Here is a 126,963-nt window from a genome sequence, read left to right as displayed (position 1 = left end):
AAATCCTGTCCCTTGCCTCTGTGTCCACCCAGACTCAGTGTCCCAATCTTGCCTGCCATTTTAGGGAATAGCTCCACCAGCCTCTCACTGCCCCAGCGGGAGTCCCGGCAACCTCCTGGATCCTTCACCCAATCCCACCCTCCGTCTTACCCGGGTCAGGGGGCTGTGAGCTCCTGCTTGTTCCTGGGGCCTGCCTTCAGGCCACTCCTCTCTATTGGTGCTTCTCAGCCAGGGCAGGATAGCCCCCTACAGAGGAATATTTGTGGGGATGTTTTTGGTTGTCTCCCTGATGTGGGCGCAGAGAGCTACAAGCATTTGCAGGGCAGCAGCCAGATCCTCTAGGCAGTCCCCCTCCCCCCCAAGAATTGCATGTCTCTCATGGGATTTTTGAGGGCCCCGTGAGACACCCATGTGGGTGAAAAACCCTTTCATAATGATCTGAAGCCAGAACCTAAGGCCATTTTGTACTTGTACTCTTTCACTGAATTTTCAGGAATGCAACTATGTTTAAAGAGAGGGAACAATAAACTTAGTTTTCTTGAAGAGCGTTATCAAGAGTTTACCAATTGGAATCAGGGGGACCCCGATGACACAGCACCCTTGAGTTTGCAGCAGCACTCCTGATGGATATACAGCCTATACTTAGCACTTCTTTTTTTTGCATGGGCAGGCACTGGGAATAGCACTTACTTTTGAATGACACATAGAAGATCAGATTGTGGACAAATTCGGTTAAATAATGAATATCTTACTTCTCAAATCCAAAAATATTCATCATAAGCACGCACCAGCTTCTAAGATTTTCCTCTCTCTTCAGAGGAGTTCTGTCCAAATAGAAATACACTTGCTCCATTCTCATTTATTCTTCTTTTATATCCCCCTTATGTTACAGTTAGGGCATTATAAGTTTGGATGTTTTGTGGTTGTTTGTTTTGTTGTTTAGATTCTGTGTGTAGGTGGGCTTTGCTATCAGTGAATTTTGTTTCCAGTTAGTAAAGAAGCATTGCAAACTATTTACTGTAAGAAGAGGGTGTGGTTTTTAAGGGTCAAAACACACTGGTGATACTTAAATTTGAGTGTTTGAGAATCCGGTGGGGGTAATACAGACTACTGGGCTCGACCGCCAGTTTCTGATTCAGCAGGTCTGCAGTAGGGCTCAGAAATTTGCATTTCTAAAAAGTTCCATCCTTGATGCTGAGAGCCCAAACACTCAGCGTAAAAGAGCCAGGAATGGTCCCTTGGAAAAGCCTCAGGCACGGGGCTGAGCTTGGGGTGAGGCTGGAAAATTGAAGGGGGTGCCAAAGAAATACTGCCTAATCAAGAGAAATATCTTAATAAAATATTTTAGAAAATCTAAATTAATGCAAAAAATCTATGGTGAATAAAATCTCAACATTTCAGTACAGAAATACTGACTTTATTTCCTTTTGCCTCAGGCTCCAGTATGGCTGTAAGTGGCACTGTGACTAAACCTGTCTTTATTTACAATTTTGACCTTTTGAAACCCTTCGGTGCCTGCGGGCTTGACTCTGGTGACCAGTATAAAGGGGATGGCGCAGAGAAGGCAGAAGTGAAAGGCCCCTGGCCTGTTTGTGCAGGTCCCCAGCGTTCCCAGGAGAGGAGGAGGGGAACCTACTGGAAGAGGCAGCACTGACGATTTCTCTCACATCCAGTGGAGCCCTTCCACTGGGGTTCACCCTCATTTATTTAATCAGCTTTGAGCTCATCCTTGCAGTCTCAGCAATTTTGCAACTTTGAAAAAAGCAGCGAGTTATCTGCTGCCTGCCTGAGAAGCCATAAATTCCTAGATAACACCTGCAGAACTGGAGGAAAAGCAATATGTGTGGTTTTAATAAGTTTGGGGTAACCTGTTACAGCAGCAATAGGAAATGAGTACAGAAACCAACCTACATGTCATCCTCTAAAAAGAAAATAAGCAAATAAATAAATACGATTGCCTAACTGGATTATGTGACAAGCGCTTTCTGGGTATTGTATCATTTTCTCATTTGCTCAACTCATTCAGCAAATATTTACGGAGTGCCTACGCTGTGCTGGCCCCTGGTCTAGGAATTTGGGGTGTATCAGTGAATAAAACAGAGCATCCTATCAAGTGAGAGATACAGTCAAAAATCAAACATACAAGAAGATTTAATATGATACACGCTAAATGGGCTCTGCCTAAATGAATTAATATTGGTAACTTTCTTAGAACGTGCCAGAACAGATAAGTGCTGAATAAATGAAATATAATGTCAAGTATTGTTACCGGATAAAGACCGTGGATTCCTTTGCCCAACGTACTCAATAACTAATTCCTGAGACATTGGGGTTTCAAAGAGAGAGTTTATTACTTGGTGCCTAGTAGGAGAGCAGATGGCCTGGCAGCCCAAAATCTGTCTCCCCGAACTGCAGTAATTCTGATACTTTTGCTAGAGAAAAGATGGGCAGGGTTTAGGATAATGAGCACCGTGGCCCCAGATAATGTAATTAAAGGGGATCTAATTATTGAGGATGTGCAGACTGATCACAGGCTTAGTCACAGAAAGTATGTAAGAAAATACATGCTGCGGAATGAGGTACAGGTGACTTACAGGTTAGAGTCAAAGCTACTGCATGTGTCAGGCAGGCCCACTTTGGTTAGATCCAGTCTCGGTTATCAAAATAACTTTGGACTTGCGGTGGGTTAGTTCTGGGCTGACCCAGGACCCTTCATTAATAAACATCAGGGGCTGTCTTTAGTGGTCACAAGACTCTAAAGTTGAAAAACTGAATAACTGGGTTAAATGAAGGTTAGTCACAAGGTTTTTACAGTCACAGGGTCAGACGATAAGGGCTCTACAATCATTATCAGAGATCAAGGCAGCTGGATTACAATTTGGAGATTTCAGGCATTTCCCTCTGTCTACTCCAATATACCAGAAAGCAAAAAGGGAATATCTATATCATGACCCACAGGGCAAGGAACTGAAGTCTCCTGCCAATGGCCAACATTAAGTTACAATCCTCCAGTCCCGGTCAAGCCTTCAGATGACGGCAGCTCTGGCTGAGATATATATATATATTTTTTTTTAATACATTTTTTTTTTGTTAGAGAAGTTGTAGGCTTACAGAAAAAGCATGCAGAAAATACAGAGTTTCCATATACCCCTCTCGCACACAGTTTTCCCCACTATTAGCACTTTATATTAGTGTGATAACTATTACAATGGATGAAAGAATGTGATTACAATTGTCCTGTTAATTGTAGTCCATAATTTACATTAGGGGTCACTGTTTGTGTTGCACAATCCTATATTTTTGGGGGGTGAGGGGGTGCTTAGTGCATGGGCTGGGAATCAAACCCGGGTCTCCCGTATGGCAGGCAAGAATTCTGCCACTGACCTACCCTAATCCTATGTTTTCTTAATTTTTATTTTTATTCGCATACCATTTATACAACCTAAACTTTCCCCACCTAACCCATGTTCAAAGATAAAGCTCAATAATGTTAATTTCATTCACAATATCATGCCACCATTGCCATCCTCCATTACCCAAACTTTCTCCTCACCCCAGACTCTGGACCAATCAAGGATCGACTCCCTATTCCTTACTCCACCCTAGCCCTTGGTAACCTATATTTTAGTTTTGACTCTATGAACTTGCTTATTCTAAGTATTTCATGTCAGTGAGATCGTATGATATTTGCCCTTTGTGTCGATTCTTTCATGCAATATGCTGTCTTCAGGGTTCATCCAAGTTATCACATGAATCAGAACTTCATTCCTGGTATTTTAGTTTGCTAGCTGCCAGAATGCAATATACCAGAAACAGAATGGCTTTTAAAAGGGGGAATTTAATAAGTTGTTAGTTTACAGTTCTAAGACCAAGAAAATGTTCATAGACGTCTATAGAAATGTTCAATCAAAGGCATCCAGGGAAAGATACCTTGGTTCAAGAAGGCCAATGAAGTTCAGGGTTTCTCTCTCAAGTGGAAGGGCACGTGGCAAACACAGAGTTTCTCTGTCATCTGGAAAGGCACAGGGTGAACACAGTCAGGGTTTCTCTCTCAGCTGAAAGGGCACATGGCGAACACGGCATCATCTGCTAGCTTTCTCTCCTGGCTTCCTGTTTCATGAAGCTCCCTGGGAGGCGTTTTCCTTCTTCATCTCCAAAGGTCGCTGGCTGGTGGACTCTCTGCTTCATGGTGCTGCGGCATTCCCTGTTGCTGGCTTTCTCATGGCTCTGTCGTTCTTCTCTGCTCTCTCTGAATCTCGTGCCGTTCTCTCCTGTTGTTCTCTTTTATAGGATTCCAGTAAACGAATCACGACGCACCTGGCGTGGGTGGAGACGCATCTCACCTAATCCAGTTGAAGAACCACTCTTGATGGAGTCACATCTCCATGGAGATGATCTCATTAAAGTTTCAAACATACAAAACCGAATAGAGATTAGAAGAAACGGCTGCCTTTACAAAATGGGATTAGGCTTAAAACATGGCTTTTCTAGGGCACATACATCCTTTCAAACCAGCACAGAGACATCGATATCTCTCCATTATCCAGTCTTCCCATCCAAACACGAAGGCTTGCCATCTCTCCATTTATGTTATTTTTTTGCGCCCTGTAGAGTTTTATAACTCTCCATATTTTTCTTGCAAATTGGATCCTTTTAGAGCATACTGTTTGGTGATCTGTTTCCCTCCATCCACTCGCCCATTTAATATTGTATGAAAATCTTTCTGCAGTAGTGCCTTGTTTTTTTTGTTTGTTTGTTTTTTACATTTTTATACAGCAACGGCATAACATAGTATTTAGAAATTTAGCAGCTTAAGACAATAAACATTTATTGTCTCATATATTATCTGTGGTTCTGGAATCTGGGAGTGGCTGAGCTGGGTGGTTCTGGCTGAGAGTCTCTTAAGAGGTTGCAGTCAAGATCTGGGCCAAACAGGTCATCAAAAAGTTAAGTATACAACTACCATGTGACCCAGCAATCTCACTGCTAAGTATATACCTCAAAAGTTGAAAGCAGGGACAAAAGATATTTGTGTGTTGATGTTCAAAGCAGCCTCTTTCACAAGTGTCAAAAGAGGGAGGCAACCTAAGTGTTCCTCACAATGAGTGAATGAGCAGGATGTGGCGTAGGCACACCATGGAATGTTATTCAGTAGTAACCAGGTGTGCTGGTGTGAAAGGATGTATGTCCCCTAGAAAAGCATTGTTTTAATCAAAATCCCATTTTGTAAAGGCAGAATCATCCCTATACAATACTATATGTTTGAATTTGTAATTAATCATCTCCCTGGAGATGTGACCCAATCAAGAGTGGTTGTTAAGATGGATTAGATGACGACATGTCTCCACCCATTTGGGTGGGTTTTGATTAGTTTCTGGAGTCCTATAAAAGAGGAAACATTTTGGAGAATGGGAGATTCAGAGAGAGTAGAGAATGCTGCAGCACCACAAAGGAGAGAGTCCACCAACCAGCGACCTTTGGAGATGAAGAAGGAAAACGCCTCCCAGGGAGCTTCATGAAACAGGAAGCCAGGAGAGAAAGCTAGCAGATGACGCCGTGTTCACTATGTGTCCTTCCAGCTGAGAGGGAAACCTTGACTGTGTTCACATGTTCTCTCTCACTTGAGAGAGAAACCCTGAACTTCATCAGCCTTGTTGAACCAAGCTATCTTTCCCTGGATGCCTGAGGTTGGACATTTCTATAGACTTGTTTTAATTGGGATATATTCTTGGCCTTAGAACTGTAAACTAGCAACTTACTAAATTCCCCTTTTTAAAAGCCATTCCATTCCTGGTATTGCATTCCAGCAGCTAGCAAACTAAAACAGTCTCTAAATTAAGCGCAATCCCAATTAAAATCCCAACCTCCCAGTTAAGATCCCAAACTGATTTTGGGGGGAAGTAGGCAATCTTGACAGGAGATAACTGAATGAGCTAATACTGTGTATGGCATCCTTTGGGGATCACCATTTCATCATAACTTAACAACTGGAGAAAGCCCCTAGCTCATTTAATTTTCCTAATAGAAAGTTACTGTTATTAACTGCATCCCACCCCACCCCCCATTTTACAAATGAGGCTCCAAGAGGGGATTTGTCTGAGATCCAGTAGGGGTCCAGCTAGAGGTACTATAGGGTGTATTAAAGCTTTAAGGGTGTATACTCTTTTTTTGTGTGTGCATGCTATATGGCGGGGGTCACATTTCATTCTCTTTCCATGTGACTGTCCTGTTAATGCAGCACCGTTTGTCAATTTCTTTTTTTCCAATGAGGGAGTGCATAGGTAGGGAATGGAAGCCTGGTCTCCTGCATGGCAGGCAAGAATTCCACCACTGAAGTACCCTTGCACCCCCTAAAGGCAAGAGAATACACTATTGACCTCCTTATGGCCTCCCACTGTGCTTGGGTTTCCCTTAAGTACCAGCCCAAGGCTGCAAAGGTAAGGAGTACTGAGTTAGGGTGTAACCCGGGATCTGCCTGATTCCAGAGTCCATGGCCTTAATCATTAAACTATCCCAGCAAGATAACTGTGGGAGAAGAACCAGGCAAATTCTGGAAAAGAAGAGTACAGAGAAGGCATCCGTTTTCCCAGCTATTAAACATGTGACTATGGGGACCCAGGACCTGGAATTCCCCTCCATGCTGAGAGCTGGTCATTGCACGTAGCTGCCTACATGACCAGAACAGAGATTAAATGTCATCAGACCCCTTTGGGGGCTGGGGGAGAGGGACAATGTATCAATGGCATTGAGACTCACCTCCCTTGATCACTGTTGATAACAAAACCTCCAAACCCCTGTGTCACCAGACCCTGCTGAAACTTTTGTTCTCATACCCTTGTCCTAAATCCTTCCAAACCCGTGCATTCTCCCACCTCCTTTACAGAGCGCTGACCAACCAGCCACCATGGGGGAGAATCCTCTCCTGTTCATGAGTCCTAATTAAAATTCATGTCTAACTCCGTGCCTGACATGTCCTTTGGTCTTTGGGATGCCAAGCCCTCCAGGAGTTGAGTTGGCACAATGACTGCGTGGCAGAAATTAGAACAGAATGGGTACTGGTTTAGGAAGCTATAAACAGATCAATGGAGCATGAGAGAAAGTCCAAGGATAGACCCAAAGGGAAGTTCAACGAATGACAAAGTAGTTAGGTATCAGTGGAGAAAATGTGAGTTACACTATCTGTTTAGGTACCACTGGCTAGCAAGTAAAGTTGGATATTGTATTAGCCAGAGTTCCCTAGGGAAACAGAACCAGCAGGAGATATCTGTAAATATGAGATTGTATAAAGGGGACTCACCCAACTGTGGGATGCATGAGTCTAAATTCTGTAGGGCAGGCTGCAAGCTGGGAACTTCGAAGAAGGTTTTTGATGAATTCCCCAGGAGAGGCTGACTGAATGAAGATGAAAATCCTCTCTTCTGACTGCTGTTGTCACCACTTCTCCTTTTAAAGCCTTCAATGGATTGGACGAAATGTCTCTCATCGCTGAAGGCAATCTTCTCAGTTGATTGTAGATGCAATCAACCGTAGATGCAACCATCTCACTGATGATTTAAGTCCATGAAATGTCCTTACAGTAATGGTTAGGCCAGTGCTTGCTTGACCAGACTAACTGGGAACCATTACCTGGTCAAGTTGACACATAAATCTAACCATCACAGATATCTACCCCCTTCTAGTCTCCAGTGATTAATTTCAAATAAATCAAATATTTAAACATAAAAATAAAACCTCAAAGGTTCTACAAAGTCTGTGTAAGTTATCACATTGGAGGTGATTGAGATTTTGAAACCATAAAGAAAAAAAACAAAAGATGGATAAATTTGACTACAATGGTTTTTTTTAAGCTAATACCAATCAAAAGCAGTGATTGGCATTAATCCTTGAGACCCTGGAGTTTCAAAGAGAGAAAGAGTTTATTTCTAAGCATGAAGCAAGAGATGAGACAGTCTATACCAGCTAAAAAAATCTCTCTGAACTGCAGTAACTCTGATTGTTTTCTAGCATTAAAAGAAGGACACAATGGTTTTAGGATAACGAGCACAACGGCCCCAGAAGATGTAATTAGAGGTTATCTAATCATTGAACACATACAAATTGATTACATGCTTAGTTCCAGAACATATGTAATCACAGCCTTAATATGATGATGGGTGTTATTTTTAGTATTATAACGAGGTATATGGCACGTATAGGTTAAAGTCTAAACTACTGTATATATCACGAGGGCCCATTTTGGTTAGTTCTAGCTCCATCTAGCAAGATAGTTTTGGAATTCAAGTAGGCTAGTTCTGGGCTGACAAGTCCCTTCATTAGTAAATATTAGGGGATGTCTTTAGTGACCATAAGACCCTAGAGTTGAAAAACAACTTAAGGGGGTACAAATGGGAGTTAGTCACAGGCTGTTGCTTTTTTCGTGTTTGCAATTCCGTCTTTTAGTTCTCTTAAATTTATTTTTCATGCATGTCTTTATTTTATTACTCATCCATACAAGTTTTTACAATCACAGTCGAATGACAAAAGGTATAGAGTTATACAACTATTGTCAAGGATCAAGGCTACTGGATTACAGTTCAACAATTTCAGGTATTTCCTTCTGGCTATTTTAGTACACCAGAAACTAAAAAGAAATGTTTATATGAGTTGGTAGTCAAAATCGTTTGCTAAATCCTAGTTTCTCAATTACACCTCCTCCCTCTCATTTGATCATTCTCTCAATCTTCAGGGATATCTGAGCAATGACCATTTTAACTTCTTCATGCTGGAAAGAGGTGTCGACTTTATGGGGTAGAGGAATGAAAGTGGTTGAAGACACAGGTTTTTACAATCACAAGATCAAGGCAGCTGGATTTCAGTTCAGAAATTTCAGGTATTTCCCTCCGGCTATTCTAATATACTAAAAAGTAAGAAGAAGTATCTATATAATGATACAGTAATCACAATCATTTGTTAAATCCTAACTTGGTTACAGCATGTTCTAGTTTGCTTAGCTGGAATGTGATATACCATAACTGGGACGGTTTTTAAAAAGGGGAATTTATTAAGTTGCAAGCCTACATACAGCTCTGAGGATGTGAGAATGTCCCAATTAAAGCGAGTCTATATGAATGTCCAAATTAAGGCGCCAACAAGAGATCACCTTCACTCAAGAAAGGCTGATGATGTTCAGGGTTTCTCTCTCAACTGGAAAGGCACATGGTGAACATGGCAACATCTGCTAGCTTTCTCTCCAGGCTTCTTGTTTCATGAAGCTCCCCCTGGGGTGTTTTCCTTCTTCACCTCCAAAGGTGTCTGGCTGCACGGGCTCCATCTCTCTGCATTCAGGTCTTTTCCAAAATGCTCCCTCTTTTAAAGGATTCCAGCAAAGCAATCAAGACCCACCTGGCATGGGTGGAGTCACCTCTCCCTCCAGTGAAAGGCCAACAAAGGGTGAGTCACATCTCTGTGGGGACAACCCAATCAAATTTCCAACCTACATTATTTAATAGGGATTAAAGGAAGTGGTTGCTCGCACAAGATGGTTTAGGATTCAAGCATGGCTTTTCTAGGGTACATAAATCCTTTCAAACCAGCACATACCTCAAAGGTTCTAGAAAGTCTGTATGATTGATTTATAATCCTGCAGGTGATCAAGACTCTGAAACATGACAGGCATGGAGACCAGAACACGAAAGGCTGGAACCATAAAGAAAAAATTAAAGATGAATACATTCGGCTACAAAATGTTTTTTAACTTTCATGTGATCAAGGTGGGTAGAAAGAGATTAAAAGACAGACAATACGTGCAACGACGAGTGAATAGCCACAAATATAGTGCTCTTACAAATTACTAAGAAAAATAACCAACGCATCTCAATGGAAAAATGGGGAAAAAAAAAAAAAAAGTAGACTAGGCATTTTGCAATGGTTCACAATCCATTAGCAAACCTGAGACTAGGGTGAGGCAAGTGAGGCCACTGCAAATTTTAAGGAGTGGCTCACTCTCAGGGGGCTTCCAGGGCAGGGCTGGCACCTGAGGGTGAGTGCCACCTTAAATTTCTGCCCTAGGCACCTGGCTTGCCTCGTCTTAGTCCTAGGGTTAGAAAAATGCACGGTTAAATAACTCAGTTAGTATTTTTTTTTTGCTTACTAGATTAGTAAAGTGGTTAAGTAAGATATGGAAATAAAAGAGTAGCACCAGGGGCTGTTATTGGAATGTGTAAATTTAAAATGTGCAAACTCTTTGGCCCAGTGGTTCCATTTTTAGGATTCAGCCCTGAGGAAATGATTGGACAAGCGCGCGAAGAAACACCTGCAAAGAAATGCAGGGTATTTCTTTGTAATATCAAAAAACTGGAAACCATGGGAAAGCTCACCCACAGAGATCGACTTAAAAAAAATGGTCATATCCACATACATGCACCTTGTGTGTAAAGACGCCATTGCCCTATATAGTCATCATTGTGGGGAGGTGGTCACAATGTATGGTATCGATAGTGAAAAGAATGAGGGGTGGGGACGGGGGGCGCTGAGCAGCACCTGTAACAGGATCCTTTTTTTTTTTTTTTTTAAACATGGGCAGGCACCGGGAATCGAACCCGGGTCCTCGGGCTTGGCAGAGGATCCCATTTTTGCAGCCCAGGTGTGTGGATGGTAAACTTCCAAAAAGTTAATATGCTATCTCCTGGTGGTGGAGTTGATTGCACATGGTTCTCCCTTTCTTCTTTATACCTGCTGCACTGTATACATTTATCATATGATTGTCTTTATAATTTAAAAAGTTCTAATGAAGGTGATTTCATTTGAAGGAGTGTCTGGCAGTGGTTAACTTATTACCTTGAATTCTTCCTTGCCCCCCAAGTTTGGGCTTCTGCAGAGAAATCTGAATAAATGATCCCTTTGCCCCATCCTGAGTGTATTTCAGAGCTACTAGGAGGCTACATTATTTATCAACAGGTCAGCGCATTGCCAGGGTTTTTGGACTCCTACAACTGTAGCCAGAGCAACAGAAATGGATTCAAACGTCTGGGGGGCAGACTTCGCTTGGTGTGGTTGGTGAGTTTGGGACTTCAAAATAGTGGAACGGGCCTGGCCATCACCGGCTCTCCGAGTGAGCCCTGCAATCCTGTGGAGCTTGGGGCACATCTGTTCCCCTCGTGAGGCCTCAATTTGCCCAACTTGGAAATGGGCGGATTCAACCAAATTAGCAATTCTCAACTTTTTCTTTCCCTTTTTTTTTTTTTTAAGTCAACATTCTCCACCCCACCCCCCAGCTTCTGTTAAAGATAAAAATCTCGGGAGTGTGAGGGTAGTTCAGTGGTAGAATTCTCTCCTGCCATGTGGGAGACCCAGGTTCAATCACCAGCCCATGCACTTCCCAAAAAACCCAACAAAAACGAACAAACAAAAATTCAACAAATGGTGCTGCAAAAATGGGATACTCACATGGAAAAAGAATGAAATGTGACCCCACTACCAGCATACAAAAAAATCTCATATCGCTTCTCTTCCGGGGGGATATCATCTACCTATCCCCATAGCCAAGGAAATTCTGTGAACCATTACTTTCTGTAGTTTATATCGTGAAGACAATGGGTGACCCCACCACTCCATTTTCCAAAATTAAATAATAATGCTAAATATGCTTTTTTGCATATAGCACAGGACTCACTGATAATCGGCCACTTTCAACACTGCTGCTGGGGACTTGCTGATGCCTGAGGTCCCTCTCCAGCTTTCATTTAAGCCCTGAGTATGGTTTTGAGGGTTGAGGACTGGACACAAACCAACTGGAAAGAGGGTTGCCAGATAAAACAGAGGATGTCAGTATTTTTATTTACTAAATCTAGCAAGCCCTAGCCTGGGTTCGAATTCAGACCTACATCAAAGGCAAGTTTTCTTTCATCTCCCTCTTCCTTTTCCTTGTTCCCTCTCTATCTCTCCCTCCCTCCTTCTTTCCTCTTTTCCTTCCCTCTTTCTCTCTCCCTTCCTCTCTCTCTTTCTTCCTTTTGATTGTATCAAGTATAGTAATATATTTTTTTAATTGACAAAACGTAACAACATACAAACACAAACGTAATTAACATACGAACATTCCATTCTTGGTATATAATCAGTGACTCACAATATCATCACACAGTTGTATATTCATCACCGTGATCATTTCTTAGAACATTTGCATCACTCCAGAAAAAGAAATACAAAGAAAAAAGAAAAAAACTCATACATACCATACCCCTTACCCCTCCCTCTCATTGACCGCTAGTATTTCCATATACCCAATATATTTTAATTTTTATTCTCCCTTTTTTTCCATGCCCCTTACCACTCCCTTTCGTTGAAGTATATTAATATAAACCTTAGTGTATGCTTGATGACTTTTTACACTTTCATACACTTGTGTAACCAACACCCAGATGAAAGAACACATTTCCAGAGCCCCAGAAAATTTCTTTGTGCCCCTCCCCAATCAGTACCTCCCCCAGACGTAATCACCCTTCTGACTTCTATCTCCATTGATTAGTTTTATTTGTTCCTGAATTTCATATAACTGGAATCAAATAGTATGTTTGCTTCACACACATCCTTCCCTCTCCATATGTTCTCTTTTGGTCTGGCTTCTTTCACTCAACATGGCAACTGTGACATTCATCTGTGTTGGATATAGCAGTATTTTTCTTTTTCATTGCTGTGCAATACTCCATTTTATTAATTGTCATGATACACTACTCTTTGTTTATCCTTTCTCTGGTTGATAGACGTTTGGATTGTTTCCAGCTTGAGGCTATGAATGTTCTTGTAGGTTTCCATTTTCCTTGGGTGAGGTTGCTAGGTTTTAGGTTTAGTGGATACTGTGAGCAAGTTTTGAATGCCAACTATGAAGTAGGGATAAAAACAAGAGCTACCTTGTTGGGCTGTTGCCAGATTAAATAAAATAATCTGAGTAAAGTATTTAGAGTGGGCACATCAAAATTCACAAAACATACATCATTGCTAGGATGGCAGAAGGGAAGATATCTGGCTAATATTTGTGAACTTGTAAGTCCTGTGGTGCACAAGGAGACGCACAAGGAATTTTCTTAAGATCATGTGATATAGAACGTTATGTGAGTATTGCAAAAAAAATTCAAACGAAATGGAAGTACGTACAGCAAAAATGGAAACCATCCCATCTTTTTTCTTTCTTAAAAAAATTTACTCTGCACTAAGTATTTTGTTAAGTATTTTCTTATATAATCCTTGCCTTCTTATTTGAAGATGCTGAAAAAAGGAATGGAGATTGACCCCGAAGTTGCATCATTCAGGGCTGGTTGGCTCCTTTATCTCTGGGCCTCAGTATCCCCATCTGTGCAGTGAGGTGCCTGATGATCCCTGGGCTCTAACAGTCAGGCTCCAGGTCCAGCCTTGGCAGAGGAGGGACCTGGATTTCTGCCTCTTGTGTCTCTGGGATACGGGAGCAAAGAGTCACACATCCTCATAGCCCAAACAGGCATCACCTCCAGTCCCCCTTTGGCCCTTGTCCACCCAGCGTCCCAGAGTCGCACGGGGCTAGCCGGCTGGCCCCAGGAGCCGTGTCCTGTGCTTCTGGCCCTTTCTCAGCGGCTGCCAGGCTGCCCACCCCCATTCTGAAGACCAGACCCACGGTGGCCCAGGGAATGTCCCTTCCCTTCCCCCAGAGGAGCAGCGGGAAGAGGGAAGAAAGAGGATACGCTCCAGCTGGCCAGGGAGACAGACCTCCTTGTACCCACCACCCCTCCAAGAACTCCCGCCCTCCCTCTCTCCCTCGAGGCCTGTCCACAAGGGCCCGGGATCAGCCAGAAAAGTCAAGCAACTTTTCAGAGCCCAGGAGCCGCAGGACGTGAGGTCTCCAGGCCTGGCCGGCGGCCACCCCCTGAGGGCTGGGCAGTGCCGAGACCCGCCTCTCCGCTCGGTGCCCCAACCATAGCTCCAGACTTTGACCCTGCGTCCCAGTCCTGGCTGGCGGGCAGAGGGCTGAGGACAGAATGCCCCAGAACTAGGAGCCTCCCCTCGGAAAAGAAGACTCTGCACCACGCCGGCTGCCTCTTTTCTCCGGAAGTTCACCACTTCAGGTGAGTGGCGGATGCACCTTTGAGATGGGGGATGAGAGGTAGCTGGACTCAACATCCTCCCCATGTCACATCAGAGCCTGGAGCAGGCGACAGAGGAAAGGACAGATCTAGGCTTAGGGAAAACATCTAGCAGAGACTCTGGCCTTGGAGTCAGGCTGGAACTGCACATAAGCACTTCTCTAAGCCTCAGCCTTGTCTAAAACATAGACTCACCTCTCACAGGTTTCATTTGGGTATTAAAAGAGATGATGAATGCAAAGTGCACAGAACCGGTCACGGAGCAAATACTCAGTAAATGGTACTTATTATTATTTGGGTGTGGGGCCTGATAACCAGGTTCAGTTATCAAGCTTTTGTAGAATCTGTCCCTTTTTAAAGATCAGCTCTGAAAATAACTTCATAAGAAGTAGCCGTATGGTACAATCTGGAAGAGCTGATTATGTTGATCCAAATAGCTCACCCGTGACTTATTGATTTGGGGGAACAAGCATTTCATGTTCTTTGCTATGCACATGTGGCAGGCAAAGGCATAAGTCCCCCAAGTTCCTTTCTAAAGGACAGGAGAAGTTACAAGCAAGCAAACACGAGGTTGAATGGCAACGGGAAGTGTCAAAGTGCCAACTTAGTGCCGGCACTTACTGCCTAAATATTTTTATGGGGCAGCACAGAAAGCTCAGACAGAAGCAGTTCAAATCTGAGCTCAAGCCTCACCGCTGTGTGACCTTGGAAGAATGACATCTCCTCTCTGAACCTCAGTCCTGCTTCTGTAGGATAATGGTCCTTACCACGTAGGCCAGTGGAAAGGATTAAGTAAAATGATGTCTGTGCTACCTCTATGTGGTCTGATAAGTGGCAGGGGGCCACATCTGTTATTATCCTTCCTGCTGTATGTTTACACAGACGTTATAATTATACACACACACACACACACAGACACACACAGAAATATAATAGACCCAGATTGTTTGCATCTTCCTGGATGCACGCTCCAAGTGTGCTTGATTGGGGGTATTGGCATAAGATAGAGAACTGCAGCACAAATAAAAACATCAGCAACAACCAGAAGATGCTGACTTCACCGAGCTGTATGCAAGGATTCCAAAGGTTCATTGTCCACAGGCATGAATGATTTTACCTGGGGCGGGGCTGTCATCCTACAATCTGCTCCTGCCTCTAATGAGAACCTCATGCATTTATATTGCACTTCACCACACGCGCACATGTGCACTAATTAATATCAAATTTGATTCATATAGTGCTTTTTTTCCCCCAGGATATACACATTTTTCCTTTTAGATTCTGTACCCACCACCAATGCAACAAAAATTGCCAGGCAGGGCACTGAAACATCGGCTATTTCTGATCACTGGCGTTATGCCTTCAGATTTCTCAAATGGTGTGCCTTACTCTCGGTGGAGCGACACAGCCTGGTGTTTAAGCACAGGGACTTGCTGGTAAGGCCAGCCTGGGCTTGATTCCCAGCTCTGTCACTTCCTTGTCGGACACCTTGGGCAATGACCTTGACTTGTCTGAGCCTCGGTTGACTCATCTGTAAAATGAGTGTAATAATAACACCAAGGGTTTCTAGGAAGACTAAACTGCATAATGCACGTAATGTTCTCAGCCCAATGACCTACACATACTTGCAGTTGGAAAAAAAATAAGCAGCTGTTACTGTTATTTCCATGTTGCCAGTTCTTTCCCGACTCGACCCTATGATCAGCCTCCATATTCCTGACTTTTTCAGAGAATTTTTCATCTCAAGACCCCACAACGTATCACAGCTGCTTGATGGGCTGAGTTGCTCCCCTTCTCTGGGCCTCAGTTTCCCCTTCTGTATAATTGCATCTAGCTCATTTAAAGTATCCCGCACTGGAGAAGTTGAGTCCCGTGGAGTACTTGTCACTTCATCCCGGCCAGGGGTTGTTGGAGGTTGCCACTGTGCTGTGAATCCTTCCACATACCCTTCAGATGGCATGTGCCACCCCACCTTAACCGCGGGCTTGGGCACAGGTCTCAACCAGCCTTGTGTTTTGAAGATGTGCCACGTAACAGCCCTGCTTTGGTTCGGAGCCGCCTTCTCTCTGTCCCAAAGTCTCTTAAAGAGTATTTCAAAGCACTCTCTTTCTTGCATCTCACGCATTTCTATTATATAAGCAGCTATTTTTTTCCCTTTCAATCTCTTGCTGGTATTCTCGGCAGTGTGAGACTGTAGAAAGAGCACGGACCCCTGAAAAGGCAGAGCTGGGTTCGCATGCCATCCTTTCTCCCAACTCTTGTTTTGACGTCAGATAACTGACCTTGCTTGCTCACGCCAAGGCCCATCATCTCTAAAGCGGGAACAGTAGCCATCACTGCTGTCATCCAGGAGTCCTCAAGCACTTTACCTGCGTTTTCTCTTTTGATCCTCATAAGGACTCCATTCATTCATTCATTCATTCATCGAGCCCCTGCTGTGTGCCAGGCACTATTCTAGGCCCTGGGGAAAGAGCAGTGATCAAAATAAAAGTCTCTGCGCCCTAGGAGCTAATATTTTGGTGGGAAGACTGTGAAGCAGGGAACTTCATTAGCCCCAAAGAGCTCACAGAAGAGGAAACTAAGCTTCGTAAGGATGACCAATCCATCCCAGTTTGCCCAGGATCTTCCTGGTTTTAGAACTGAAGATCTGCATCCTGGGAACACCCTCAGTCCCAGGCAAACTTGAGTGGTAGGTCACCCTAGCTGAAACGAGTTCATGCAGCTGGTGTGTCCAGAGTCAGGCTGGGAGCTTGGGCATGTTCAACTCTCAGCCTGGGCTGACACTACCCCTCCATATGCCATGCTGCCTCCTGGATGCATTACAGAGGATTTGGAAAATGCAGGAAAGCCCTTCTACTCCTCTGCCTTTGTATCATTATAGCAAAAAGTGGTCAGCTTTCCACGTATATCTCCATCCCCGAAGAGACAGCTTGATGTGGTGGCAGGATCAGAAGGCCCAGAGAGGGGCTGTGACTTAACCAAGGTCGAACAGCAAGCCGAAAGAAAAGGCAGGCGTGACTCTCCCTTCCTCTTCTTTCCTTCTGGTGACATCCTATGTTTCTCCCACTGCTATTTTCAAGGTGCTGGGGGTGGAACGGGGACTATTGTTTATTGAGGGCATGCTGTGTGCCAGGCACCATGCCAGGATCTCTCTCCAAGATTGCCATTTAATCCTCGTGACAACTTTGTGAGATTGGACTTAGCCCTATTTTACAGAGGAGGAGATTGAGTCCTCCGAGGCAAAGCCTGGGAGGGAAGGAGAGGGGGCTGCAAGTGGTCCCTGGGGAGGTCTGCCAAGCCCAGGCCTGCGGCTGGAAGGAGAATCACACAGAGGAAACTACGCCTTCCGTTTGTCGGTTCCGTCCTCGACTTGGCTGCCAAAACCCCAATGGTATCCAGTTCTTGTGAGCTGGAGCCTTGTGCCCCCTTCACAAAACTAGGCCATACTGAGAATGCCCTGCCGTTCAGGGCCACAGGCCCGAGTTGCCAGGAGCCGAGGTCCCGTGGGAGGAGAGTTGTGAGTCAAGAGGAGGGAAAGTTGAATTTGGCCCTTCCAGGCACAAAAAGTCCTGTTGTTTGGCCTCAGCAGGAGCCGCAGAACATTTCCCTGCTGGGCTGGCCCAAGTGGCTTCAAGGTCAAAAGCTGCTAGGCGTTCTCAACTTCAAGGGCTGGCCAGCCCGGGCACCCCAAGGCCAGCTGTGATGGGGTATGCTGGAAGATCTGGTTTCTGAGGCCGGACACTGTGTCCACCCCAGCATGGCACATAGTAAGTGTGCAATGAATGGGTGTCGAATTTATGTGCGTTGAAATGAAACCCCAGCAAGACGACTTACTGGCTGTGTGTCCTGGGGCAAGTTGCTTCACCTCTCCGAGCCTTAGCTTCCTCATATGTTAAATGGGAGCAAGAGCGCAACACCCTACCTCATGGAAATGTAGGGAGACCTAGATGAAATGATGCGTGTGGAACACCTGGCACAAGGGCTGGCTCACAGTAGGTGAGCTGTGACTGTGAGTAAGCCACTCATTTACTTATTTTTGTATGCTTTTCCATGTGAGTATTCCATTATTGCAGCACCGTTTATTGAATTATTTGGGTTTTTTTTCTTTCTTTCTTTTTTTGCTTCTTTGTTTTGGGAAATGCACGGGCCGAGAATCGAACCTGGGTCTCCCGCATGACAGGCGAGAATTCTACCACTGAACTACCCTTGCATCCTCTGCAAGTCACTTATTTTGCACCAGGCATTGGGTTAAGGTTTTTAAATTTGCCCTCTTGCTAAATTTTCCATGAACCTTCCGAGATATGAGTTATTTTTCCCATTTTACCAAAGTTGAGGCTCATGAAGCGTCTTGACCAAGGTCACTGGCCAGTAAGTGGTAGCACTGAGACCTGAGACTTGAAGTCATTGCTCTATCCACCAGACTACCCGGCCTGCAGCTGGCCAGGTGTACTGCTAGCCCCTTTTATATTCTTCCTGGGGAGGGGGAGTCCAGGGAGGCTAGCAGAGAAAGCTGCATTACTTACCAGCTGTGTGGCCTTGGGCAAGTGGCTTTCCTTCTCTGTGCCTCAGTCTTTCCATCTGTGAAGTGGGGCCACTGACGATCCCTACCTCCTGGGTTTTTATAAGCATCAAATATTAGAAAGGCTTAGCAGTGTTTGGCACTTTCTAGGCACTCAGGTGATGATGATGGCGACGAAGCAATGACGGTGGCCTTGACTCCTCTTCCCTGCAGGCCAGTAAGATGCGTGTGGTAGTGATCGGCGCAGGGGTCATTGGGCTGTCCACTGCCCTCTGCATCCACGAGCGCTTCCATGCCGTCCTGCAGCCACTGGACGTGACAGTCTACGCAGACCGCTTCACCCCTCTCACCACCACCGATGTTGCTGCCGGCCTCTGGCAGCCCTACATCTCCGACCACAGCAGCCCACAGGAGGCGTGAGTGAGGTCCAGAGGGTAGCCTGGGGGCCCAAGGTGTTGAGTCTGCAGAGGGGGTGCTCTCCTCAGGGTTCCTGTCACCAAGAACAAGTCTCTTGCAGAAGGTCTGACCTGGCATGACAAAACTAAAGAACCTGTAAATATTAAGCCCCTACTATGTGGCAGGTACTAGCTTTGTCTCCACTCTTCCTCAAAACTGGGTGACCATCAGCCCCACATGCATCCATGAATCTGCATCTGGAAAACTTCTAAGTGGGTGGATCAATATTCAGATTGATCAAAGAAGTTACAAAGATTGTTAGGATCGTTGTGATACAGTCAGAGGCTTCCATAAATAAACACGCACACAAATAACATTTTAAACAGAAGTTTCCTTCTCCCTCCTATTCCATATCCAGTGTGTCTGCTCAGGAGCCCAGGCCCCTTCCATCTCACAGCTCTACCACCTCCCTACGTGGCTTCCAAGGTTACCATTCTTATGGTCAGTAGATGCAAAAGGAATATGCAGGATCAAGCAGGGGAAGAAGCCTTTAAGGGCCTCTGTGGAGCACAATCCCGTAACTGCAAGGAAATCTAGGAAACATAGCTGAGCTGTGTGGAGAGGAAAGGGGGTTGGGAACAGCAAGTGCGGTGATGCCTGCATTGAACCCTGTGGCTCACAGTCCCCAAAGCCAGGTCAAAGCCTTCATTTAAACTCATGAGCGCCTCATTAAACTCAAGACTTCAGGCCAGAGGTGGGCTCCAAATCATTGTGATGGAACCCCTTTAGTTCTTCCTCTTTTCTGTCTCATTCATGGAGAAATACTGGGAGGCTTGTAGGAACACGGGGTCTCGTGGGAGTGGACATGGCAGATCTCTGGGCTTTGGACAGGTCCTCACCAGAGACAAGTAGAAGCTTCGTGATCACAGCCCCATGCAACCCGCCCCACTGAGCTTTCCTGCCCAGCCGGGGGTATTAGGTGACAGAGACTCTGGATGTCCCCTTCCAGGGAGTGGAATCAGCAGACCTTTGACTATCTTCTGAGCCACGTCCATTCTCCCCATGCTGAGAAAATGGGCCTGGCCTTAATTTCAGGCTACAACCTCTTCCATGGAGCAGTTCCGGTGAGTGACGGATCCTTGCGGGTACAGAGCCTTGTTCTTGGACAAGGGCTGGGCCCAGAGTCTGGAAGGTGCTTTCAGCCTCAGAGACAAAACAGATTCCTGGGTTTGAAATAGGCTCACTTTTTTTTTTTTTTAATTTTTAAATTTTATTTTTTTAAATACCAAAAAAACCCCAAACAAACGCAAATGTTCCTATTTTGATCATTCCGTTCTACATATATAATCAGTAATTCACAATATCATCACATAGTTGTATATTCATCATCATGATCATTTCTCAGAACATTTGCATCTATTCAGAAAAAGAAATAAAATGAAAACAGAAAAATATTCATGCATACCATACCCCTAACCCCTCCCTTTCATTGATCACTAGCATTTCAAACTAAATTTAACATTTATTCCCCCTATTATTTATTTTTATTCCATATGTTCTACTCGTCTGTTGACAAGGTAGATAAAAGGAGCATCAGACACAAGGTTTTCACAATCACAGAGTCACATTTTGAAAGCTATATCATTGTTCAATCATCCTCGAGAAACATGGCTACTGGAACACAGCTCTACATTTTCAGGCAGTTCCCTCCAGCCTCTCCATTACATCTTGAACAACAAGGTGATATCTACTTAATGCATAAGAATAGCCTCCAGGATAACCTGTCGACTCTGGAATCTCTCAACCATTGACACTTATGAAATAGGCTCACTTTTAATTCTATTTTTGTTTTAAAGAAGTTAATAATAGAGGGATATATGGGAAAAATATAACTATTGCAAACTGCGGACTGTGGTTATCAGTAATATCTTAATAGTCACAAATGTACCACACCAACACTGAGGGTCAATAATAGGAGAGGATAAGGGGTATGGGATGTTTTGGGTTTTCTTTTTTTATTTTTATTTCTTTTCTGGAAAATGAAAATGCTCTAAAATTGACCATGGCAATGAATACACAGCTATGTGATAATACTGTGAGCCATTGACTGTATACTTTGGATGGATTATATGCTTTGTGAATACATCTCAATAAAATTACATTTAAAAAATAGACAAAAATTTGTTTTTTTTTGTTTCAAGTTTTATCATTAAATTGGCTGAGACCAAAGCATCTTTCGATGAATGCAGGAAACTAGTTTTTGATTGATATACAGTGGTGGGCACTTGATGCTTAAGCCAAAAGGTTTTGTGTGCCCTTGGAGGTCACAGGGCTTTTTAACAAGATGGAAGAAAATATGAATCATAGCAAGAAAACTTCTAAAGCACTTATTTTGTGCCAGGCCCTGTCCTGGTGATCCATTTAGTTCTTGCAATAACCAAGAACTTCTATCATTATCTTCATTTTACAGATGAGAAAACTGAGGCTCAGGGGAATTGAGATTGTCCAAGGTCACACAGCTATGAAGTAGCAGAGCTGGGATGTGAACCTGGGCCATCCGTGACCACATGGTGCCCAATGTGTTAAGAAAAATGGCCTGGCCTTGGGAGTATGATCAGATTTCCCAGTGAGGGTGGGCCAGCTCATTGCTAAGTCTCCATGGTTTATTCCATATTTAGTAGGTGTAAGACCTTGTGCTAAAAGGCTTTTACCAGCATCAAGAGATGACTACTAACTCTATAATACAGCAAGAAAACCGAGTCTCAGAGCATTCAGTTATTTTTTCATGGTGGTAAATGATGAAACTGGGGTCTCCATGCTGTTTTTCTGACCCTTTCTTCCCCCAATTTCTCACCTTCACTTATCACTCACCCTCACTCTTAGTCTTATCCTTAATATAGTACAGTGGTTAAGAACATGGACTCTGGAGCCCAACTGGGTGGGTTCTAATCTCAGCTCCACCATTTACTGGCTGTGTGACCTTAGGCAAGTTACTTAACCTCTTTAAGCCTCAGTTTGCCTATGTGTAAAATGGGGATAAGAATAGTATCTACTTGAATGAGTTTATGAAGATGGAATGGATTGATAGATGTGAAATGCTTGGAGTAGTATCTAATACATAGTAAGCATTATGTAAGTTTTTGTTTTTATGGTTGATTTTCACCCATCCCTGTGCCCCATCTTCCTTTCTCTGCAGGACCCTTCTTGGAAGGACACAGTTCTGGGATTCCGGAAGTTGACCCCCAGAGAGCTAGACATATTCCCTGATTACAGGTAAGGATATTGTCATTGGCAAAGGGGCTGAGATACCACAATTCAGACTTATCTGTCCAAATGGCAGCAGGGAATGGAGGCACCAAATTTCCCATCCCTTTCCTGGCCTAGAGCCCTTAGCCCCCTGGTCTTCTTTAGAGAGGCCACCCACCCATTCAAACTGGGAATAAGTGGGGGTGGGAGGGGATATGGAACCATAGAATCTCAGAATCTGAAGGGACCCAAAAGTCATCAAATGATAATTATAATAGCTGCCATTTATTCAATCTCTTGTATGTGCAAGCACTGTTTCTCATTCCCCAAACCTTAGGCCATACATACGACGATCCTATTTATAGATAAGAAACTGAGCTTCAGAGAGGTTAAATGACTTCCCAAGTTCCTATAACCAAATGGCCAAGTTAAGATTCCAACCAAGTCTGTGTGACTCCAAAACTGTCTCTTCTTTTCCCTGCAGCCTGATGTCTCTTTGGTCCTCTCCTCACCCACCCCATGCCTGAATCCCCTTTACAAATATACATCCAGTCTCTACTTGCACTTCCCAAGGTTAGGAATGGCTTTGTTTCATAGAAAATATTTCCTTGCATTCAGCTGAAAACTTCCCCATAGGATTTCCCACAGCGGTCCTAGCTCTAATCTTTGGGAGTCCAAAGGGCAAGACTGGTCCCAATCCATTTGACAGCCTTCAAATTTAGCTCTGATTCTGATAGTTTATTCCTACCTTTTGCCTGCGGTGACTTTAGCTATGGCTGGTTCAACACAAGCCTGATCCTGGAAGGGAAAAGCTATCTGCAGTGGCTGACTGAAAGGTGAGTTTTTAAGCTTCAGCTTGAGGAAGGCATCTCCTGGGGGCCAAGGTTGTAGGAGATCAGTCATGAGATCCCTCTCTGTATTGACCAACCCCCAAAATTGACTAAAATTCTTAAGCTGGTGGGATCTATCCTCGGCCTGAACGCCACGATGCAGTAAGACCATGTCTCCTACACCTGGCTGGACATAAGAATCACCTGGCTAGACTTTTTTTTTTTTTTTTTTTTTTTACAGCAAATGATAAAACATTTATTCAATAACATCTACTAAGTCTCATTAAGAGCAGTAAGAGTCTGGGGTATTTGAACCAAGACCCATTCCCTCCCACTGCTCTCCCAGCTCAATGAGACAGAAACTCTACTCCAAACTCTTGCAGTGAACAACACAGGGTTCATGTTGGAGGGCTCTCTTCCGCGAAGGGGCAAATATGTCAGCATTTCTTTTATGCTACCCCCAGTTATAGTTGCATTCCAGGAGAGTACAGCTGAATGGCAGGGGGGTTCTTCCTTTCCAGCCCCTACTCATGGAATGGAGGCTCTACCTTGCACATGATACTGATGAGAATATTGGGATTCTGATCACCCTTGTCCCAGCTCATAAAGCACAGAGGTTCCATGCTTCCCCTAGACAGAGAAACAACGTGAAGAGGTGATCTTACTGTTGCCAGATTCGTCTTCCTAGGTACTTGGCCACGCAACAAGAAAGAATTCAAGGGCACTGCACAGCATAGAGTAAGCAGGCAGAAAATTTACTGAGAACACATGTGAGAGAACATTTGGGCACTCTTGCAAAGACAGAGGTGAGAGAGACGAGAGACTACCTGGATAGATTTTAACATGTGATGGTTATTTAACAACCTCACTAAAATCCCTGAATGTTTGTGTTATAGTTATAAATGGATACGCTTCACTTTTCTAGATATAATTACATCATCTGCAAACACATAAGTTGTCTTTTATTTTTATTCCACATTTTTTTCTTGTCTAACTGCTTTGGCCAGTTTCTTCAGAACAATGCTAACGAATACAGGTGATAATGAATACCTATGCCTTGTTCCTAACTTTAATAGGAATCTTGTAGTGTTCCACATTAAGCGAATATTAACTTAAGAGATACATTCATATTTATATTCACATATGTCCATACTAAGGAAGATTCCATAAATTTCCTATATATCTCTTATGAATAAAGCTTTTTAACAATTTGAAATGGATAGTGGCCTTTATCAAATGAACTGGGAAAGTTTTTAAAAACATAAATTTCAGGACCCCACATAAGCCCACTGAATCATATCTTCTGGGGTGTCTCAGGAATTTCTCCTTCAGGAAGCTCCAGGAGTGACTGTAATTACCCACCAGCTTTGGGGGAAACTGTTGTTCTAAGGCATAGTTATTTGGGATCTTGGGACACTTGTGACTTCTGTCTACCCTCTTCCAGGAAAGAGTGCTCCTGTTTTTCTTTTCCATCTTGAGGGTGAAATAGTCCTGGGGTTATGCTTCAGTGTTTACATGGTTTATTTCCTGCCCTTTTGATGTTTCTCCTTTTCCTCTGGTGGTAGAAAACCCACCTCCCTCCTCAAGCCCTGCTTCTGACAAAGGAGCATCCGAGCTTGGTCGGACCCTGCCCCTCCTCCCCCCTGCATCCCTTCCCTTGATATCACAAGGAAATGTGGTGGTGGCGGGAAGCCTTGGGAGCTAAGAGACCCGGGTTGGAGCCCCAGCTCTATCATCAACTCACTCTATGACCTTAAGCACCTCCCTTGAGACCCTCTCTCACCCCATCTGCCTAATGAGGGGCTTGGGCCATCTCAGGTCTCCCGGTACCACTCATGCTGCCCGCTGTTCTTGCGCTGATCTGACCACACAGCCTTTTTCTCAAGGAGCGCCCTGCAGGACTAGCGGCCGCAGAAGGTTCTTTGGGAATCCTTCCCCACCCCCCATGACATCCTCTTAGAGGGAGAAAGTTGGGGCAGAGAACTGGATACCAGGCTTTTTGACATGTCTGATCATCCCAGGTTAACGGAAAGGGGAGTGAAATTCTTCCAGCGGAAGGTGGAGTCTTTCGAGGAGGTGAGCTGCAGGGCTGAAAGGGGATAGATCCGAGAGGGAGGAGAAGGGAGGTCTCTGCTTCCTGAGGCTGGGTTTGGGTTCCCCTCCTTAGGCTCCCAGGGTCCCCCTTAGGCCTGTCCCAGGCTCGGGGCTTTCTCTCAATCCCGGGAACCCTCTGATGTTCGGAAGGAGGAGGCCTCTGCATTGACCTTGGTGGTGGGGGTGGAGGGACCTTGGGATCTAGTGGCCATTAGGGGATGGTGTGTATCTAAGCCTCAAACAGGTTTAGGATGAGACAGATGCTTGCCTCTTCCCAGTGTCAGCCGTATCCCCACTCGCACGTTCTGGACGGATTGTTGCTTCCTACTGACACCTGGGTTGATGCTTCTGCAGAGTCCAGGCCCTCAGCTGACTTGGCTCCCCAGAGTAGCAGCATCCCCCAGCAGGGATGGAAACAGCAGCAACCAGGGTCAGGCATTGCTGGGCACCAAGAGCTTTTCTGTATTGTTCCATTCAATCCCAGCACCCAGAATAATGCTCAGCACGTGAAAAACGCTCAGTCCTTGCAGCGACTGGTATCATGTAAAAAGTACCTGCTCCATTAGGCCCCGATGGGTACTTGATACTTGGTTGATTTAGACACAGTCCTTGTTTTCAAGGAGCTAAGAGTTCACTGTAGCAGACACTGACTCCTTTTATTTTTTTTTAAATTCTTACCATTTACTGAACACCCATCATTCATCAGGGTACGGTGCTCGATGCTTTATAATCATGCATTTCTAATTCTAAAAATCATTCTTAGGTAGGCAGTTAAAGCTGTTTTTCACAGCAGTAGAAAATGAAGCTTAGACAAATTCAATGATTCATCCCAGGGCATAAAACTGATACATGGCAGAACTGAAGCTTGAATCCGGGGTGTTTTTTTTTCCTGCACTACACAGCACTTACTGTTTAGACACTGATTCTTAAATAATAATACTGCGTTGTGATATGTGCGCCCCATCACTGACCTTCGAAGGGCGTCACGGGCTGCGCTGGGGAGTTTAGGCCCCCGACACGCTCCTTGCTGGAATCACCGCGTATTCCATGCTTGCACAGAGCTAGGGGCTCCACCGCTCCTTCTGCAAACGTCTTGGCAGAGTAGAAGGCAAGAGAAGGAAGATAATAACCAGAAGGAGGAAGAGAACGAGCTCTCCTTTCTGACCTCTTCTGGAAGGTCTCCCCTAACTAACGACACTGACCCTTCCACAATACCCCTTTCCCGGCACTTTTATATCCAGGGGGCTCATTGGATCTTCCCAACAGCCTGTGAACAGCTTTACCAGCCTCACTTGATAGCTGAGAGAGCTGAGATTCAGGGAGGAGAAGGGGCTTTTCTGAGGTCACAAGAGGGTAAATCGCAGAGCTGAGTTAGAGCGGAGATTTGGAGCCAGACCCCTATAATTTCTTGTTGAGACCCCTCCCCACTGTTCCACGGGAAGCAGAGAGCCACGGGGTGGGAGAATGGGGGTGGGGAGGGAAGGCACAAGGGAGGCCAGTTTCCTCACCTCCTGCCCCCCTACCTGCCCTGTTGGTTGCTGCCAGGTGGCAAGAGGCGGCGCAGATGTGATTATCAACTGCACAGGGGTGTGGGCTGGGGCGCTGCAGCCGGACCCCTTGCTGCAGCCAGGCCGGGGACAGATCATTAAGGTGAGTCCTAGTTGGGGGGCGGGGAGGAGTGTGTAAGCCTTTGTGGGCAGGAAGTTTGTTGCTGCATGCTTATTTCATCCCCAAAGATAGCAGACAGGGCAGGAATGTCTATCAGAAGACTCCCTCCTGTCCCCCCACCCAGACTTTGGAAGATTGACATGTTAAAGAAACAAGAAGGACCAACACAACGCCCCCAGTTTTCTCTTTGGGGGGTTGTTATGACCACTTTACCTTACAGATGAGGAAACTGAGGCACAGAGGAGTTAAGTAACTTGCACACATTCAGGCAGTAGTCAATAGTGGAGGTGGGATTAGAACCGAGGTCAGCTGGCCTGAGAGCTCGTGTGTCACCGTTGTTCCCCTCCGCCTCTCTCTACATATGTGTACATGCATGTGGGTCTGTGCCTACATGTGAGCACATGTATATACGTGTGCATATGTAAGGGTACATGTGTGCGTTCACGGGTGTGCATGTGTGTATGTGTTTGTGTGTGTAAGTGAGCACGTATGTTCCTGGTGTGGGTGTGTATAAGTGTTTACACCTGTGTGCTAGAGCTTTCCTAGACATGCAGGTGAGAATGTGTGATGCTTCAGGGAGCAGGGGTGTTTCTGAATTGAGAAGGCCCTTCCTTGCAAGGGGCAAGCAGCCAGCTACAGACATGGGGCAGGAAGGTCTTGGGAGGGCTAAGGAATCTGGAACATGCAGTCACGGAGCAGAGCCAGGACAGGGGGTGCCCAGGGGCCCAACTCCCCTAACATGACCTCTCTGTCCTGAATCAACAGGTTGATGCTCCTTGGATGAAGCACTTCGTTATCACCCATGACCCAGAGAGTGGCATCTACAAGTCCCCGTACATCATCCCTGGGTAAAATGCTGGCTGTCCTAGGGCAGAAAAGGGAGTACCCCCATGCCCTCTTGATGCCCCTGTTGCCCTCCCTGGGCCCCTTGCCCAGGCCCTTGGGTTTTTTTCTCTTTCAATATTTTGTGGGTGAGTTTCTGCATTAAATCCCTGGGGAGGCCGAACTCAGCCTTGACCAGGCTCTGCCTTTGAGAACATGTTATTGGATGGCAGCGGCGCTAACACTGGAGACAGCAGCGGTAGAGGTGATGGCAGTGACACTAGAGCTGGAGTGAATGGCCATCATGGGGTGGTGCTAGGAATGGTCACTGAGCCTGCCGACGGTGATGGTGACGTGGAGGTGATGATGTCAGTGAAGATGGTGGTGGTGATGGAATGCCAGTATGGTTGGTTACAGGAGTGCGGTAGTGGAGATGGTATCGCTATTGGTGGGGAAGACAATGCCGATGGGTGCCGTGACTGGGGTAAGGATGGTAGAGGGGCAATGCTGACGGTGGTGGAGACCCAGTGTGGCAGCTGACGTGGGGTCTGTGTCGATGATGGTGGTAGTTGGGAGTGGGACGGTAGTTGATGCTGATGGAGCTGACACGAGCAGTGACGGTGTTAATGGGATGGCAGAGATGCCAGTGGCAATGGCAATGTTCATGGCGCTGGTGGAAATGCTGATTGAGGTTGTTGGTGGTGACATGTGAAAGGCAGGAGGGAAGGTGGTCAAAGAGTTGATGTTGATGGACATGACAATCTTTTTTTTAAATTTTTTTATTATGATCATTCTGTTCTATATGTATAATCAGTGATTCATCATATCATCACATAGTTGCATATTCATCATCATGGTCATTTCTTATAACATTTGAATCTATTCAGAAAAAGAAATAAAAAGAAAACAGAAAAAAATTCATACATACCATACCCCTTACCCCTCCCTTTCATTGATCACTAGCATTTCGATCTAAATTTATTTTAACATTTGTTCCCCCTATTATTTATTGTTATTCCATTTGTTTTACTTGTCTGTTGATAAAGTAGATAAAAGGAGCATCAGACACAAGGTTTTCACAATCACACAGTCACATTGTGAAAGTTTTATCATTATTCAATCATCATCAAGAAACATGGCTACTGGAACACAGCTCTACATTTTCAGGCAGTTCCCTCCAGCCTCTCCATTACATCTTGACTAACAAGGTGACATCTACTTAATGCGTAAGAATAACCTCCAGGATAACCTCTCGACTCTGTTTGGAATCTCTCAGCCATTGACACTTTGTCTCATTTAGCTCTTCCCCCTTTTGGTTGAGAAGGTTTTCTCAATCCCTTGATGCTGGGTCCCAGCTCATTCTAGGATTTCTGTCCCACGTTGCCAGGAAGGGGACATGGCAATCTCGATGTGAATGTTCCTGGTGGTAGGGATGGCCATTGGTGTTGATGGAGGTGTCGATGGCAGTGGCGGTGGTGATGATGGTACTGGCAGGGATGACAATGCTGATGGCAGTGGTGATTTGGGAGTAGATGGTGGTGAGGGTGAGCATGGTGACTATCCTCATTCTTCTCAAAGGCTTTGTGTTCCTTCAGCCTCGATCCTCTTCGTGTTTCTCTAGAATCCACGGAGTGACTCTTGGAGGGATCTTCCAGCTGGGGAACTGGAGTGAGATAAACAATATCCAGGACCACAACACCATTTGGAAAGGCTGCTGCAGCCTGGAGCCCACACTGAAGGTAAGCTGGAGAGGCATCTCGTACCCTAGACCAAGGTGCTGGCAGCTTGGTCATGAGGACACTTGACGATGGGAAGATACCACCACTGGAACAAGTTCATTCCAGCCAGGGACTGTGGAATACACCAGAATTTGACATTGTACAGGGGAAACCCTACTGTGGGCTGATGAAACCTACCTGGCCATGACTAAGAGTTGCTCTGTCCTGAAGTGACATCCCAGAAACACCTTAGTCTGACTTCACAAGGAGCAGATGTATTTATGGTAGAAATCTCTGTTTTCACATTTGTCTTCTGGACTGATGATAATGGTGATAGTGATGAGGGTAGGGGTGGAAGTGGTGGTTGGTGTTGATGGCAATGGAAACATTGAGGATGGTGATGATGATGGTGATGGGGTGGTGACCTCTGTTCGTGTTATGGTGGTGGTTGATGAAGATAGATCGGTCATTGATAAGGATGGTGAAAATGGTAGTGGTGATAAACAAATAAACATGTGATGGTGATGTTGTTGGCCATGATGGTAATGAGACGCCTACAGCTAACTTCCTCCCTGAAAATGGCAGCAGCAAAAAAAAAAAAGAAGCAAAAAACCCAGAGATGAGTTGCTAACACTTTTCTTTCCAGGATGCAAAAATTATTGGTGAATGGAGTGGCTTTCGGCCAGTACGCCCCCAGATTCGGCTAGAAAGAGAACAACTCCACTTTGGACCTTTAAACATAGAGGTATGCTCTCCTGGCAAGGAAAGCAATGCCTGATCCCCCACCCCCCACTCCTTAGATGTCCTTGACATTAACATGGAACAGCTGTGCCTCCCTAGCAGGCAGGGGTAGTGATGGCCAATAGCCTCTCTTCTATATATGGGGACATTGAAAACAATGATGGAAAAGGACCCGCTCAAGGTCACAGAGAAGAAGTGCCTTGGTTTGCTAAAGCCTGTGGTTGAGTAGAAGGACAACAGGTACTTTCTGAGCATTTAATTTTTCCCAGAGAAGCTGCAGCAAACCCATGACATTTTTATTGACTCTCACTTTTGACATTCCCTTGTTGATTCTCCCCTGTAGCTCTCTGGGGTAGGGACTATTCTCCCCATGCTTCAGATGAGCACACTAGGGCTCCAAGAGGTAGTCACTTGTCCAAGTCAGAACTTTGCTGAGGGGCAGGGCTGGGATGTAATTTTAACCCTGTTCTTGCTGACTCCAAAGCCATTTCCTGGATACCTATTTTGTGGCTGCCCCATCATCTCTCTGGATTAGGAACTGGGCTTGATGAAACCATGGCAGTTATCCCAGGTTGAAGGGACTGACCTGCATGGGTGGTGGCTGGGTTCCCATTAGGAAAGGTCACTCTTCCTCCCTGAGTCCAGGTGTAAGTAGATATATGGGGGGTGTGTGTGTGTGTGTACAGAGGGGTCAGTAATGGGGAGTTACATATGGTGTTTAACTTCCTGCTGATGGGGGGTTTTGAAAAAGCCTTCAGAAATCTTGCCCTTGTCCTCAGGGAGAATTAACACATTAACCAGAGTATACCCATACAGTCCCCCTACCTCTCCTAAGGTGGGCAGAAGGGTCCACCTATTAGCACAGAAAGTTCATCTGCTTGGAGTAGACTGGGAACGAGGAAAGTGATTTGGGGAACTCCAAATAATGCAATGTGGGGGAAATCTCTGACCTCGGTTCTAGACATGATTCTACTTTTCCTAGGCTGGGTATTCTACCACGGTCTATCTCCTTAGCAAAAGAGAAAACTCAAGGTTACTGTCATCCAGCCCCCAAACAGTCCCCCCTTACTGCTGTTCCTGGGAGCCCCACCATCCCACCAGAGTACTGAGAGAAACTCAGGGTGGAATCTGGCTTTACCCAGGACTCTCAGGAAGCTTCTAAGTCTCCCAGAGCAGATAAGCTACTTTCTCCCCTTCCCCACCGTCCCCCAGTGACCTGGTTCCCTTCTGTCTTGCCTCTCACAGGTCATCCACAACTATGGCCATGGGGGCTACGGACTTACCATCCACTGGGGCTGTGCCCTGGAGGCAGCCAGGCTCTTTGGGAAAATCCTGGAGGAAAGGAAGTTGTCCAGAATGCCGCCGTCCCATCTCTGAAGACTTCAGTGAATGCAACCACCCCACAGAGATTCCTCACTCCTCTTGGCCAGCTAATCAATCAGGGTGCACCTCTATAAGCTGTCACTTAACCTCCAATCCACTCCCCAGCTCCTTTATGCAAGAAGTATGAGGTGAGAGGAAACCATGAGGTCAATTTATGGAGCAGAGTCTGGGGTCTCCTCTGATCCCCAAGGACCCTCCATTCTCTCTGGAATGGACCACACCCCAGCCAGGTCTGACATGAAGAACAAGTGGGGGCTCTAACTCCATGAGACCTCAGAAGGAAGGAGAGCTCAGAAAATCAAAGAGGCAAATTGCCCAGAGCCACAGAAAACAGAATAGTTGAGGCTGAGTAACTTGACAAGTTACATGAACATATTCAAGGTTCTGAAAAGTCCTGCAGCAAAGACACCTAGCTAACGTCATTTAACCCAGTGCTGCCTAAACCAGTCTGGCTATGAAAAGATTTTGCTAGGTGCACCAATGTTGCCACAGGAACACACTTTAGGAAATGCTGTAACAGACTATGTTAGAGGCAGTTCTATGTAGAACTGGAGTGTGGACGGGGCAGAAGAGGCATTGAACTGGTAACATATGAACTGGTGCCTCGTCCATGTCCAGGAGTCCAGCTGGCATCAACTGCTCACTAAGTGGCCCCAGTGGGCACTACAGAACCATTAAGGAGGGGCCTCTGGAGGGCTAATCCTACAAGGAGCCCTTTACAGAGAACTAAACTTACCAAACATACTCCTTGCCTATGAGGCACGAGTTAACATCTCTGATCTTCTGGTTCTAAGCTGGTCATTAGACTCCCACATGTTTTCAAAAGTCTTAAATAAGCTTAGAAGACACTTCCATATTCCCATCCCATCTGGATTTCTGCGGAAGGCCAGAACCTAAAGCGTTTCATGCATCTTGGGCAGAGGTACCCAATGGGCTGTGAAGAGGTCTCCCCTGCCCTGCTCCATGCCATGCCTTGCCCATGCCATTTCATCTGATGGCTTTTTCATGAAGCATTTGCTGGGATGCTGGCTGGCTCTAAGCTAAGTCTGACGAGAGAGCCAAGATCTTAAAGGATACTGTCCGGAGAACAATAGTAATAATTGTAATAATTATAATAGTAATTATTATTATTATAGTACTGAACATTTATTGCGTTCTTCCTGGGTGCCAGGCTCTGCGTGACACTCTTGCATGCATATCTCATTAACCCTCACAAAAGCCCCCAAGGTAGCTATTATCTCAATTTCACCGAGGCACAGAGAGACAGCCAGAGGGCAAGAGTTAGGAAGGGGTAGAACGGAGATCCAAGGACTAGAAATGATAGGATTCCAGTGCCCCACTGGCAACCGCTGCACAACACTGAGTCCCAAACTGGGTGGGAAATACTCAGCTTCGAAGGAATCAGTTGGGCCTCTTTCCCAACCTTCTCTGCAAGCACAGTGAAAAGGAACTTGCTCTCTCCTCCTCAAAGCCCCATTTGGGCCAAGAATAGGGAACTCTCACCAGACTCCCCGGAGTCGGGGTATTTCCTGGTCCTTGGCTTGCGACACAGTGTTACCTTGTGACCAAAATGATTTCTTTACCCTACCTGACATTCTCCAGGGAGAGTGACCCCTACTGGTCAAGGTTAATTGTTAGCAAGAACCCTTTCGGTCTCAGGACACAGTGAACTCATAAAATCATATGGGGCCGAGAGAAAGTCCACTTTCAGACCTACAGTGACCTCCTGTTCTTTTTGGAAATGGTAAGAATCTCTTTGAAATGTGGCTTCCTCTCAACTCTGCCCTAAAATTCAGAATTCAAAGGGCATAGGGGAATTTTGCAACACACGTGGCTCTGCAGAAGATTTTACGACTCCTTCCTCTGCTTTCCCTTACCTAACACTCATCCTTGCTTTAAGACAACCATATTTTTAATGATTTGTTGTCAGCTTGGCATTCAGAAAAGACTATTCTTTTCCGATTGAATTGTCTTGGCACCTTTGTTGAAAATCAAATGACCATCAATGTACAGGTTTATTTCTGGGCTCTCAATTCTATTCCATTGTTCTATATGTCTGTCTTTATACCAGTACTGCGCCGTCTTGATTACTTTAGGTTTTCATCAAGTTTTAAAATCAGGAAGTGTGAGTCCTCCAATGCTGTTCTTTTTCCAGATTTTTTCAGCTGTTCTAGGTCCTTTGCATTTCCATGTGAATTTCAGGATCAGCTTGCCAATTTCTGCAAAAAAAAAAAAAAAAGCCAGCTGGCATTTCGAAAGGAAATGTATTGAATCTGTAGATCAGTTTGAGGAGTTTTGACATGTTAACAGTGTTAAGGCTTCCCACCCATGAACATGGAATACCCTTCCATTTATTTAGGTCTTCCCTGATTTCTTTCTGCATTTTTTGTCTCGTACTTTTTGTTAAATTTATTCCAAAGTCTTCTATTCTTTCTGATGCGGTTGTGAATGGAATTGTTTTCTTAAATTAATGAATTTAGGAAGCACTCTGTTCTCTGGCATCATGGGAAGAGGGTTTTTTTGAAGCGATTCGCCAAATAATCTTCCACGATTATTTATAATGTTTATGGATGTTCACATGTCAAAGAATTAGAATACCATAAAGTAACACCTGTCACAAAAACCTGACTGAAACCATTAAGGAATCAGGGGCACTTTGGGATGCTTAGACCCATGCATCCTACAAGTCTCTATAGGCATCCCTTTGTGCTCACACAACACTTCATTGCACTGATCTGTTTATGCCTGCCCCCCCCGCCCCCACTACACTGTCAGTATGTGAAGATTTACTCTGTGCACGCTCAGTCTTGAATACCATGCCGGCACATGCATATGGCCTGCGTACTTACCATGTGACGTGACGTGGCCCATAATGGAGAGTTGTGATGAACAGATCTGAGAGTATATATTTATGTTGCTGTGGGTTCCAGACATCACACAAATTGCCCGGGCCATCTTACTGAAAGGGCAGACCTAAGACATCACACCAGTACCTCTTTGACTCCAGCACTCCCTGGCCCAACTTAACTGGACCTGGAGGAAACCAACACCAAACTGGGTCCATCAGCTTCTTCTCTTGAGAATTTTAGAAGCGGGACACCGAAAAGCTGAGAAACATGTTCGCACAGCTGAGTTCTAAGGCCATAGGGCCACGGTGAGCCAAAGCCATCTGTATGGCTGTGAGAGAGCCGCATCCATGAGGATGCAGAAGGAAGCCAGTCTGCAGAGAGGAACAGAAACAGGACCCCAGATCCCAAAGAGGGCACTGCCCTGGACCCTGAGGGCTCCCCAGTTTCCTATTCCATTGTGGGAAGCCAGATCTCTCTAATCTTTCGGAGGCTGCAAGCTGGAAGTCCATCAACCACACGTGGCTTGCAGATGAATTTTGTCGGGCTAATATATGACAAACAAATGACAAATGATTGTCAAATACAATTGAGAGGGTTCCCATAAAAATTTAGATTTCTGTCTTGAAAATCGGAAGGTCTGGCCGCATCAGACCCATATAGCAAGAAATTCAGCTGGAGCTGAGTAGTGGCCCCTTTGGGCAGGCCTGTCCTTCTGATTTTGCCACAGTCCTCACCCCTTCCTGCTGCTTTAAGTTACAGCTTCCTGGTTTCACTCATGTATATTGCTTGGCTGTCCCAAGCAGGAAATTAACTGCCGAACACAGTCTTGATATTAAGCCTCTACTTGAATTGAGTTGGCCTGAACAAAATTTCTCTTCCTTGCAACTAAAATGACTTTGAACAGAACTCTGGGACCAATACGTCCACGGCAAGGATCTTTTCAACCACTGCCTATCCAACAGCCATCACCCTCCTTCTGTGCTAACAGAACCCCAATTTTGTATATCAGGTATCTCTTAGGAGTCAGTCCTCAAGAATGACTTATAATTGATCTAAGCTAGTCTTGCTAATTCCTTCTGCCAGTGATTGGTCTGGGGTGGGGCTGACCTGTGATACAGGTCTGAGTCAATGGTGAATCTGCCGGAGGACTTCCCCTCCCAACCCCAAATAATAGAAGGAAAGAAAATGTTTTGTGATGACTCCTTCCCCATTCTACCTTCTTAGAAAATAAATCTGATGCCTGGCACTTTGGCAGCCATCTTGAGGCCAGGAGGTTTCATGCATAGGGTTGAATGGCCAACATGCAGAGGATGGCAGAGGAGAAAGACAAAAAGAAGCTGGGTCCATGATGACGTCACTGGGCTGCTGAACCATCCATGGAATTGCCTGACTCCAGGCTTCTGGTTAAATTAACAACCAATATTTTAATGGTTTAAGCCACTATTGACTGGGTTTACTGCTACTTGCTGCTGTAGGTATTCCGGTCCTTTGATGTTTAATAGTAGACACCAAGGGGGACCTGTGCTCTCCTCATTCAAGGCTTTCTGTTGATTACCATTATTAAAAGATAATTAATTCCACATTTATTTCAGAGTTGATCCCTAAGAGACTCTTTCACTTCATTGTCAAAACCATCAGGGTCATTTCTGTGATCCTGAGAATACTTGAAGTAAGGGAAAGAAAGAAACTATATAACCTTGGTTACATTCACATCTCTTGCTGTTTTCAGAAATCTTTCCCAACACCGAGAGAAACAGATGACATTTCCATTAATGGAATTGGAGCTTTTGGATAGTTCAAAATTAGATACAAAGCATCTTCAGCTCAAGGCTCTGTGAATTTCAGAGGCTTGGGCAACTTCTTTTGGCAGCTCTGGTATCCTCATTCAATAATATTGATTTTTTGAAAAGGGCAGCCTATTTAGAAGGCAAAGAAAATTTCTTAACTTTCATATCCTCAGGTCTCAACTGCAAGCTCCTCTATCCCATCCACTGGAAAATATTCCCGTCCATCTAGCATCTCCACCTCCCATGTCAGCTCCCCACCCCAGCTTCTTTGGGTTATTTGAGGGTGAAGGTCAGGGAGCTGACAAGCTCATCCGGGAGAGGCTGGCAAGCCAGAAAGGAAAAAAAGACAAGCAAAGGCTCTGTGTTACCCAGGAGAGCTCAGCAGCCCAGAAATAATTAGAGCTTCAGTCTACTCGTGGTTCAAAGAAATGTGGGTGTCAGAGAGAAGTGGCTGTGCTCAACTGCCTCCTTGCTGGTTGCATGGGCTGAGGGTGCTGCACCCATGGTGCTATTTGTTGCAAGGACACAGGGTTGTCTGCAGTCAACCTAGGACTTGATCCTGGAGAAGGGACTTCATATTGACTTGCAGACCATGAGAGTCGGCAACCAACAGTGCAACTTGCCCCTTTTATTAGAAAGACTATCCTATTAAAGCAATGTGAAGGAGACTGAGATGACCTTGTATAGACAGATTTACCAAGACCATTAAGCTGAACCATCATTAAAACATTAGGACAAACCAACAGACGTAGACCTTTGCAATGTCCATCACCGACATGTTTTAATAAGAGATGAACGTACACATTTGGCTTCCTTGCAATGTTTACTTCAAGCAGATTATCTCCAAGCAGAGGATTCATTTTCTCTGGTCTTTGATAGGAACTGGCAGCTTTCTCCCTCCTTCTCTAGGTCCCCTGCCTTCATGATGGAGAAAAGGGTCGTGTAGCCCAAACCCCAGAGTGGATGCAGCCTGCCCTGACGGCTCTACCTATTTGTCTCAAAGTCAAACCAAAATCCAACTGACCTCCCTTCTCTTCCTTTGAAAATGTACAAATTCCAACCCACTGGGCCCTCCTCCTCCTTCCCGTCCCTGCTGTGGGTTCCATCGCTGGAACCCCAGGAGCTGCCTCTAGGTAAAGACCGAGGCTGCCCTTGACAGAAGGAGCAGTATAGAAACTAGAGAGGACAGACCAGCTTTGCATCAGGGATTCCTGGTCCCCTGCCCCCAGTGGGAGCATGAAGTTGGTGCTGCATCCTTTCCATTTCTCTGCCCATTCGGCCAACCACGCACACTCCTAACTCCAAAGCGCTGGTGCTTCACAGAGAGAGAGAAAGAGAGAGAGGAAACCTGAGTAAATTGTTTTCTTCTTCCCAGAGTGGCCACTCAGCCAGTCCGAGGAGGTGGCCAGAAAAGAAGGCCTGCCCGGTCTTTGCTGCTTCAGAAGGGGAGGCCCCTGCTTTGGCTTTGGGCTTGAGTCTCACCACCCTGTGGCCAGCCCTGGATGACCGGAGTAACAGCTTTCAGAGGGTGTCATCTGGGGCAAGTCCAGCAGTCCCCATGGACACATCTGGATCGCCTGGAGCCAGAGACTGCAAGTCCCGAGGGAGACATTGGGAGAGGGGCACATGGCTCAAGAGCCAACGCCCGTCTACCTGCCAGAGTCATCCTGGAACGCTGACTGTGGAGCCCCTTCGGGGCATTTCTTAGACCCAAGTAAAAGCTGCTTGGGCCACACCCAGGTTACTGTGATTTCAAAGAAAGCCTTGGAGCCGGGGGTGCAGGAGAAACTTACTGAACAGGTCGGGTCAGGAGATGGTAGGTGAAGACTCACCAGGGTGGACAGGGGTCGCCCGGTCTGGGCCTGGACTGTATTTAGAGACTTTTTTGGTTGACATTCACTGACAGACCCCGGATGGCTATTGGCTGGCTGCTGGCTTCCCAGGACACTCTTACTGTGGCCGTTTCCCCATGCGGATCCACGTGTTAACAGACCCCCACAAACACATCCAGAGAAGCCCCCCACCCCCGAGCAAACGCCTCCCCCTCCCTAGGTGGATCTCGATGAATGTGAGCGGACAGAGTCAAGACACAAAACCCAGTTGGTCCAGGTCGTACACTCTCGGGGTCTTGACGTCGGCAGTGATGGGCGGGGCCCCCGCTGGGCTCCGCCAGCTCCCCGGGCCCTCCAGCCTCCAAGACCAGCTGAGCCCCGCATCAGTCACTACTCCTGAGAGCCAGAATTGGACCTGGGGACTTCTGTGCCGTGCGCCCCTCGGCCGACCATCTCCTGACCCCATTCCCGGTGGCTGGACTCCTGCAGTCCACGGCCTTTGGTCTCAATGGGCAAACAGCAGGAGGCCAGGGCAGCCAGGAGGCAGCAGCCACTGTACACTGCCAATGTCAGGTACACAGAGGATTCCAGCATCACCTGGGGGTGGGAAACACAGGCTGTGAGAACATCCCTTTGGAAGGAGGGGCACCGCCAACTCCCGAATAATATTACCCTTGCCAGGCCTTCCTGGAAACCCTCCCCAGGACTGCCTCACTGACTCCTCCTAAGAGCTCCTTCAGGCAGGTACATTGTCCCCATTTTACAGAGGGAGGCTCAGGGAGCGTAAACAGCGTAAACCTAAGTTCATACAGATAATAAGGATGCGGCTGGGATTTGAACACAGGGCGTCAGACTCGAGGAGTCTATTCTCCTTGTAACTCAAGGTCTCCTTGCTAAGCAGAGCTCTGCTGAATTCCTAGCTTTATGGTTTAGGGCAAATCACACAGAGCTGAATCTCATGTCTTCAGCTGCCACGTGGCCTTGAGGCAGGACCCTGTTTCTTAACGAGAGACACCTGGGAAGCACCTGGCCTCATTCAGGTACGTTGCGAGCTCTCATACGAAACTGTATGATGGCCAAAAGCAGGGCAGAATGAAATATTCGTCTAAAAAAAAGTGAATCGGAATGAACCTTGAAAATATTATGTAAGATACAGAAGGATAACTATTGTATGATTCTGCTTATATGAAACACCTAGAATAAGCAAATTCATATGGACAACGTAGATTAGGTTACCAGAGGCTGGGGGGAGGGGAGGGGGAAGGGAAAGTGATTGCTCAATGGGTGCAGGGTTTGCGTTTTGTGTGATGAAAAGGTTTGGTGAATGGATGGTGTTGATGGTAGCGTACCATTGAAAATTAATGCCAAAATTAGTGGTCAAATCACCCGGCACCTCCAGGGTCTTCTACCTAGGAAACACCTGGGCTTGATTCCGCACTTCTCTACTCCTCAGCTGGGTAGCCTTGGGCAAGTCCCTTTATCCTTGTTAGCCTGTTTTCTCACCTGCAAGCAATATCTCTTCTATCCTAGGGTGAGCTGCTAGGATGAAATAAGACAATGCGCACAGAGGGCTCGGCATGGGGTAACCGTTTGCAATGCATTGGCTTTTGTCACCCCCAGACCCTCTGTATTTGGAGTGACACCTACCTGAGCAATGAACGGAGTGATAAGAGCACCCACTCTTGCCATGCCACTGCAGGTGCCCAGGCCCAGTGCCCGCGTCGCTGTGGGGTAGACCTGAAACACAGGGGCTGGGTGTGGGCTTTGGAAAATGCAGGCTCCTCCCTCCTCTCCAGCCTAGGACCAAGTGGTCCATCCCCAATGGTCAGACCAGAAAGGAGGGTGACTTCTCAGATGTTGGTAACCCCATGGAAGGTGTAGGGTTCTCAGCCCAAAGGAAGTAGGGAGTTCAACTGAGAAAGAGAACAAGAGGCCGAGCGGTGGGAGGGAAACCAGGAGGAAGGTCCTCCCTGCCCTAAGTGGTCCCCAAACACTCGCGACCCCCAGCTGCTGCACATTCAGGGTCCAGCATGGCTCTACTTCCCATTTCTCATCAGCTCACCTCAAAGCACCGGTCATGAATTTTCAAGGAATTTCATGAAGAGAGAGAGATTGACATGCACATGTTTACATAGTTTCTTAAAGTGTGCCAGTTGTGGCCACGTGGACTGTTCTCCCTGTGCAAAGTGAGAAAGGGACGGTGCACCTTCCTGGCCAAAGTGATTAAGGAGCAGGCATGCCTTCTCCACTCCTTCCCCTGCCCGCTAGCTGGATGGAGGACTCTGAGCTCTAGGGCAGGGCTTCTCAGCCCCGGACATTTTGGACCAGAGAATTCTTTGTTGTAGGAGGTTGCCTGGTGCATCATAGAAAGTTTAGCAGCATCTCAGGTCTCTACCCACTCGATGCTTGTAGCACATCCCCCCTCCCCTCCCTTAAGATGCGACAACCCCAAAATGTCTCTAGACTTTGCCAGATGTCCTCTGGGGGACAGGATCACCCCTGATTGAGATTCACTTGGATGAGGAAGTGACAAGATGCAGGGAGCCTGGGTCCCTGAATCACTGTGGGGAGGAAAGCTGTCTGCCAGCCTGGAATACCTGCACTGGACTATTTGATAAATGAGAAACTGCTCTTGTGTCAAGAAACTCCATTTGGGGGAGTTTATTTGTTTCAGCAGCAAGCTCACTGCTAGTAAATACTGTGCTTAGTGCCCAAAGCTTGAAAAGAGTAAAAAGCACACTTGGATGATAAGCAAAACTCACTCATGATACTGACACTCAGAGATAGCCACTGTCACTTTTTCATATATATCCTTCTAGTTTTTCCCATGATCATCTGCGTATAAATATTTAGTCAACAAATACTTTCTGAGCGTGCATCTTATATAGTTATATACATGACATTTCAACTCACTCTATTACACCAGGAATATATGAATATATTCTCCTTATAAAAAATCAAAACAACTAAATTCCTTCTTGATTCACTCCCCAGGACCCACTATTAGGAGGTTTGGAATGTATCCTTCCAGATATATTTAAAAACAATGCACATATAGAAAATATATTGCATTGTTTTTTGGCATATAAAAGGGGTCACATCACACGTATCATTTTATAGCTTGTTTTTTTTGCCATTCAGTAATATGTCTTACATCCTGTTTATGTCAGTAGACACACATCTACCTCATTCTTTTTAACTGCTGCAGTTGAATTCCACAATGAATATTCCACAATTCACAATTCAATAGTGATTGCTGGATATTTATGTCACACACACGCACGCACGCAGAATATAACTTTTTAAAATGGATAAATGAATTAGTATTACATAGTCTCCTTTTCTCTTTCTACTTTGGAGAATTTCAAGTCCACACTAAAGTAAAATGGTATAATGAATCTCTAGTACCAATGAGCAGCTTCAAATTTCTCATTTCAGGCCAGCCTTGTTTCAGCCACATGCCTCTCACTTCCCTCCCCTCCTGAATTACACTGAAGCAAATCCCAGAGGTGATATCATTTTGTCTGTTAGATATTTCTGTACAGGCTGCCTTTGAAGACTTCATTTTATCTCTTCAAAAAAGATTGTGGGGTGGGCACGGTAGCTCAGCAGGCAGAGTTCTCGCCTGCCATGCCAGAGACCCGGGTTTGACTCCCCAGTGCCTGCCCATGCAAAAAAAAAAGTTTAAAAAAGATTGTGGACATTTCTCCAAATCCATATAGAGTCCTTCACAATAGTTTGATTTCTAATGGTTGCACTGAATTCTCTCTTGGATGAATCATTATTTATTTAACTAGCTCTTCATCGTTATAAGTAGCTAGCTGGATTGGTTCAAGCAAGAGATCAGCAAAGTTTCTTAAAGGTGCAGAGAGTAAATAGTTGGGGCTCTGTGGGGCCAAATGAGCTCAGTGGCAACTACTCAACTCTGAGTCATAGCATGAAAGCAGCCAGGAACAGTAACAGAATAGATGTGGCATGTTCCAACAAAAAACTTTACTTATGGACATTGAAAATTTAGTTTCATAATTTTCCTGTGCCAAGAAATAACACTCTTCTTTTGATTTCTTTCAACCATTTAAAAACATGACCCTTCCAACATGAAAACGTTAGAATGGGCATTACCCCTAAAGAGTAGGAGCCTTTGTTGAGTGGACGTCAGGGTGGATGCCATGAGGCAAACGCTAGGAGACCCAGGCCCTGCCCATGGGAAGCCACGGTGTCCTTGCGGGACAGGCCATCTCGGTGTGACTACAAATACCAAAGAGTGGCACAGACATGTGGTAGCAAAAGGAAGTCAGGGGAGATGGAGACCCAGGAGGAAGAGGCAGGACTGGAGCTGGCCTGGATGGTGGGGTGGAGGAGATGAGATTCAGGATGACAACTCAGCCACAGTGAGCGCTGTGCAGGGACACTAGGGGCAATGGAGACCCTCTAACACAGTGCTGGTTATGTAGTCTTCTGTCCCTTTGCTCCTATTTAAAATTAAATAAACTATAAAAGAAAAAAAAAACTTTTCAGAGGCCCATAACCTCTGAATGTGAGGAAATGGACACACACTATTGTGTGGGATGTAAATTGGTGCAACATTTTAGAGGGCGATTTTGCAGTCTCTCTCAACATTTTGTAATGTTCATGTCCTTTAACTCGGCAATTCCACATCTTGAAATTTACCCTCAAGGAAACACACATGTGAAAAATTGGAAAACAATCCAAATATCCATGATTTGGAGAACTGTTACAAAATGATGATGTGTCCACGTGATTCCAGAGATAGCATAGAACCAGCAGCTGTTAAAAAGAACAAAATAAATTCATCTGTCCTGAGCCCAATGTCTTCCATCTGTTTCTCCAGAATCACTCTCAGCCCTTCCCAACCTCATTCTCTGCCCTGGGGGAGTTGGACAGTGGGAGTCCATCAAAGGGGTCCCTGGCCCTCTAGCTTCTTCTTGGGTTTAGTCCAGTCTCCTGGGACCCAGGAGATGGTCTGCCCCCAAGGACACCAGGGCTCCCTGTGGGCAGGGCCTGGATCTCCTAGCCTTTGCCTCATGGCATCCACCCTGACGTCCACTCAACAAAGCTTCGTGGGTTGATGGTTGGAGCCTTCAGGAAGGAGATCTGGAGATGCTGGAAGGCTGCCCACCCAAGGGCTGGGAGACCCAAGGTCTGCAATGGCTTATACCAGGGCTCACAAACCACAGCTCCTTTCCCTCATCCCATCAGGCTCCTGGGGGGTGGTAACAGCTGCCCCATTCATCACACCCCATTGCAAGCTCTGGGTCACTGCTCTATAGTTTGTGGGGTTCCCTAAGCCCTGCCCCACAGCGCTGTAACTAATCCCTTTATTAAACTCTTATCAATTAACCAGGTACTCAATTTGACTGATACAAGCACTAACAGTAGTATTTGCATAGAACAAAAATCCAGAAGAATACACACTGAACCATTCAAGAAGGTTGTCTCCTTTAAGGGGGCAATGGGTTCATGTTGGGTTTTATATAGTTCTGTAATATTTGGAATTTGTACATTGAGCACTAGCTTTTATAAGGCAGAAAAATAGACTAAATGAATGAATGGACTCACAGGTGCCACTCAGACCTAAGGACAAATCTTATTCTGAGGAGCCCCAGGCTGGGATCCTCGAGCACTTTCAGTGTGGTTATTTCTTGAGGCAGAGCACCCACCCTCCCTGCCCCCACTGCTCCCCGACACCCATCATACCTCAGGTGTGTAAACATAGGCTGCTTGGAAGCCTCCAGAAATAAACGCTCTTGCAATGAAGAGTAACAGAGTGAGCATATTTCTAGGGAGGGTGAAAAAAGCAGATGAACAGGTTTTTTCGTTTCGTTTGTTTTTTTTATCAGCTTGTTTCAGCAAAGTCCCATTTGCCCCAGCAGAATTTGCACCCTAGATAATTGGAAAAGGCCTTGCCCTCCCAACATAGACTTACACAGGCACACACGCTGGTGCCACCCTAAAGGCCTGTTCTTATAAGGTTACCAATTTCCAAGGCACCAGGCTGAGAAGTGGTGTCCAGGTTAAGGATATTTGGGGGAGAAGTGAGGTAAAGAATTGAAAGTCCAGATAGAAAATTTGTGGGGGCAGAAATTGAGCCAGGAGCCAGCTGATATAGGGAAAGTCAACTTCTTTTTGGTGTTTTTAGGGTGATCTTATTTCCAAATCCTCTATTCCATTTTTTCCCATAAATACCCCAAGTACCAACATTTCGGGGTCACTTCTCCCAACCTTTCTCAGACCTAAGAGTGGTCCCCAGATTCCTCATCCAAAGGCAGGAGAGGCAGAGGCCATTCCTGTATTTTGAAGGCCTTGGTAGATGGAAAAGTGGGAGATATGCCAAATAGGATGACAAAATAGGGTCAATTTAAAGTAGTTCCATTGAACAAATTAACACGTGGATGCACACATACATTACACAGCTGTATGTGATCTCTTTGGGAGATGATGTCAAGAGCCTATATGTGAGGTTGTCAGAGTGAGACCCACCCTCAGAGTCCCCCATCGGAGGCTCCAAGGGTGAGCAGGATCTTGGGGTCAGGTGAGAGGCAGCCAGGAACCACAGTCCTAGCGAGTGGCTTGGGGTGGGGAGACCCTCGAATAAGTCCAGGGAGTATAATTATACTGAACAGGATCTGAGAAAAAAAACCTGCTGGCCAGAGCGAGCTGGTTTCCTGACCCACCTTCCGACACATATGAACAGCAGGATGCTGCAGAGGGAGAAGATGACAAAGCTCAGAGCCATGGTCTTCTTGCGGCCCAGGCGGTCAATGATCCACAGAGTCACCAGGACACCTGTGAGGGGACAGAGGCACCGTGGCAGCTCCCACCGGGGTGCCCAACCATCCTTGCCTTCCTACTCACACCTTGTGTCATCCCCTTTGTGCTAGTTTGAAGCTATCATATACCCCAGAAGAGCCATGTTCTTTAATCCTGATTCAATATTGCTGGGTGGGATCTTTTGACATGGTGGTTTCCATGGAGATGCGTCTCCACCCAATTGTGGGTGGGACCTTCTGACTAGGTGGTTTCCATGGAGATATGTCTCCACTCAATTGTGGATGGGACCTTCTGACTAGGTGGTTTCCATCGAGAAGCATCTCCACCCAATCGTGGGTGGGACCTTCTGACTAGGTGGTTTTCATGGAGATATGTCTCCACTCAATTGTGGATGGGACCTTCTGACTAGGTGGTTTCCATCGAGAAGCATCTCTACCCAATTGTGGGTGGGACCTTCTGACTAGGTGGTTTCCATGGAGATATGTCTACACTCAATTGTGGATGGGACCTTCTGACTAGGTGGTTTCCATTGAGATGCGTCTCCACCCAGTTGTGGGTGGGACCTTTTGACTAGGTGGTTTCCATCAAGATGTGTCTCCACCTAGTTGTGGGTGGGACCTTTTGATTAGGTGGTTTCCATGAAAATGTGTCTCCACCCATTCAAGGTAGGGTTGATCACTGGAGTCCTTTAAGAGAGACCCATTTAGGAAAAAGCTTCAGAGCAGACACAGGCAAGGGACCTTTGGAGATACAGAAGGAAACATCTCCAGGAGAGACTTTTGACATGAGAAGCAGAGAGGGAGAAAGCTAGCACATGTCGCCACGTACCTTCCCAGCTGACAGAGGAATCCCAATTGTTATCAGCCCTTTTTGGAGTCAAGGTGTCTTTCTCTGGATGCCTTAATTTGGACATTTTTATGGCCTTAGAACCGTAAACTTGTAAGTTAATAAATTCCCTTTAAAAAAGCCAACCCACATCTGGTATATTGCCTTTACAGTAGCATTAGCAAACTAAAACACTCCCCTGGAGTAGGGCCAGACCTCATGACTCATTCACAATGACTAAAACACAGCAAAAGTGATAGGACGCCACTTCTGAGATTAGATTGTAAAACACTGTGACTTCCCTCTTGCTGACATTCTCCCTCTCCCCGGCTCTTCTCATGTATTTGCCCCCATGGAGAAGGCCACCTAGTAAGGAACTGAGAGCAACCTCCGGTGACAGCCAGTAGGGAACTGGGGGCCCTCGGTCCGACATTCATGAGGAATAGAATCCTGCCGATAATTGTTTGAGTGAGCATAGAAGCCTGCAGATTCTGCTCCAGTTGAGCATTCAGATGAGACTGTAGACCCTGTGCTGACATCTCCATGGCAGCTAGGTAAGAGACGCTGAAGCCACTCCCAGACCTCTGACCCACAGAGACCACGAGATAAGAAATGTGTGTTGTTTTAAAAGCCACCAAATTTGGGGAGAATTGCTATAAAGCCATGGATACAGACACCAAGTACATTCTCTGAATCCAGGCAGCACAGAATGCCTGCACTGGGAGCCAGAAACACTTGGGTTTTAGGGTCTTGTCTCTACTGCTAACTTGCTGGGTGATCTTGGGTTAGGGCTTGCCCTCTCTGAGGCTCAGTTTCTTCATCTTTAAAATGGGACTAAAAAGAAACATGACTCCCTGCCTCTGTGGAGGTAGTATAGCATAGTGCTAATTATTAATAGTGACTAAAATTTGGATAGGCACTTTTACATCTATTACCTGGTTTCACTTTCAAATCAATCCTTTCAGGTAAATACTAAAAACATCCTATTTTATGTATTCATTCAATCAATAAATTAAGTGCCTACTATGTGCCAATAACTGTTCTAGGAGTTGGATGTGTCAGAGAAGAAAGGCAAATTTCAAATCAACAAACATAATAACCAAGGAAAGAAGCATCTGAGTTTTAGAGTGGTAAAGGGAATTGCCGAAATTTGTGCAGCTGACAAGTGGCAATGCCAAGTTTAACTTCTACACCTTTAAACTTACCCAGGAAGCTATATAGGAAGAGTTTTAGAAGAAAGACAGATAGTATAGTACAGAATTGAAGACTCTAGATTCTGGGGTGGGACCTGAGTTCATATCTCAGCTCTGCCAGCTAGCTTTAGGAACCTCAAAAATCTTCTTAGTTGGATTTCCCCAGAGGAGACCCTGGGGCAAGGATGTAAATACAAGTTGTTTACTTGGGAGGCAATCCAAAAAAAGGAGCAGTAGGGGAGTGGGGAAGTGAGATAGGGAAAGGAAGGCAACTGATGAAGGATGCTTATCAAGTGGGTTACCACTGTGGGCCATTGGAGCTCAGTCCCACTGGGGACTCTGGGAGGCAGTGTCAAATGTTCCCTGGAGTTTGCACCTGATGGGCAGGGAAGCTGGGGGTATTTATACACCAACTCCTGCAGGCATTGCTTGAGGGTTGCTCCCAGTTGTTAATTCCCTAGCACTCCTGCCTCCCTTGCTTGCCCTTAGATACTGAGGCTTTCCATTCCCTCTGAGAAAGCCACCAAACACAGATACAGATACTGGGGGTTGCAAGTTGTAGAAACAATGTGGGGCACAGACTGTTTCTGCTACACCAGGCAACTTAATTCTAAGTCTGTTTCTTCAAATGGAAATGGAAATAATTATGCTACTTCACCAGATTAAATGAAACCACATCTGTAAAGTGTTTAGCACGTTGCCTGGTATACAGTAAACACTCAATAAACGTAAGATGTTACTATTGTTATACTCATTATTCCTTTTAAAGGAAAAGATGGTTCACCTCTCTCTACATTATGTGCAGGTTCGGAGTTTTCACAGTCCACTCATCTTTTCCAGTGTGGCTAGTATCGGAATATAATTCTCCATGGGTGTCTCGTATTTCCGTACTTTTTGCAAGAAGAGGCACTAACTGTCCTTTTGTTCCAGACTATCATTTCAAGGGTGTTTGTCTAGCAAGTACCCTTGGAAGACAGAGACAGTGTTTCCCTCTGGAGCAAGGAGCAGATTTGTTTTCTGTTCAATATAATAAAGATGATGTCTCCCTTTGGGGCAAATCGGGCAGGTTTCTGGAAGCCCATTATGAAATATATGGGTTCCCTAATCTTGGAGTTTCTTGGCTGTGAGACGAACCCATTGCATATGCAGCATGCAGCATCCATCTGGGCTCTTCCACATCACCCTCGTGGGATGGGTGGCAAAGGAATTGATGCTAATACACTGCTCATGCTGCTTGCTGTGCCATGAGTCATGAAGTCTTTTTTTTCTCTGACCCAAGAGTCTCACATCTTCTGCTAGCATGCATGAAACTGGAGAGGTTAACTTGTCAGCCTTCAAGTTGGGTAAAATCTCAGCCCCTTCACAGCTCTTAACAATTTATAGCTAAGGCTTGGGGAAAAAAATCTCCTACTCCCTTAAAAATGGGATTTGCTTCCAGGTGACACCAGTTAGGCTGTCAGCTGAGTGGCTGCCAGATTCTCCGACGTCCCTGCCCCCACCACCCCTCGCAGGGTCCCTCACCTGGGAACTCAGAGAGGGTTGTCCACAGTAGGTCCATGTAATCCTCCTCACTCAGGTACTCACAGGCCAGGCTGCATTTGGCCTCTACTGCCTTCTTCCGGCTGGAGACTGGGGGTGGGGCGTGGGGGGACGAGACAGAGAAAGGAAGACTGTGACTTGCTTCTAATAGAAGTCATCAAAAGTGATGGTATTGACACAACTTCATGGCAGAAGATCGTAAAGCCTATCTAGCTAGGACGGCCTCTCATTCTCTCTCAATAGCAGTGGGGAAGCGATGGGCCATGTTGTGGTCCACATGGCAGGAAAGGGAGGGTAGCCTCGAGCTGACAGCCAGCAAGCACCCAAAGATTGCAAGGAATTAGCTTGCAGTCTCAGTCCTACAGATTGCAAGGAATTAGCTCCTGCCTACAACCACTTGCGTGGGACAGAGGAACCTTCCCCGGTCAAGCCTCTGGATGATGACCCAGCCCTGGCTGATATCTTGAGTGCAGCCCTAAAGACTCCTGACCCACAGATACTGCCAGATAATAAGTGAGGGTTGTTTTGAGTTACTAAGTTTGTGGTTATACTGTCACTCAGCAAAAGATTACTAATCTATGCTCCTGACCTATTCATCTCCCTTGTTCCCTCCCCCCGTATTTTTTCACCCATATTTTTTATGGAATTGGAGAAGAACCTCGTGGACAAAGAAGTAATGACAATGGGTCTCACCCCTGGCCCAGACTGAGTTAATAATGAAGACGAACTCTACATTGCTCCATTTCAGATCTTGCTTTACCCCCCAAATAGAGGGCTGCTCTGCTAAAGACAGGGCTAACACCTACCTGCATCAGTCATTTAAGAAAAGAGACTCAGCAAGAGTGATTAGCCCCCCCAAAACCTGCTTCTCTCAAAGCTTTCCCGTCTTAGCTGGTGGCATCCTTAGGCTTCCAGCTGCTCAGGTGAAAAGCTCTAGAAGCATCCCTGATTCCACTTTATTACAGCTCACGGCCAATCCATCAGCAAATTCCGTATGTTCAACCGTCACCATTTATTAGAACATGATTGGCTACATCTTACCACTTTCACTGCTGCCCTAACACTCCTGACCGCCCTCTCACCCTGCTCTGCTGCTTTTCTTTTTTCTATATCAGTTGTAAAATACTTTGAAATAGGCAAAAAATGACCTATCTCCCTATCTAATGCACCTTTATGGGTTATTTCTGTCTGTCATCGTGTTTGAGCTATTTTATAATTCTGCAAATTGCAATTCTACAAATTGTAAAATACAGATAGCAGTGTGAATGATTCTTGTCCGTAGAAATGCAAATTGTCTCTGGTAGTGATGCAATTGAGTATTGTCCTATGCATATTGACAGGTTTTGTATTTAACTGTAAATCTATTCCAGAAATTTCTCTTTGCCTACTTTAAGCCTGGGTTTTGAATTCTCTTTTGAGCCAACTGTAATTTCTTACTGGTATTGGGAGGCAAGTCCCCGTGGGTCTCTTACATTTCTCTATGTCTTGCAGCTACTTTTGTCCAGAGCTATCTTTACAAGGATATTGTGCAGTGAAACAGACTTGGAAGAAAGAGTGTGGCTCATTTGGAGAAAGGACAGGTTTGCTTATGGCCTCGGGAGATGTAGTTCCTCTCTCTCCAGAGTAAAGGGCAGGCATGTTTACTGTCCAGAATAAAAAAGTTAGATCCTTAAGCTCTGGATTCCTCTCTTGAAACACAATCCACTGCTTTTGCAGATATCACCTGTCTCTTTTCATGTCATCCTGTGGGAACTGGGTCTCAAGGTGTAAGAAAATGCTGATACTCTGGCTACAGCTATGCTGTGCATATTTGAATTCTTTGTCTCTGACCCAGGAGTCTCGTGTCTTTTGCAAGCCATTTGTGGAGACTGCAAAAGCTAAATCATTAGCTTGTAAATAAGTACAATTTCAGAATTTTCACAGTCCTTAACAATTCATTCATTCACTAATGAACCAAATAAAATCATTGATATGTTCATTTCATATTTGTATGGGGCCTGATTTGAACTTTTCTTTAAAATTTTTCCGTAAATACACTTATCACCTTCTAACAAACTACAACATTTCCTTACATATTGTTTCCTTCCCCCCACCAAAATACAAGTTCACAGAGCAGGGATATTTATCTTTTGTATTCGTTGATATATCCCAACGCTTAGGTTAGTAGCTGGCATGTAGAAAATACTTATTGAATGAATGAATGACTTGCCCAAGGACACACAGCTATTTGGTGCCAGAACCAAAATCAGAATTCAGGTCCCCTGATTTCCAGCCTTGGGCTTGTCCTACAGCATTACCTTCCCACCCAGATATGAGAGAGAAAGAGCTTAATAACAGGGCATTGGCAAACCGTAGACTGTAGGTCAAATCTAGTCCTACCGGCTTTGTCATGGCCTGCGAATTTGTGTTCCTAAAGAAGGTTTCATATGAACACAAGCAACGCTCATTTGCTTACACTTTGCCTGCTACTTTAACACTGCAATAGCAGAGTCGATTCGCTGGACATAGGTCCCAGAGCCCACAAAGCCTAAAAGAGTTACGATTTGTCCCTTTATTAGAAAAAGTTTGCCAACCCTCACTTTACCACATTGCACTGGATCCTCTGCTTAGCTTAAGTGTCCCCTGTTGGGCATGCAATCTATCCTCGGTACCAAATCTCCAAATCTACAGTAGAGCCACTTCCTCAAAACATTTAATTTAGACTCCCCATACCTCTCAGGGAGATGTGAATTCACTCTCTCTCACTAAATCCTTATTCCCCTACACAAAACTATTAACATCCAGTAAGATTACAGAGGCCTAATGTGAATGGGCAAACCCTGCAGACAAGCAGGAACTTAGTCCTTTTATTTCCACCCCCCCTAGCTTCAGTGCTAGGATCTAATATTTCCTTCAAGACAGAAGATGCCCAGGCATCTTCAAGGGGCCATTTCTAAATTTTATTCTTTGCTTTTGTCCAATGATTCTCTCCTCCAGCTGCACAATAGAAGCACCTGGGAGCTTCCAAAAATCACAGATGTCTGGGCTCTGCCTCCAGAGATTCAGTGGGTCTGGGGAGGGGCCCAGGCACTGGCTTTGTTTAGAAGCTTCCCCTGGGGACTCTGCTGCGTGGTCAGGATTGAGAACAACCTGGCTCTCTAACTGGACACCTTAGAATTGCTGCACCGAAATACATACATACAATCCTGAAGTACTGTTCTGCATGGGGAGTGTTTAGGGAATTTTCAAAGATAATATTAACTTATTTGCAGTTTTCACCTTAAGTGCTAACTTTAGGTTATCCCTGCCGTGAAATGTGATTCTGCTGGAATGCCAGTTCCATCCTGAGAGTGGCCAGGTTCCTACTGGACACCAGGGAAACCACAGCTGGCTCGTCTCTGCCTAGATTTTGCAGAAACTTTCTCACTGGAGTTGGTGAGCAAAAGTCACTGGAATTAATGCAAGGCCAAGCCTTGTAAGGGCAGGTCCTGGGGTGGGAGTGTGTGTGTGGGTGTGTGTCTTGGAGGGGTGGGGGAGGGAATGGTTAACTGGAAAAGCAGCTCAAGATACTCACTACTGCAGACGTCTCCTGCTTGGAAAAGTTCTGTGGTGAGCAAAACTAATCCATAGTAAGAAAACGCATTGGAAAACCTGCCAGGAAGTAAGCAAGAAAGTAAAGAAATGGTCATAGAAACCCAAGTCCCCCTGTCCCCATGCCCTTGGAAGGGACTGGTAGGTACAGCTTTGGGAGCCATCGGGTCTGTGGGCCTCACCCCTGGGCCACATTGGGTCTTTACGGATTTAATGTGACCCTTGAATGTGATGAAGGGAAGCAATGGAACATTCTTCAAAAGATCACAAACTATGTTACATCACAGAGACACATTCCCCACACCCCCTCCAAGACTGTCCACCCAATGGGTAAAAGGGGGAAACACGTTTGGGTACTAACATTTAGAAGAAAAGAGTCACTGTTGACATCTGTCAGAGCTTCTCTGTCAAGTTGGTCAACTTGGACATAAAGAATTTAGAATTTCCAGATAGAATAACAGTTTATTGATTCCCTACAGTGCCAGAAACCAGAATGTTCAAGTCTGCGGGACCAGAACTTTGTTTCTTGTCCAGGAGTATGTGGGAACTTGGTGACCCTCAGGAGCTGATGATTAATCTCCGTGGGTTACAATTCCTGCCAGCCAATTTAGCAACGTGTGTAGTGCACTAAAATTGGTCTCAAATTGTTTCAGTTGGTGAGTAGTGCTGACCCGAATGAATTGCATGCACTCAAAGGTAGGTATCCTCAACTCTGTTCCCCAACCACTCTCTTTTTAAAAAATCCTGCTGACACTCACACTTGGCACACAGCAGGTGTTTAAAAAATGCCCAGTGAGTTGCTTCTGCTCTCAAGAATGCGGGGGCAAAGGTTGAGCCCTGCTGTGCATATTATCAAAGCTTTTCCCTCCTCTTCCCTGTGATCGAGCACCTTCAGAGCCCTCCCCTGCTAATTAGCACCTCTGCTCAAGGGTGAATAGGAAAAGTGAGACCTGGCTAAAAAAAAAAAAAAAGAAATACAAAGCCCTAAGCCAGGACAATTTTGTTCACAGTTGATGCCCTATACACAATTTGGTGGAAAGAGAGCTGGAAGTAGGGTTGAAATTTGATGAGGGGTGGAGTTTAAGGTAATTACTCTCTGCAAATGCTCCCTTTCCAAGGGCTCCTCCAACCCCACCCCTGCCCTAACTCAGCTGTTGTTTCAGAAAATTCAAACAGGATTAGAGCTGAAAGTTCTAAGAATGCCCATGTCCACCAAATCAAAATATGGGTTGTGTACCACTGGTGATACCCCAAGGCAATATTGAGGGAATGCTGTTTGGCCTAAATATTAAATCTCATTATGGAGAAAAGAGAAGTTCCCCTTCAGTCTTTTGTGTCAACTCCTCTCTAATAGTTGTTCACCTCCAGCTGTCTCTTTTTAATACAGAGACTTCCGGCCTTGCAAGTCTCCATCTGGCCCAGCTACATTTTACAGTTTCTCCTTAAGGGCATCTTCTATTTACCGCCTGCAATTCAGGTTCCTTAGCTTGCAATTCAAGTTCCCTTAAAAAATATATTTATCTGAGTAAAAAGTGAGTGAAATTAAAGAAAAAGATTAAGAAATAATAGTACCCGTGAGCTCTAGATGAGGCAAATAATCAGGAAAGCAATGCTTAAGGTAACAAATTTCGCAAATGCCACCCAAGATGAAAGACATATTAAAAGAAACCCCCAAATAGCTCCCAGTGGAAGGAGGTAAAAGTGACCCACAAACAGCTCTTACCATATAAACCACAGCAACAAGGTTGTCCATCTAAAATGGGGCGTGAAAAGGTCCCTCATTTTGCCTCGATCTTCCTGTTTCAAGATAAGGACATGCTATTGACTCTTTCCACCTCCAGGTGCTGGGGCAGGAGGGGCCTGGGGGCACCTACCATGGGAAGGAGGTTTCTTGCAGGCAGGATTTCTTATGGGCTCTGAGAATCTGGGGTTCAAACCCACATCATTCTCTCACCTCCCTTCCCCAACCCAGCCAAGGGGATTCAGCCTTTCCAGCCGGACCCCTGCAATGTCCAGAGGTTTGGTCCTGCAGGACGGAGCCCATGTTCCCATTGGGTAACTGGGGCTGGGGAGCATCCCTACCTCCACCCCGAACCGACCCGAGGCCTCTCAGTCCCACGGGCATGGGGAGCAGAGCCCCAGTTCACAGGTGTCGGACCATTTCCTGCACACGCATACACCACACACACCCAAAGCTGAATCTAGGGCCAGCAAACAAAAGGGAAATGTACTCAAAATTCATTTACCAAAGGCTGATAAGCCAAAAAGACTGAGGAGCTTAAGTAACCTATTTGCTGATTTTATAGAAATGACTAACATATCAAAGCTTTGCTTTACACTGTTATTTTAAAAATATATTCTAGTTCTTTTTATCTATGGAAGGGACAGATGAGTTAAAAATATGGATAAAAATAAACAAATAAAGGGGGAACAAAAATAAATGGAGTAGATTGAAATATCAGTGGTCAACGAGAGGGAGGGGTAAGGGGTATGGTATGTATGAGTTTTTCTTTTTTCTTTCTTTTGCTGGAGAGAGGCGAATGTTCAAAAAAGTGATCATGGTGATGAATACACAACTATGTGATGATATTGTGAGTCACTGTAACCATGTATAGAATGCTTGAATGTCAAGAATGTTTGTATGTTTGTTAAGGTTTACAATAAAAATATTTTAAAAAATATACTGAGTAACTATGAATAGAATCTCCTTAGGTATATTTAATGAACATATTTTTCTTCACAGCAGACTGTGTATTTAAGCATGCTGAAGGTAAAAAAAACCCACAAAGCTAAAGTCCATAAAGGTATACAGTCTACTTATAAATTATCATCTTCATGAAAAAGAATATTTTGTAATATATTATATAAGAAGACAGTATCCATTAAGCATGTTTACTGAATATATGTGTGAATGTCTGTATTTATTGAATATTCTTTAGAATAGAATCAATAATTGTTTCAGCTTTCTAATGCTGCTGGAAAGTGATATACCAGAAATGGATTGGTTTTTACAAAGGGGATTTATTGGGTTAAAAATTTATAGTTCAAAGGCCATGAAAATGTTCAAACTAAGGCATTGACAAGAGGATACCTTCACTCAAGAAAGGCCAATGGTGTCTGGGGTTTCTCTGTAACATGGGAAGGCACCCGGGGATGTCTCCTTTCCTTCTCGCACAGCTTCTGGTTTCAAACGCCTCTCTCAGCTTCTCTAAGCATCAATGTCTGAGCTTTCTCCAAAATGCTTCCCTCTTAAAGGGCTCCAGTAAGCCGATTAAGACCCACCTTGAATGGGTGGGGTCACATCTCCATGGAAACAACCTAATCAAAAGGTCCCACCCACAATAGGTCTGCACCTGCAAGATTGGATTAGAAAAGCATGGCTTTTCTGGGGTATATAACAGTTTCAAACCAGCACATTAATATAGGAAGAAATTCACTAAAATCTTTATATAGGATGGTGCAATGGTGGCTCAGGGGCAGAATTCTTGCCTGCCATGCCGGAGACCCGGGTTCAATTCCCAGAGCCTACCCATGTGAAAAAAAAAATCTTTCTATAAAGATATGTTGATGAATAGATCTATTGATATATACATAGAAAGAATCCAGTCATATTTACTTAATATATTTAAAGAGAATATTCCTTAAAAAATTTTTGGTAAATCGATACATTTGGCAAATAATTTAAGAAAACTGGCTTTTGGAGAGTTGGTCTGCTTCAGGAAACCTTTCTCTCCTCTTTTTCTTGTCTCAGGAGTCACCACCTCCTTGGAGCCTCCCGTGTGCAATCACTGGGCTCTCTCCCTGTGGACCTTGCTGCCCCGGCCGCATTGACCATGGGCCCTTCCTAGCTGGCCTTGCCCGCTGCTATTTTGCTTTTGGATCACACGATATTTTCCATGTTTTTCCCCCTCAGCTGACTTACACCCTCAGTATTCACTTAGCAGTTCTGCAGTTGTGTTTGAATTGGATACCATGATGGAAAAAATATCCATAGATATTTTAGGGTTGTTTGGAGAATAAAATATTGGAATAATAACAATGAAAAGAAGATCAGGGGAAAAGCATTCCTAGGAGAGAGAAGCACTAAATGCAAAGGCCCTAAAGCATGAATGCGCTTAGTATGCTTGAGGAGCAGAAAGAAGGCAAGTCAACAGACGAAGCAACCCAAGTGTCCATTAACTGATGAAAGGATAAATGAAACGTGGTATAAACACACAGTAGAATATTGTTTAGCTGCAAAAAGGAATGAAGTTCTGGTACATGCAAAAACATGCATGAACTTTGAAGACACCATGTTGGGTGAAATTGATTCAAAAGGACTAATACCATATGGTCTCAATGATATGAGATCGTTAGAATAGACAAACCCTTAGACTCAGAATCTAGAGTATAGGTTACCAGGGAACTGGGTAGGAGTAGGGAAGGAACAGTTAATGCTTTGACTACACAGAGTCTCTACTTGGGTTAATTGTAAAGTTTTGGTAATGGGTGTGGTGATGATAGCACAACATTGTGAACATAACTCGACTGAATTATATATGTGAGTGTGGTTCAAAAGGGAAATGTTAAGTTGTAAATATGTTACTAGAATAAACAGTTTAAAAAACGTAGCACCTACAACACAATGAACCCTATTGTAAACAAGGCGCTAAAGCTAATAGTATCATTATAAAAATTTCTTGCATTAATTGTAGCAAATGTACTAAACTAATGCAAGGTGTTATTAATAGGGTGGTATATGGGAACCCTGTATTTTATGCATGATTTTTCTGCAAACCTACAACTTCTCTAATAAAATAAATAAATAAAAACTTAAAAGTAAAAAAAGAAAGAAGGCAGGTCGGGTGATGGTAAGAGATTAGGTCACAGGGTGAAGCAGGGCCAGATTGTGCAAAGTTTTGTAAGCCAGCGTTTGGATTTGATTCTAAATAGAATGGGAAGCTACTGGAGAATTGTAAGCAGAGGAGGGACATGATCTGATGTCTGATTTTATTCTTCAACATGTTCTTTATATAAACATTTTAATGAATCTCTCCCTAAATATACTAATGATTCTATTCCAGAAGGACTGCTTTGAATAGAGGCTAAGTGGTAGAATTCTTGCCTGCCATACCAGAGACCTGGGTTCGATTCCCGGAGCCTGCTCATGCCAAAAAAGAAAGAAAAAAAAACTGCTCCGATTAATTTTTGCGAAATGGATTATTGGGGGTGTTTTTATCAATTTGGATGATTTTTCATCTGACATCCTTTGTAAAAAAAAAAAAACAAAAAACACCATAATTTCCTTGTACTGCTTAAAGCTATTTGTCACATTTCTCCAATTTGCTTGGATGATCCCTGAGGGTAAGGACTAAGGCCTAAAATCTGTATCCCTTTTGAAGTGGGAGTTGACAATTTTTCACTGCGGTGGATTCCTTGATTGTATTAGGAGGGGAGTGGCATAACATCAGCAGCTGCGTGTACACAGGGTGCGCGCCCCGTGGATCAGAGCTCATGGCCTTGCTTTCTAAAATGATTTTATTGCACGATTTTTGCAGATCAATCGCATTTACTAGTTAGACTGCATCGGTGCTGAAAGTTGAAACCCAAGCAGTAGTTACAGGATCGCTTAATGGACATTACGTTTCTTGAATCGCTGGATAAATTCGCGGGTCGATGCTTTGAGGACTGGGCAGTGAAAACACACAGACTGGAGTTGCCAGATTCATCGCACGCCCCCTCCCACGTCATGTACACACACACAGCCCGTGTACCCCGGACGCTCTCGCCCTGCCCTGGGTACGCGTGCTCTCCCGCAGGCGCACAGACGCGCACGCGCCACGCGTGCTCGCAGACTCTCAGTGCTCAGAGTCTGCCAGTCACTGACCTGTCTGGAGATGATGAGCTTCCCCAGCGGCATGGGGGCTCCGTTTTCCGTGGCTATCCTTTTTAAGGTGGCAAGGGCCTTTTCCTGGTTCCCGGACAGCACATCGTACCTTGCACTCTCCGGCAGCCACTGTAGGGGCGACAGGAGACCCAGACGTGGCCAGTTAGGGGCGGACTGAGCATTCACTCCCAGCCATGCATTCGCATCTGGGTGCGGAGTCCTTAAGGGCGGTGGGGGCTCTGGAGCTAGAGGCCTGGCTTCAACTCCTGGCTCTATCCTTTATTATATTGATTGTGTGACCTTGAGAAATTACTAGACTTCTTTGTGCTTCAGTTTCCTTATCCACAAAATGGGGATAATAATAGATCCTATCTCTTGGGATTGGTGAAAAGATAAAAAGCGGCTTAGCCCTGTGTCTGGCATGGGTTAAGCTGTGGCAGTTATCCTTGCTGTTGGTGCTATTTGGTGTTACTCTCAGAGTTCCAGGAGAGAGCTGATTTAAATTGACTGTCTTTCCCACCATCAGTAGAAACCTCACCCCCACCTCTCAAGAAACTATCCCCCACCACTGCCCCCTCCGGTGTTCAGCATCATGTTGCAAACTGGGTCCAAGAAATCAGGCCTAATCGAGTCCAAACTCCCAAGGGACCAGATAAATACATTCTTATAAAAATGAAGCAAGAGCCATCTGTGAAACAGCAGGCTTAGTGGTAGAAAGAGCACGAGATTCAAAATCAGATCTGGTTCAAATTATAGTTCTATTGCTTATTTGCTGTGTGCCCTTGGGTAAGTCAATCAGTCTCTCTGGGCTTCAGTTTCCTCATTAGTAAAATAGGGATGTAGCATAGATGTCCACCAGATTCCTAGCTTCCCGTTCTTTAGTGTAGAAGTGTCCTGGGACTTGGAAGTGGCTGCCCAGTCAGGGACTACATTTCCCAGTTCCCCTTGCAGCTAGGAAAGGCAGGCCACTTGCTCCCACCAATGGCATTTGAGCAGCATATTCCTGGCAAAGGTATCTAAGAACTGAATATGGTGCCTCTACCTGCCCTTCACCAGTCTGTATCTGAATGTAGAAAATTCCAAAGCCTTAAAGGATGGTAGAGCCACAAACTGGAAGGAACCTGGGTCTGGAATCACACTTGCCAACCCATGCTGGACTGTTATATGAATGAGAAGTAAACTCCTACTGTGTTCAGCTATTGAATTTGTCAGATTTATTTGTTGCAGCAGCTGGTGTCATTCTAACTAATATAAGGGATAGTCATAGTCCTATCTCATGTGGTTATTGGAAGGAATAAATGTGATAATGCATGTAAAGAGCCTAGCACAGAGCCTGCCACATAGTTAGGCTCATTAATTAATATTCAAAGCTATTGTTACTATGAAGAATTATTGTAGTATTTACCGTAGATGAGACCCACCTATGCACCAGCTTATTTTGGGACCTCACTGGCTGAAAAGTGTTTCATATATTTCATTCATACCATGAGTGGTAGTTGTATGGTGTGATTTCACTGAGGAGTGTATGGTTTACAAAGAACCAGAAGGAGGGATAATTTGAGCTCCTGGACCCAGCCATGCCTGAAGCCAGACATTTAATTCTCTGCAATGTGTCTTTCCCTCTCTTTTTCTAAAGCTAGTTTGAACTGGGTTTCTGTCACTTTCAACTTAGTCCCATTGGATCAAGTAGGACCAAGGCACCCCCATAGCCAGCTATATGCCTGGAGAGCATCCCAGCAGCGTCAGTCTGGAGGACACTGGGCTTACCCCAAGTCCTGCTCCTGGGCTTACCCCAAGTCCTGCTCCCTTATCTTATTTCCTGATTTAAAAAACAATAACCTTAAAAGGTGACTTTGGTGCTTTCTTCCACTCCCGCCTCCCCCAGACATAGTGAACCAGCAGGGAGCCAGGCAGCAAGGGCTGAGGACTGTCAAAGGATACCTACAAAACACAGGACGGCAAAGAGGAGGAGCGGGACAGCCGAGAGGATGAGCAGCCAACGCCAGCCCATGCTGGGCATCACGAACACAGCCAAGAGGACCTCGAACACCGTCCCGATGGCCCAGAAGACCTGGCATGGAGAGTTGGGGTCAGAGGTGGGGGCAGCACAGCCAACGTGGTTAGCTCAGGTATGGGGTCATTGGAGACATGGGATCAGCAAGGTCAGAATGGCCACAACTTTTCTCGTAGTCCATGTGGTTACACCAGGGCTGCCTTGTTGTCCATCTCCCAGGGGAACCATCGATACTGCAGATTATTTGCATGGGGCCCTCTGGAGGTGGGCAACACGGTAGCTCTGCTCAAGGAGGTCAACGTGATCGCTATTGTGTGAGCTCAACATGGTAGTGGATACCTTGGTTTTTGTCTACTGACATCTCCCTTTCCCAGTAGTTCCCCGGCAGCCTTTGTCAGAACTGTCTTTCCCCTGTGGGGCTGAATATCTTCTGTTTGTCTCTCTGGAGTCACTCTCCACCCTTTTCTACCTTGCTCTCTGTGTGGACTGCATCAACAGGTTTCCATTGGGTCCAGCCAATGGGGAGCCCTGCAGGAGGTGGGAGGGAGGGAAGAGACAGAGGTTGGGACTTGATTCCTTTGGCTTCCTCCCTGTAGGATAGTCATGGATAGGCTGCCTGCCTCACTTAGTGGAAAGTCAAGTCGCAGCTCCTATCAGGAGGCCATCACCATGCAATTCTCTCTCTCTCTCTCTCTCTCTCTGGGCTGCTTCTTAGTCTCACCCTTTGCCATTTCAAGCTTGGGGTGGTGACACCTGTGCAGAGACTTTATAAATCATCTCTTTATTAAACCCTCTTCAAATTATCCTGACTTAAGTGCGCTGTTTCCTGCTGAGACCCTGGTCATACAACTATTGTCCGTTCCCCAGGCTGGGCCTCCAACCTCCCCAACAGTTCTTGGGTCCCCAAGAGCCTTCCCAAATTCCCTTTTGCTTAAATTAACCACAGTCTATTTCTGGGTGATAGTCAATCAATCAGGGGTGATAGTCAAGATAAGTAACAAGCAGAAGAGCACGGGCACTGAGCCATCAGAATGAACACCAGCCATGCTGGCTGAGTCCTGGAACCCACCATCACTGTGACAAGAGTTAACTCTTTAGTTGCTGGATCCTGGAGAGGTCTAGGGAGTCCTAAGAGAGGACAGGGTACCAGGCAATGAGGGGGCAGGCAGAGGTCATGGTCAGTTGGCACAGATGCATTTCAATATTTAAACAGTGGACCAGCTGGACATCAGCCCTAATGAGCTCAGAGTGGACGCAGGCGGGGTGGTTCCGTTGGGAAATGAGGTCAATATGATTAATATTGTTAGGGTGGTTATGGTCACTGGAGAGCTCAGAGTGGACTCAGAGTCATCTCTGTGGACAACAGTGTCTGACAAAGGCAAATAAACTATTCTCCTGCTGCATGGGAGAGGGGTCATTGGGCCTAAGAGGGACTGGCTGCACCAAGGGCATATTAAGGCAGGCCCATCTGCCACAGGCATGGCCAAGAATGGAGATCACACACAAGACACGGGTCAGGCTGGGTTTAAAACACAGGATGGACGGTGATGATGTGAGCTGGGGAACTGGAGTTTGGTCCACTCTAATCGGACCACAGTAGCATCCACTTCCAGATACAAGCCTTTTCCAGGGATGGTAGATTGAATATATATATACATATTTTGTCAGTTGAAGAATTTGTCTATATTGCAAAACAGGAAGGTCAGAATTGGCATAACTGATCCATTTGTCTTTGCATACTGAGCCTTATATATTTTCTCAACTCCTTCTTCCCTGTTCCATGGCTCAAGAGACCTAAGAACCTCCTATTAGAGACTGAGCATTGTTAGAGGCCCTGAGCACCGTCCTTCTTACCTCAATCAGCAAAATGCACTTAGCTCTGGCTTTCATGGGAAGGAACTCAGCATACAGCGTCACCCTGGGAAAAGAGAGGAAGGAGGAAGGTTAAAATCAGGACTGGGTGGGAGATAGCTACAGTTTCCTGAATTTCTAGGGCAACATTCCTCCAAGGGTGGTCTGTGGACAACTTACATCAGGATTTCCTGGGATGATGACCAAATATGCAGATCCCCAGGCCCTACCCCAGACCTTCAGGAGCAGACTCTCAAGAGGTGGGACCCTGGCATCTGCCTTTTAAATTAACTCCCCAGATGATTCTCAACTTCAATAACTGCTGCCAGGGAGCCTGTGATGGTTGGGTTCATGTGTCACCTTGGCCAGGTGATGGTTCCCAGGCGTCTGGTCAAGCAAGCACTGGTCTAACCATTACTACGAGGACATTTCATAGACTTAAATCATCAGGCATTTGATTGATCTGTGGCTGATTACACCTGTGATCAACTGAGGGCAAAGTCTTCTGCAATGACAGAACCCAATCAGTTGGATTGAATTCAAACAGTTGAAGACTTTTAAACGAGAGGTGACAACTTCAGCAGTCGGAAGAGAGAACTTTCATCTCTACTTCAGCCAGCCAGCCTCTTCTGGAGAATTCATCAAAGACCTTCACTGGAGTTGCCAGTTTGGAGCCTGCCTTACAGAATTTGGACTCGTGCATGCCCATGGTTGCATGAGATGCTTTTATATAGTCTCATATTTGCAGATATCTGTTAGTTCTGTTTCCCTAGAGTACCCTGACTAAGACAGAGCCCTACCCACAATCCAGTAAATCTAGGGGAAAAGCAGTGGATTATGGGCAAATCCAATCTAGAACATTTCCTCAGCCTTTCCCTATCACTTACGTCTTTAATAGTCTTGAAGGGTTCCAGCCTTTTATCCCATAGAACGCTTCCCCATCCCGGGTCAGTTTCCTGGTGACCAGGCTCCCACCAGGCTTTCTCAGCAGGAACGCCATGGAAACCATGCAAACCCTTCCCGGTGTATCACACTGGGGGTACGCACCGTCTCATCACTACTGATGTTAATCTTTATCACCTATCAAGTTGGGGCTGACAGATATCTCCACTTTAAAGTTATTATTTTCCCATTGGGATTGATAATTATTTTGTGGGGAAATATTCAGAGATTTTGCCAATATCCTATTCCCCATAGAACCTCTACCCATCAGCTTGACTCTTTGGCCTGAATCAACTACCACTAAGATAGCAGCAAAATGGTATTCTTACTTCCATCAATTCTTCTACATGTGTTAGTTTATATTCTACTGTAAAGAAGAGTTTCTCTTCCATCCTCCCCCTCCCTCCCTTCTTCACTCCTTCCTTTCCTACCATCCTCCTATCCTATATTATGGGCCCCCCTTCTAAACATGAAAAAGCTAGAATGGGCATAGCCCAAGTACCCCTAAAGACTGGGAGAAAGATCAAAGGAGAAGAAGGAGTTGTAACAGAGAACATAGGATTAAACAAATGAGTATGACTGCTACATCATTATACTGATATTTCTTGTAATCTCTAGTGTCTTGGAGCAGCTAGAAGAAAAATCTAAAATTGTGGAACTGTAACCCATACCAGACTCTGAAATCTGTTCTATAACTACTTGTTATAATGTACTTTGAAATTTATTACTTTTTTTTTAATATATGTTCTATTTCACAATAAAAAAATGTTAAAACCAGCTACAACGAATCCCTGCTGTAGGCTCTGGCTATTTCTATGGAATGCAAACCTAAGACACCTTTCCCTGAAGTTTCTAACTTTTTAAAAGCTGGCCTCAGCAATATCGTTGAGAATTAGAAACCGTTCTATCACCAGTAAAAGTCTTTCTGAACATTCTAATGGAAAGGGACCTCTGTCCAGAGAAGAAAGAATTCTCAGGAGCCTCGGAGGGAAGGCTGGGTCTCTAGACAGTCTACTTACAGAAAAGAATGAAGAGACAGTAAATGTCATCTAGTCTCACTTCCCAGTGTAAGTATTTTAGCAAGCCCCCTCTTCTCTGTCTTGGTCTTTCTATCAATAGAGAATTGTGAACCCTATTTTACATTTGATTTAATAAATAAGCATTTTGGTGCCATTTTAAATCATCTTAAACATTTATATTCCATCATATGGAATGTACTTTCCTATGGAATATCCTTTTTCCCATGTGAACCATACTTTCCTTAATAGCTATCTTTAATTGTGTACCTTCTATGTGCCACTAACTGTTCTAGATATTTTACATGAATTATTGCATCTCAAATCTGCACTGTTTGTACCATAATTCCCATTGCGTGTGTGTGTTCATATCTATATTTATCTATCTCAGAGAAGTTGTTAGTTGACTAGATTCACACAGCTAGTAAGTAATAGAGGCAGAATTTTAACCCAGGTCTGTCTACATTATGCAGCCCTTCAGTTACTTCCCTGTTTGGATGGTTTCACAATTATAAACATCACCACAATGAACTTCTTTAGGCCAAACTGTTTATCTGCTTTTTATATAGTTTCCTAAAGATAGATTCCCATAAGCAGAATTTTTGAGCTACAGAGTTTGCATAATTTTAAAGCTTTTGATATATATTACCAAAGTTGTTCCCAAAAAAATGGTTAGAATTTATATTCCTGTCAGTACTTCTCCCAACAAAACCCATCAGGAGTCTCCATCCAAATCGGCAAGAATAGAAATGTCTTGATGTCTCTTAGAACAAACATAGCCTGCTGTGTTTTCAATATGGAAAAATAAGGAACAATATCCATCTCAGTATTAGCCTGTAAACAAAAAAAATCTGATAATTTATGTAGGCTTAAAATTTAACGTGAAAAATTCTGCCAATACCTGAGCCCTCGATCTCGGGATTCACCCCTATGAAACTTATTCCTGCAAAGGATAGGTCAAGCCTACTTATAAATATGCCTAAGAGTCACCCCCAGAGAACCTTTTTTGTTGCTCAGACGTGGCCTCTCTCTCTCTCTAAGCCAACTCTGCAGGTGAACTCCCTGCCCTTCCTCCAGGACACACGGATATAGTGTAGAGAAGAGATTTAAATGACCAATATTTTAAGGGCTAAGTTTGTCAAATGAAAGAAAGAAACAAAAGAAATTAGGAACATCATTAACTAAGCTGAGTGACTGGGGGCCAAGACTACAGAGGATGCAAAAGATTACAGAGGTTATCATGAGTGACGTCTTTGAGGTTTTATTCTCTTTTCCAAATAGTGTGTTTAGATTATATTAGAAAATCAATAATAATAAGAAGAAGCATGCTTACCTTTCCCTCATCAAACTAAAGTCAACCTGATAACTGTGCAAAAATGCATAGTAGTGCATTCTAAGAGGTCAGCCATTCCTGCCTTCCTGTCCTTATCTATCAAAGATTCTTTTAATGAACCTACAGCATGCCATCTTTATATCCTTTTTTTTTAAGTTACAGAAGCAATACGTTAAAGCATTATCATTGTAAAATAACATAGCAATATATAAGCATACAGAGTACACAATGACCTTTCCTTTCCCCCGTGATCCCAACTTCCATTACCCTCCCCAAAAGCCATAACTACCAGCAAACTACCAGCCCCATTCTCTGTGTTAATTAATTAATTAATTAAGGGAGCCTGATCTCTCTCTCTCTTTCCTTCTTTTTCTTAACACATGCAGCATTATATGGGTGGAACTGTCAAGGTTCCACCTACACAAATGCCCCCATTCTTACCGCTTCAAAGCATGTCAGCCCAACTTCCAGCTGTCAGCACCTGCAACTCTTGGCCGAGGACTTCCTCTGGTCACCAAAGCTTACTTTCCTAACTCGTGTGACAGGCCAGAGTGCCAAAGAGTTGTAACTCTCCAGGGTAACCCTCCACAAAGGACAATTCCCTTGTCCCTTGGATGGAGCTATTTGGGGTTGTGGGCTACAGAATCTCCCAGAGTTCCTTGGTGGAATTAAGTGCCAGTTGCCCGCAATAATAATTTACTTGACAATGCACTCTTTTTTTGGTCTTCCTTCTCTTTCCATCTTATTTCCCCTGCTCCCATACCAGTGTCTCCTGAGGTCACCTCCCAAGCAAACTACCTGCACTTGAAACTTTATATGAGGATATGTTTCCAACAAGACACTTTGGAAATCTTTCTGTATTAATATACATAGCTCTCCCACCTTATTTTTAACAGTTGCATAGACTTCCTCAGTGTGGCTCTACCATCATTTCTTTATCCATCCCCTCCCTGTTGATTAATATTTAGGTTGTTTTCAATGTCTTGATTTTGCAACCCGTGCCACAAGAAATATCTTTTCCTATAATCACTGTGTCCCATATTCAGCCATTATTTATAGCCGTTCCTTATAAAAACGAGCTGTTTGAGCTCCTTCCAAAATGTTGTTACAATTACAATCATATGAAGAACGAAAGAATGAGCAATGAAATTAGTAATGCCAAGAGGCAGCTGATTCTGGCATAAATAGAGTCTCACCACAAATAATCACCTTTACAGCATTTGGCGATTAGAGATTTGACATTTGCATGGCATGCTCGGAAAGAAATGACCCATGGTCTCAATTTGGCATTTCTACTTGGTCTTTGGAGGAAAGAGCAAGGCCAAGGACAGGTATGTGAACAAGCTCATTCCAGACACAAATCTGAAGAACTTTCTGAGGCAGGTTTTAAGGCAGACTAGGTCTGGGCAGCTGCCTAAGGTATTAATCTATACGGGCAGCTAAAACACAAGTAGGCTGCCAGTTAACTCAGGTTTCCATTGCTATTACATAACGGGTGCTTTCAGCTGAAGCACACAGCGCCCTCTACTGGGAATAAAAAGCCCCCGCCCCAATGCCAACCTGTGGCTTGCGTATTTGTGTGAAGTGATATGTGTGATTAGAGCTGATTATCATGTTTCGGTGCTTATTTGCATTTTCTAAATTTTCCAAAACAAAAATATGTTGTTCAAAATGAAGAAAAAATAGTCATTTTCACTCCCTTGCTTTAATTAAAGTCATTTCCCTATTGATGTTCCTTCATAGACAGAAAGTCTGATTATTTTGCATCCTAAATGTGGTTCTTCACTCCAACCTTAAAGGGACGAGAACTTGCTCAGAACCACAGGTTTTCCATTCCCAGAATCAGCACCAAAGCTGTACCGACAGCCCAGGGGACATTAATAATTTCCCACGACCCTCTGAGTACATATGTTTGCAAACCTTCTAGCAATGTTTATTCAGCACAGGAAGATTTCTGACATCAGACAGACCTGGATTTGAACCCAGTTTTCCCATGTGGTAGACTGTTTGCAAAAGTGGCCCCGACTTCTCCCATCCCTGGACTGTGTTCCCTGCTATGTGACTTTGCAGATTGCTCCATCCATAGTCCATTTCCCCAACCCTTGAACATGGGCTGCCCTGTGACTTGCTTTGACTAACAGAATGTAGCCAAATGTTGTGGCAGTTCTGAGCTTAAGCCTCAAGAAAGCTTGCAGCTTGTGCTTGCTTCTTTGAATCCCTGCCCAGAAGGCGTGTGAGCAAGCCCCAGGATTGCTTGATGGAGGGTGAGAGAAATGTGGAGCAGAGATGAGTCAGCCCAAGCCCTGGTAAACCAGCCAGCACCCACCCAACTCACCAGTTGACTCAAGACACATGTGTGAGCCCTGCTGAGACCAGAAGAACCACCGAACTGCGGAACTAAAGAAACAGGAGACGAATAAATGGTTGCTGGTTTAAGCCGTTTAAGTATTGGGGTGGTTTGTGACAAAGCCAAAGCTAACCCTACAGTTCACTTAATAGCTCTCTGGCCTGAAGCAAGTCACCTATGACCTCTGAGCCTCAGTTTTCTCATCTGTAAAATGGGGCTAATGGAGTTGCTGCATGGACAGTGAGGTAGCTTGACGAAAGTCCTCAGTGTAGTGTCTAGCACTTGGTGAACACTCAGCTGACATTATTATTATATATATGTTATTATATATATGATATTATATATGTTATTATTATAACACCATTAATGCTATTATTGTAATCATTGCCAAGAACCCATGTGAACACTTACTCTGGGGGAAGGAAGAAAATAAAGAACAAAGAAAGGGAGAAAAGGAGGTACATGGTAAGGCACAGATCAAAGCAGAGGGATGGGCTTCTTATTAATTATATAAATTGTATTTATACTAAAAGTTCAGAGTAAGTTACAAGTGCTTCTGGTTGTTGAGCTTTTAAAATATATACAGGGAGCATCTGGAGGAAGATAGCGAAGTAGGAAGCACCATGAATCGGTCCCTCCACCAAAACAACTACTAAGCTGGCAGGAACTGTCTGAATAAACTAATTTGGAAGTCTGGTGTCAAAGAAGAAATCAAAGGGAAATTAGGAAATACTTAGAAAATGAATGAAAATGAGAACGCACATAGCAAAACTTAAGGGATGTAGCGAAGGCCGTGTTTGGAAGGAAATTTATAGTAGTAAATGCCTGCACTAAAAAAGAAGAAAGATCACAAATCAGTAGTCTAAATTTCACACTTAGAGGAAGTAGAAACACAAGAGCAAACTGAACCCAAAGAAGGAAGTAGTAAAGATTAGAATGGAAATTAATTAAATAGTGAATAGAAAACCAATAGAATCAATAAAATCACAAGTTGTTATATTGAAAAAATCAGCAAAATTGACAAGTCTTTAGCCAGACCGACAAAGGAACAAAAGAGAAGATGCAAATAACTGTAATCAGAAATAAAAGTGGGGACATTACGAACAACCTTCCATAAATAAATTGGATTATACGAAAATGAACAATTGTGTGCTATATGAGATAACCTAATTCCTAGAAACGTACAAATTACCTAAGCTTTGAAAAACGTGACATCCTAAATGTGGCTCCTCTCTCCTATGTCACATTTAAAAAGCCTAAGCTGTGAAAAATTCCTAGAAATACACAAATTATCTAAATTGACATAAGTAGAAATGAAAAAAAAATCTCAACAGGACTGAATCAGTGACCAACACCTCCTAACATAGAAAAGTCCAGATGGTTTCATGGCCAAATTCTACCAGATATTTAAAGAAGAATTAACATAATCTTTCTGAAGCTCTTTTTAAAAGATTGAAGAGGAGAGAGCACTTTCTAACTCATTGTGAGGCCAGTATTTGATACTAAACCCAGATAAAAGACAGCACATGAAAAGAAAATCACAGACTAATATCCCTTGTGAATATAGATGTAAAAATCCTTCACGAAATACTGGCAAACTGAGTCCAACAGTATATCAAAAGGATTATATGCCACAACTAAGCAGAATTTATTTCAGGAACGCAAGATTGTTTCACCATAAGAATATCAATCAGTGTAACATACAGCATAATTATCTCAATTGATACAGAAAAAGCACTGGACAAAAACCAACATCCATTCATGATAAAAACATCCAGAAAACTAGGAATAGAAGAGAACTTTTTCGATATGATAAAAGGCATTTATGAAAAGCCCATAGTTAACATCATCCTCAATGATGAAAGCCTGAAAGCTTTCCCTAAGATCAGACAATGCCTGTTATCAGCATTGCTATTCAGCATTGAACTGGAAATCCAAGCCAGAGCAATTAGGCAAGAAAAAAAAAAGGCATCTAAATTGGAAAGAAAGAAGTAAACTATCTCTATTTGCAGATGACATGATCCTATACATAGATAATCCAAAGAACCCACAAAACAGCTATTAGAGCTAATAAACAAATTCAGCAAAGTGGTAAAAGCACAAGACCAACATGCAAAAATCAATTATGTTTCCACACTCAAGTAATGAACAACCTGCAAAGGAAGCTAAGAAAATGATCTCATTTATAACCGTATCTAGAAGAATAAAATATCTAGGAATAAATTTGTACACTGAAAACTATAAAACATGGCTGAAAGAAATTAAAGAAGACCTAAATAAATGACAAGACACCTGTGTTCATGGATGAAGACTTAATATTAAGAAGTCAGTACTACCCAAAGGGATCTACAGATTCATGCAATCCCTATCAAAATCCGAACAGCCATTTTTTGCAGGAATGGAAAAGCCTATTCTCAAATTCATATAGAATTTCTGGGGGCCCTGAAGAGCCAAAACCATCTTGAAAAAGAACAAAGTTGGAGGACTCATTTTCTGATTTCAAAACTTATTACAGGGCAGACATCTTTGCGGAGATTCGCCATGATTTCCTGCTTTGATGGTGCTTGAATGAAACTGGTGTTCACCCTGTTGGCCTGCCACTCCAGCAGCCCTCAGCCACAGCTCCAGCCCTGCACAGTCACCACCTCCTCTCCTTGTCCACCCACCATGACGGCCATGTCTCCCTCACAAGTGTGGGATCAGAGGCGCCATTATCTGCCAGATCAAGCTGGAGTTCTATGCTTCTTAAGTCTGCCTGTCAATGTCTTATTTCTTTGACCGTGATGATGTGGCTTTGCATAACTTTGCCAAATATTTTCTTCACGGATCTCATGAGGTGAGGGAACATGCTGAGAAACTCATGAAGCTGCAGAACCAAGGAGGTGGCCGAATCTTCCTTCAGGGTATTGAGAAACCAGAAGGAGATGACGGGGACAGCGGGCTGAACGTAGTGGGGTGTGCATTACACTTGGAAAAAGGAGTGAATCAGTCACTCCTGGAACTGCACAACCTGGTCACTGACAAAAACGAACCCCTTTTGTGTGACTTCATTGAGATGCAGTCCCTGAACGGGCAGGTGAAACCCATCAAAGAGTTGAGTTGGGTGACTGTGTAACCCACTTGCTTGAGATGGGGCTCCGGATTCTGACATGGCAGAGCATCTCTTTGACAAGCACACTCTGGCAAACAGTGATGATGAGCACTCAGCCTTTTGCCGTCTTCCCCAGAGTCACAGGGTGTCTTCTGTGGTCACCCCACCTGTGCTTGCATGTTGGGATTACCTTTACCTTTTCTACAAGTTGTATCAGCACCCACCAAGTTCTTTTATTTGGACCATTCCTTCAAATAAAGTAATTTGGTACCCCCCCCCCAAAAAAACTATTACAAAGCTACAGTGATGAAAACTGTGATACCGACATAAGACCAATGGGATAGGATTGAGATTCCAGAAACAAACCCACCTATCTACGGCCAGTGATTTTTGACAAGGGTGCCAAGTCCATTCAATGGGGGAAAGAATAGTCTCTTCAGCAAATGGTGCTGGGAAAACTGGATTTCCACATGCAAAAGAATGAAAGCTGGACCCGTACCTCTCAACTTATGGATTGATGACCTAAATAAAAGAGCTTAAAACCACAAAACTCTTAGAAGGAAAAAAAAGGAAGGCAGCTTCAGGACCTTGTACTGGGCAACGTTCTTACACCCAAAGAAAAAGCAACAAAAGAAAAAATAGATAAATTGTACTTCATCAAAATTTTAAAACTTTTGGACATAAAAGGGCATTATCAAGAAAGTGAAAAGACAATCTCCACAAAAAAATGGAAGAAAATAGTTGCAAATCATATAACTGGTAGAGGTTTGATACCCAGAATATATACAGAACTCCTACAACTCATCAGCAAAAAGACAGCCCAATTAAAAAAATTGGCAAAGGATTGCATAGACATTTCTCCAAAGAAAATATACAAATGGCCAATAAACACATGAAAAGACACTCATCATCCTTAGCCATTAGGAAAATGCAAATTAAAACTAACCATGCATGAGGATGGCTATTATTTCATTTTAATGGGAAACAACGGGTGTTAGTGAGACGTGGAGAAATTGGAACCCTTGGGCATTGCTGGTGGGAATGTAAAATGATGCAGCTGCTGTGGAAAACAGTTTGGTAGTACCTTCAGGAGTAAATATAAAATTACCATCTGTCATGGTCAGGTTCATGTGTCAACTTGGCCAGGTGGTGGTGCCCGGTTTCCTCATTCGGCAAGCACTGGCCTATCTGTTGTTATGACCGGGTGGGCGACATCCACAGCTGATTGCATTTGCCATCTTCCCCAGATGCATTTGCAATCAGCTAAGGGGAGTGTCTTCTGCAATAAGTGATGGCCAATGTAATCACCTGAAGGCTTTTTTTTTTTTTTTAAAGGAAAGACAGAGAGAAGGAAGGAAGGAAGGAAGGAAGAAAGGGAAACATCTTTAAACATTTTCTTGTTTTTATTGTATTCTGTTTCTCCGTTTTTGTTACATGGGCTGGGGCCGGGAATCGAACCGAGGTCCTCCGGCATAGCAGGCAAGCACTTTGCCCGCTGAGCCACCGCGGCCCGCCCCACCTGAAGGCTTTTAAGGAGGATTGAGAAGAGCCAATGACTCTTCCTGCTTGAGCCAGCCAGCCTCTCCTGAGAGTTTGCTGAAGACCTTCATCGAAGCTGCCAGCTCGCGGCTGCCCTACAGACCTTGGACTCTACATCCCCATGGTTACGTGAGACACTTGTATAAATTTTATATTTATAGATATCTCCTGCTGATTCTGTTTCTCTAGAGAACCCTAGCTAATACACCGTATGACCCAACACTCCTACATCTAGATATATACCCAAAGGAATTGCAAGCAGGGACTCAAGCAGATACCCATATGCCAATGTTCATAGGAACACGGTTCAAAATATCTAAAAGATGGAAGCAACCCAAGCGTCCATCAATGGATAGATGGATTAACCAAATGTGATTTACACACCAATGGAATATTAGCCATAAAAGAGAATGAAATTCTAACAGATACTGCAATGTGGACGAACCTTAAAAACATAATGCTAAGTGAAATAAGCTTGACACAAAAGGACAAATATTGCATGATTCCACTTATGTGTTGTATTTAGAAAGTGCAACTTTATGAAGGCAGAAAGCAGAATAGTGGTTACGTGGGGCTGGAAGGGAGGTAGCATCGTGGAGTTATTGTTTCATGGGTGCAAGCTTGGGGTAACGAAAATGTTCCAGAAATAGTGGTGAAAGTTACACAGCATTGTCAGTGTTTTTAATGTCAAGGAATTGTACACTTAAAAATGGTTAAAATGGTTTTCTGCTATGTATGTTTTATCACAATACAGTGTAAACAAATTATACGGCAAAATCTTACTCATTTGGTCTGGTGAGGGGGTGCAATTGGGAAAAACTACTTTAAATTAATGGAAACTCTTAATTAAATATTGTCAGCTAAATGTTTCCATATAATGAGCTTAGGGGAGCCAATTTTGTAACTAGATAAGAACATTATATAATTAAGATACAACTATTTTATGTAACTGGTTAGAGTGAAAGTGCTGGGAAACCACTGGCTGTCTTGGGTGATCATCTATTTCTTCTGTGATTTTGTTTATAGTTTTTATTTGTTCTCCCAAATAAAAGGCATATAGTGGAGCTGTCAAGAGCATGGGGTTGGAGGGTCAAGCAGTGTTTAAATCTCAGCTTTGTCATTTGCTAGCTGTGTGTCCTTGGGCATGTTACTTCTCTGAAGTTCCAGTTTTCTTACCAATAAAATGGAAATGCAATGGAAATAATACTATGTGTCAAGGTTCTGGGAGTTTTAAAATGGTCATAAATGTAAGCATATGGCCCAGTGCCTGCTCCAAAGTAATAGCTCATTGAACAAATGGGAAGACTTTAGAAGCGTTCAGAGGGAAATGACATTTGAGGGCTGTGGTTGGGGAGCAGGCAGGCCAGCAGGGGACCTTCTCAGTATAAGGAAAGCTTTACCCCAGGTTATTTTTATTTCTAGTTTTCTCCTTTTGCTGCTCTCTTCATCACCAAACACCATGCTAGGATTCCGTGCGGCAGATGTTCCATTTTATTTTATCTTCGGGTCTAATGCTGCAGCCCCTATAAACACAGGCCCAGAGAGAAGGGGACACAAAAGCTGCTTTATTTTATTTCCCTGGGGTCCTTCCCTCTCTCCCTGCACTTGACTCTGGCATCTTTCTCCTTTTCAGTCTCTCTGTTTGAGGAAGAGGTTTGCTCTGCTCTAGTCACTCCACCATTGCAATTCCATGTACTTAGAATCTTTCATAGGTTTCTCAAAATTTCTGGTCTGCTGATGGCATCCTTCTCCTGCTTTCCAACATTGTATTCTATTTCTTACAACTTTTATGTCATTTCCAGGAAATTTGGAGGAAGTAGAGGTAGAAGAGAGTGTTTGTCTACCCACCATCTTGAACAAGAATCATTGAGAACATTCTGGAAACGGTTTCTTTTCCTTCCTTTACATGGACTGAAAGTCCAGGTGGCTATTTGGAGCTATCTCTGCTGCATCTACCTGAGCATCCCTGGAAAAGGAATCTAATTTGTACTTCTGTGAGTGCATTGCTTCTGACCACTGGGGGGAAAGTTCTATCATAGTCAGTGAATGACCCAGGAATGGTCAGTGGCTGCATCAGCAGGAACTCCTGGAAGTAGGCCCAAAGGCTCTGCCAGCCCAGGTTAATCGTCTTGGCTCTTTGATTGGTCCCTGCTTCAAGCGTCAGCATTTTAAACCCATCCCAGATCCAGAACTATAGGTCAAGTGCCTACTCTGCCGAGTCCTGGGGGAATCAATGATGACTAAGGCAGAGGGACCAAGGGTAACTGAGAACAACTCTCTGTCTTTCCAACCCCTAAGTGACAAGAGGAGCCTGGGGATTTACCATGTGGTCACACCCCCCTCTTCATCCACAATCTCACACTGAGTTCATCATATAGGCATACAAGCTTCTTACTAAAGCTGTTAGCAGGTCAGATGCTAGCAAACATGGAATACTCTGACCAGCACTGTTCTGGGTGTGTCCCATGCATTGCCATTTAAAATTCAAAGTGGCCCTCTGAGATGGGCACATGATTATCCCCATTTTAGAGATGAGAAAAGTGGGGTATAGAAAGGCAAAGTGATTTGCCCAAGGTCACAGCTATTACGTGAAAGACGCAGGATTCAGACCCAGGAAGTCTGGTTTCAGAGCCCATGATCTGCCCAGACTCCTTCAGAAGTAGCATCAACACTGCAGAACATTTCTCTCAGGTCTCCTCCATCCTAACACTCTACAGGCTCAATAACCCATTCCCTAGAGTGTAGACCCTTGGAGGGCAGGGACGGTAGTGTTACAATGCCCAAATCCCCACTCACCAAGCCTGATCTACCTACTTCTACTGACAAAGAGCCAACCTGCCAACACCAGAGACCTACGCTAAGCCCCAGTTGGAACAGTCCCTCCTCTCTTGGTGGCAAGTTATTTACATCGAAGAATTCATCTAGACCAGGACTGGCACATATTCTGAGTGACGATTTGCCTTTCCTGCCCACAGGGTCTCAGCCAGCACCATGACAGAGCATTTGACCCTCTGGTATGGGGTTCCACAAAATATCGCGTGGGACCGAGGGGCTGATACATAGCAAAGGGGGTGTGGAAATGGGAAGAGGACCACAGAATCCATCCCAAAGCTGCTGGCCTGATAGAGAGCGATAGAGCAGCCTTCTGAAGGTGCTGCTGTGGTGGATGGGTTTGAGATGGGGGCTGTGAGGATGGGGCACTGCCCTCCAGGACACACTTAAATCAGTTGGTTATGCTCCCAATAAATAATCAAGGGGTGGAAGTAGGTATGGTTCTCATGACCATCTCTCCCAGTGGCCCACATGGGGAATCTGAACTTCCCATCCTGCAGCTCTAGGCTCTGTGGGTCTAGAGGTCTTGGTTCCCAGAGGACATGGAAAGAGTCACATCAAACTTTAAGCCACAGCCAAGAACTTTAGGCTCCTTGTGTCAAGAAATGAGTAGACGAGAGTCATCCACTGTCAGAGGTTATTGACCTTGATGATTGGGAAGAGGTAGGGTTCGTGTTCGAGTTTGGGGGCACCCAGGTGATCCACTGGGCAACCCTTGGTGGGCCCCCAACCACTGTTGGTGTTAAAGGGACAAGTGCAGCAGTTATGGCCTGAGAAGGTCACAGTGGCCAGAGACTAGGACACCTCAGGAATGGAGTCTGGTCATCCCAACAGGTAAACAACCTAGAGCAGCAGAAGTGCTAGCCAAAGGTGAGGGTACTCTAGAGTGGGTAGTCAGGAGGGAGATAAGAAGCATCTGTTACAGTTCCGAGATCAGCTGGTAATAGCAGGGGCAGAAGTTTGTGTCACCAGTTAATAAGTTTTCCCGGGGAAAAAGACCAAGCAGCACCCTGGAGGAGCTGTTCCCAGATGGGGTGAACTTATCGCAGGAAATAAGGGGATCCAGAAGTGCAAGGGGTGGACTGCCACAGGGGCTGTGATGCTCTTGCAGAGTTCATCCTTCAGGACTCAGGCACTGATTCTCTGGCTCCCAGGAGTGCTGGGTCCCTCCCTGGAAGTGCACCAGCCAAAGGGAATTTCCTCCCTCAAGGTCATGCTTTCTCCCCGAGGGCAACTCATATGCAAAGAGTGATGTTTTTTTGGCCTTAATTTGGAACAACTCTGAAAGGCCATCACAGCTTCTGAACACCCCTGGGATCATCTGAGTTCTTTGTTTCAGTTGTATAACAGCTCATTTCTCTCTCTGCCCCATCCTATTTTACTTACTCCCTTACAGGGGTGGATCCCAATAACCACCTGCACACAAATCTCTAATCTGAGTCTGTTTCCCAGGATCCCAACAGGGAGCCTGTCTGTCTTGCTCACCGATGTATTCCCATCATTTACCATGGGTCTGGGCTAGCTATAGTAGGTGCTCAATAAATGTTCGTTGAAAGAATGAATAAGCTAGAAGGGATCAACCCAGTCCTCTTGCAACATTCCATAAATTATTGCAATAGGGTTCCTTAGACATTTATGGAATGTTCCTCTTGCAACATTCCATAAATTATTGCAATAGGCAGGAACCTATTGCAATTGGTTCCTGCCTGTCATGGCCAGATTGATACTTCTAAAATACCTTCTTTGCTCAAGAACACTCAGAGGCTCCCCACTACTTACAGACAGTCCCTTTTGCCTGGCATTCAAGGTCCTTAACAAGCTTGCCTCAGACTTCCTGTCTATCATCAGCTTTCAATTCTCACCTAAATCAGCTCTACAATCTAACCGAACCAGACACTGCATCTTCCTGAACTTATTTAGTGCCTCCTCTTCTCTTGCAGTTCCCTCCTGTGAAATATCCTTTCACTTCCCGAAACCCTCTTCTGCATCTTTGCAAATTCTTTACAGCAAGGCAGGAAAATGCAATGGCTGGGGCTTTTTCTAAGCCAACTTTTCTGCAAATAAACTCACTGCCCTCCCCTGCCCCCACATGGGACGTGACTCTTAGGGATGAGCCTGGCCCTGGCATTGTGGGGTTGAGAAAGCCTTCTTGACCGAAAGGGGGAAGAGAAATGAAACAAAATAAAATTTCAATGGCTGAGAGAGATCTAGATAGATCCGAGAGGTCATTCTGGAGATTATTCTTATGGATTTATAGATATTCCTTTTTATTTTCCAGGGTGTTAGAATAGCTAGAAGGAAATAACTGAAACTGTTGAACTATAGTCTAGTAGCCTTGATTCTTGAAGATGATTGTATAACTGTGTAGTTTTTATGGTATGAACATGTGATTGTGAAAATTTGGGACTGATCCCCCCCTTAATCCAGGGTATGGGCAGATGAGTAAGAAAATAAAGACAAAAAAAAATACATAAATAATAGAGAAGGGGGATATGGGAATGGGATGTTGTGAGTGTTCTTTTTTATTTTATTTTTTGGGGGTAATGAAAATGTTCCAAAATTGATTGTGATGATGAAAGCACAACTATGTGATGATATTGTGAGCCACCGATTGCACACTTTGGATGATTATATGGCACGTGAACATATCTCAATAAAATTGCAAAAAAATCATTATGAAACCATAGTAAACACATTTTAAGTAATCAATAAGTATTTCTTCAGTGAAGGAAAAAGTTAATAAATACATATTGGGGGAAAAATAAAAAGCAATGGTTAGAGCCCAGGCTCTGTAGTTAAAATGCCTGAGGGCAGATTACAGCTCTGTCACTTCCTGTCTTTGTCACCTGCGGTGAGTTACTCCACCTCTCTATGCCTCCATTTATCTATAAAATGGGGTTAATAATAGACCTTACCTCACAGGGGAGTTAGGGGGATTAAACGTGATAATCTAGGTAAACTGTTTAGAACATCACCGGACACTCAACACGATAAATATTAGCGAATATCCACGTTTGGGGCAGAAGTCAACAGGCTTTTTCTTTTTTGGGGTGCATGGTCCAGGAATCGAACCCAGGCCTCCCACATGGAAGGCGAGCATTCTACCACCGAACCATCCATGCATCCAACAGACTTTTTCTATGATGGGCCAGATAGTAAATATTTTAGGCTTTGGAGCCACACATTCTCTGCGGAGACTACCCAACTCTGTCATAGTGAAAAAAAGCAGCCAGATACACTCTGTAAACAAATGGGCGTGGTTGTGTGCCAAAAAAACTTTATTTACAAAAACAGGCAGCAGGTTGTATTTGGCCCGTGGGCCGTAGTTTGCCAACCCCTGCTTTAGGAGCCAGCACAGATGCCACCCACTTGGGAAGTCTTCGCCACCCAACTGGGAGAAACTGCCTTCTTCCTACAGCTCTGAATGCTTTCACAAACAAAAACAACTCTCTGGTGGTTAGCTCCTCTCTCTGCCTTTTGCTGAGGCAGGAAGGGAGCAAGAGGAAGCCCCAATGGTGGTTAAAAGTATGTGGGTGCTGCAGGCGGACCAACACAGATTCTCGGTTCCACTTAAGGCACCAGGGACTTGGGTAGAGGATGTCACCCAGTGTCGCAGTTTCTTCCACCGTAAAATGGGGATTGCAATACTACAAAACTCCTGGGCTTGCTGTGATGTGTATTGTTTTTTAACAACCTTCCGGCTATTGATAATGAGGATATCTCATGCTGGATCATAGCTCCCAGATAGCAGAAGCCACCATGTAAACATTTCTGCCAACCCTGAGGCTGGGAACAGACAGAGTTGACTGGCATCCTGGCCAGATGGCCAGTTGGGTATTTACTTACGACTGGGGAACTCCTCCGATCCCAAAACCCACCAGGCCTCGGAGCCCTAAGATCCAGCTGTATATAGGGGCGAAAGCACTGAGGATCCCATAGTATAGAGTCCAGAGCACGCTTATCTTCAGGCCCTGTGGAGAAAAAGAGCTGCAGTCAAGGGTAAGCCACATGGACAAGGGTAAGCCAGGGGTTCTCTGCAAGGCAGTGCCAACCCCCAGGGAGTGTTGAGCAAAACCGTGCACCTGGGGCAGGTGGGACGAATGGGGGAGAATGCGCCCTGTATTTTCCACCTCGACTCAGCTCTGGCCAAAAGTTACCATGATGGATTGTGGGCCCAGGCTGCCAGCTTAGCTTTCAAGAAAGGCAACAAACAAATTTATTTGCATGCAAAAGGCGTCATTTTTTAAATGAAGGCAACTGAGTCAAAAATCCTACAAAATGTTGTATGGGATAAATAGAACGTGTCTATGAGCCATGGTTGGCCCATTGGCCACCCACATGTCATGTGTAGCCCAGAAGGGCCAAACTCCTATCCCAGCATTTGAGAATAGCTGAAAGTCTTGGGACCTCTTAAGTGCCAGGTCTGCAGCCCTCACAAGGAGTAGGCTGACATCATCCAGCTATTGAACAGCTTTGCTCAGCTGCCCCCAGGGCTGTTTGACACTTAACCTCTTGGTATTCTCCATTCATGCTCAATTACAAGGAAAATATTATAGGACCATGAGACCCTGGGATCCTCAGAGACAATCCTGGCACCTGCAGACCACTCCTTTTCCTCCTTCTTAGAAACAGGGACCTACTGCCTTTAAACTAGCAAGTACCCTGTTCATATTGTGAATTTTTTTTTTTACTATGAGCCCCAAACAATAATCATTTTTTGCAGGCTAAATAAATAATATTTATTGCAGGCTAACTAAACTCAGGAAACACTGTTCTAAGTGCTTCACATACAATTTGTCATTTAATGCTCCCAACAAGCATTTGAGCTCCCACTCTTTTTTTTTTAACACATATATTTATTATCTGAAATTAAATTTTGCTGTATTCATTTCAGCAAAATCACTAATTATATTGATAAAACCAAAATCTTCACATGTGTTCTACTGACAATAATGACAAATTAGACAATATTTCTTAAGTCATTGTAGTTCTTAAATACACTTTTAAATTCATCTCAATTCAGTGATATTTTGCTCTGCTAAAGCAGGAGCAACTGGAATTGTTGATAAAACTCTTAAACCAATACTCTAATTTGGGAAGGAACTATGAATTTTACATAATTATGTTCAAAAACTGTAATGTATATAAATGTGATAAATTAGTCTTATTACATAAAATATCAAAAACTTTTAATATCATCAAATGCATCTCTCTTTTTTTTTACGTATTTTTTATTTAGGAAAACAAATGATATAGTTAGAACCATCAGCAATAGATAGCTTAACCATAGGCATATTGAAATAAATTATCCATATAGTCATTGTAAAGCCTGTGTATGCACAGTAAATTTCATAAACCAATTTAAAATTAAGTCAACAAGGAAAAAATCTACATATTCCGATAGTAAAGTTCTTAAATTCTAAATATTAAAAACAAACTTAGATACCATTTGAACAGCTGTCAAAACTGTGGATGTTCTCAAAATATTAAGTAGGACGTTCTTACAAATATCTGCATTGCTATACTAATGATCTATGTTACTAATCAGTTTCCTTATTTCAGGAAAATACGAAGATACAAATATCTTTACAATTAACATATGGAAATCTTAACTACCTGAATGTATATCTTGTTAGCTTATCCATAGGCATATTAAAAATAATCCAAATAATCATCATAATACTTGTTTGTACAATATGTTTCATAAACCAATTTAAAATAAGGAAGGAAAAAAATGAACTCCCACTCTTATCAACCCTGTTTCACAGAAGGGAAAACTGAGGCTCAGAGAGGTGACGTAACTTGGCTCAAATGACTTCATTCAGAAGTGGGGGCACTGAATGAGAACCTCAATGTTCTATTTTCTTTCCATGGCCGCCACAAGCCCCCAGGCTACAGAAACTTCTGTAGGAACCCAAGTAGTCCTCCAAGTCCTAACCCCATACGTGAATCTTCTGCAAAGCCACCCAGCAGACAGCTCAAGGAAACCTCCCAGTTGCGTCCGGCAGACCAAGAGGCTCAGAGGAGACGCTCCAAGCTAGCTGAGACCTGCCAGCTGCCCAACCCACTGGTGTTCCTTGGAGGAATTCCTGGGAAGCTTTAGAATTAGAAACTCAGCCACTCTTCCTGAAGCTTGGGTGGGAATTCTAAGCTGGGGAGGAAGAGGCTTTTTCTCATCCAGACTGGTGGGCGTGTTCTCTCCTCTCTCTCCAATCATGATCACGTAAGCTACATGTTGAGTGTGGAATTTAGCAGAACATGGAGGAGGCCTGGAGGGGGCTCTCTATAGACAGCTCCCCAAGTGTCATCTATTTGGGACAGCTGAATACACAACTGAATAACTGAATTCTGGAAGATGTTTGTTACGTCTCTGGGCAGCCAAGGCTGGAGTTTCTGAACAGCTGGAGCCAGAAACACCTGGATTTTAATAGTGGCATTGTTATTTCTTTGCCTCCTGAGCTTGGAAACTTATAGGATTAATAGCAGACATTTCTGAAATGCTTCCTCTGTGCTAAGCTTTATGAACAATGGCCCATTTACTCCACATCCCTGGCCTCAACCCCCTGGAGACCCCTAGCTGAAACAACCAAAAGCATCTCCAGTCATCCCCCAATGTTCCCTGGAAGGTAAGATCCTCCCCTCTGTTGAGAAACCCTGTTCTAGAGGGCACCAAAATGTGATTACAATTCACAAGATTCAGTAAATAGCATCAGTGAAAACCCACCGATGACCCTTTTCAAAATCCAAGACTACAGCTTTCTCCTCTGAGGCCATCATAAATGTGAAGACGTCTATATTTTGCAGAGCTACCCCCTGGGAATGCCATAGGAATGACCATTCTTAGGAAGAAACACACCAGGGAAGTCAGGATCTTAAGCTAGCAACCTTTCTAGACTCTTCTGGAAAATGAAGACTGGTCATCAGTAAAGTTGGTTCCTGGTCTGTGGAGAACAAGACACAGCAGAAAGTGGAAATAAGGAGATAAGATCCTCATCCATCCCAGCTTAGTCACTCCAAGAAATATTTATTGAGTGTCTACTCTGAGCCAGTTACTACGTCAGGTGCTAGAGCCACCTCAGTGAACAAAATAGGCACAGTCCCTTTCCTCACGGAGCTTACTAAATGTACCCCACACTCTCCTGTTCCCATGCCCATGGCAGACATCACTAGTTGATTACAGCACATTGCCACCGAACCTTCTGAATCCTCAAAGCCATGCTCTGGCAGCCCCTACTAAATTATTAGGATGGACACAAGGGATGAAAACCAACTTGCCCCTTAGTTTTGGGCATTCAACAATAGTAGCTGTTAACATCACTATTATCTCATTCAACCTCCTCCTAATAAAAATGAGGAAATTGAGGCCTAAGAGGGGGCTGTGACTTGCTTTAGTCACCCAGTGGCAGATCCAGACCCCCAAATTAAGGTATTTTTATCGACCCCTCCTCCCCTCATATTCTTTACTGTTCCATGATTCAGCCACTGGATAACAGAATCCAGGATATGCCAGAGTTTTCCACTATGGGTTTTTGCATTTTTGTCAATGTGCAAGGGAGTCTCAGAAACAAGTAAAAATAAAAATCTTTTTAGCCACAGAGACAAGAACGAGTTGTCCACCTCCACACCAAGTCTGCTCAGGAAGAAGGCACATTAAGACCTCAGAAGAGCTTTGTCCTCCAGTTATTTTAAAGGCCTAAAGAGTCATGTCCAGCCTCAAATGCAGCCACAGCTTTACAGTTCCTTTAACTGCTGTTCCGCTCCACAAGGAAAATGGCTCTATTTTATTTGGGGATGTATGTCTCTTTCCCTCTTTCTTCCTTTCTCTGCCCTCCCTCCTTCTCCCTCTACACTCTCCCATCTCCCCGCCCCCTCCTTCTCTCTTTCTTCCAACCAGAAAATCACTAAAGCAATGACTCACACTCTCCAGAAACACGAAGTGAGTGGGAGAAGGGATGGGGGCTGAGTCTACAGAGCTGGCAGCCAAAGACCAGAGAAATCTATCTCCTTTCAGGCTAACAGGAAGGAGGAAACATCTTTTACTCTCTTTGGAAGGCCTGGAGAGGTCTTTCCCCCAGGTCTCTCCAGCCCTTTAAATTTCTCTGGGTTGGCATGGCTGCAACTAGTTTCCCACCTCGCTGACTGCCACAGCCAGCTCTCGGCAACTCTTTCACGGCCACCTCCAAGCTATCTGCTGGCCTGTGCATCTCCTGTCCAGTAACAGGAGAAAAGGCTGCAGCTGGAGTCTACTTCTAGCATTCTTCTTTAACATTCACTCATTCATTGAGTCAACATTTATTTATTGAGCACCTACCTGTCTGAACCACAAGCATCAGGGTTAAGATAAAGGCTCTAGACTTAGAAAGAGCTAGAGGCAAGACCTAGCTCTAGGACATATGTGGAATTGGGCAAGATGGCCACCCTCGGTGCCTCAGTTTCCTCATCTGTAAAAACAGTGGCACTAGTCCCTAGTTCACTGGTTTTCAGGGAGGTCAGATGAGCTAATGCACGCAGCATGTTTAGTATTGGGCTTGACGTACAAGGAACTATTTTATTTTCAGTCCAGGACATAATGTTGGAACAAGCGGACCTTGCCTATTACTCACCCACTATCCATATTCTCCTTTTACCTTTCCCAACAGAATTCTAGGTTTATTTAGAACACAGGACTAGATTCTCATTAGTGAAAACCAATAGTTCTCAAAGTAGGGTCCCAAGACCAACAACCTCACCATCAGCACCCCTTAAGGACTTGCTAGAAATGCTATCACTGCAATGCCAGCTGACCTGTCCTGGGCTTACGATGTGCCTGGCATTGTATAAAGCAGTCCAACCCAGGACCTCAATGCACCCTTCGATGTAGGCTCTGTTATTTTCTTCTTTATACAGATGAGGAAATTGATGCTCAGAGAGGAATAGATTCAAACTGGCACAAAGCACATAGAATATTATTAAGCCACAAAAAGGAATGGAGTTCTGATACACACAGCAACATGGGTGAACCTTGAAAACAACATGTTGGGTGAAATAAGCAGGTGTGTGACCTGCCTAAAGTCACACACCCAGAGCAGCAGAATTGGGACTGAACCATGGTCTACCTGGCTCCACGCATGTACCCACTACACCCCCTGCCACTGGAGAAACCACAAGCTGATGGGAAGAGTCCAAGAAAGAGGACAATTAAGCAAAGAGTACACTAGCTCAGAATGTGTGAACTATTGGTCCAGCAACTTTTCCCTGAGCAGGGTTGTTGGCCAAGTAAACCTTGCCTGGATTTATTGAGATTTTTTTTTGAAAACTTTTTATTGTAGTAAAAAATATGCCAATCAAAATTCCTCATTTTAACCATATTCAAGCGTACAAATTCAGTAGAATTTATTACATTCACAGTTTTGTGCTTCCATCACCAATATCCATCACCCGTACTTTTCTATCACCTCCCAAACCACACCCTGGTCCCTGCTAACCTACAAATGACTATGTCTGTAAAGTTTGCTTGTCCTTGATTTTTCATATAAGCAAGACCCTACAGTATTTGTCCTTTGTGTCGGGTTTATTTCACCCAACATGTTGTTTTCAAGGTTCACCCATGTTGTCGTGTGTATCAGAACTCCATTTCTTTCGGTGGCTTAATAATAGTCCATGTGCTTTGTGCCAGTTTGAATCTATTATGTACCCCAGAAAAGCCATGTGTTAGTCCTGATCCAGTCTTGTGTGGGCAGCTGTTTCTTTTAATCCTGATTCAATATTGTGGGGTGGAAACTTTTGATTAGATTATCTCCACAGAGATGGGGTGCGTCCAATTGTGGGTGTGACCTTTTGAGTAGAGGGAGATTTGACTCCACCCATTCCAGGTGGGTCTTGATTAGTTTCCTGGAGTCCTTCAAAAGAGGAAACATTTTGGAGGAATGGCAGAGCTGATGTAGATGTTTAGAGATCGAGACAGAAATAGCTTGGGTGCTAAGCAAGGGCTCACAGTAATAGCCAGAAACTGTTGAGAAGAAATCTCCAGCCCTGAAAGATGCTAAGCTAAGAGATAAAACCTAGAGTTTTGACCAGGAGCAGCTAAGTGAAGACCACAGATGCTTGGGGAGGAGACCACTGGCATCAGAAGCTGGAAGCAACGGAACCAGGAACAAGGACCAGCAGATGTCAGCCATGTGCCTTCCCATGTCAGCCTTCCTTGAGCCAAGGTATGTTTCTCTGGATGCCTTAGTTTGGACATATTTATGACCTTAGAACTGTAAATTTGTAACTTATTAAATTCCCTTTTTAATAGCCATTCCATTTCTGGCATATTGCTTTCTGGCAGTATCAGCAAACTAATACATGTGTGTATACACATTTTGTTTATCCATCTCTCTGTTGATGGACACTTGGATTGCTTCCTTCACCTTTTGGCAGTTGTGAATAATGTCGCTTTGAACATTGGTGTAGAAATATCTGTTCCAGTCCCTGCTTTCAATTCTTTTGGGTATAAACCAAGAAGTGGATTGCTGGGTCATATGGTGATTCTATTTTAAACATTCTGAGAAACTGCCAAACTGCCTTCAACCGTGGCTGCATCATTCTACAGTGCCACCAGCAATGAATAATGATTCCTCTTTCTCCACACCCTAGTCTAATGCTTATTATTCTCTGTTTTAAATAATAGCTATCCTGGTGGTTATGAAGGATTTCACGCTGTGGCTTTGACTTGCATTTCCCTGATGACCAGTGAGGTTGAGCATCTTTTCATGTGCTTATTTGACAATTTGTATAACCGTTTTTAGAGAAATTCCATTCAAGTCCTTTGCCCAGTTTGGAGTACTGCGATTATGTGCATAAATGTCTTTGATTGTTATATTGCTTTGGTGGATTGACCCTTTTATTAATATATAGTATCCTTCTTCGTCTCTTGTAACATTTTGACTTGGAAGTCTATTGTCCAAAGGCATTATGCCCAAACCAAGTCTCGACAGGCAGGGGGAATAGCGGAGGGGTATGGATTCTTTGTGCAAGAAAAGGAAATGTCTTCATATAGATTATGGCAGCGAAGGCATGTCTATACCGTTAGGTTGGATTGTATGATGTGCAAATAAAATTGTTTAAAAATGAACAGAGAGACACAAGTGCTAGAGAAAATGCAGAGAAAGAGATGTACCTATTCACTTTGGTGAGAAGCTGAGAGTTGCAGCCCCTCTGGAGGGCAGCTTGGTGATTCCACGGGAGGCTAGAGGTGGGGTTGCCGTATGACCCTGCAACCCCATTGCTCAGTATGTACATATATATACATGAAGGAACTGAGCATGGGGACACGAGTGGACATTTGCACACTGGTGTTTATGGTGGCAGTGTTTATGATTCACAATGGATGGAGGTGGCCTAAGGGTGAAAGGACTGAGGAATGGAAGGGGGAGCTGTGGTGGACATATACAGTGGACTATGAGCAGCCACAAGAAGGAATGAAGTTGTGAGGCATGCAACTAGGTGAATGAACCTTAAGGACAGTATGTTGAATAAAATAAGTCAGAAACAACTAGACTAATATTATCATGCCTCACTCATATGGCCTAATTGTAATATAAAAACTTGGTGAATTGAAGTTGAGAACCTGGGTGATCAGGTTGGGAGCTATTGTAAAGGGTCCTAGATTGAAAGCTCTTGCAAAAGTCACATCTATTCAGGAGTTGCAACTGTTATTTCTAAATTCAGAAATACTGAGCTGTTTGTATATAATCTGGTCATTCCCAGAAACTTTGAGTGTTTATATTACACCTGACACTCAGATTAGAGCTTTGGACCTATGAAAATCAGCACTACCCCATACAGGAGCTGTTTAAAAAGTTGAAAAAGGGGTCAGACTTCGACTAGCGATATGAAGGAAGCTGATCTGGATAGGACCAAGGTAGAGCAGAACACATTTCTGTGTGACATCAAAGGGAGAGAAATTTATTTGGTGTAAATTTTATTTTTTGGGTAGCACATTACCTAACTTAGCTTGTATGATCAGTTTAGTTGAACATAAAAAGTACATGGAATCTTGAATAGGGCGTGAGATTTTGTTGGTTTGTCCAGATTAGTGTGATGCCCTGATACATCGGGTAATTTGGGCAGCGAATAAACAAGTATTTGCAAAGTCCCCTTGGGGGACTGGGGAGAAAGGAAGAAATATTCAACTTCCCCATTTGGGGAATTTCTGGAATTCTTGCAAGCATGGCAAACAAGTCAGTAGGCTGTGTCCTCAATCTCGGGGTTCACCCCTATGAAACTTAATCCCACAAAGGATAGGCTAAGCCTAGTTAAAATTAGGCCTAAGAGTCACCCTGAGAGAACCTCTTTTGTTGCTCAGATGTGGCCTCTCTCTCTAAGCCAACCCAGCAGGTGAACTCACTGCCCTCCCCCGCTACATGGGACATGACTCCTAGGGGTGTAAATTACCCTGGCAATGTGGGGCAGAACTCCCGAGATGAGCTGGGACATGGCATCAAGGGGTGAGAGCCTTCTTGACCAAAAGTGGGAAGAGAGAAATGAGACAAAGTTTCAGTGGCTGAGAGATTTCAAACAGTTGAGAGGTTATCCTGGTGGTTATTCTTATGGATTATATAGATACCCCCTTTTTAGTTCATGGTATATTGGAGTGGCTGGAGGGAAGTACATGAAACTGTTGAGCTGTGTTCCAGGAGCCTTGATTCTTAAAGACGATCGTACAAAGATAGAATATTTACAATGTGACTGTGTGATTGTGAAAACCTTGTGTCTGATGCTCCTTTTAATCCAGGGTATGGACAGATGAGTAAAAAAAATATATGGATAAAAATAAATAAATAATGCAGTGGATAAGGGGTAAAATAAATTGGGTAGATGGAAATACTAGCGGTCAATGAGAGGGAGGGGTAAGGGGTATGGTATCTATGAGTTTTTCTTTTTATTTCTTTCTCTGGAGTGATTAAGTGTTCTAAAAAGTGATCATGGTGATGAATATACAACTGGTGATATATATGATCATGGTGATAATATTGTGCATCACTGATTATACACCATGTATGGACTATATGTTTGTAAAGATTTGTTACTAAAAGTTTTTTTTTTTTTTAAGTTTATTGTCCAAGAGTCAAGAGGCTATTCTGGAGGCAACTCTTACTCCAGCTCCAGCTAAATATTGCTAATTACCATGGTTTGCTAAAACCCAAGCAAAACCATTCCTGTTAACCCTGCGGAATACTTAGAACTCTATCTGAGATTCTATAAAAGTTTCACTCACTGAATTTACTTTCCAGAAACTTGAAACCTTCAGATGGTTCCTAGGCCAGATAAGTCTGAAACCCAGAGTGTTCAGCCTCTCCAAGAACATTAACTAGTTCCATCCCCATTCCATATTATCAATATCCCTTACCAACATAAAAGAGTTGGAGTGGGCATAATCCAAATACTCCTAAGACTGGGAGAAGGATCAAAGGAGAAGGGGGAGTTATAACAGAGAAGATAGGATTTAACAAATGAGTATGACTGCTGAATCATATTGATATTTCTTTTAGTCTCCAGTGTCTTGGAGCAGCTAGAAGGAAAAACCTGAAATCATGACACTATAACCCATACCAAATTGTGAAATCTGTTCTATGACTACTTGTTGCATTGCATTTTAAAATTTATTGCCTTTTTTGGTATACATGTCATATTTCACACAAAAAAATGTTTAAAAAAAGTCTGTTGTCCAATATTAGTATAGCTATCCCAGCTCTCCTTTGATTACTATTTGCATGGGATATTTTGCTTCATCCTTTTACTTTCAACCTGTTTGTCTTTAGGTCTAAGGTAAGTCTTTGGTAAACTTATAGTTGGATTGTGCTTTTTTATCCATCCTGCCAATTTTGCCTTTTGATTAGATGGTTTAATCCATTTACATTCAGTATAATTACAGATAAGGCAGGACTTACTTCAGCCATTTTGTGCATTGTTTCTTATATATCTTATATATACTTTTGTCCCTCTTCTCTTATTGCAGGCTTCTTTTGTGTATATTTGATCTTTTGTGATGCATTGATTGATCCCTTTCACATTTCAATTCCTTCATAGATTTTAAATTCTGTCTTTGTGGTTACCTTGGGGTTTGTATGAAACAGCTTAAATCTATAACATACTAGTTCAAAATAATGCCAACTTAACTACAATTGCATACACAGTCTCTGCTCCTAAATCCCTCTGTTTCCCCTCCCTATGTTATTTTTGTCACACATTGCCTTTTTATATTTTTCATGTTCATATGATAGAAAGATGATCATTTCCCGTTCAATTGTATGTTAAATTTTATCAGAAATGAAGAGTAGCATTCCATACTGAGGATACCATACTACTGGGTTTTGCATTTACCCAGGCAATTTACCTTCACTGGAGAGCTTCCTTTTCTCATGTGTCTCCAAATGACTATCCACAGTCCTTTCCTTTCAATCTGAGGAAATCCCTTTAGAGCAATGCCTTCTTCACTGCACTACAACTCAAAAAGTTACAGCCACAGAGCCCATCATTACGCCTCCCAATTGCTAAAGCAGCCCAGCTTTTGCTACTTGTCGCATGATCATGGAGATAACCCGGAGGATATGAGCTTAGAAGAGTTTGCCTTACTGTTTTCCTGCCGTACTGGTCTGAGATGTTTCCCCAGAGTGTGGAGCTCGACATCATGCCTACAAAGACCACCTGTGGGGGGAAAGACAGTTCCTGTTAGACAGCAGCACGAGGCATCGAGGAGAAAAGGCATAATGCATCAAACTCATGACAACACACCCTTGGCAATGATAAAAGTGAGCCAGTATTTCCTGAGTGCTTACTAAGGGGCAGAGCTCTATTCTAAGTGCGTCAAGGTCTCATATAAGCCTCACAACCATCCTACAGGGCTGGAGGATATTATCATCCTCACTTCATAAATGACACAACGGAGGGTTAGCAAGGGGAGTTTCCTTGGCCAGGGTCACACAGGTTGAGCGGTGCAGCCTGGACTAAAACCAGGCTGCAGAGCTGGCACTTTACCAACTTCTCACCATACCAAGTCGACCCCTTGCCCTGTCACTAAGAAACTGTCTGAGGTTGCAAAGGAGAGTTTGGAGGGTGTGTAAAGCAGGCAGCCAAGAGGTTGGGATGGGAGCTATGAGCCATGAGTGTGAGCACACACGCCTGCCAGATGTAATCACTATTACACTGTTAATCCTCTCACAGCAACCCCCATTTTACAGATGGGGAGCCCATGGCTCAGAAAGGCTAAGAAACTCACTCAACTTCCCAGTTAGGAGAGAACAGAGCCGAATCTTAAACACAGGTAGGCTGACTGGAGCTTATGTGCCTCATCAATTGTACTTTACCCTCTTCCCTAGGTACCCCCAAGTGCCAGACTCCAGGCTACATGCTCTATGCAGACTTCATATCCAATCCTTGCAGCAACTTTGAAATGGGGGCCATCATTACCCCATTTTACAGATGAGGCAACTGAGGCCCAAAGAGGTGACGGCACTGCCTGCAGAACCCCAAAGCGCTAGATTATATTTCCTCCAGGTATGGGATAGGGCAGTGGGCTTCAAACAGGAGACACACAGAATCATTCCAAGGTAACGTTTTATAGGAATTAATTTCCAGGTCCTCCACCTCCGTAGGTACTCTTTCTTGAAAACAGGCCAGTGGTTGAGGGTCTAACCTGTTCCCTAATCCGCTCCTACTTCCCATCTATCTCAGCCTTACTCTGCGCATTGCTTTGGGACTCAAACTCTCTAGGGTGCTTCCAAAGGGGACACCAATGACAGGGTTACAAATCCTTTTAGAGGTCATCTAGTTACCAATTCCTTTTTTTTTTTTTTTAACAAAACTGAAGGAGAATCTAATCAAAATGCGAGGAAAGTCAATAAGGAAGATAATTTTTCAAAAACAAATAATTTTTCCTGAAAGATTGCTGCTTGTTCTTTGGCACACAATTTGGAAGTCATTTTAAAAATTGGGTGGCATTAAGGAAATGAGTTAGAACAAAACTTCTTCCATTCCTCACCTTTTTTTATGTGACCAAAGCTTTCTGTATTTATTCCCAATTTGAAAAAATTAAAAATAGGAATAGAACTGGTGCTCAATTCTACCTCATCTTAACAATAAGTAATCATCCAAGAATACAGATATTTCTTGTTTATTAACTATTTATCCAAGTTAGTTATATGTTATTGTTTGACCTATTATGTTTTCATCTATAATTCATTATAATGAATTATAATGATAACTCAGTACAGGGGAGAAATTTTAATCCTTTGCACCTTATGATCTCAGAAAACTAAAAAACAATAATTTAAAGTTTCTATACTTTGCATAAAATTGTGAGGCAGTGATAAATACTTTCAAGCAAAATAAAATATTACATTAAGATAAAATTACATGGGGAAATGGAAATATAAATCCAAGAAGAAAACAAGGCAGTGCAAAATTTCCAACTTCTGAAGACTTATTCGTGTTATCTTTAAATGGATAGTGGTAGGTATCAAATTACTTTAGTATTTCAATTCCACTGCACACATTTCAAAAAGAGATATGGGGCGGGCCACGGTGGCTCAGCAGGCAGAGTTCTCGCCTGCCATGCCGGAGACCCGGGTTCGATTCCCAGTGCCTGCCCATGAAAAGAAAAAAAGATATGATAATTCTATCTAAATTTTTAATATTCAAATATACCAGAAATTATGTAATCTATAACCTACAATTTTAAAACAGATGTCAACTTAAAAACATGAGAGGATCCTGGGGGCTGCGTAGTTTTTGCACAATTCTTGTCTGGATTACCCAAGCAAAAGTGTTTGAAGATTATTGTCTTTGTTAAGGTGTTGTTGCTTTATCCTGTGCTAAGTGATATCCTTGCTTTCTGCTAGAATTAAACATCTCCCTAAAAACCCATTTTTTTCCCTAAAGAAAAGATTTCCACTCAGAAGAGTACTAGGTCTATATCACAGTAATTACGGTAATCTTGTACCGTATTTCCTGTGCCAACAAGGAAGAGTCCCCTTTATCCTCCTTGTGTACCTTATACAGATAAGGCAACACACAGTAAGTTCAATAACTTTTCCATAGAAAACCTGGCCACGTCCAAACTTGATACCATATGTGGGTAACCCAGGGCAGTGAATAGCAGCAGGGCCCTGTGTCTGCCAGGCCTCAGTTTCCATTCTACCTCTGCCTCTTACAGGCCTTGTAAGCTTGGGCAGTCACCACACCTCTCTTAGCCTCAATTTCCCCATCTATAGACACACCGGTAATGTTGGCAACTCTTTCCTAGAGTTGAGAGAGTTAAAGAGATAATAAATGCAAAGCCCTTAGCACAGACCCAGCCCATAATATGTGCTCAATAAATGGTGGTGTTTGTTATTAGCCAGTGACAGGCCATCACAGGGATCCTGCTTTGCAAAAACAGAGAATGAGGAATATAAGACAGAACAAGCAAATGGTCGTACAACTCTGTGAATAAACTAAAACCCATTGAACAGTACCCTTGAAATGGGTGAACCGTGTGGTATTTATACAAGTGAACTATATCTCAATAAAATGTTTAGAAAAAAAGAGGAAGGGAGGGAAGGAGGGAGAAAGGGAGGAAGAAAGGGAGAGATGGCATAGGAGGGGAAGGAAGGAAGAAGGGAGAAAGAGGAAGAAAGAGAGAAAGAAAGAGAAAGAGAGGAAGAGAAGAAGAGAGAGAGAGGAAGAGAAAGAAAGAAATGAAAGGCCGGCAGACAGGAAGGAACTACCTTTTCCTGACTCCCTGCTGCAGTTCTGTGCATTGTATGTATTTTGTGGCCCACCCACAGAAAAACAGGTGTTATCACTTCCGTTTTACAGACAAGGAAACAGTGATAAAGTGTCTCTGTCAAGGTCGCACGTTTTGAGGCGACTGAACTATGACAATGCAGGCCTGCCGCTGACCTGCATGATTCATTGCTAGTTTCAGGTCCAGGCCTAGCTTCAGAGGGCACTTGGGCCATTCCAGAACAGTCGGCCGTAGAGAAACAGCATTCCCGGGGTGACTCTCAGCAGCACTCTGCCACCAGCCGAGCAAGCACACCCTTGGGAGAGTTATTTTATCTCTCTTGGCCTCAATTTCCTCAACTAATAACAACTCCCTACCTCATAGGGTTATGATGAAAGAACTCAGTGGATATATAGCCTTTTCCACAGGAAGTGCTCAAAAACCATTAGCTGCTGTGGTTATCATTATTACCCTCCTCTCATCTAGCTCGGCCATTCCCTTCTCTTTTGGAAGTTTGCTGCTAAGCTATCTCTGATAAAAACTGAAGGCTCTGCATTTTAAAAAACGGTCAAAAGACTTGAATAGACATTTCTCCAAAGAGGAAATTCAGATGTCCAAAAAGTACAGGAAAAGATGCTCAACGTGGTTAGCTATTAGGGAAAGGTAAACCCAAAGCAAAACGAGGTGTCATCTCATACCCACCAGAATGAGTACTAATGAAAAAGCAGAAAACGACAAGCGTTGGAGAGCATGTGTCATTCATTCATTCATTGTTGGTGGGAACGTAAAACGGTGCCATCTCTGTGCAAAGTTAAGTATAGAATTACCATATGTCCCTGCAATCCCACTTCTAGGTATATACCCAAGAGATGTGAAAGCAAGGACTTGAACAGAGATTTGTACAATGACGTTCACAGCAGCATTTTTCACGACTGCCAAAAGGTGGAAGCAGCCCAAATGTCCATCAACTGATGAATGGATAACTAAAATGCAGTATATGCATACAATGGAATATTATTCTGCTGTAAAGAGGAATGATGTGCCGATACATGCGACAACATGGATGAACCTTGGAGACTTCATGTTGAGTGAAATAAGCCAGACACAAAAGGGCAAGCCTTGTATGATTTCCTTGATATGAAATAATTAGAATAACTAAGCTCATAGAGTTAGAATGTAGGTTATGAGGGGATGGGCTGAGGGTAGTCAATGGTTAAATTGCACAAAATTTCTATTTGGATTGATTGTAAAATTTTGGTAGAGCATGGTGGTGATGATAGCACATCACGAACGTAATTAATACATGAATTATGTATCTGAATGTTGTTAAAAGGGGAGATTTTAGGTTGCATATATGCTACTGGAATAAAAATAAAATTAAAAAAAAATTTTTTTTAAGTAAGCGTTCTGTCTCACTCTCTTTCAAGTCTGAATTCCAAGAAGCAGCAGCTACCTACCATTTATTGAACATGTGCTCTGTGTTCAGCATTGTGTTGTTTCCTGTCCTCACATCACCCTTGCTTGGGAGCAATTGGCATCTGCTTTTTGCAGTTGAGAAAGGTGAAGGTTATAAGGTTTAAGTGACATGCACAAGTGGGTTCCAATTTCCTGGCCGTTGAGCACGATGCCAGGGCATGGTGGTGTGCAAATAGTTGGGCCTCTGGTGGGACTGGGTTGGCTGCAAACCTGACGAGTTATGGGGGAGGAAACGAGGCCACGGGGTCTCCACCCACAGCTTAATTCTTTTCTGCCAAGCCCTGCCAGCAGGAGGTGGGGCGGCTTCCCACGGGGCACCCCAGGGGACACGCACGAAACACCACAAGAGAGAGCGGCTGGGCTTCCTACCGAGGTCAGCAATGCCACCTGCCAGCTGGGGAGCTGCCACTCGCAGTGTAGCTGTGGCGCGAGGATGCTCAGAATCATCATTTCCATGGCATCAGCCATCTGCAGGGAGGAAGGAAACACCATTAGGCCAGGATGTTGCCCACCGAGTGCCCGACCTGGCATCACCACCCGCTGAAGAGCTCTGGGAGTTCAAACAGCACGTAGGAATTGACAAAATAACATTCAGCATTCTTCATGTGTGCGTACTATGTGGTTTTAAAAAATATGGGCACTCTTCAAATGAGGTAGGGAAACATCATATTTCTGAAATGCAAGTAAAACATTTTTATAGCAATAAAGAGACAATGATCTTTTTGGTTTACAGGTCATGGTTCATACCGAGTTATCAATACTTTTAACTAGTGCAACCTTGTAATATATTAAAACGTGCTGGAAAGAGTCCATAATTAAATACTGTGTGCTTTTACAGGACTAGACAGATGGAATGAGAGAACCAAAACGAGAACCCAGAGGCAGATCCCTAAGGCCAATGGAATGCGGTGCAACATAAAGGTGGCTTTTCCAACTCATGGGGAAAAGGATGGGGGAAGTTGACTCTCCATTTGGAGAAACTGTATATAGTTAGATCACCGCCTCACACAATTTACAAAAATCTATTTCCACTGTATTAGAGGTCTAAACGTTTAAATTAGGCCATTTAAACAAGGGGTTGTGACTCCTTCGAAACACATGGAAAATTTTTATCTGTGCAACGTTTTTCCAGGGAGAGCTCCAAAGCTAACATCAGAATCTCATAGTAGCCTGCAGCTCTGAAAGGTTCAGGACCTTAATTAGCTAGAAGCTTTGACCTCCTAAAGGCCAATTGCCAACCACACCCAACTCCTTCACCCATCCCTACCCCCAAGCACGGACTTCCATTTTCATCACCAACTCTTAAAATAACTTTGTTGATTGGAAATCAAGCAAAGGCCTTATATGAAAGGAATCATGCCCCTCCCTGTAGACCATGGAAACCCAATTGAGCCTCATGAGGAATCCACAGGGACTGAACACGGTTCCAGGCCCCCAGAAATACTTACCCAAGCCAAGCCGGTGAGGACAGACAGCTTCCATTGAAATTTCCCAAACCCAATGGCTTCCACCGCATCTTCCACCATGAAAGTATCTGACAAGGAGAGAGGAAGAGGAGAGGGAGGGATTAGTGTACCCTGCAGTTGTCCCAGTGTGGGGGGCTCTGGGGTGGTTCCCCAGCCAAGCTAATTAAAGGCAACACATGCTGCTTCTGGAATTTATCCTAGAAGATATTCCAGCAAATATGAAGTGACATCATGGTACAGAGTCCATGGCATCATTGTTTACAATAGGGAAAACCGGAAAACTCAGAATATCTAATGATAGGGGACTGGTTAAATAAATTATCATGCATCTACATTATGAAATAGGGCTGAAACGGTGGAAAGAATGTGCAAGCATAGAAAGATGCACAAAATACAATGTTAATTAATTTTAAAACAAAACAAGAACAACAAAATATTTAGTATAATTCTATTCTTGGAAATGAATGTAGATGTGTGCATATATAGTATATGGGTATGTGTGTGTGTATATGTATATGCAAAGAATATATACAAAACTTTACATTATGATTTTATTTTTGTTGTCTTTGGAGGGGGGAGGGAAGAAATCATGCAAGACTTTAACTTCTTCCTTTTCCAGTTTGTATTTATTACTTCCTTCGTCAGGAAAATATATATACTTTTTTTTTCTTTTTTAAGTTTTTTTATTTATTAAGAAAATATATATATACTTTTATAAAGCAGAATTCCATTATGTGCTTACACGGAAAGATTCCACACTATATAATTAAGTGAAAAAGGCAAGTTTGTGCAGAAGTACCATACGAGCTGTCTTTGTGATAAAATTAGATACAACACATGTGTACCACACACGGGGGAAATAAGATTAAGTGAATGGATCACAAATTTAACAGGGTCATCTTTGAAAACAATAGTCACTTTCCTACTTTGCACATTTCTATAATGTCTGAGCATTTTCCAAATGGACATGGGTTCCTTTTATGCACAGAAAAAAATAGATAGAATTTATAAGCTAATAAGTGTTTTGAAAAATACTAAAATGCTAAATGCAATGTGGTGTCCTGGGCTGAATCCTAGAACAGTGTTGGTGGAGACTTTGGTGAACTCTGAATATAGTTTGGAGTTTAGTTAATAGGATCAATGTTAATGTCTTACTTTTGACAAATGGTCATGTAAAACGTTAACATTAGGGGAAGCTAGATGAAAGGTATATGAGAACTCGTGGTACTATCTCTGTAACTTCTTTGTAAATCTAAAATTATTCCAAAATAAGAAGTTGGCTAAAAAAAATGAAAAGACTAAAGGAGCATGCTTGAGTGGCCTCCTCTGAGGATCTCATCCTCAGTCCCTGCTGGGAGTCATCGTCTTTCTGGAATTTCAACCACAATTATGATTGACATTATAATTATCAATCATAATTTTCTCCAGAACTGTGACCTTGTGCTTATCATGCTAGTGGGTTTTGATTTCTTTCATCAAATATGGGTATTGAGGAGAAAGCAGAGCAAGTCTTGTAACATTATTAAGAAGAGCAGTAATAACAAAATAACCTAAGGGTGCATTTACCGAGTGCCCACCATATGCCAGGCACCGTGTTGAGAGCTCGGTGTGTGTTATCACATTTAATCCTTGCCACATTGCTATGAATTAAGTCCTAGTATTGTCCTCATTGTAAAGAGGAGGCATGGAGTGGCCAATGTCACACAGCTGGCGTGAGGTAGATCTGGGAGTGAAGCCCAGATCAGCATGAGAGCTAAACCTCTGCTCCTAACCACTCCTCATCACCCCCAGTCATTGACCCCTTAGATTCACCAATAACAGGCCTTGGGTTTAAACCATTAATCCTCTCTTATGTTGGGAATCAGCATCAGATGGTAGGAGGAGACCAAGATGAAGTCTCTTGTTTGACCAGTTCTACTCTTGAAGGTAGCACAAGGCTGTGGGTAAGAATGTGGGCCCTGAGGCCATTTGTCTGGGTATTGATTTAACTTGGCTAATTCCTAGCTGTGTGACCTTGGGCAAGATAATTAATTCCTTCATGCCTCAAATTTCTCTTCTGCAAAATGGGAAAGATGATTGCAATAGTTCTAATCAAAACTGTTGTAAGGATTAAATAGGTAATTCATACAAAGTGCTTAGAATCAGAGGGAGGCTCAGCCAATGTCAGCTGCTCCTATCACCACCACCATCAGCAATACTCTCATCATCACCATCCTCTTCATCATCACCACCACCACCATCACCATCCTCATCATCACCAATCATCCTCGTTCTCATCACCATCACTATCACCAAAATCAACAGCAGCATCACCATCATCACCATCACCATCAACAGTACCATCATCATCATCATCACCATCACTATCATCATAATAATCATCATAGCCCCCAGCCTCTTCATCATCACCATCAACACCACCACCACCATCATCATCATCACCATCATCATCACGATCACTATCTTCACCATCATAGCCCCCAGCCTCTTCATCATCACCCTCAACACCACCACCACCATCATCATCATCACCATCATCATCACGATCACTATCTTCACCATCATAGCCCCCAGCCTCTTCATCATCACCACCACCATCATCATCACCACCACCACCACCATCATCATCATCATCACCACCACCACCACCACCATCATCACCACCACCATCATCATCATCTCCACCACCACTACCATCATCACCACCACCATCATACCACCAATATCATCATCATCATCATTATAACCACCACCACCACCACCACCATCATCATCATCACCACCACCACCACCATCATCATCACCACCACCATCATCATCACCACCACCATCATCATTATCTCCACCAACACTACCATCATCACCACCACCATCATCATCACCACCACCACCACCACCACCATCATCATCACCACCATCATCATCATCACATCACCACCACCACCATCTTCACCATCATATCCCCCAGCCTCTTCATCATCACCCCCTCATCCTCATCATCACCATCATCATCATCATCACCCCCATTAGCAGTAGCAGCAACAGCAGCATCTTTGTCATCATCTTCATCACTGTTGCTGCCATCCTCAGCCGTGTTGTGCAGCGATGCTGACTGGCAGGGATTGTGATGTAACTTCACCTACTGAAATAAGCCTTATAAGCACAACCCACACTTCCAATATCACCACTGAGCCCTCTGGGCCCTCCCACCTGCCCCTTCACCAGATCCCTCCAAGAGCACCACCAGGGGAAGCAACCCTGGCACCTCAGAGCCCCTTATCGTGGCCCGGGTTGATGCCCCAACTGCAGGGCTCCCTCACCATCGGTAGGATTGGCAAACTCCTTGGGCACAGCTGCCCCATCATCCAGCTCGACAGCTTCTAGGCCCGTGCGGACCCCTTCAATCTGGACCTCATGCTCTCCAGAAGCCGTGTCGTCCTCAGACCTTGCACTCTCGCCCGTGCGACGGAATTTTACTACCCTAGAAGATAGAGTAAATCTGTTATGATGGCTAGAATGTCGCCTCAAGGGCCTTGCTACCCAGCTCTTGGGCCTGAGACAAGTGAGTCTTTCTCATGGTCTGGAAAGTTGAATGGGTGGTGATTGGCATTTCTTTCGAGTGGTACTACAGAGGAAGAGAGGGACAACTTTGAGAGTAAAGCATCAGGACTGCCATGTACAGTTGGAAAGGTAGAGCACTGCACATCTCCAGGGAACTCCATTTACATGGTCAGCTATGGGATGCAGATAGGATCTCTCTGTTCTATAACTTAAGATTGTTTGGAAGCTGGTATGTTCACAGTTTACACTCATTTCTCTAGTAATTAGTAATTTGGTCACCCAAAGGTTATATTAGGCCTACAAACACTTGCTTATATATTTTTTGTTTGTTTTGTGGGGAATTTATAAATAATGCAATTACTTATTAGATGTAGAAATGCTGACATTATATGTAAATTCTAAGTTTTAGTACTGAGTGGACTTCTTAGAAATTTCCATTCCATTTGTCTTCCAGTCTTTTTGTGTACATTATAGACAATATTATCTTATCTCTTTTTTTTTAACGTTTTTATTGTATAATATAACATAAATACAAAGCAAAGAAAGAAAAAAAGCAAAAGATTTCAAAGCACTCTTCAATAAGTAGTTACAGGACAGATCCTGGAGTTTGTCTTGGACTACCATACCATCCTCTCAGATTTTTCCTTCTATATGTTCCAGAACATAGGAGGCTGGAAGGAATAAATGTTTTTTTATCATCACAATAGACATTTTTTTCTTTTTTGTGAAAAATAACATATATACAAAAAAGCAATAAATTTCAAAGCATAGTACAACCATTAGCTATAGAATAGATTTCAGAATTTGGTATGGGTTACAACTCCACAAATTTAGGTTTTTACTTCTAACTGCTGTAAGATACTGGAGACTAAAAGAAACATCAATATCATGATTTAGCAATCATACTTCTTTGTTAAACCCTACCTTCTCTGCATAACTCCACCATCAACTTTGCTCTATCCCACTCTTTGGGGGTATTTGGGCTATGAACACTTGCTCATATTTTTGAAAATTTAAAGTGGATGCCAGAATTTTAAAAATGAGAGAAGTGAAATAAAAAATCAGATTCCGGTTTTCTCTTGAAAAATTTGAATATCTGGCCATAGGGGGCCCACCTTCCTGCTTGGGCAGGGGGTAGATATGGGCAGCAGTGCCCCCTGTAGGTGGGACGTACTCTCTGCAGTTGGCTACAGCGTGCTCTTCAAATTATCTCCAACCCTGAAGGACTTTCGCCATTTACCCTGACACTTGCTCTGTTTTGCTGTCACTTGGTGCTTCCCTCATTTACGTGACCTGTCTGGCCACTACAGCCATTTGAGTTTGGGACTCCACAGGCTGCACACAAAACATACCGAGTTCCTTCAGCATGTGCTGTTTCTTGGCACTCTGGAAAAATCCTCGGTCTCACTGAGCAGCAGTTTCTTTCTCTGGGATGCAGAGGCAAAACAACCCACTGCCTTCCAATTTCCTCACTCCCAAATATAACATTCCCATTATTTTCCAGGACTGTGGTGGGTTTCAAGGTTATGGAAGTGACAGGAGAATGTATTCCGGCCCTTACGGTTTCTCAGGGAAGACCGAGATTGAATGGAAAATGCTAATTTCTATCAGAACTTTGAGAAAAGAAGTCTGGTTGTCATGAGCAACTGGAGGGCAAACTTGGAGGAGGGTTCTAAAAAGGTGAAATGAGAATTATTGAAGTACAAGATACTGTTTTTATTTATTATTGTATTATTCCATATATTTCACTGAAGAATAACTAGTGCTTCAGCTTCTTCCAGAAACACAGGGAACAGGAACTGCTTGAGAAGGTGTTACAGAGAAAAGACACAGCATTTTAAAAAATGCCCAAGCTTCTTGAAACCTAGAGGGCCCAGCCTTTCTAGAACATCAGCTGGTGCCATCTCCCTACCCTTTATTATTGACAGCCCCTTCCAACATGAAAAAGGTAGAATGGGCCATTTGAGTTTGAGACTCAGTTTAGGGGTATTTAGCCCAAATACTCCTAAAGAATGGGAGAAAGATCAAAAATGAAGGTGACGTTACACAGAGAAGGTAGGGTTTAACAAACGAGTATGGCTGCTGATTCATTACATTGATATTTCTTTTAGTCTCCAGTATCTTAGAGTAGCTAGAAGTAAAAACCTGAAATTGTGGAGTTGTAGCCCATACCAAATTGTGTGATCTGTTCTACAACTAATTGTTGTGCCGTGCTTTGAATTCATTGCTTTTTTTTTATGTTTATATGTTATTTTTCACAAAAAAGAAAACCAAGTGATGATAAAATATATACATTCCTTCTAGCCTCCAATATCAGGAGCAGCTAGAAGGAAAAATCTGAGACGATGGTATGGTAGCTCATGACAAACTCTGGGACCCATCCTGTTATTACTTGTTGAAGAGTGCTTTGAAAACTATTGCTTTTTTCTTTCTTTGCTTTGTATACATATTATATTATACGATACAAAGGTTAAAAAAAAAATGCCTGACCCATCACCCCTTGGCAAGGTTGAGTTTGGAAACCCTGAGGGGTCAAGTCCATCTTGGAGCCAAGTAAAGAGCACAGCGTTTGCAGTCAGAAGGGCTGGCTTTGAAGCTGGGTGTTAACACTGCATCCCATCCACCACCCTCCAGTAGCCACGGAGCTCGTACTCTGTGCCAGGCTCTAGCTGACCCTGTTTCCAAACATTTTCTGCACAGTATCTTCACCATTTTGCAGAAACGAGAACTGCTCAGCAGACCATACTTTGGGAACCACCACTTCATTGTATCAGAGTCAGACAGATGATTCCGCTGCCCTCTGTCCCCCACCCCACCCCACTCTCTGCTCTCCAGCACAAAGCAGTCGTGCTGTGGGAGGCAGCCCCGTGGCACCCCACTCTGATGGTCAAGCTGGGCACCTGCGGTTCACCCTCCTACACGGAAGGGCCGAGGATCCCTATGACACAGGGAGAGACAAGTGTCCCTCATGCGTAGAGCTGGGGCATCCCTTGCAGCTGGAAGGTAGGTGTCATTTGGGAGTAAAGGCATGCAAACAGAATGCCTTAGGCTCAGCAATCTTGTTAGAAGGTGGGAGCTTCTCTTAAGCTATACTTGCAAAGGACATCGTTTTATTCAGAGTATGTTCTGCAGCAGCTTTTGGGGGTTGCTGATGGAGACCTGGAGATACTCTAAAACCAGTGGCATGTCTATAAACGAGCTCTCAAAAAAATTTTGGTTTGACGGACAAAACAAACAAGCAACCCCCCATAGTGATTTGTAGCATTTGCCAGTATTCATGGGGTAAAAACACTCCCATGTCCAATTTTAAGCTACCAGTGGGTAAATAACTGGCTGGTAAGATTCTTGAATATTTAGCAATCAATTTACTCTCTGGAGGAGGGATAAGCAGGCTTTGGCCCACCGCTGTGTAAAAGCTTTCAGCCCTTAGCGCCACCACTGATCATACTGGAATCTGTTTGTTCATTCATTCAACAGTTATTTACTGAGTCCCTATCTTGTGCCAGGCCCAGAGGTACTTCTGGGGTGACAAAGGGGAGACAGACCAACTCAGACGCCTTCCTGCAGTGCTCACAGCACAGAGGAGGGGGGACAGGGGCTAAATAAATAGATAATCTTACACACTGTGAGAAATGCCACAAGTAAAATAAACTGTGTGCAGTGGCAGAATATAATGGGCTGAGGGAGTGAAAAATGCTCATGGTGTGTGTGTGTGTGTATATGTGTGTATGTGTGTGTGTGTGTGTGTGTGTGTGATATTTCAGCGCTAGAACCCACTGAACAAGAGTAAGCAATGGGTCCCTGGGAGAGAAATGCAAAGGTCTCTCTGACACCAAGAAGTAACTCCAAAATAAAAAAAAAACATAAACAGTCTCCCAAGGATGTCATAGAGAATGGAAATATGGAGAATTATCAGGCAAAAGAAGGAAGTGAACATTTATATGCTTTACCAATTCATTTTCAGGGATGGAGGGAAGGTCAGCGGATTGCCCTTGACTCTGAGCACATCAGAGAAGGAGTGACTATGGAGCCTCATATTCTGCATTGAAAACTGCCTGGAAGGTAGCTCACAGCCTCTCCTCAAGGACCCTCCAGGGCTCCCTACTTCCTGCGGTGACTAATTGCAACCACTGTGACATTTTGGAAGGTGATTTGGGATATCTTTCAAATTTTTAAATGTCCTGTTCTTCCACCCAGAATCGTTCTCCTTGGAATTCATCTTAAGGGCAGATATAAGGAGGCAAAGCTATACGGTACTAATAATGGTTGAAATGTGCTATTAGCTTGCATGTGTCTGGTGCTCAGCTTGACATGGATTATTTCATTACTCTTCACCGTCACTATACCCATTTTACAGATGAGGACACTAAAACACAGAGGGGCTGGCAATTTGCCCAAGGTCCCAAAGTGAGTGGCTGAGCCAAGCTTTGGCAAGAGCCATGCAACTCCAGAGTCCCCGTTCCCATTCCCCTCTTCTACTCTACTACCAGCCTGTGATAATAAAAGACTAGAAACAAACTATCCTTGGGAGGGAGGTGATTACATAGGTTATAGCACATACAATTAATGAAAAGGTTAAAAAGTTAAAATTAGAAGACATTGGTTTGTAAGGGGCTAATAGGGAAAGATTACTGAGGTTCAGTATTAAATATGCTCTCCCATGACCCCCATGACGGGGGACCATGCTACTCCAAGCCTTACGTGTGGCCTGCACACCAGGAGCCCCAGCTCCCCAGGAGCTTGTTACAAACGCAGTGTCTCAGGCCTTGGCCCAGACCCAGTGACTCAGCATCTGCATTCTGACCAGGTCCCCAGGTGCATGTTAAAGTCTGAGAAACATGGCTCTAGACTATGCTTATACAATCACAAACATTTCTGGAAGGATCCATGAGAAAGGCTGTGAGCTACCCTCCAAGCAGTATACGACTGGATGTTCTGGCAGGAGGATTGGATGAGAATGGGGAGTTTTGATGGGAGTTTCTGTGTGTGTGTGTTTTTGTTTTGTTTTGTTTTGTTTTACTTTTCATTTCAGACCCCCTGCTGTAATGTTTGACATTTATTACACATGCATCTATTTCTTTTATAATAAATATACGTAGTAGTGACTGTTAATAGAGCTTGTATCTGTCATGTGGCACCTAGGCTAAGCATATTACAGAAGCTTTAATCTGTGAAATGGGGATGACAACAGGCTCCCAGGAGCGCAGAGAGGATCAACTGAGTTTGACAAATGGGAAAGGTGCCAGTATTTGGTAAATATTAGCTTCCCCATAGCTACAGCTTCACCCCAGTCTCTTTCTACCTTGAACGTGCAGTACATTGACCTTTGCGAAATGGACTTTAAGAAAATAGCTTAGGTTTAAAGCAGGATCCATTCAGATTTCTTCTTTGGCCAACCACTAGAAGCCCGGGCACCTTTGTTAGAAACTTGTTTTAAAACAGATATACAGACTTTTGACATTACACTCAGAAAACCAGACTACATTTTAAATCAGTTGGGTTCCTAAAAGTACTTATCAACTATATGAGCCAAGATTTCCCAAGGAAGGAAATTTAATATGAGAGAAAAGGAAAATAGCAGTGGCATATGTTAAATGTATGAGAGCTTTGAAACAAGCTGGCTCACAATTTCTTGGCATTTGTTGTGTGTATAGAGCAGATAATTTACCAAAATAGCAGGGAACATTTATTTTACATAATTTTGCTACATAAAAAAAGTGAAAAACTTGAAATAGCTATCAATTTAACGACCTTGTTTGTATCTTGGTAATTCACCTCAGTACCTTAAATTAGTGCCTGTGACTTGACTGGGATATTTTGAATAAGGAAGTGTTCTCTCTCTTTTCTTCTGAGCTTCTGGGCTTTTATCCCCTGAGATCATCTATCAAAATGAAAAGGAAGCTTAAACCTAAGGACAGTTATCGTGGGGTGGAACTTAGAGTCCTTCACAAACAGAAAGGTCGTCTGCTGTCAGGAACAAGAGGGTTTATGTCTGGGAAACAAATTGACCTGGCTTTAAATCCCACAACTGCCTTTTAGTAGCTGTGTGACCTTGGGTAGGTCCATTTACCTCTCTGAGCTTCAGTTGCCTCCCCTGTCCAGTGGAAATGGTCATGTCTACATCACAAGGTTGCCATGGAGATCAAAGGAGTCAACACACAGCGAGCATTTCACAGAGCCAGGTGTTAATTGAGTGTTCTGTGTGTGCTGAGTGCTGGGAATATATCAGCTGGAGTGAGGGAGGCAGTTGATAGGCAAGGAAACAAATAAATCATTCATTTGCAAATGAATGTATCTGGAGAAGGAAGCCAACAGAGGATTGGGAGAGGGCTGGTCAGGAAAGACCTCCCAGAGGAGATGGAGGCCTAGAGAAAGAGGAGACAGTCACAGGCAGCCTGGGGGAAGAGAACAGGTCTTTCAAAGGCCAGGAGGTGAGAGCGAGGGAGAGGAGCTGGATCATGCAGTGCTCTAGACAGTGTGACAAATGGGTTGAAGATGGCCAGAACTGAGTGTTGAGATTACTCAGTTGAGTGTTGAGAACACTCAGCACTGGTTGAGTGTTGAGATCCATTCCTGCCCAAAAAGAGAGGAAGTGGGCAGATCAGGGCGGAAGCTGCAAGGTCACTAGGTGAGAGGTGACGTTGGCTTGAGCTGGGGAGGTTGCAGAGGGCGGGGGGCTGAAACTGTCACTCAATATTAGGCCCCCTCTCCCACTACACTCTTCCAGTCCGTACAGGAAGACATCTTCATGAGGAGACACACTTGTGCTGGTTGGAATCTGTTATGTACCCCCAGAAAAGCCTATATTCTTTTAATCCAATCTTAGGGGAGACCTATTGTTGGGTGAAACCTTTTGATTAGGTTATTTCCATGGAAATGTGACCCCACCTATTCAAGGTGGGTCTTAATCCACTCACTGGAGTTCTTTAAGAGGGAGACGTTTTGGAGAAAGTACAGATGCTTGGAGACAGAAACACCCTGGGAGACACTAAGCTAGAACCCACAGAAACTGAAAGAGCCAGAATTTGGAGAGAGCCAAGGGAAACTAAGAGATGAAATCCAGAGTTTTCTCTGGCGAAGCTGAGAGTGGCCCCACAGATGCTTAGAAAGAGAAACCTCCTAGACACTCTAGAAGAAAACCCTCAGGACACAAGAGAAGCCACTGGAATCAGAAGCTGAAAGCAATGGAACCATGACAAAGGACCAGCAGAGGTCAGCCATGTGCCTTCCCAACTGACAGAGGTGTCCCAGATGCCAGCGGTCTTTCTTCAGAGTCCAGGTATCATCTGTTGATGCCTTAATTGGGACATTGCCATGGCCTCAGAACTGTAAATTTGTAACTTAATAAGTCCCTTGTGAAAAAGCCAACCCATTTCTGGTATCTTTCATTCTGGCAGTTTTAGCACAGTGAAGCACCATCTTTAAGGCAACTAGCCTGTGACAGGACAGCAAAGACCACCTTATAACCAGAGTCTGGCATACTTGGTGAACTCAGCCAACATCCACTAACAATCAACATCCCTCAGCTTTGTCCCCAGTACCTTGGCTGTGTCATATTGGGACTTCTTTGGAGTCTAAAACATATCAACAAATATGGGTCACACGCTGTCGACCTACAGTAGTAGAAACTCCCATGGTTACTAAAAAACAAGCTTTCTTCTCTCTGTTTTCTAGACAAGACCTGGGACACTTCCTGATCTGTATGATTGTGGAAGAGCTTTTTCAGGGACTGGACCACCATCTTCTTTGGCATATGAAGAAAAGAGGTATTTATTCAACTTGGACCCAGACAACAGACCTTGAACTTCTGGATATAAAGTACAGAGAAGCAGATTTCAACTCCATGTAAGGGAGATCCTTCTCTGGCAGAGAAGTCCAGAGATGAAAAGGACCACCTAGGAGAAAGTGAACTCCCCTTCTCGAGACATATTCAAAGAGAGGCAGGTGTCCACTTTGTTGATTCAGGAGTAATGAAATTTAGTATTTATGCAACATTTCAGAATACCAGGTGCAAACCCAAGTGCTATATATACTGTCTTACATAATTCCCTCAACAACTGTAGGATAGAGTTGTTATTAATATCGCCAGTTTATAGACAAGTAAACTGAGGTTCAGACACATTACACCAATCTTGATCAAGGTCCCCTTGATATTATATGGTATATTGTGAGCCCAACCTAAGTAGCTCCAAAATCAATGATCTTAATCAATCAGCCAATGCTTCTTTAAATGAGGCCAAGAACATCCCTATGAAACTGATTAAAATGCAGATTCCTGGGCCATGCTCCAGACCTAATGCCTTTGAATCTCTGAAGGATGGATACAGGGATCTGCATTTTAATAAGGTGTTGGTGATGACCACAGAAGTTTAAAAGCCATCACTTGATGTCCCACTGCCCTGAATTGGGGAGAAAGAGTGTGAGGGGTTGGATGTGTTGACCTTTAAGGTTCCTTTCATTCCTGAAGTCTAGAAATTTATAATTAGTAGCAATTTTAGTTCTCTGTGGATTTTATTTATTTTTGTTTTCTTGCCACCCCCATTAACCTGGATAACAATAGGCTTGTTCCCTGGATAGTGGAACCACTTGCTTATATTCTAGACAAAAGACAATGATCACAAATAATAGTTAACGTTCATTAAGCTCTTCCCATGCACTGGCAGCTCTTCTAAGCACTTGGTGAGCATCATCTCAAGTAATTATTATGCCTTTAAAGTGGGTGCTATTGCTACTCCAATGATGGAACTGAGGTTTGGAGAAGAAAAGTAACCTGCCTAAGATTATCGACTGGATTAGTCAACATTCCAGAGAACCAGAACCAAAAGGAAATTATATATGTAAATATTCAGAGATTTATAATAGGGATTGGCTCAAATGACCATGGGTCTTGGCAAATCTGAATTCCTTAGGGCAGACCGCAACTTGGGAACTCCGATGAAGGTTTCCATGAATTACCCAGGAGAAGCTGACTGGCAGGAGTAGAGATGGACATCCTTCCTTTTCACTGCTGAAATCATCAACATTCCCTTTAAGGCCTTCAACTGATTGAATGAGACTTCTCTCTCATTGCTGAAGGCAATCGTCTTTGTTGATTGGAGAAGTAATAGATGCAATCAACTCACTCATGATTTAAATCCATGAAATACCCTCACAGTAACAATTAGGCTAAAGGTTGCATGGCCAAACAACTAGACACCATAACTAGCCAAGTTGACACATAAACTTAGCCACCTCACCTACTAAGTTAGCAGGAAAGTCAGGATGCAAATGCAGGTCTTCTTAAAAGAGTCCACCTGGATAACCATTCTCTGACATGGCTTCAACAGAGGAGGGGCAACGGACGCTTCTCACTGGGGGAACAGAGAGTCTATGCTACAACTTTCCAGGTAACTTGTTCTTGTAACATATTTATCCATCCATTCATTCAATGAGCATGCAGTGAGGACCTTCTATGTCTTGAATTCTTGCTCTCGTGGGGCCTCTCATTGTTTACCAAAGGTAAGCTGAAGGTCACAGAAGATGCACATCTTGCTAGAAGAACACGTATTGGGATACCAACATGACTACGGTCATATAAATGAGGTTTAAAGTGAGATCCTCTAGATCCTTTAGAAATACAGTGAATGAATAACGTATTGTCTAAAGTAGAGCACATTAGAGCAATGTCCTCAACTGCGGGTTAATTTTGCCTCCCAGGGGACACTGGGCAATGTTTGGAGACATTCTGATTGTAACAACTGGGGTGGTGCTACTGGCATAAAATGGGTAGAGACTGGGGATGCTGCGAAACATCCTATAACACACAGGACTGACCCCACTATAAGGTATTATCTCACAAAAAAATGTCAGTGGTGTAGAGGTTGAGTAACCCTCTCAAATGGGTTAAGGAGTGAAAAGGATGCTACTGATAGTTGCATCAAGACAATTGCCATAATCCAGTATGGTTCCAGGTACACCCATTTACAGAGTTGAAGAATCACAATCTTTTAGAGCTGAAAATGTCCTTAAAGGTGACCTAGACATCCCCTTATGTGTCAGGGAAGTGAAACAGATCTCCCAAGATGATATAATGATTCACATACAAATCAGCATAATACTTTTAGACAGCCCAAGGAAGAGTTTAGCTGGGGTAGTCAATTCACTGTCCAGGCCAGTGGGCCCTGAGACAACCTTCCCCAAGTCCTAATGTTATCCCAAGTAACGGCCACTTTGCAAAGAGACTTTCTTTGGCCTTCAGACTGTTCCTTGAAGTCACTGAAACATACATAGCCTTTAGATGTGAAGCTGGCTGATGTGTGCTTGAAATGGTGGTGGTGAGGGGAGAACTTTTAGCTTTAGGTTTAAAAGGCTTTAGTGGACCCACAACTAACATCATACTCAATGGTGAAAGGCTGAAAGCCTTCCCCTTAAGATCAGGAACAAGACAAGGATACCCGCTTTCACCACTGCTATCCAACATTGTACTAGAAGTTGTAGCCAGAGTCATTAGACAAGAAGAACAAAATAAAAGTCATCGAAATTGGAAAGGAAAAAGTAAAACTGCCTCTATTTGTGGATGACATGATCCATCTGGTTAAGAGTGGCTGGGGTGAGAGAGAATGGGGAGTTAGTGCTTAATGGGTGCAGAGTTTCTGTTTGGGTGATGAAAACGTTTTGGTAATGGTTGGTGGTGAAGGGAGCACAACCTTGTAAATGTGGTTAATGCTACAGGATTTTATATTAAAAATTGGTTAAAATGGCAATTTTTATGTTCTGTATCAGTTATCAACATTAATTTTTACAAAGGTTTTGGTGAGTTAACCTTGAGGATCCTCAGGCTGCTACAATAACCCCCTACTTTTTGCCTGAAGTAGGTGACAGTGATTCCTGTCTCTTCTTCTTAGCCAGGGATCCTCCCCCTTTGCTCCACTAAGTCACAAGAGAGTGGACACCAGAATGAAATCTCACTTAGCCACACACGCCGGTCAGTGTCTCTGGGCACTGCAAAAGACAAACGTTTGAGCTCCTCCTCCTCTAGGACTTGCAAAAGACAAAACGTTAAGCAAAGTCAACATGAGCACAATGAGTTCCATGGAACAATATCAAGAACAGCAGTCATGTAATCAGTAGGTCAAACTGCCAATCTCCCAATTTCCTATTTAGTGTTGAAAAGCCAAAGCAGGTGGGGATGCAAAAAGGGGAATGTAATGAAATGAAGTTATACCTGATCTGTCCACTGTAAAAATTATGGTTCTAACCATCAGGCAAAAATAACTACACTTAGGGACAGATTTTCTAGATTTTATATTTTTCATTCATAAAGTTTTCTTTTTTGCTCTTTCGGCCTGTTTATACTGGTCTAATCTGGAACCTGAGATTAGATGGAACGTATGGCGATATCCCACGTGTTTGGAATACAGATTCTCCTGTCCTCATGGAGCTTCCATTCTTGTGAGGGAAGACAACCACTAAAACGATACATACGTGGGTTATACAGTAACTTAGGAGGTGATAAGTGCTAGGAAAAAAAAATAAAAGAAAACGTGCTGGTGGGTAGCTGTAGAGGGCTCCAACTTTAAAAAGGAAGGTGATCAAGGTAGGCTTTGGTGAGAAGGTAACATGAGACTAGACAAAGGTGAAGCAGATGGATATCTTGGAGAAGAGGTTTCTAGACAGAGGGAGCAGCTGGTCCTGAGGCAAAAGTCTGCCTGGAACAGCAAGGAGGCTAGAGGAGTTGCAGCAGCATGAATGAGAAGGAGCGTGGAGGAGATGAGGTTAGATGGGAAATGGGGGCTCAGAGCTTATGGGGTCTTCCGGGCCATTGAAAAGACTTGGCTTTTCCTCTGGGTGCCATGGGTGCCATGCGAGGGTTTTGAGCAGAGGAGGGATGGGACCTGACTTTTAAAAACATTTTTAATTGATAGATATTATATATTCACAGTACCATGAACTCATCCAAAGTGTACAATCAGTACTGATGTGTGAACCACAATCAGTGGTTCACAATATCATCATATAGCTGCGCATTTATCATCAGAATTGACCTTTTTTTTCTTTTTTGTGAAAAATAGCGTATATACCAAAAAGCAATAAATTTCAAAACACAGCACAACAATTAGTTGTAGAACAGATTTCAGAGCTTGGCATGGGTTATAATTCCACAATATTAGGTTTTGACTTCTAGCTGCTCTAAGATACTGGAGACTAAAAGAAATATCAATATAATGATTCAGCAATCATACTCATTTGTTAAACCCTACCTTCTCTGTATAATTCCACCATCACCTTTGATCTTTCTCCTACTCTTTAGGGGTATTTGGGCTATGGCCATTCTAGCTTTCTCATGTTGGAAGGGGCTGTCAATAATATGGGATAGAGGGATGGAACTAGTTGATGTTCTGGAGAGGTTGATTTCTCTCTGCATTTCAGGATTTATTTGGTTCAGGGACCCATCTGGAGGTTGTAGGTTTCTGGAAAGTCACCCTAGTGCATGGAACATTGGTGACCTGACTTTTAAAGGATCTCTCTGGTTGCTGTAGGTAAGCTCAACAAAGGAATGTAGGGAGGCAAGGGCCGGAACAGTGAGCTCTGCAGGGAGACCACTGCAATCAACCGTGGTGAGAGATGATAGGAACTTCATGCAGGCGATAGCGGTAGAAGTGGAGACAGGTGATTGGAGTTTGGGTGTATCTTAAAGGCGGGACCAACAGGATTTCCTCATGGATTGAAAGTGAAATGTGAGAGTTGAGGGGAGTCAAAGTTGACTCCAAGTTTCTTGGACTGAACAAGATGGATGGATTCACCTTCAACTCAGATGGGGGAGACTGAAATAGGAGCAGGTTAGAGGAAAGATCAGTGGTTTGAGTTTGGACATGTATTTTCACAACAAGTTGGATATTTTCTTAGTGTCTTACAAAGGTGGGCCATGAATTCCTGGTGCTTTGTTACCTGAACAAGTTGGGGAATAAGGGAGCCAGGAATCCAGAGTGGCGGAAGAGAAACAACACCAGCACCATTAACTGAGCCCTTATTTGGACCCAGGCTCTGAGAGGCTTCCAAGGATTATCCTCACAACAGCCCTACCACATGGATGCTATTGTTATCCTGATGAGCACTGAGCCTTGGAGAGATGATGCCACTGGCTGGGAGCCACCCAGATGGTAAGTGGCAAAGCCAGAGTTTGAGCTCAGATCTGTCAAGCTCAGAGTCTGCTGTCTTAATCCCTGTTGTGGATTAATGGCAGGAGTAACCTGGGGAAGATTCATTGAGGATATGGACTAGAATTCAATCTTAGGAAAGGAGAGAATGCATTGAGCAAACATAGGATGAAGTCCCAGGTTTCTGCCCTGCATATTCTGTCCCCTGCATCCCTCTGCAGCCATCTCTTGAGTTTACGCTTTCATTGTACACCACTAGCCTGTTTTTGAGACAGATCATGGTTTTTCCCACTTCAGGGCTTTCTCCACTTAGTTCCCTCTGCCTAAAATGCTTCTTGTCCTATCTCTTTTCCTGAATGACTCCTGCATATCCCTGGGGGCTCAGCTCACATGTCACGTCCTCAAGGAAGCCTTCTCTGATCACCACTGTGCCCCATCTAGAGCTAGTCTTTTCATACCCTACACTTCTCCTTGATAGCATTTCAGACAATTGTCATAATTTGTGCAATTGTGTGTTCAATGTCTGTCTTCTTCACCAGACCAGAGCCATCCAATAGAACTTTATGCAATGATGGAAATGTTCTAGACCTATGTTGTCCAATATGGTAGCTACGACCCACCTGTGCTATTGACATGTGATTAGTGTAACAAAAGAATGGATCTCTGAAGTTTATATAACTTAATTAATGTTTAAATAGCTACATGTGGCTAGTAGCTACTGTGTTGGATGTTGAGCTCTAGACTGTGAGCTTCTCCAGGGCAAGAACTGTGTCTACCTTATTCAGTTGTAAAGTCTGCAGATCTTGATTTCAAGAAATCATCCTCGAAAGAGACCCAGAAAGGTCTGACTTGCCCAAGCTCACTCAATTAAGCAGAACTGGATGTAAAATGTCAGCCTTCTAAATCTCCTGCTTATAGTACTGCCCCTGAATGGATAGCAGGTGAAAGGCAGGGTTTGTTTGTGGTCTTGAATGAACCATCCCAGAGCTATGTGAAGTTGCCCCCAAGTCCAAGAAAGGACTGTTTTCTTTAGCCACCCTAATCTCTTGCTCCTCTTCTCTTGACCCTGTAAACTACTTAGTGGTTTATAATCTATTAACATGTGGCCTCCTGGGGACTGAGCCTGTTTCAAAGTCCACTCCTGTCAACCCTCTGCAAGGCACTCTGGATTTTTTCAAACCATATTCTTCTCAGGAAATCTTCCTGTAATCCGGGCATAATAGACACAGGGTGTGGTTTAAAAAACATCTACACTGTGATTGGTAATCCACTTAGTTTCAAATGGCTTTCCTCTTTAGTTTACTCATTATGAATTGAGGTTGAACAGTTGAGGGCTAATTTTTACTTCATTCAAATGTAGTTTGGGGTTTGCAGATTATAATTTTTGGGAGTCCAGCACAGCAAACTTAAATATTTTGTTTTTATAAATGATTTTTCAGATGTAATAATAATAATGATAATAGCAATAATGTGTGTTGAGTGCTTTGTGTCTGCCAGGCATTTAGCACACATTATCTCATTTAATCTTCACAATAACCCTAGCAACCAAGTACTCTTAAGATCCCCATTCTATGGCGAAGGAAACTGAGTCTAAAAGAGGTTAAGTCACTTGTTCAAACCACACCCATCTGGGAAAAGGCAAAGTCAGGATTTGAACTCATTCTATGGCGAAGGAAACTGAGTCTAAAAGAGGTTAAGTCACTTGTTCAAACCACACCCAGCTGGGAAAAGGCAAAGTCAGGATTTGAACTCAGGTCTGTCTGACTCAAAAGCCAATGCTCTTAGCCAGTATACTATTTGGCCTCTCTATTAGATAGTATATGTACATATTTATGTAAAAAATATCAGGAAGAATAATCAAGAAACCTAACTAAAGAGAATGAGACTAGAGATTGGGAGGCATTCTTATGCTTCTCTTTGAACCTTATTTACTTTTTTATGATTATAAACTAAATATTAAAATTTAAATAAGTAAATATCTCCCCATTTTTACTTTATTTTAATTAAGAAAGAAGTTGTTATGAAAGCATTGTGGCTGTATATTAATTGATTAAATACCCATGAACTCTTTGTGTAATTTGCACAGTTTACAAATCATTTGCAAAATAAAATTATTTGCAAATTCTTTGAGAATTTATTCCTTTAAAACTGTCGTTCCCATATTATATTCTTATTCCAAGTACCAAATTTCATATTTCAGTTTCAGAAATATTTTTTATTTACAGCTAATGTTTTTTTAAACATGACATTTTGATATTTTCAATGAAAAAGATGTTTCTGTGAGAGATTTACCTTCAGATATTTACATTTTTATGTACTTGTACATCAACTTCTAGTTGTTATAACTGAACAATCCTTTAGCATTGATTAAATAATGCTGTGTTACATAATAAGATATGCTATTTGGGATCAATTAATAAAAGCTTTTCATCACAGAGAGCATTATCCCCTCCACCTTCCAATCCCAGCTAATGAAATTAATTTTACACTGATTGAAAAAGATTATAATCCCCTTCAGAACTCAGAGCCTCAGAAAGCTCTATCAGCTACACTGAAAGTCACTTGGGAGAATTTCTCAGTGGCTTAGGACAAAAACATTTTTTAAAGTTAAGAGAATATACATATGCTAGGCAATAATGTATCCTTTTCAACAAACCCAAATCGAGTCTACTTTTACCTCCCAAATGGCCAATGCCTCTAAGAGTCCCCAGAAATGATCTTTTCAATGCCCCATCTCATTTTCTTGGAATCTGTTTAATAAATTACTAGCAAAAAACCTGGAAGAAGCCCCTTTATAAGGCCTCTGTCCTTTCCATCAACTGGTTTTATTTCTCCAAGATTTCCAGAGCGTTTTTGGTACCCTTTTAAAATTTCCATCCTTTAAACAGTGTATTCCTGATGTTCCTGAAGACAGCTTTTGAAGGCAAGTCTCACTGTAGAGAGCTGTTACAAAAACCTTTCATTCAGAAAGCAAGAGGTTTCAGCGACCGTGCACAGCCCTCTCATTCACACTTCATAAACAACAGGACTTCGCCCAATCCTCTCCTCTAGGAAGGATTCCTGGCTTTTTAGAAACCAGTTTACAACATCAGTATCACTCCTTCCCAAAAGACCTTGCAGAAAAATTAGGAATTTCACAGCATAGAAGGAGGATTGGAAAAGACAGTTGTCATTGCGTGGACTCATCAATTCAGTGCACATTTCAAAACAGTAGCTAATGCTTCCTTAAAGCATAGACCTCAACATTCATTTAGGATTGAGAGCAATTGCAAGGGGAAACATAACACCCGTGGGTCCTCCATGTGATCCTGAGGGATCCTAAAAATTGAACTGAGTCAGAGATAAGAGAGGCTGGGCTACTGGTGTAGGAAAATGGCTTGTCTCCCCTAGGCCTAATTCACTCCTCTGAAATAGTTCCCTTTAAATAAAAAAAGCCACTGCAGAGATGCCCCCCTGGAGGTTTTATTTTTGAAAGGAAAGCCTATTTGCCTCTCACTCGCCCCCATGGTACTTACGGCAGCTGCCTTAGCTGGAATAAGTCCTCCTCCATGTCCGCGTTGCGCCAGGACGAGCCCTTTTCATGGCCCTTACATGGTGGTGGGGGCGGCGATGAGCGCGCCCGGGGTTCAGCACCCGGTGCTGGACAGCTCCCGCGCCGCTTCCTCCCTCCGGCGGCAGCTGCTCGAAGAAGGGGAGCCACCAGCCACCAGCCCACGAGACAAAGCCGCCGCCGCCAGGAGACCGCGGCGAGAGTGGGAGGAGAGGAGGAGGCGGAGGGCAGAGCAAGCTGTGCGCGGAGAGGGGGCGGGGAGAGCCCTTCTGCTTAGAAGAATTTACAGGCTTTCTGTGGCTGGTGGTGTTTTGCTGGAGCGCCTATAGGGCACACCAGCCGAGAAATGGCCGTCCAGGTACCAATGAACACCCTTTGGTTGACGACGGGTCTCTAAATGTTTATTTGTAGAGATTCATTAATATTGTTATTAGCATATCGGTCTTAAAACCAAGGCTGCTGTCGAAATACAGGGAATGGAAGAAAAAACCAAAAAGGTATTCATGCATTAAACGCCTGTTTTCTTGAGTACCTACGGTGTGCCAGGCACTGTAACAGGCACTTGGCATACGACAGAGAACAAGTTACGCATGTCATTGTCAACAGGGCGCTGATGAAAGCCTAGTGAAAAGAATCAAGAAAAAAAAGGAAACTGAGCATGAGAAAGGCCAAAGATCATGCATTCATTCATTCACTCATTCAGCAAACACTATTGATTTCTATAGCCCTGACTCTGGAGAATCAAAGATGAATAAAACAAAGTCCTTGCCTTCAGTCCTCCCCGTCTAATGTGCCCCCCGATTCTTTGCCCTTGGAATGTCTGCCCCTCCCCCCCTTAGAATTTTAGCTCTATGTTAGTTCACTGATGTATCCCAAGTGCCTAGAACAGTGCCTGGCACATAGTAGGTGCTCAATAAGTACTTGTTTAATGAATTATTCTCAATTCAGGCTGGACATAAAAATCACCTGGCTCTACTCCAGACCTCAAGTTGAATCCAACACTCTGGAGATGGACCCCGGACCTGGTTTTTTGTTCCTTTTTTTAATTAAAAATTTTTTTTAATTAAAAGAAATTTGTTTTTAATTAAACAAGCTGTAGATTTACAGAAAAATCATGGAAAAAATACAGCATTTCCATTTACTTTCCCTTTTTTTTTCTTTTTTTTTTTTGCATAGGCAGGCACTTACCTCCCTATTATTAACATCTTGCATTAGTGTGGTACATGTATTACAATTGATGAAAGAATATCATTAGAATTTTACTATTAACTATAGTCCATGGTTTACATTAGGATTCCCTGTTTATATTGTACAGTCCTTCAAAAAAATTTCATTCTAGGAACATATATAACCTAAAATTTCTCTCAGACCTGGATATTTTCTAAATGCTTCTCAGCACCCAGGGATGAGAACCTCTGATCTAGTGTGAACACGTGAAGACCAGAGAAATTGTACAATAGAAGAGAGAACTACGCAGGTGGCCCATGACGGCTGTGGGCGAAAAGTATGCAAATGATAATATGATAATCGCATGCTTTCACACAGAAGCAAAAGAAGAGAGAAAACTTTTTTCCTCTTTAATTGCTGATTAAAAAAAAGCATTGGATGTTATTAAGAATTACTGATTGTACATGTAGATTGGAATGATTTCTAATTGTTTTGTTAATTCTTTTTTTAATTAATAAAAAAAAAAAAAAAGCATTGGGAAATGTTGCAAAGAAATCAGCATCAAAACTGGAAGCAATTTCATGTCAAGCACACATTGGGTTAATAAGCCCTGATTGGGTCCCAAGAAAGGAAAATGAAAAGCTAGAGTGAGTGTGTGCCAGGCAGTGTGGTTTGTTTTTCACCCACATCCTTCCCTTTAATCTCTGCAATGATGCTACGAAGCAGGTATGATTATTATCCCCATTTTACCGGTGAAGAACCAAGGCTCAGAGAGGGCAAGTAACTTACTGAAGGTCACTCAGACAGGAAAGAGTTGATCTGGCATTAGAACCCAGTCAGTCTGTCTCTATAACCTGTCCCCTTAAGTGCTAGGCTTTCTCTGAGATTTTCAAAAGCAACCATCCATTGTGGGCATCGAGGGGAATTTTGAATTATTGAAACATTGGATAACTTTAAAGGAATTGAATGCTGGAAAAACCAGTTATTCAGTGGTACTAAAACTCCAATTCTTTATTCATTCAGCAAATATAAAGTGAGCCACAACGATGTGTCTTGCACAGTGCTAGTTTGTATCAATTTGTATACTCACTACTACTTGACTACTCTCAAGCTGGAGAATCTATCATAGCTTATCCCACCCACATTCATTTCTAAAGGATTCTGCACCACTCAAATGTCTGAGCCTCACATGACTGACTTGTAGGCACAGCTGGCTCAGGGGGAGGACAATAATCTAAAGACATCCAATTCAACATTTATCAGTAACCTATTGTTGCATAAGTGGAAAAAGGTGTGTGTATGGGGGGGGTTGTTCCTTTTCAAGGGCAGTATTCAAATGTCTCTGAAGCCTCTTGCCGTACATGCCCCTCCTTTTTTTTTCTTTTTTTTTATTGTATGCTGTATGGCAGGGGTCACATTTCATTCTCTTTCTATATGAGTATCCCATTATTGCAGCACCATTTGTTGAATTTTTGTTTGCTTGTTTGAGGGGGGAAGTGCACAGGCTGGGAATCGAACCTGAGTCTCCCTCATGGCAGGTGAGAATTCTGTCACCGAACTACCCTTGCACCCCTGCCCCTCCTTTTTTAAAAATTTTCCTCCAATTTTTCTAGCCAGGTCCAGCATTCTGGGGTTCTATGACCATTCTGAGGGCTCATCCTAGTTAGTCCGTGTGCTATCCCAATTCTGAGTGAATGTATGTGCTTTAATCAGGATTTAAACAGAGATTCAAGTTCCTTCAGAGAATAGGGAGTTCATAGCTGGAATTGGAAAGTTGTCAGACTAGGACCAGCCCCTGGGACTTTCTTCCACATTCCATCTCTCACTGGCTAGGAGACCTTGAGCAACTTACCTCACTCTCTGTGCTTCAATGTCCTCATCAGCAATAACAGGGATAAATAAGTATTCCTAGTTCAAAGGTTGGTAAAGGACTAAACCCAACGCCTGGCGATAGTAAAGGTTTATAATAAATGTCAGTTATTACTTTTCTCTCCACCCGCTGACTTCCTCCCCTCCTCAGTATCTTTCATACTGCCTCAAAATGTTATCTGGCCTTTGGAAGATAGGAAAGGAATGCACAGTGTTGGGGAAAACTAAATCCTTATCAAGTTTAACTGGAAATCAACAGAAAATGCCCAAAATTGAGAGAACAAAAACTAGTCATCTTATTTAGAAATATGGCAGAAGAAGCACTTAAGTACTGAGGGTGAAGTGGAAAGTGGAACGGGAATATTTCAAACAATTATATATTTGGAGGGTACTGCTTTATTTTTTAAAACCATGTGCATGAATTACCTTGATTTTAAAAATATCAGAGTATAATAAAATATTGGCTTACTGTGGCCCTGTCTCAACTACATGGTATCCTTTCAATTCCAGCTCAACTATTAACCACATTGATATCCTACCTTCTAAAAAAGGCTTCTGATTGTCCTATTATGTCTTTTTAAACCAGATTATATGGGTCATAGGGAGTGCCCATGGCATGGGAAGTGATTGGCTGCCTCTTGGTTCAAATGACTACCCTTAGAAGAATCAGCTGTGGTCAGGGTCGCATAACAGAGAACACAGCTGCTGAGGGGACAGAGGCTATGGGCAGGCAGATTCCTATAAGGTGGTGTAGGAGAGGAAAACTTTAATTGACGTGGATGGTACCCCATCCACAGAGATCTCTGGGAAGGCTCCAACCCTGCCATCATTCTCCCTTCTCCTATTTGTTCAACCTTCTCTATTCTCAACCAAGCATTTAGCAAGTGCTTATTCCTGCTAAGCATTGTTAAAATAAATATTGAACTTTGTTGTTGGGTATGTATCTGCCTTGTCTTTCCCGGTTAGATTATAAGATCAAGGCAGGGAGCCTACTTTATACAGCTCCCACACCTGACAAAGAGCCCATCACCCTGCCACATGGTCTGTCACTGTGCAATGAGGACCAGCTTTGGAGTCAGACAGGCATGGTTCTGTGACTTATACCTGTGTCATCGTGTTCAAGATTTTGCCACTTGAGTCTCAGTAGCCTTGTCTGTAAAATGGGGGCAGTGATACCTACTTTCAGGTCCCTCTGTGAGAAATAAACAAGATAATGGACATTCAAGTGCATGGCAAATGACTTCATGTGCCCAAATATGTATCAACCCCCACATATAAGCAAGATCTTAGACATAAGATCTAAAAACAAGCTTATGAGCTAATATAATATATTGCATTTTAGGGAACTAGATCAAAATGTTCAAATGCCTATTAATAGTTGTATTTATTAATGTAGTTACATTTTGTAAAACAATAACTCATTTAAAAATGCTCCTTTTCTCCTTTTATTCAAGGAACAATTTTATTTGAACTGTAGATATACGTCTTTAATGGATAAAAATATTTTAAAATTAGATTATGGCGATGTTACCAGATAAAGGTGGTGGATTCTTTTGCCCCTTGAGCTCAAATGACCAATTCCTGAGACACGGGGGTTTCAAAGAGAGAAAAAGTTTATTGCTAGGCATGAAGCAGATCAGATGGACTATCAGCCCTCAAATCTGTCTTCCCGAGTCTAGGGGGTTCAAGGTTTTCATGGATTCAAACAAGGAGAGATGGAGTTTAATTGTTGCCATTACAATAAACAAGGGTGAGACTAGGCTAAAATGGCCATTACAATAGTAAGCATAAGCAAGGGTGACCTCTGGAGGGCAGCGAGGGTGGCTAGGAGCCTCCATTGGAGCCTAGGGCTGTATGATCCTACAACCCTGTAGTTAGGTGCATTCTTGGAGGAGCTGAGAGCAGGGACACAAATGGACATTTGCACACTGGTGTTTATGGAGGCAGTGTTCATGATTTGCAATGGATGGAGGTGGCCTAAGGGTACATTGACTGAGGAATGGAAAGGGGAAAGTGGTGTACACATACAACGGACTATTGAGTGGCTACAAGAAGGAATGAAGCTATGAGTCATGGAAGGAGGTGAATGAACTTTGAGGATAGTATGTTGAGTGAAATAAGTTGGAAATGAAAAGACACATATTACAATGTCTCACCAATGTGGACTAACTATAATGTGAAAAATCTGAGAATTGAATTTGAGAGACTAGGTAATCAGGTGAAGGCCTATTGGAAAGGTTCCCAGACTATAAGCTCTTATAGCAGTCACAGCTATTCCGGAGTTGTAACTGTTCTTTCTAGCTTCTGAGATGCTGAACTCTTTGTGTATAATTTGATACTTCCCTGGAAATTCAGGTATCTGTGTGACACCCAAGACTCAGAGCTAGAGTTCTGCAGCTATGAAAATCAGCATCACCACAAAGAACAGCTGTTGAAAACACTGAAAAAGTGATCAGACTTCAACCAGAGATACTAATGAAGCTGATTTGGGTAGGACTAAGGTAAATCAGACTAAGGGGTAAAGAATGTTATTGACTGAATTTTAAAACTTCAACTTCTCTGTTGCAACTTATCCCTCTCATCTGATAATTGTCTCTCAATCTTGAGGGGTATCTGGGCACTGACTCTTCTTCATGGCTGGAAAGGAACGTTGTCATTATGAGGCAGAGAAATGAAACTCTGCCTTTTTGGTTGTTGTTCTTGGAGAGTCCATTATTTGGGGGTTTCAGCACTTATCTGGCATTGAAACAATCTGGAGGCTTTAAGTCTCCAAAAACAAACTTAATACGTAAAACTTTTATAGAACCCAGGATATCTTTTAGGATTTCCAGGAATACTGATGGTTGGGCTTGCCATACTGTGGCAGTTTGCAATATCTTGCTGATTTGTATAGAAGTAACCTACAGAATGCCCTCTTGACTCAATTTGAAATCTCTTAGCCATTGAAACTCTATTTCTTTTCCCGCTTTGGTCAGTCAATCCCTACTATGCCAGGGCAAAGTTCATCCCTGGGAGTCATGTCCCATGTTGTCAGGGCCAAGCTTATTCCAGAAAGTCATGTCATACATTTCCAGGGAGACTTACACCCTCGGAAGTCATGTCCCACATAGCAAGGAGGTCATAGTTGGACTTAGAGAGACCACATTTGAGTAAACAAAAAAGGTTCTCTGGGGATGACTTGTAGGCATTAATTATAAGTAGACTCAGATTTGCCATTATAGAAGTAAGTTTCATAAGGGAAAGCCTGAAGATTAAGGCTTTGGCTTATTAAATTGTGATTCCCCACTGTTTAAGAGAACATAAGGAATTTCCAAGGTGGGGAAGTTTAATCGTTTTACCTTTTTTTCTGGTCCATCAAGGGTCTTTGCAAATACTTTCTCATTTTCTGCCCCAAATACTCTTAAATACATCAGCATATAACATTAACTTGTACAGAATATTAAGATTTTAGTCCTTAGTTTAAGTTTCAGTTTAAATTAAGTTGAATTAGGTTGTTTAAATAATTGATTGGCAGGTTAAATTAGTGTGCTACAGAAAATTTAAATTTTGGACAAAATAGACAATTTTTATTTAATCTCACAGAAAAGTTAAAGTTTCAAAATACAGACAACAAGACTTGGGTTTGATTAATGGTGCCTGCCCATGCAAAAATAATACTAATAAAACAGACAATATTATCTTTTACCCTGTATTTTGATTTACCTTAGTTTTAACCAGATCAGTTTCAGTCACATCTCCAATTGAGGTCTGATTTCTTTTTCAGTTTTTTAACAGTTGCTGTATGGAGTGATGCTGGATTTTTAGAGCTGGAGAAATAACTCTGAGTCTCAGGTATCACACAGATATTTAAATTTCCAGGGAACAACAAGGTTATAACAAAGAGCAAAGCATTACAGAGTTTAGAAATAACAGTTAAAGATCAAGAATAAATGTGACTGCTGAAAAAGCTTACAGTCTAAGCCCTAATTTTCTTATAAGCATTTTAAAATGAAGCTACTTTCAAAAATAAAAACATTTGTCATTGTCTTATGTTGACAAACCATGGCAAAGGTTTTGCCCTGTTTCACCTTTACACATTAACCAGAGTTATATTAATTGAACATATAAAATATCATTTGCGTACTTATCTTGCTTCTCTTTTACAGTCTATCCTTGCTGCAGATGTAGCTCTGACCTGTAGCTGACCACATATACTGTTAGAGAAGCATTAGAGCAAAGCAGTGTGACTGACAGGTAAATTATGCTATTTCCATGAGCTGTAGCCTTTTTCTAAGAATAATCAAGACAATGTCTAACAACATTATACCATTGTCTGACATCATACAGATTAATATTAGGATATAACATGGACAGAGAGAACGCTGTCAAATCTTTAGGTATGTTTATACAATCTCTAAATATATGGATAACATTTTACCCATACAAATTTAGCTAGCAACAGGATAAAAAATCTCTTTTTACCACTGCAATACTTCCCAAACATGTCCTATGCAATATGTTAAACTATTTTAGCATCTCACTTTTACAAGGTGAAAGAACAAATTCTTTATAAAAGTCTGTCTTCAAAAATAAGATTTGTCTTCTGCACTAAAGGATGATAAAGCCAACATAAGTATTAACAAGGATATTATTCTGGTGTAAAATTTTTGTTTTCTAGACAAAGTACTTGGATGATTAAGAAAAATTTTTTAAAGCTTTACATTAAGAGCAGCCACATTATTTTAACAGTGAGAAAACTAAACTTTAGTTCTGTTTGAATACCCAATTTGACACAAAAGCTTCCTTATTTTGGAAATATATAATAAGCAGGCTTATTAAATTTTTGGTCAGCATTGACTATGATAGACAGAGTTCAGTCATAAACTTTTTTACAACTTTCCATAGTCATTCAGGGCTTAGACTCAACAATGACTATAGCAAGCAAAATTCACTTCCTCAAATCTTCTACAACTTTCCATATCCATCCCACCTATATTTTTATTTATCCAGAATGAACATAATCAGAAATAAATTTGATAACAAATTCACAAAGCTTTTTGAACATGCATATGGTGCTGGTTTGAAACTATTATATATGTAGAAAATGCCATATTTTAATCCTATTCCAATATTGTGGGGCCAGACCTATTGTTTAGGGTGGAAAGCTTTTGATTGGATTATTTCCATAGAAATGTGTCACCTTTTGGCTAGATTATTTCCATGAAGCTGTGACACACCCTATTGTGCATGTGGTCTTTTGATTTGATGAAAATGTGACTCCACCCATTCAAGGTGCATCATGATTAGTTTACTAGAGTCCTTTAAAAGGGGAAACATTTTGGAGAAACCTCAGATGCAGATGCCTGGAGAACAGTTGCTTCAGAGCTGACAGAGACATGGATGTTTGGAGATGCTTGGAGTGCAAACAGAGAGAGAAGATGCCTAGACATGGGCAGAGCCCAGCAGACATTGCCATGTGCCTTCCCATGAGATACTAAGCAAGCCAGAATGCAGAGTTGTGTTCCAGAGGAGATAAGTGAAGGCCCACAGATGCTTAGAGAGGAAACCACTGGTGTCAGAAGCTGGAAGTAATGGGACTGGGAAAAAGAACAGCAGATTCCAGCCACATGCCTTCCCAGATGACAGACATCAACATTTCTTGAGTCAAGGTATCTTTTCCTGGATGACTTAGTTTGGACATTTTTCTGGCCTTAAAACTATAAACTTGTGATAACTATCTTTATACTAGCCATTATATTGTTCCATTTCTGGTATATTGTATTCTGGTAGCTTTAACAAACCAAAACATACTTCCTCCCACTAACGGTATTCATAAAGGGGAGAAGAGACAGAGATACTACAAAATAATGGAAGAAGGAAGAAATTTATACTTGGGCTTGGAACAGCTAGACATCTATATGCTTTGTACTCACAATACACAAACGATAACACTATGCCTAAAATTTCTCAGTCCGAGCAGCACTACCTTCAAAGGTCCACAAGCCCCAAGTTTGAAATATAAGCAGCTTTTCAGTATTATAGGATTTAAATCCAGAATAAAAAATCAAATCTTTCTCAACATTGTTCCCAAATGCTAAATAATAAAAGGAACATGTTAGTTCAAAATTAGGTTATGGCTTCTAAGAAAACTAGTTTACACTATTTATTCAAATGCTACTTTCTTATTTAAAAGTCTTACCAGTGTCTCTTCTATGAGGTCTACTCAGGACATTCTTTATCTATCTGCTTTTAAAATTCTTCCAGCATTTTTATTACTTTGTTACTTATTCATTTATTGCTGTCTTACACTGTGCTCCAGTATAAGTATATTCTAAATAGAATATATACTCTTTGAAGCTAAGAATTAGGTCTTCCTTATTCATAGCAGCATTTACTATCAAAAATATACTGATTGACATTAACAAAGCAACTACAAATTCAAATTTTTATGCATACTGAGGTAACAAATGGCAAACTAACTAAAAGCCAGATTCTTTGAAATCCAGGTAATTAAGGTTATAAAAAATCTTACTTATATTTTTTACTTAACTGACTTCTAAATAAGATATATTTGGAACATCAGAATATACTCATTTTATTATATTACATAAGTGCAATTTTGAGATTGTACTTATAATAATAACTTATTTTATCAGTACATCATACAAATTTAGGGAGAATACACCCAAACAGAACAAAATTGCATCTGTTCGATTCAAAAATTCATCATACAATTCCTTCTGTCGGAGGTGAAAAAACAAATCTCTTTGTTTTCATAGTATCCTAAAATTATGAACAAATTTAAAAGTACATTGACTATCAAGTTCTGGAAAATATATTGCAATTGTTTAACTTGTCCCAAGCCTAAATCCAGGAAAACTTTACCATATCCCCAAAGACCTTTCATTTTACTTACTAAAATTTGGTAATTAGATTTCATTCAGTTATTCCTAGCCTAAGGCTATTCATATTTTAATAATGATTTGATTACTATGGGTACTATTGCAAAGGTATTGCTGGAAAAAATAATTTTTACAAACATGGCCTATTCCGCAGGGTTCTTTAATGCCTACTATTTCTAATCTCCAGACACAGTAAAATAATTCTAAACCGCACCTGCCCCATCCTTCTGTACCCACTTCTTTCCTCATGTCTCATTTACATGCTTAGGCCTGGGGGCAGAGATAGGTGCTACAGGAAGGGTGAAGCCTGGCCTGTTGAACTTGGATTTAAAGGTTTCAGGTGATGGTCCTGGGATGAGAGTTTCTATGCCCTTCTTTTAATAATTTGCAATTATTAGATCTATTTCAAATAAAACTGTGACCTGGACAATCCGAAAAGCTCACAGCCCTCTGGCAGCTGCCTGCTACCTTAAGGAAATTTCAGGAGTATTTTTTTCCTAATGTCCAGAATTGTTTAGGTCTTCCTTATTCATAACAGCATTTACTAATGAAATGCTAAGGCTTTTGTTAGCCAAAATGCCAAGCCTTTTACTAAGGCTTTTGAATTTTGCAACCCAGGTTTTCTTCTTTTTTTTCCCCCTAAGACTGCAGGAATACAAATTTATATGTTCATATTAAAGTGCTTATTTATTTTTAAGTGATTCCAATAGAGCTTTTTCAAGATTTTTTTTTGTTAATTTACTATTACTATACAGAGGAATGAGAATATACATTGAACAGGCAGATAGGCACAAATGGAAAGATAGGCACAAGGAACAGAAACACCAAAATACTTTTGAGAGGGACAAATAAAGGGTTGAATATGCATCATCTCATGCCATTTCTGCCTTTTTTGTAGAACAATTTTAACTGTAATGGTACTGTTTGAGTTTGCAAGCTGCCAGAATGTGATATACTAGAAACAGAATAGCTTTTAAAAAGGGAAATTTATTAAGTTGCAAGTTTATAGTTCTAAGGCCATGAAAATGTCCAAATTAAGGTAAGACTGAAAATGTCCAAATTAAGGCACTGGTCATTGTCAGGCTTGTGTATCAACTTGGCCAAGTGGTGGAACGTGTTTGTCTGGTTGGGCAAGTGCTGGCCTGTCTGTTGCAATGAGGACATTTCATAGAATTAAATCATGATCATGTTGGCTGTATCCACAGCTGATTCCATTTGTAATCAGCCAAGGGGAGTATCTTCTGCAATGAGTGATGCTTAATCTAATCACTGGAAACCTTTTAAGGATTCAGAGGAGACAAGCACTTCTTCCTGCTTCGGCTGGTGAGCCTCTCCTGTGGAGTTCGTCCAGACCCTCCACCCAATTGTTAACTTCATAGCCTTCCCTGTTGATTTTGGACTCTGTTT

The 126,963-nt window shown here is 43.2% G+C and overlaps 2 protein-coding genes and 1 long non-coding RNA gene across 3 annotated transcripts; 2 read left to right on the top strand and 1 right to left on the bottom strand.

Annotated features, from left to right (window-relative positions):
• Positions 1-13,958: 13,958 nt before the first annotated feature.
• On the top strand, positions 13,959-35,944 carry DAO (D-amino acid oxidase). The gene is made up of 11 exons (XM_077160109.1): positions 13,959-14,069; positions 18,820-19,022; positions 20,012-20,126; positions 22,199-22,275; positions 23,019-23,084; positions 25,100-25,154; positions 26,718-26,822; positions 27,606-27,688; positions 29,284-29,401; positions 30,027-30,125; positions 31,367-35,944. The coding sequence occupies exons 2-11, from the start codon at positions 18,829-18,831 to the stop codon at positions 31,496-31,498; spliced, it is 1,044 nt and encodes a 347-aa protein (XP_077016224.1). The 5' UTR covers positions 13,959-14,069; positions 18,820-18,828; the 3' UTR covers positions 31,499-35,944.
• A 2,256-nt stretch (positions 35,945-38,200) lies between these two features.
• Positions 38,201-105,004, bottom strand: SVOP (SV2 related protein). The gene is made up of 16 exons (XM_077160108.1): positions 104,737-105,004; positions 98,713-98,873; positions 95,375-95,460; positions 94,296-94,394; positions 89,321-89,392; positions 78,569-78,693; positions 61,626-61,689; positions 59,703-59,828; positions 57,758-57,886; positions 53,615-53,688; positions 51,875-51,951; positions 48,304-48,411; positions 44,668-44,779; positions 43,691-43,772; positions 39,620-39,709; positions 38,201-38,569 (listed from the first exon to the last, which is right to left on the bottom strand). Exons 1-16 carry the CDS (start codon positions 104,832-104,834, stop codon positions 38,363-38,365), a joined length of 1,710 nt encoding a protein of 569 aa, XP_077016223.1. The 5' UTR covers positions 104,835-105,004; the 3' UTR covers positions 38,201-38,362.
• LOC143683772 (uncharacterized) lies at positions 98,537-109,657 on the top strand. Its single transcript, XR_013175645.1, has 3 exons — positions 98,537-98,954; positions 102,918-103,100; positions 106,628-109,657. It is a non-coding gene; the product is annotated as an uncharacterized LOC143683772 (long non-coding RNA).
• The last annotated feature ends 17,306 nt before the right edge of the window (positions 109,658-126,963 follow it).

This window comes from Tamandua tetradactyla, chromosome 5 (assembly GCF_023851605.1).
Source record: "Tamandua tetradactyla isolate mTamTet1 chromosome 5, mTamTet1.pri, whole genome shotgun sequence".
NCBI lineage: Eukaryota > Metazoa > Chordata > Mammalia > Pilosa > Myrmecophagidae > Tamandua > Tamandua tetradactyla.
The sequence above is the reverse complement of the archived record's forward strand: the minus strand, read 5'-3'. Positions and strand labels throughout refer to the sequence as shown.

Bases quoted from the DNA above. Each gene is read 5' to 3' on its own strand.
- DAO (XM_077160109.1), top strand. From the start codon at position 18,829: ATGCGTGTGGTAGTGATCGGCGCAGGGGTCATTGGGCTGTCCACTGCC. The intron at 19,023-20,011 runs GTGAGTGAGGTC...GTCCCCTTCCAG, and splicing joins CACAGCAGCCCACAGGAGGC to GGAGTGGAATCAGCAGACCT. The intron at 29,402-30,026 runs GTAAGCTGGAGA...TTTTCTTTCCAG, and splicing joins GCCTGGAGCCCACACTGAAG to GATGCAAAAATTATTGGTGA.
- SVOP (XM_077160108.1), bottom strand. From the start codon at position 104,834: ATGATCTCAGGGGATAAAAGCCCAGAAGCTCAGAAGAAAAGAGAGAGA. The intron at 98,874-104,736 runs GTACTGAGGTGA...TCTATCTTCTAG, and splicing joins GTCACAGGCACTAATTTAAG to GGTAGTAAAATTCCGTCGCA. The intron at 95,461-98,712 runs GTGAGGGAGCCC...TCTCCTTGTCAG, and splicing joins GTTTGCCAATCCTACCGATG to ATACTTTCATGGTGGAAGAT.